This window comes from Coenobita brevimanus, chromosome 23 (genome assembly GCF_032717465.1).
Source record: "Coenobita brevimanus isolate Jiangsu-jjx chromosome 23, ASM3271746v2, whole genome shotgun sequence".
Taxonomy (NCBI): Eukaryota; Metazoa; Arthropoda; class Malacostraca; order Decapoda; family Coenobitidae; genus Coenobita; species Coenobita brevimanus.
Window position 1 is genome coordinate 45,674,325 of NC_136976.1, and position 144,179 is coordinate 45,818,503.

The window sequence follows — 144,179 nt, forward strand, 5'->3', positions numbered from 1 at the left end:
GCCACCCCCCACCCTACCACCGAGCCACCACCTCACCACCACCCCAGGAGCGCCACCCTCCACCCTACCACCGAGCCACCACCTCACCACCACCCCAGGAGTGCCACCCCCCACCCTACCACCGAGCCACCACCTCATCACCACCCCAGGAGGACACCACGGCAGGCTGGGTCATTGGGAGACTGACCCGGAGCGAGAAGGGCACCGGGGCTCCCCTGTCCTAAGTCCCTCTTCCACCCAACCGGTCCAACAACGACCACACATGAGAAAGACACGACCCTGCAGGCAGAGCAGCCTTCACCAGGTTCAGGGTGGGACTGAGCCAGATTTAGTCCCAGACAACACCGCAGTAACGGCCACTGTACATGCCGGGGAGGGAGCGGCCGCTGTATGCCCCGCAGTTGTTTCCCCCTGTAGCACCGCCACAACGGCCACTGTATGCCCTTCAGCTACAGCCACACCTGGAGACAGCCTCGGAGTGTTAGCTATTGAGCGCACTCCGACTGGCAAAGGAAGAAGGAGTGGAACTGCGATAACGGCCACTGTACATGTCGGGGAGGGAACAGCCACTGTATGCCCCTCATCCACTACCTCTTCCTCCTACGGGAGTAACACCGCAGTAACGGCCACTGTACATGCTGGGGAAGGAGCGGCCACTATATGCCCTTCAGTTACTTCCCGTTGGGCAGGCAGGCCCACGGTAACAGCCACTGTACGTGCCGGGGAGGAAGCAGCCACTCTACGCCCTTCATCTGCCTCTTCCTCCTTCAGGAGCAGCACTGCCAAAACGGCCACTGTACGTGTGGGGGAAGAAGCGGCCACTGTACGCCCTTCAGCTGTGGACCTTAGGAATTGTGGAACTGCCACAATGGCTACTGTACGTGTGGGGGAAGGAGCGGCCACTGTATGCCCTTCATCTGCGATTCCTGGAGTCCTCCAGGAGAGGAGATCCCTTGCACAGCCGGCCTTTCACCTCTAGGCTGCGTGGGACGCCCTTTGTTTACTCCCTCCAGGTGTGGTTCCCCGGAGGTGCTGCCGGAGTGGTGGCGTGGTCCTGTGACGGTCCTGCCGCCTACCCCCGGTCAGTCCCGGTTCCTGACGGACACCCAACAGAAGAGGTGCCGCAGTCTATCCCTGATGGCGCCCCACCCTACAGGCGGCCGCAGTATCCGGGCTCTCAGGCCGGATCGGCAGGCCCCAGAGCCGGGCCGCTTGGGCTCCACTCCCCCACGGTCCTCCGCCCGGAGTAAGAGGCGACTGGCCTGCCTCCTGCAGCTGTTCGGCCCCAGCCCCAAGGGCTACCCTTCAGGTTGAGGGCCCCAGATCGAAGGGCCTCCCTGCACCCCACCGATGAGGCTCCAGCACGAGGGCCTCCTCCCAGGTCGAGGCCCCCAGATGGGAGAGCCTCCCTGCACCCCCCTGACGAAGAAGGCCCGGGCAGTGACACCCCTGCGGGCAGTGCACTGTCTCCTACAGGAGGGCTCCCCAGTAAAGCCCCCTCCCACGCCTGGGCGCCTCCTCTGTTAAGCGCAGGAAACAAGGGCGAGTAGTGATTTCAACACATCTCGTGTGTCTTAAAAACCACAGAGACGGGAGTGAACAGTGACAGTGAAAGAGTGAGGCCAGAATAATATAAGTGACACACAGTGAGACGAATATCCAGGCCGAACAGAAAAGACTAGTGAACACGGGCACAGAGACGTACAGAAACAGCGGGTCAAAACCACGAGTGCGCTAAGAAAAACCAAAAATTCCGTGAACAGTGTCCCCGCGACTAAGTAACTATCCTGAGTGTCGCGACTCGCACCCTGACAAGTTATAGTAACATTCACTCTCTCGACCCCTGGCCCTTTGTACTCCTAGTGCATCTGGTTTAGACTATTAAATGCTAGTTCTGCCTATAGCCATAATACGGGTATTGTGTATTTATAACTCACCATCGGTGTATAACTGAAGATCTCCGCTCTCTGCCTGTGCTGTGTGTGTACACATTGTATGAAGAAGCTTACTCTGTAAACCTGTCTAAATCATATTCTGTAACTCTTTGTTTTTATATTGTAACAGTGTATTGAACTAAGACAATAGATGTGTAAAGGTGTACTGCCTAGTTTTTATGCCCTGTTCCTTTGTGGGTGCTTTATTTCCGGTCCAGAAAGAGAGCTCCGGCCTAGAAAGGGAACCCAGCTATACCTTAGGCGTCATTAGGACGGGAAGCCGACCTAAAAACTCCTATAGCATAACACTACGAATAACATTTTGTAGGATAATATGAAGGAGAAATTGTGTCAAGAAATTGGTTCCAAAAATTATGGCTAAATAGCAAAATTCACAATTTTCATATGCAAGAAAGGAGGTATTGCACTTGGTAGTGAATTTTTGTTTTCATTTTTTTTTAATTTCGGAAGGTCCATTGTACAGAACTTGAAATGTGCCTGTCTACACTTCGCGGCTCACCCGAAATCCCGAATGCACTCCGTGACTCCGGTGGTGGTAGCCGAGATGTGATGAAAGCGGTTTGGTAGGAAGCGGGTTTCTGTTAGCGAAGTGGTGCTGCGGAGATAATGTCAGGTCTGGACCAACTTGCTTCGCTAGACCCTCACCTGGCAAGATTTATTGAAGGAGAGACACAGAAGCAACGATTCCAGGTAATGTGGCACATGAGTTAGTTATGATTGTGAATAAGTGCGTTAGTGATTTTAACTGGTTGGGGTAAGGTATTACAGTGTAAAGCACGTGTTGGCAAGGCTTATTTCCAGTAGAATCTGGTTGTTCTGATTCATGATTGTCATGCGTCTGATTTTCTGGGTGCAGTATTATCCCATAGAGGATCGCCGAGTAGCAGATACAAACCAAATGTTATGATTCTTGCAACATATCCGACATTTAAAGCCTCTTCTATCAGCATTCGCAGATCATGGAAATCATGATCTAGTTCAGATTTGAATCCAGATTTTGCCTCTCCGGTTCGGGATAACAGGATGATTTGTTTAGGATCATAACAATAGCTGATCATGAGGCTTATCATGTGTGTGATGTTTTGCCACATCTTTGCATGGCCCAGCCCACCATGGATGATGAGGGCAGTCAGTGTAGTGAAAGATATGTGGTACCATATATGTATGTCGTCATGGAAAACTGAAGGGGTAATCTTCAAGTAAATATGGAACCACTGTATTTTGCATTTTTTTTTTTAATACCCGTCCTTCATTTTTTTTTCCTGTCTATCTATCTATTGCCAGACGCCATAATCCCATAAGGGGTGGCCGTTTGACTTTGAGTTATTTGTTTTATGGGGAGGGGCACTAACCCTCCACCAACCCACTTGTTGACATGTAGCTAGCACGTATGGTTTGGTTATATGGTTACCACCCAGCGTTGTAAATGGTTTCTTGGCTTGCAGGAAACCATTTGGCTTGTCCCTTAATGTAAAGCCACCTGTATAGGAAAGAAAAGCAATAAGAAGTGACAGGAAAGATGGGAGAAATAGGAAGAGAGGAGAGCAGGTACAGAAAAAGAATGATAAAGTCTAAGGAAGAAGTATGCAGCACAATTTTTTTTTTTCCTGAGTGCATTTTCAAGTTTCCAGGGGCCGAAGACAGACACTTGGGGGCAGAAGACAGACGGACAGCATCTTAGAACACTGTTTCGGCACAAATCTTCCCTCAGTTCTGCTTTATCCAAACCTAATCCGAATGATCACAACTTCATTTAGGTATTATTTTACAAGTGGACAAATATGCAGTTTTGGAATTTTATCACCATGAATGTATAGTATAGTCCCTAAGGATCACAGAGAATCCCCATTACTCCATTCGGAAATTGATATTTTCAGAGATATTGAATTTAATTTAAAATTCCCAAATAAACCTACCTTGGATCTTCACTCGGCCACTCCAGGTAAAAAATGTGTGCGTTCGTACGTTTGTTTCTCTTCCCTTCGACTGTGCATGCGTCTCGTAGGTTTGTATCTCCCACTCATATGCTCACTTTAGGTCATGTGATGGATTTTGGCTAATGATTTTAAATCGTGCTTTTTGATTCAATGTGGATGGAAAATTCAAATCCTTCTCGCTATGGCCTCTAAAGAAGAAAGACGTGCTGTGTGTCCTTGGTGTGATATTGATTATTTACGAGTGATAAAGCGTTTCCACTCGAAATCTGAGGAGGACACGGTGTATTACCTTCGGAAGTTTATTTCCCAGACTGTCAGGAACCTTGTAAATTTTGAAAAGACAGACATCAGTCGTACTGTGGTTGGTACAAAAAGTACGCAAAAACCAAGAAATGGGTACAGTGTAGTTTTTGTTTCTAACTCCAGAGGAACTTTTCTGGACAACGCACACTTTCTGGCTTGAAAAATTATATTGTTCATAAACCATTGGATTCAAAGGTTCTGGAACCACAACGTTATTGCCAGACAACCCTCGTCCTGGACTATCATATCTCAAGGGTAAGCATTCCCCTAGGATAGGTTAGGTATATTGGGGTAGGTTTGGTTAGGTTTACTGTGTTTGGTGTGGTTACGTAACATATTCCCCTAGGATAGGTTAGGTAGGTTTGGTTAGGTTTTGTGTGTTGAGTGAGGTTACGTTATGTACGGTATTCTCCTAGTTTAGGTTAGGTATGTTGGAGTAGGTTTGGTTAGGTTTAGTGTGTTGGGTGAGGTTACGTTACGTATTCTAGGATAGGTTAGGTATGCTGGGCTGCGTTTTGTTAGGTTTAGCGCATTTGGTGAGGTTACGTAATGTCTGTTTGGTTAGGTTTCATCTGTTCCTTTATGTTACCCGGTGGTGCAGTATATTTTTCTGATGGATTTTGATGCGATTTGAGTTGTTTTTTACTTCATTTTTTTTTTGGAAAATGCTTGATTTCACCTACTTGTCCAATCAAAGTTCATGATTGGAAAAGAGGGGTAATGAGGCATTTCCGACAAAAATGAAGGTCAAAAACATTCGAATCGCATCACAAACTACCAGAAAAATATATTGCACTACCTGTGGGGTGTATTGTCCACTTGTAAAAATTTACCAAATTCAGCCCTAGCGATCCTAAACTAAATTTTTGTAACCTGACCTGATTTTAACCTTACCTAACTAAATAAATCCTAACCAAACCTAATCCTTAATCTAACCTAACTTAATCTTAACCTGCTGGTTTTGACATTTATAAGTTGTGATGCTATCATAATGCAGTGCCTGAGGGTTCCATCATCCCCAATAAAAATCATATTTTGTTTATTGACGTAATCTCTTTGTACTTAAAAATGCACTTCTGTACATTCAAGTTCCTGCTTTTCTTTTTCATATAAGTAATTGGTGGTCCCACATCTATGAAGTAAACCACCAGAGGGGAATAGCTATACATAACTTTGACCAATATTGCTTTGAAAAATGAACCCTTTATTGGGTTAGTACTGTATGTTTTAATGTACTGTAGATGAAATAGAAGGTGGAAATGGAGAAACTCCTCCCCTCCCCCACGATATTTATTACAGGTACTGTATATTCTAATGGTGGTAGGTGGTGGCGACCATCATCTACTCACTTGATGTAGTGCTGCCTACTTCCTTAGCCTTTATCATTATTTTTCTTTGCCTGTCGTCCTCTCTTCCTATTTCTCCCATCTCTCTTGTCACTTATTGCTTTTCTTTCCTTTACAGGTGGCCTTACATTGAGTGTCAAGCCAAATGGTTTCCTGTAAGCCAAGAAACCATTTACAACGCTGGGTGGTAACCATATAACCAAATCATACGTGCTCCCTACGTGTCAGCAAGTGGGTTGGTGGAGGGTTAGTGCCCCTCCCCTTAAAACAAATAACTCAAAGTCAAATGGCCACCCCTTACGGGATTATGGCATCTGGCAATAGATAGATAGATATTCTAATACATTATAAAAACCATTTGCGACAGATGCTTAGAGAAGAGAAAGTGTTCATCTACAGTATCTATCTATATCCCGACGCCCTAATCCCGCAAAAGGTGGCCGCAGACAAAGCGCTTCCAAGTCGCTCTGTCACCCACCATTTGACTACCTTCCCCCCAACTCACCCCCCCCTCCCTCATATACCTCTCAACTCCATGCCTTCACCTCATCCTCGGTCTACCTCTCCCTCTCCCTCCCTCCACCTCACCTACATACTGTACTTCCTCTTAGTCAGTCTTTCATTCTCCATTCTCTTCACATGTCCAAACCACCTCAGTGTATTTCTCCTAATCTTCTCAACCGCATCCACATCCACCCCACAGCGTTCCTTCACTTCTTCATTTGTCAACCTGTCCCTCCACGTCACTCCACTTGCTTCTCTCAAGTAACTTATTTCCACTGCTCTCACTCTTGACTTGTTCCCCTCTTGCAAGGTCCATGCCTCGCTTCCATACGTCAGGGTAGGGATCACAACACTATCCTCCCTATTTCTCATCACTGCTTTCAGTGTACCAACAACCTTCCTTCCCTGCTGTACCCTTTCACGCACTTCATCCCCCAAAGTTCCATCCATACTCATCACACTACCCAAGTACTTGAATGTACTCTCCATATCCTCACCATCCAACCTCACTGCACACTCTGTGACTTCATTCTTCTCAAACACCATAACTTTACTTTTGTTTACATTAACTTTCGGATTCCTCCTCCTACACACTGTCCCAAATTCATTCACCAAACCTTGCAACTCCCATTCATCTTCACTCAACAGTACTGTATCATCAGCAAACAACAACACCGGAAGCTTCCAAATCTCACCTTCATTCATTAGAGCCACCCCCACATTCATAATTTCTTAAATTAAGTAATGAGCTTATTAATTTCTGTGTCTGATGGTTGGGTGTAGTTCTGAAAGCTTACCCTTTATTTAATGGCAGTCCCATGCAGACATATTGCCTTAGTAGCTGGATCATGTTTCATGGTCTACACACTTTTATCCTACTACCACTATTCGAATTAAGCCATATTTCAGTACTTGCTATACCGTATATCTCCATCACCTGACACCATTGTATAAATACAAGGTCATAGTGGCCAATAAAATAAAAATAATTTTTGGAGGAGCTACAAGTATGATTGTTTATGATCCAACTCAACCCTCCTCTAGAGGTGGGTTCACAGCAGATCACGGATTCTGCTGAGTCATGGCCAACAGTTCCCAGGATCTGGATTCAGTGGTCCAAACAGAACATCGTCTGACCATGGATCTGCTGTGTGATCTGAAACATCTTCACAAATAGAAGAGGTCATTAATATACTGTAGCCACACATGATTTTTACATTTGTTCATGTGTTAAGCAATGTACAGTAAGACCTCACTATAACGGACTAGGCTAATTGGGGCCCAAGCCATTCCAAAAAATGTGAAATTCCAATAAAAGCGACATCCGGACTTCCCCCTGCTAATCCAGACTTTTTCCGATATATCAGAGATTAGTCCGGATCACATGAACAGATATTAACGCCTTAAGTCTTAATCGCATCAATTGCTGCGATTTGAGTTTTATGCCAAAATGCCTAATCACATCAATTGAACGCGGCCTGTAAAAAACTGTGGAGCACTTGCTCCACCCTGATTATGACATACATGGCTTCAGGCCAATGAGAACTCACCCCTGATGTGGCATGAGGGGGGATCAGACCAACCCAGGCGGTGGGGGGACACCCCCCTTTCGGCCACCTCCATGCCACCCTCTACTCCACTCCCTCACGCCCTCCATGTCCCCCATCACTCTCTCACCCCTCCACACAACTGAATCTCTCCTCCCGCAACAACCTGCGTCCCTTTCCACCCTCTCTTGCCCCTCCTCCCTCCCTGCTAGCCTCGTTCCCCCCCCCCAAACCCCACCCCATCTCTCCCTCCTTGTCCCTCACTACCCTCCTTACTCCCAACAGGGCCCCAAGTGTCAGGCCTGATGTACGTACCTGTTTCATATTATTTCTACTTCTTTCCGAATTTTTACACCTCACTCTGTTCATTTCTCACTTTGTACCTACCAGTTTCTGTAAGTACGTAGCTGGAGAATGTTGTATGCTGTACTACATACGACGCATCTATTTTTTTTTTTTTTTCCTGCCCAGATTAGCATCTCTGAGTAGTGTGTGTCTGTGTTAGTTTTTGAAAGACCATGTGGCCTTGCAGGGTTACTCCCCACACCTGTTTCATCTCCCTACACATACAAGCACACCTGTTTTCATGGCTGGTGTGATAAATTCCAATGAAATGGAGAGTTTCCACAAGAGAACTTGGTTCTTGCCGAAACTGTAATAAGTGTGATGAAGTGTAATGATAATGTGATGATTGTCATGGTGTGATAAATGTGTAACGAGAAGTTGGGACAGTAAAAAGAGAAATCGGAAACAAATTATTATAATTTTTTTTCCTTTCTTATGCATGCATTCATAGCATTATTCAACTTTATTTTGATGTCCTTGATGGTTATAAACATTTATATATGTCTGTGTTAGTTTTGGAATGACTATAAGGCCTTGTAGGGCTACTCCCCACACCCGTTTCATCACCCCACACCTACATACACACCTGTTTTTATGGCTGGTATGACAAATCCCATTGAATTGAAGGGTTTCCACAAGAGAATTTGGTTGTTGCCAAAATTTTTCTCCCCAAGTACCACCAAGGCCTCGTAGGCCTATGCCCCACACTAGTTATCTCCCCACACCAACATACACTCCTGTTTTCATGGCAGATGTTACAAAACATAATGAAGTGCTTTCTTTTCATACAAAAAACTGGTTGTTTCCAACCCCCGTACCTATAGGCCTACTCTCCACAGCCTACCTTATCTCCCCACAATCATGTAATCTCTCCACACCTACATACACCTGTTTTCATGGTTGGTGTGACAAAACACTTTGAAATGACCTGTTAAGAAAAATAGGTAGTTATCAAAATTTTCATGTTTTCGATTGTTTTCGAGGGGTAACTATATCATAAACTTTTTTTTTTTTTAAACTTTGACACGCGATCGTGCAGTAATCATTAGGCCTACGGGGATACGGACTGCGTTGTCAGGTTTGTAACTTCTTCCCTTTTAGCCAGAACACAGTCAATTTGCCCTTGGTGAAAGTCGCCAAAACACCCCCAAATTGTGGTTGTGGGAGGTACCCTACCTGAAACAATTGCGGTCTTACGGGGTTAAACTGTTTGGACTACCATTGTGGTACTGTAGTGTGTTATAATTTCACTACAATAGTGAAATGGTGTACAATATATAATAATACTGTACTGTACACTGATAAACATGCCCTTTATGTACCTTATTGTGAACATACCTTATGTGGTCAAGCAGTCTGGACTGCTTCTTGCTTTATTGGACTTTTTCCAATATACAGTGCTCGTCAGAAGTATTCAGCGTTGTCCACCGGGCGCGCAATACTTATGGCCCAAAAAGAATCACCCATTTTGGGGGGTAAGAATTGAGCCACAAGTTTGAGCTCCGAGCATGACGTCACGGTAGCCTGAGGCCTTCTGATGCGCTGGTTGGTTCCCGCCTCAGTCGCCCACGGGCTGCCTGAGAGAGAGGAACTCCGCCGAGTGTCCCTCTCAAATTGCGCCATTTTTTACCGAGTGTCCCGCAGTGTTTTGGCCTTCAAAACTTTGTTATGGCACCTACCCGTGAACTATCGAGTGAGATCATATCCCAGATCATTGCTCTAAAGGAGGCAGGCCACCAGACAAAGGAAATTAGTGAATTGGTTGGTGTGGCACGATCGACAGTGCGTCGTTGGTGTGCGCGGTTTCGGGAGGAAAACAGTGGTGAAGTTCCCACAAAGAAACCGAGGTCTGGTAGGCCTAGGAAAACTTCCCCAAGGTCTGTTAATGTTTTAAAACGTGCAGTGGAGTTTAATCCTTGTGTGAGTGCAAGGAAAATTAAGGAGAGCAACCCAGAAGTGTTTGGTGAGGTGTCAGTGAGAACAGTGTCTCGTAGGGTGCATGAGCTTGGTTACACAAGTCACAGGCCTGTGAAAAAGCCTCTTCTCTCTAGCAGCCAGAGAATTCGTAGGCTTGCCTTTGCTAATAAATATCTAAATTGGGGTGAGGAGCAATGGTTGTCAGTGTTGTGGTCTGATGAGGCAACGTTTAGTGTTACCTGTAACAGAGGAGCATGCAAAGGTAGTGACCCACTTGACCCACGGTATGTAGAAAGCACAGTTAAACATCCTGATTCACTCATGGTATGGGGTTGTTTTTCAGGGAAGGGTTTGGGGAAGCTTGTTGTACTTCCCAAGAACCTCAGAGTGAATCAGGATGTTTACCTGGAGCTTCTGTGTGATCATTTACCAGACTCCTTCGAGCTAACAGGTGCACGAGTGTTTCAGCAGGACTGTGCACCTGCTCACAAGGCCAAATCGGTCACCAATTGGCTTCGTGACTGCGAGGTATCATTCATGACAGACTGGCCAGGAAATAGCCCAGACCTCAACCCGATTGAAAACCTCTGGTACCTCGTAAAGAAGAGTCTCCAAGGGAAGGACGTGAGCTCTCTGCCTAAGCTGGAAGCCGCCATTCGTGACTCCTGGGACAAAATACCCCTCCAGCACCTCAGGAGCCTCGCCCTTTCACTTCCAAGACGTCTCAGGTCCGTGAAGAAACGTAAAGGCTACCCTACGAAGCACTAAAGGTAAATAAAATGCATTATTTATATGTTTTTTCAATGTTGAAAGGTTTGTTTCTCAGGAGGGACGCAGGGCGCCCCATACTTCTGACGAGCACTGTATAGGAATTTAGTCTGGTAGCTCCTCAAGTCCGATAAAAGCGAATTCCGGTCTATTGAAGTCCGTTATATCTAGGTTTTACTGAATACAGTATAGCAATAATTAATTCTTTACCAAATAGGTGAGGCCTTTCCATATTATCTTTTGAAATGAGTCTTTCACAGGTTACTTATTATTCCTGGAGTATCACAGCTACCGGGCATTATTATAAACTTACCTCTGAAAGCTGTAAATGAGGATTTATATCCTTCCATCCATCCATCATCCAATCCTACGTCGCCCCGTGAGGAGCATAGGAACCTGGGGCTAGGCAAGTTGCTCCTAACATTTAAGATGAGAGTGACCAACCTCACTTTTCCCTGAGTGGCATTATGTGAGCAGTAAACCCCAACCACCCCCTTGGATATAAACCTACACAGGCTTAATCTGATTGGAGCACCTTAATTACCCACTATACCACCAGGTGCCATAATTTGGTTATATGGTTACCACCCAGCATAGTAAATGGTTTCCTGGTGTACAGGAAGTCATGTGGCATGTCGCTTAGTGTAGAGTCACCCACAAGCAGAAGGAAGAGGAAAGAAAGAAGAGGGAGTGTAAAGTCACCTGTAGGCAGAAGAAAGAGGAAAGAATGAAGGAAAGAGAGAGAGAATATGCAGGAAAGAAGAGAGGAAAGGGCAGGCACCCAAAGCAGCACTACATTAAGTAAGTGGATGGTGAGCGCCCCCACCTACCACCTGTTTATATGCAGTGTGTAAATATTCCACCGACATCTCCTGGTAGCTGGCCATATTTAACATTCCTAATGTGCATTTTTTAAATTGAAAGCTGGCTGTCATATGCAAATGAGGTTTGGTTGTATTGTGTGGTTTGGTTAGGTTAGGTTTGATTAAATCTTTAAGTTTCTTATTGCCTTGACACGGGATACACTGATGTGTCCAGTTGGAGCGATGATTGGTAGACAACATGGCCAGTTGGTGAGATCATCAGTAAACATTGCTGCGGGTGACCTGGCTGCTTCCTTAAATAATCAAAAATAGGTAGTCTATATTTTGTCCTTTTCCAATCACTTCTTGCAGTCACAGTTAAGCAGTTAACTATATTATGTTGCATATGTACCACAATTACTTGCCTTGAGATCATGAGTTTGATATAGTACCGTATTGATGGAATCGTTGCACCCATTTGGTAAAGGATTACTGTATATGCACTGTGTATAGTATATATATATATCTATATATATATACTGGTGTACAGTATGTATATATATATATATATATATATATATATATATATATATATATACTGTGTACAGTATGTATATATATATATATATATATATATATATATATATATCTATATATATATATATATATATATATATTTATATATAGATAGATATATATAGATATAGATATAGATATATATATATATAGATATATATATATATATATATATATATATATATGTATATATATATATATATATATATATATATATATATATATATATATATATATATGTATATATATATATATATATATATATATATATATATATATATATATATATCTATATATGTACAGTACAGGCATAAAATGATCCACAGGTATACATGGCGAGTGATGAGAAGGGTGGGTGGTGAACTGAATGAAAGGAAGGCAATGATTGATTATGTGTGTGTGGATGAAGGGATGCGAAGATGTGTAATGGATGCAAGAGCTTATAGAGGTTGGGGGAGTGGACTTTCTGACCATTACTTGGTGGTGGCCAGAATTAGGATCCAAGTAAGATGGAGAAATAGAAGAAGGGAAAGACGAGAGGAAGGAGTAGTTGCAAGGAGAGTGGAAGGTTACAAGAGGATGAGAAAAAGGCAGAGTATAAGAGAGAAGTGGAGGAACGATTGGGCAAATATGAATTGGAGCAGATGGGGGACGCGGAAGGTGTGTGCAGGATATTTACAGAAGAAATATGTGCAGCATGTGATGTGGTGTGTGGGAGGAAGAGAAGACAGAGGGGGGTGCAAGGAACAGCGTGGTGGACTGAAGAGGTGAGACAGGCTGTGGCTCAAAAGAAGAAAGCATACAATGAATGGATGAGAAATAGGGGCGTGGAAGAAGTTGAGAGGCGGAAGAGAGAGTTGTATGTAGAAAGAAAGAAAGAGAGGCGAAAAGATTAGTAAGAGAGTGGATGAAGAATTTGGAAGGAATTTGAATGTAAAGTGGAGGGACTGTAAGAAAATGTTCTGGAAAGAGGTGAAGAGAGTAAGACAGGGTGGAAGTGAGGTTAGCAGGGGAGTGAAAGATAAAATTGGTAGATTACTAGTGGAGAAGGGAGAAAAAGTGAGCAGATGGAGAGAACAATTTAAGGAATTGTTGAACATACAGGATGGAAGTAATGTGAGTATAAGTGGCTGGGGAATGGCTGGGAGAAGGAGGGAGGTGAGAAGACAGGAAGAAATCAGTAGGATAGAAGTTGTGGAAGCAATGAAGAAAGTTAAATTGGGGAAAGCCCCAGGAATTGATGGAGTGTGTGGTGAAATGCTGAAGCATGGGGGAGAGATAGTAGTAGAATGGATGTGGAAGATGTGCAGATTGGCCTGGGAGGAAGGTAGAGTCCCGGAGGATTGGAAGTCAGGTATAATTATTCCCTTGTACAAAGGAAAAGTGGAAAAAGAAGTGTATGATAATCATATGGGCATTTGTCTTCTTAGTATAATAGGAAAAGTGTATGGTAGGATACTTATTGACAGAGTTAGAGAAATAACAGAGGAATTAGTTGGAGAAGAACAGGGAGGTTTAGGAAGGGAAGAGGTTGTGTAGATCAGATATTCATTCTTAGATCTTTAGTGGAAAAGTTTCTAGAGAAGAGAAAGAAGTTGTATGCGGCTTTCATGGATTTGAAGAAAACATATGAGAGGGTGGATAGACAAGGATTGTGGAAAGTATTAAGAATATATGGAGTAGATGGGAAGTTGTTGAATGCTGTGAAGAGTATGTATGATGGTGCTAAGGCTGCAATGTGTGTGGATGGTGAACTAAGTGAATTTTTCTCTTTGAAGGTTGGGTTGAAACAGGGATGTGTCATGTCTCCATGGTTGTTCAATCTGTATATAGATGGGGTAATAAAAGAGGTACAAGGTAGGGTAGTGGATGTTGGAGTGGCCCTGGTGAGAGAGGATAGTGTTTGGAAACTCCCTGTACTATTGTTTGCTGATGATACTGTGTTGTTGAGTGAAGACAAAGTGGAGCAGCAAGGCTTGGTGGATGAGTTTGGGAGAGTGTGTAAGAAACAGAATCCAAAGGTGAATGTAGGGAAGAGTAAAGTGATGGTCTTTGAGAGAGGTGAAGTCAGTGAATGTACAGTGAGGTTGGACGGTGAGGAATTGGAAAATGTGAGTACGTTTAAGTATTTGGGTAGAGTGATGAGTAAGGATGGAGGTTTGGAGGGTGAAGTGCTTGAAAGGGTACAGCAGGGAAGAAAGGTTGCTGGTTCTTTGAAAGCAGTGATAAGAAACAGGGAAGTGAGCATGGAAGTGGAAAAGTTACTACATGACAGTATTGTGATACGAACTCTAACGTATGGAAGTGAAGCTTGGACGTTGTTGGAAGGACACAAGTCAAGAGTGAGAGCAGTGGAAATGAGTTATTTAAGAGGAGCCTGTGGAGTCACATGGAGAGACAGGCTGACGAATGAGGACATAAAGGAGCGTTGTGGTGTGGATGTGGATGTGATAGGAAGCGTTATGAGGAACACACTGAGCTGGTTTGGCCATGTGGAGAGGATGGAGGGTGAAAGACTGACGAAGAGAGTGTACCGGTATGTGAGTGAGGTGGAGGGGGGAAGAGGGAGGGGGAGGCCGAGGATGAGATGGAGGGATGGGGTGGAGAGGTATATGAGAGAGGGGGGTGTGAGTTGGGAGCAGGGCAGTGAAATGGCGGGGGACAGGGTGACGTGGAGGTGATTTGTTTGTGGCCACCCCAAACAGGATTGAGGCGTCTGGCAATGGATAGATATATATATATATATATATATATATATATATATATATATACTGTATATATATATATATATATATATATATATATATACACATATATGTGTGTGTGTGTATATATATATATATATATATATATATATATATATATATATATTTTTATATATTTATAAATATCTTTGAGAGAGGTGAAGTCAGTAAATGTACAGTGAGGTTGGATGGTGAGGAATTGGAAAATGTGAGTACGCTTAAGTACTTGGGTAGTGTGATGAGTAAGGATGGAGGTTTGGAGGGTGAAGTGCTTGAAAGGGTACAGCAGGGAAGAAAGGTTGCTGGGTCCTTGAAAGCAGTGATAAGAAGCAGGGAAGTGAGCATGGAAGTGGAAAAGTTACTACATGACAGTATTGTGATACCAACTCTAACGTATGGAAGTGAAGCTTGGACGTTGCTGGAAGGACACAAGTCAAGAGTGAGAGCAGTGGAAATGAGTTATTTAAGAGGAGCCTGTGGAGTCACATGGAGAGACAGGCCGACAACTTAGGATATACAGGAGCATTGTGGTGTAGATGTGGTTGTGATAGGAAGCATTAGGAGGAATACACTGAGGTGGTTTGGCCATGTGGAGAGGATGGAGGGTGAAAGACTGACGAAGAGAGTGTACCGGTATGTGAGTGAGGTGGAGGAGGGAAAAGGGAGGGGGAGGCCGAGGATGAGATGGAGGGATGGGGTGGAGAGGTATATGAGAGAGGGGGTTGTGAGTTGGGAGCAGGGCAGTGAAATGGCAGGGGACAGGGCGATGTGGAGGCAGTTTGTTTGTGGCCACCCCAAACAGGCATTACCAAATATATCTGTATAGTTTATCGTTCCCCCAATGCTTCTTCGGAACCCAGTGTATTTGATTCCATATCCACTCAGTTGAGTAACCTTGACCTTGCCCTTGGCAATGAAATTACCATTTTGGGTGATTTTAACATACACAATGTTGAATGGTTATTGCATTCTGCCCAGACTGACGACGCTGGTCTAGAATGCGAGCTATTTGCGGAATCGTTTAATCTCACCCAGTTGGTAAAGCAACCAACCAGAATACCTGATAATCCTGACCATAATGCCCATCACTTGGATTTATTCTTGACAAATAATCCAGATCAATACAGGATAGAGGTACTGTCATCACTTGGATCCTCTGACCACAATCTCATCAAAGCCTCATTAGTTAACTCTCCTACACCTCCCCATTCCGAACCTGTCAGGGTGACCCGATGGCACTTTGACAGGGCAGACTGGGATGGACTTAGAAATTATCTTGCTGATGTTCCATGGCAGTCTTTCTTCTCTAGTGATCCCAATTCTACCCAGTCCCACATTTGCGACTTAATACTAGCTGGTATGGATTTATTCATACCAAGTCAACAATTCACTAAAAGATCAAACTCTCCAAAATGGTTTGATGGCAATTGTGCCAGAGCAACAGCCCAAAAGTCATTAGCATATAACTCTTACTTAAAATCAAAAACATCTGAATCACTCTCCCAATTTAAAATTGCTAGAAATCATGCAAAAGCTGTATTAAATCTATCTAAATCAAACTTTCTTCAAAAGCAAGCATCAAAACTACTTAACAACCCTAATGACAATAGAATATTCTGGTCAACTCTTAATTCTTTCAATAATAACTTTAACAAGTCATCTTCCATTCCCCCACTAAAATCTTCAGATGGCAATATTACAAATGACCCACGTGGGAAAGCAGATATCTTTGCTAGTACCTTTGCAAGAAACTCTACCATAGATGATACCAGCCAGAATGTCTCAGTACTGGAACTTGATTCTCCCGAAATTGCCCCACTTAAAATACAGACAAGATTCGTAAAATCCATCCTAGACAATTTACCTACCAACAAAGCTCCAGGCCCAGATGGAATTCCGCCAATTGTTTTGAAAAAGTGTTCCCCTGAAGTTGCCTCTGTCCTAGCCAAATTATTCAGACTATACATACGTACTTCTTTATTCCCAAATTCATGGAAAGAAGCCAATATCCACCCAGTTCCGAAGAAAGGAAGTTCGTATGACCCCTTCAGTTACAGACCAATAGCTGTCACATCTTCTCTTGGTAAGGTATTTGAAACTTTAATTAATAAGCATATTGTTAAACATCTTGAATCCAACAACTTAATTAGTGATAGACAATACGGTTTTTGCCACGAAAGATCCACCAAGGACATACTCAATCTCTTAACTCATACCATCCATCAATCAATTGATCTTTTTGGAGAAACTCATGCAGTAGCTCTTGATATCTCTAAAGCTTTCGACAGAGTATGGCACCGTTCCCTGCTGTCCAAACTCCCTTGCTGTGAACTAACGTCTTTTGTTCCTTTGATTTCTTCTTATCTTAGTGACAGGAAAATAAGAGTAAAAGTAGATGATGTATATTCGAATTTCCACTCAATTAACGCCGGCGTGCCGCAGGGATCAGTTCTGGCGCCAACCCTATTTCTGGTTCATATTAATGATCTCTTATCTGTCACTCACAATCCCGTTCACTCATATGCAGATGACTCAACTCTACATAGTTCATTCACACTCAGACATCCATTTACAAAGTCTAATATCTCTACCTCTCAACTCAGTACAGCCATCTCCATAAATCAAGATCTAGCTACAATCAGTGAATGGGGACAAAACAACCTTGTCTCTTTTAATGCTAGTAAAACTAAATATATACAGTTTACTAATAGACAGATATTGCCAGATTCGTACATTACCTTCAGTGCTACTAATATTCCCATCTCCAAAAGTATTGAAATTCTTGGTGTCTCACTTAACAGTGCCCTCAGCTGGACCTCTCATGTTAGATCACTTGCTAAAACCGCCTCAAAGAAACTTGGATAATTGTACAGAGTCTGTAACTTCTTCGCCGATGAGCAGTTAGGTAAAATTTATAAGAGTCATGTGCGCTCTCAGCTTGAATACTGCTCACCCTTGTGGAATGGTTGTGGAGAGGTTGCATTAAGACAACTAGACAAAATTCAGAATAAAGCTGTTAGAATCATTAACAACCCTGCCATTACATATAAACTACCTCCCCTGCAAGTAAGACGGAATGTTGCCTCCCTTGCATTATTTTACAGATATTTTTTTGGCAAATGCTCAGACGAAGTTGCGTCCATGGTGCCACCTCTCCATGCCTTCCCTCATGCTACACAGGCATCTGGTGGCGCTCATGACTGGAATGTCACTCAGCCATATTGCAGAACTTCTGCCTATCAGAATTCTTTCATTCCCTGAACTGCATCTCTCTGGAACTCGCTTCCCCAGAGTTGTTTTCCTCCAAATTTCAACCCACAACTGTTCAAGTCTAACTGTTACAGATATTTTATGAATAGAGGACACCAGTAATCTGGTGTATGGATTTTTTTTTTTTTTCCCCATTTGTTTTTCCTTCCTCCGTTCTGTTATTAAAAAAAAAGAAAAAAAAAATTGTTTTTTGCCACCCCGAACGGGATTGAGGCATCTGGCAATAGATAGATAGATAGATTAATATCCGGTATATATATGTTTGGTAAATGTGCGCTTTACTTGAAGCAACAAAAAGACCTTACCAATTTAGTTCATATTCCTCCAGCTTGTTTTCTATATTTTTCTATTTCCAGGGCGGTAAATGACCTTTTCATCCTGAAAAATTGCCCCTCCTGTTATTATCCTAACATTTCCGACATACAGTAATAAATGAATCCTCCTCAACGTAGCTACTCAAATGTGTATTTCGTTTCCCAGTTTCTCAGCAGGAGGATAGGGTAGGGTAGGTTAGGTTGGGTTGGGTTGGGTTTGGTTAGCTTGAATAATTAGGTTCAGCTAGGTTAGGGTAGGTTTAGTTGAACACTTAGGTTAGGACAGTCCCTTCTGCCATTATGCAGACAAATTAAACAAGTTGACACAGTGGAACATAGCTAAAACTAGTGTGGAAATGGATTTAACAGGAAACATTTGTTTGCCACCCCAGAAATAATTAGGAAAATGTAACAGACTACCAGGAAACAGAAGAGCTGATTAGGTAAGGTGCTTTTGGTGCTTCAAGTAAAGTGTATTTTACCATACATTTATTTATTTATTGGACAAACTGCAACCCCAGTTAACATATGGAAATTTTATGATGGATTTTCTTTCATAGCTGTAAATTTATAACAGTGACATCCTACAGAAATATCATCATCATCATCATCATCTGGACCCCCTTTCCCACCCAAGGGCAGGGTGAGGAGTAGCAATGTCCAGACAGCCCGAAATTGCCCAATCCAATGGGCCACGCTTCCATTCACTCATCATTGAAGCCTCCGGAATCCTGGCTCTATCAGATACGCCATTGCCACGTTCTGTAGCTTCACATAATCGTATCCAACTGAGTCAATCCAGACGCTGCCATGTTAAAAAGGGGTGCCAAAAATCCCTGATCATGCACTTCTCACAAAATTCATCCAGCCAGCTTGAGCTCCTGTCAGTTCCCTAGCCTCACCGACTTCCAAACCTCTCTTCCTCACACATTCATCCACCATATCTCTCCACTTTCTCCTTGGCCTACTTCGCCTCCTCCCTCCTTCGAATTCGCTTAGATATACCTTCTTCTTCACTCTGTTGTTATCCATTCTCTCCACATGACCATACCATCTCAGTACACTCTCTTCAATTCTGGTGTCCATCGACTTCCTCACTCCGCATCTTTCACGAATCACATTATTTCGTATCCTGTCCACCCTCTGTACTCCACATACATTCCTCAGCAGTCCCATCTCCACTGCTCTTACTCTTGACTTTTCATTTTCATGCCACACCATAGTCTCACATCCATATGTTAAAGTTGGCACTAACGCTCCTTCATTTAAGCCTCGTGCAGCTGCAACAGTCAAGCCTCTGTTTCTTATCAAGGCCTTCATTGCACCAGCTACTTTTCTTCCTTGTGTCACTCTACTTTCAACATCTCTTGCACATTTTCTTCTCTTTTCTGTCACTGTACCCAGGTATTTGAACTCTCTCCATTCACTGTTACATTGCACTGGGAGTCGCCTTCTCTCTCAATAACCATCACTTTACTCTTTTCTCCATTTACTCTCAAGGAACGACGCCTACAGACATCAGCAAAACTCTGCACTAGCCTACCAAGTTCTTGTCTGGTACTTGCAAACAGTACTGCATCATCACCATACAACAAATTTGAGATATTCCATCCATCACCATTCATTACCAATGCCATCCTTCTCTCCATTACTTTGTAGTTCATTCATGACACCCAGATTTTGTGAAAATACTGTAACATGTTACTCAAGAGCATGAAGTTAGGCCTTTCAACATTGGTAGTAGCATCCTACAGAGGGCAGTGGGCCCAGTCAGACCCGAAACTCATTTGTCCTCAGATTGTTCAGGTTAGTTAGGTTAAATTATGTTTGGCTGATTTTGGTTAGGTTAGGTTAAGTTGTGTTAGGTTAGGTTTTTAGGGGTGAATGATTAATGACGAATCGACTGGGACGGAATCACTCTACAGGTCTATTAAGGCAGATGTCAGTTTGCCATGCTTTGCATGTAAAATTGGTGTTTTTATTGTTGATATCTTCAAACTTACAACCTTCCTCAACTTATTAAAGCTATCACAATGATTAATATGTTATTACCTTGCCTGTGACAAAGTCTGGTGAGGTACAGTAAAACCTCACTACAGCAAACTTCATTAGACCGGAATTTGCTTTTGTCGGAGTCAAGGAGCCTACTGGACTAAATTTTTATATACAGTAGTCCCTCGTTTATCTGGATGTGTTCGTTATGTGGATGCTGGACCTTGGCTCTTTTAAACAATTATCCAAATTTACTTGCTGTTATCCAGATGTAAAAGTCCCTGAGAACTTCGGCCGGCCAGCCGACATGTTCAAACATTTGGTATCGTTGCCACTAGGCTCGAGTCGTGAGTGGGAAGTAGTCCATGACCCACAACCGGAGCTAAAATGTCTGTCTGCCCCTGTACTGAATGGTCAGAGTCGCGTGCTCATCCTGTCACTCCCAGCAAACCTACAGCTCCCGAGTAGTACGACTGTAACCCACAAGTGGTGTCAATACGTCCGTACATATCCCCACCGAATGTCTAATTTCACTCAGCCACCGGGCTAAGTCTTTCCCAACCACCTACATGTTCGGCGACAGCAGCCGTCTACTTCTCTACCGAACGTCAAAAGTCCCCTGGTTACTGTGAGTTGTGTTTCCGCGTGGTCACTCAGCGTCTACCAGACCGAAAGCCACAAATAAATGTACGGTAAAAGCGCCCATCCACCTGTTGACAGAAGGGGGAGAATGCTGCCCACAACTTCTCCTCGCCTCCTGTCCCTCCTCCTTACCCTCCCGACTCCCCCTTCACTCCCTCAGTCTTAGCCCTCCTTCACGGTGATAACACTGACTCTTGAGTTTTCAAAGTTTTTTTGTGATTTATTCGACTACTATTTCGGTCATATCGAAATTTCAAAGTGACCATGAGAAATCTTATGAAATTCTTCGTCAAGACATATGCTTAGCTCTTGAAAGGTGCTGGCAAAATTTTGCACTACGATGATGGTTAGTTATATGACGGTAAGTTTTGCTCCTGAACACCTTAGTCTCGCCACAATTCTTTACATTTACTTCTCAGTTTTGTGTTTTTATTAACTTATATATAAACACCAGCAAAGATGATGGTACAGGTATAACATTTATACCAATATAACCAATTTCCGGTGGAATATTTGGCCGTGGAATTTTTTTTGAGCTTCAGGAGCAATCACTCATCACAGACAACATATTTTCAAATTGTCATCAGGTTTTATGTAGATTTTTGCTGGTTATGCATTGTTTTCTTGATGTTTAGCATTAATATGGATTTGATGTCTCAATATGGCAGAATGATCGGAAAACAGAGCCATAATTAGGAGGGGTACTGTACTTACAGTAGTGTTTAGGTCGGGTGTTTTTGGTTTTCAGTGTGTTTTTTTTTCCATGGTTTTCTTGGCATTTAGCATCAATAAGGATAATCCTGTGTGTGTTTTGATGTCTCAGTATGGCAGAATGACTGGAAAACAGTGCCAAAATTAGGAGTACTGTACATAAAGTAGCGCATAGGTTGGGTGTACTGTATTTTTTTTTTTTTTTTTTTTTTTTTTTTTCATGGTTTTCTCGGTGTTTAGCATTACTTTGGATATTCCTATGTGTGTTTTGATGTCTAAATATGGTAGATTGATATGAAAATACCAAAATTAGGAGGGGTACTGTACGTATAGTAGTGTATAGGTCTTTTTTTTTTTTTTTTTTTTTTTTTTTTAAGCATTACTTTGGATATTTCTGTGTGTGTTTTGATGTCTAAATATGGTAGATTGACCTGAAAATACTGCCAAAATTAAGAGGGTTACTGTAAATACAGTCTAGTACTGGTAAAGATTGGGTGCTTTTTTTTTTTTTTTTTTTTTTTTTTTTTTTTTTTTTTTTGATAATCCTATGTTGTGTTTTGATGTCAAAATATGGCAGAACAACTGTACATACAATATTGTTTAGGTAGGGTGTTTTTTGGTTTTCATTGATTTTTCTGCATGGTTTGCTTGGTGTTTAGCATTACTTTGGATTTTCTTTGTGTGTTTTGATTTCTAAATATGCCTGAATGACCAGAAAATGCTGCTTCATTAAGCATTGGTACCATACGCTACAAATAGGTTAGGTACAGTATAGGTTAGAGGTTGGGTATAGGTAGGGTCTGGGTATGGTAGGGGAATAGTGTTCATTATCTGGATGATGCCACTACTCGGACATGCCTTTGGCTCTATTATGTCCGGATAAATAAGGGATTACCGTAAACACAGTCTCCAGTTTACCAATGTGTGTGTGTGTGTGTGTGTGTGTGTGTGTTTTTGTATGTATACTGAGATGCATGTGGAAGTGTGTGTGTGTGTGTGTGTGTGTGTGTGCATACTGAGATGGCTGTGGAAGTGTGAAACTATGTGTGTGTGTGTGTGTGTGTTTGTATTTATACTGAGATGCATGTGGAAGTGTGTGTGTGTGTGTGTGCATACTGAGATGACTGTAGAAGTGTGAAACTGTGTGTGTGTGTGTGTGTGTGTGTGTGTTTACTGAGATGCATGTGGAAGTGTGTGAATCTGTGTGTGTGTGTGTGTGCATACTGAGATGGCTGTGGAAATATGAAACTGTGTGTGTGTGTGTGTGTGTGTGTGTGTGTGTGTGTATTGAGATGCGTATGTGAATCTGTGTACTGGGATGTGTGTGTGTGTGTAATAATAATTATAATAATAGTTTTCAGCTTTTTTTATTCATCACAGCTAGTGGCAGCAAATACACAGATTGTTAACCCCTACGAGACGAGAAGCAGCATATGTTTTTGCAAAATGGGTGGATAGGTACCACCAGATGACTGGAGGATCCTCTAATGCTTTCCCACCATCGTTTGAACTGGCCACCATTTGATCTTGGCACCAAAGAGTAGGGAGAGGCTCCCGCCACCTCACATAGGCGTACCTCAGTCTTCTCTGTGACCTTGCCTGGTGTAGAACGATTTCTGAAACTTCTAATCCAATTCCGCTCCCACCTGATGTGGACCCCTTGCCTCATCCACCCCTGCCAAGCCTCTTTCCAAGGATACTAGGAAAGGGTTCAGTGATAGTGTCATTGGGCATGCCTTGGATGCCACTGTGTCCAGTTTATCTAGTAGTGGAGAAGTTATCACATTGAGAACCAAGCCAAAGTTGGGGTCTCATGCACATGCATGAATAAATCCTTCTTTGAGGGCCAAAAGTTACTCGTCTTCTTCATGTCCCTAGTCATTGACGTGGCCACCTGCTGACCCAGGGATGCTTTCATTTGCAAGAAGAGTTGGTGAGTAATATGATCTTTAATTTGTTTCCCTAACTGCAATACTTTCCCAGATATGAAGGTTTGAGAACAGGTTATTTGGGGAAGTACGACCATACTGAGCAGGCGGCCACGCCAAACTGATGCCGGTGCATAGGGGTTAATGCAGTATCCTAACCAGAGGGGGGGTCAACTGGCTGGCCCTGGCTGCTCCTTAGTCATGTCAACACACTGCCAAGCCTCACTTAGTCGAATGATGCATATTCACAAGACAGACCACCTAATATTTACCCCGCTGAGTGTGTAACCCTTGCGAGCCTTCCACCACAGCGTGCCTTGAGCTACACTTGACAGGTGAAAGTTCACTTCACCCATGCTAGCAGCGCTGCCTAAGCAGGGCTCGAACTCAGACCGTTTGGATTGGTAATCAAGTGCGCAATCACCAGGGGTGTGTGTGTGTGTGTGTGTGTGTGTGTGTGTGTGTGTGTGTGTGTGTGTGTGTGTGTGTAAGCAGAGTTTATACTGTGCTGACACCAGGAAACCGTTTATTACGCTGGGTCATTTTCGTTTTCGTTTTCGTTTTTAAAGGCTCCAACATGCTTGCATGTGTCGGCCTTGGTCACCTAATGGCGGCTCTCCACGCTGCACGATCCATTGCAGCCTCCCTGTTCAGTCCCTTAACCCTAAGGTCACACTTAATGACTTCGTCCCATGTCTTTCTCGGTCTACCCCTCATAACCCCACCCCCAATATTAACACTTCTCACCTTCCTCACCCAGTTATCATCCCCCATCCTCTCCACATGTCCAAACCACCTCAATCTACCTCTCCTCATCACAACACCAATACACTCCAGTTCCATCCTACCTCTCAACTCTTCCATTGTAAACCCAGCCCCTCCAGGCCTTGGACGCAAGGACGCACTGCACATCCACCTAATCATTGTCATTTCTGTACATCTGAGCCGGCGAATATCTTCCTCCCTCACTGCCCAGGTCTCACTGCCATACAGCATTACACTCCTAACACATGCTGCATACAAAGACCCCTTAGCACATAGGGAGAGCCCTCTCAATGTGAGGAGAGGCAAGAGCTCCCTGAACTTCTTCCAACCACTTCTCACCCTAGCCACAGAGCTAGCTCCAGCCCCACCTCCAGCACACAACATGTCTCCCAAATAACAAAAGTCTTCCACACACTCAAGAGATTCACCTGCAAGTTCAATCCTTTCACATCTGACAATCTCCACCTGCTCACCCCGGCACGCCGTACACATAAAATCAGCATTATCTCGCAGTCTACCTCTGATACCACTACATCTCTTATGCACCCATTTATCACACACACCGCACAAGATGGAATTACTTCCCACGCCCTTGTGGCAAATTGCACATGGCCACTCTCCCTCGTCTTTGACAGTATCGCCACCAACCCTAGATATCATCACTTTTGTTTTATCTGCATTTACCCTTAAACCCTTTTGCCCCATACCATCTCTCCACTTCCTAAACCTTTCCTCTGCCTCCCTTTCATTCCCTGCAGTCAACACCAAATCATCAGCATACAACAACTCCCACGGGAGTCCGTTTCTAAAGTCACGTGAAAGGGCTTCAAGTACCATGATAAACAACATGGGACTCAAGACTGACCCCTGATGCACACCAACATTCACGGAAAACTCATCACTCAAATCTCCATTCACTCTCACCTGGGTGTGAGCACCCACATAAATGGTCATAACCACCCTAACCAGCCACTCCTCCAAGCCAAGCTTTCTCATTGCCCACTTCACCACCTCTCTAGGGACTCTGTCAAAGGCCTTTTTGCAGATCAACAAAAACAAAATAAAGATCCCTTCTCCTACCAATATATTTTTCCTGAAGCTGTCGAACAATGAATATAGCACCAGCGGTCCCCCTACCTGGCATAAACCCAAACTGCATCTCATCAATATTCACTCTTTCTCTAATCATACCTTCTAAAACTCTCTCCATTACCTTCATTATCTGATCTAAAAGCTTTATACCTCTATAATTTCCTCTTTCCAGGGTATCACCCTTCCCTTTATACACATTTACAGTTACACTCTTCAGCCAATCATCTGGGACAGCACACTCATAAATAATCCTATTTATCAGGTCAGTGACTAAACTCACCCCTATATCGCCTGAGGCCTTCAACATTTCGGCAGTCAACCCAGACACACCTGCTGCCTTCCCCACCCTCATCCTGCCTATTGCCTCACTCACAGTATCAGTATCAATCAAAGGCCAAGGGCCAGACACTGGATCTGCTGGCTCCAAACCTTCCCTGTCCCAGTCAAACTCCTCATTCAACAACCGGTTATAATGCTCTCTCCATGCATCTTTAATATCCTCACTGTTCACCATTACCCTTCCTTCATCATTCTTCACACACTGCTCACCTATGATATCCCAATTATCCCTCTTCACCTGACCTGCCACCCTAAATAAATTTTTTCTTTCCCCATGATTTAGGTTATCAAGTAATTGTCTCTGTGACTCAGACTTTGCCCTGTATACCTCTCTTCTAGCCCTACGCTTGGCAGCCAAATATTCCTCTTTGCTACCACCCTTCTTCCATTCCTGGAAAAGCCTTCTTTTCTCCTTAATTGCAGCTTCTACACCCTCATCCCACCACCAGGTTACTTTATGTCTTGGTGGTCCTTCTGTCCAGCCGCATGTTACATCAGTAACTCTCAAGAAATTGTTCTTGAGGGCTCTGTACTGTTCATTAACGCCTCTGTCTACAGCTCCCTGTTCAGCCACCACTCTCCTCAACTCGCTATAGAAGACATCCCTTACTACTTGGTTTTTCAGCCTCCATATTTTCCTCCTAGGTACATAAGTCCTCTTTTTCATCACTTGTTCTTTAAGCACCATATCACAAATCAATAGTTTGTGCTGCTGCACACACTCCTCACTTCCTATAACTTTAACATCCCTCACTAACCTCCTATCGGCCCTCCTAACCAGAAAATAATCTATCTGACCATATAACTAAATTATGGCGCCTGGTGGTTTAGTGGGTAATTAAGGTGCTTCAGTCAGATGGAGCCTTTGTTTGTTTATACTTAAGGGGTGGTTTGGGTTTATTGCTCACGTAATGCCACTCAGGGATGAGTGAGTCTGGTCAATCTCATCTTAAATGTCAGGACCAACTTTGCCTAACCCTGGGCTTTTACGCTCCTCATGGGACAACACAGGATTGGATGATAGATGGATGGATGGAATTAACCTCTTCTGTTGTTTTATCAGTATGTAGCATGATGCAATAATCCTGTAATGGGTGATCATTTGACTGAGCTAGTTATTTTACATGGAGGAGCACTAACCCTCTGCCAACTCACTTGCTAACATGTAGGGAACATAATATATCCAGTGTTGTAAATGGTTTCCTGGCTTACATGAAACCATTAGGCAATGTACAGCCACCTGAAAAGGAAAAAAAAGTAATAAAAAGTGATAGGAAATATGGGAGAAATAGGAAAAGAAGAGGGCAGACATAAAAAGATTGTTAAAAGTGAAGGAAGAAGTAGGCAGCACTACAAGTTAGTGGATGATGGTCATCACCACCTACCTTCACTTTGTTGTTAATTGGTAAAATAGTGACAGTATGTTATACCATGTATATATATTCTTTCATAAGTTTTCCTGGGGGTGCTAAGTATTTTGGTGTAGGCAAGTCCTTTATTTTTCCTACCCACCGGGTCTATGTACTCTCCTCAGACACCAAACCTCATCATCCTCCCTACCTCCCACCCCAAACATCATCCTAAAATTCCCCCAACTAAACCTTCTTCCTCATGAATGCTGGCTTGAACCATGAGTCGACCAACTCAGGATTCATGATTCACATTCACCGAGAGATGGGATTGATGGCACTGACTGTAACAGGTGGAAGTATGGGAGGATGTACTTATCTCTGTGTTGCAGGTTCTATAAGCTCCCCAGCTGTCTGAGAATATAATGCCTCCTGGCTTAATAAAATGTTTTATGAGGGGAATAACCATTTCGCAGTTCCAATGCTCTACTTCGGGGTCAATCAGCAACATGGTGAACCATTTCCCAGAGGCACACTCTGTCCTCCTGAATAACCTTAAGTTTGAGTCACTTCTTGTCCTTGGTTATGTTTTCAGTGCACAGTAAGTTTCATCTGTCTCAACTTCCACACCTGGCTCACCAGTTGCCTCTTTCTGATGGAACCAACCCCGTTGCTTCACTATATCATCATCTCCAGTCATCACTGGCACGTGGTCCAATAACCAAGTTTCTGAACATTTGAGTGTGCACCATGTCTTGTTCAACTATGTGTTTATAGAAAACAAGATATGCCACAGCTGTTAGTGTCTTTTTTTTTTTCCTCCCCCTCATTGAAAGAAAAGTATCGTTAACCTTGTGACACTGGGCTGGTTATACTGTGGTCATCCTTTCAGTACGGGTAATTTTCCCAAAGCTGCTTGTTTTCAAACCTTAATATCTCAGAAAGTATAGCAGTTAGGGAAACAAATTAAAAACCATATTGCTCAACAACTCCATGCGAATAAAAGCATCCCCAGGTCTGTAGGCGGTTGCATTGTTGGGTAAGGACGTGAAGATCTATCTATCTATCTATCTATTGCCAGACGCCATAATCCCGAAGGGGTGGTCATTTGACTTTGAGTTATTTGTTTTACGGGGAGGGGCACTAACTTTCCACCAACCCACTTGCTGACACGTGGGGAGCACGTATGGTCTGGTTATATGGTTACCACCCAGCGTTGTAAATTACATGAAACCATTTGGCTTGTCACTCGATGTAAAGCCACCTGTAAGAGAAAGAAAAGCAATAAGAAGTGACAGGAAAGATGGGAGAAATAGGAAGAGAGGAGGGCAGGCACAGAAAAAGAATGGTAAAGGCTAATATACGTAATTTTTAGCTACGAGGCAGGCTGTATTCATGCTTGAGTGTGTAATACTGACTTTTGCTTTGCTCTAAACATAATAACTTCTCCATTACTAGATAAACTATACACAATTGCATCCACGACACGCCCTATGGCACTATCACTTAGCCCTTTCTGAGTATCCTTGGAAAGAGGCTTGGCAGGGGTGGATGAGGCAGGGGGTCCACATGAGGCGGGAACAAAACTGGATGAGAGGCTTAAGCAGACTGAAAAAGACAAGGGACATGGTGATAGAGTGTGACCTCAGGATTAAGGGACTGATTAGGGAGGCTGCCAGAGATTGAGTAGTGTGGAGAGCTGCCATTAGGTGACCAAGGCCAATGCATGCAAACATGTTGGAGCCTTTATAAACAATAGGAAGATATGATTGTGTATAAATGGGGGAAGATAACAATTGTAACACAAAGGCATCTCAAAATTGCCCACTGCTTTTCAACAGGGCTACCCTTTGAGTTGCCTTGACATCTGTTGGGTCAGGCTGAGTCGATGAAGGGCCGTCATTGGGTGATTTAAGGTGCATGCCATCATGGTATCACTCAGGTTGTGTCAGGTCAGGGTGTTCAAGGAGGATCGTCAGGTGGCAGCCCTATCAGAGCTCATAATTTTTCAGTTATCGCAGGGCGAAGGTCACACGTCAGATTTAAGAAATTACTTACGGAACGAGAAACTGCGGTAAGGAGGCATTTGTAACCCCGCTAATTTGGGAATGTAATGTCTTTAGAGCTTACTGAAATAACTGACAGACATGGGGGCATTAGAAGAAAATTATTCCCATTTCTCTTCTGTTACTTATTCATCCAGGAGCTGGGGAGTTGTTCAGTTTGAAGTTCCATCTGTTATAGCATCTACTCTATGTTATAATAGGAGCCCCCACAAACTGGAAAAAGATGCCACCACTCGCCAGGTTGCTTGATGTAAAGTGCAAAAGTGAGGTCAGCTTGAATTACCCTCTTCTATAAAATTATTGTGTTACTCAACTGAAAATGGGATATTTATTGATTTATCTACATATAATACTGGAGAAGAAATGGTTTTGTTTTCAAAATATAATAGAAACAGAAGGTTCAGTCCATCTCAGTTTAGGGACAGTCTACATGCGAGTATTATGCTGCCTGAGTATTGATCACTGTCATGTTTTTAGATGGTGAATGTAAATCTGTAAGGAAAATGGTAAATGAATATAACGATATTGTATCTTATATAACAAAGGAAGGAAATATGGTACTTAAACAATCGAAGATCATATGAACTCGCTGAGCTCATGTGGAAGTGTGTAGTTTGTGTGCCTGCTGCCAGGGGCCCAAGGCGGCGCTGATGATGTGTATACACCACTTCTGACGCCTGCTTCTTTTGAAATCTGCCGATAAATCCAGAAAATATACTGCAGTGGTCGACTGTGCAGCTAAAATATACAGTATGTGGAAAAATAGACTGTAGTAGAACTGAGACGTTTTCTCAAAGCAAGAGGAATACCGTCCCTTTTGAAACTTGGGTCGCTGATCTCGGCCATGTAAGATTTCGGCTGTACAATTCTTACTATTATTAATTGTATAGTGGATGGAATCATGTCAGGATTTGCCAAATGAAATATTTCGATCTTTGGAAACTATATAATAAATTTTTCGAACAGCTGCGATTCATAACACTTGGTAAAAATGTGCTAAATGCAAAAACACACAATAAGCTTTCATGGCTTTTATTAAACTCTGTGGAGAACTTTTTGGCGTAAATCTCATTTAGGGCATCAGTAAAATATCTAAGACGAATATGGTACTGGTATAATGCTTTATGCATGAGTAATAATCCCAATAGGAATTTTTTTTAAAGGAAGGTACGCCAGCTCTGAGCGGGTAGTGACCCCACACTGTTTAACCCCTTAACCGCGGGCTTGTTTTGCTTTGACTTGCGGCTCCTGCGGGTATATTCGCGTTCCGACAGACTCTCTAAAAATATTTGCCAAAAATCAGTTATTAGTCCTAGATTATTAAAATCATATATGCTTATGGCACATACCTTCAGCTTTCTCCTGGGGTGTTTGTTGAGCCTTCGTCAAGTACCGTAGGACTTGTGGAGACCTCTGAAGTTGGGTAACGAAGGCTCCACTTTACACTTCCCGAAAACCCGTAATATGATTACCACAGCCTGATATTATCACTAGAAACATTATTCTATGATTCTCAAATAGTTTGGAATCCATACTCCAAAAAAAAAAAACACTGTGAAAGCAATGAAAATTACGATGGCGTATGACCTTCCTACTTGACATCGTTCGCTGCTGGTGTTCTGTCATTTATTATTCATAAAAACACTCACAGTTTATATTTCTATTACTATATAACACTTATATATATCTACAATCTTTATGCATAAGTTTCCTTCAGTAATAGTAGTTTATTGTCACTGTAGGGATTCAATTTCTCTTTCAGTAAAATACGTAGCATTCACTTTCTTGTCCTGTATACTAGCGTTGAGAGTGAATGTTACTTTCACCTTCACTTTCATAACTCATAGTATTCATACATGCTAGAGTGAAACTTTCACTTTCATTACTCCTAGTATATATACTCGTATTCTTATAATACTACTCATTTACATTTCTATTTACGTTCTCTATTTTATTTACATTATTTACATTTCTGTTTTATTTACACTGTGTTAATCACTGTCACTTGCAGTAACTAATAAAACTATTTTCCACTGTTCACTTATATTTACATTCATTGCTTTCACTTTCTGTTTACACATTATTTACACGTTATTTACAATTCCACTTGCACTGTTTTACTCACCAGAAAGATCGTAGTCACTGTCTATCAATTGTCAGCCCTTTACCTCTTTCCACACAAGGTTTAGTAGGGGGTAGAGGTCACAGGGCCCTTTGAATGGGGCTAAAAAGCGGCGGAAGTTAGCAGGCGCGAATCTGATGTACTTTCACCTTGAAAGACGACAGTAAACTGATACTGGTGGGCCAGGGTGGCCTACCTAGGGAGAATGCATTACTGCCAACGTCAGCCTCGTGAGAGCTGCTAATATATAGCTATGAAATGATTGGCAGGAAATCTAGACAATACATTATAAATTAGGTACAGTAATCGCTCCAATATCCGACGTAATAGAGTCATAGGCAGGTCCGGATAGTGGTCCTGTCCGGATATTGGGCCCCAGCTCATGGACTTGTACTTATGGACCCTAACTCAGAGAAACACCTATACAACTCCCTCTGGACATGCATAGCACCTATTTAACCTCTTAACCGCGGGGCGTCACTTTCGTGACGCTCTGCCACAGTGGATCATACCGCGGGGCGTCACTTTTGTGATTCTGTGTTATTTTGAATTATCCCGGGCTCTCAAGTGGTAGCTTGTATCATCTATCAGTACTGCCAATGTCCAACACTAGTCAGCACTCCAAATCTCATCTGTACTCCCATCCATTGTTGACAATTTAGCGATTTTACCCCCTTTGTGACTCCCCTCCCTACTTGCCCTTCATTACCCTGTCCTCTCACCTTCCACATCGCTATGCAAATTTCCCCCGGATTTTTCCACAGATTTCATCCATTGAAATAAGCCCTATGCCCTATACTTATACAAAATAATGTATACCAAAAAAAAAACAGTTAAATGATAGTGTTATACACCAGAAATTGGCTAATTATCACCTGACAAAACCTCACGTGCATTCATTCGCTACATTACCACGGTAATTTCCCTTTTGATTTATGCCTTGTAATCGATGTCTGTAATAAAAATATATATCAGAAAGGAAGGGAGAATCCTAATTGACATTTACATTCACCTGGAACTACCTATTTCTTTATGTATTGCTGAGATTTTCTACCTATAAAAAATTAGCCTGTAAGTTAGCAGCAGTAAGCCTAAAGTGTCATTGTCAACCCTTCCCCTCTCAGATAAGCCGCGGCATTTATTTCCTTGTCCTCCGCTGTAGAGAAACAAGATCGCACTCGCGCCCCGCCATTCCTGCCGCTTCTGCGCCCATTGCAAAGGGCCCCATGACCTCTACTCCTAAGAAAAGTAGTGAGGCAAGCAGGAAAGGCCTTAGTGACTCTGCAGTGGCACGTGAACTGGCAGAATTGTCCATGATTATGATGGACAGTGACTATGACGATTCGGATGAATCTTGTGATGAGCCGGGTGAGGTTATCGTGCCAGAAACAGCAACAATGAGTGCTACAGTGTGTGAATCAGTGTCTAGCTCCAAGGGAAAGGAGCCTTTAGTGCAGCAAGGACAGGAATTTGGGAAGGGAGTGAAAAGGCAGCGTGTTAGCCCCAGAACAATGCCCCCACGTGACCCAGCCCGCCATGAGTCACGAGTGCATTCACCTCCCCGTTCCCCAAGCCCCACTTCACTCATTTCTTCATCATCGTCGGCTGAGTTATCTCCGGAGTCTTCGTCGTCGGAGTCACCACCAGCATCAACGTGAAGGCAGGCCGTAGAGGTAGAGGTAAATCAAGGAGAGTGAAAAGTAATGTAGCTAGTAGGGTAAGGGCTGCTAGTGCTGTACGGCAACCTAGGGTCAGTGCGAGTGACCTTGACCGAGATAAACCTCCCTCACAGCCAACCTCCACCACCACCACCCGTCCTACACCGCCACGACAGGGAATCCTGGACGCCTTCGCGTGGACGGAAGGGTCAGATTTTGTGCCAGAAAATCTAGTTTTTGATGAGAGCTCCTCAGGAGTTCAGCCTGCCTTCACTATGGACGAAAATGCTGAGTGTGTTGACTACCTTTTGGCCTTCCTAGATGACGAAGTCATGCAGCACATATGTGATGAGACCAACAGGTATGAATCACAACATGCTGCAAGTGGTACAGGTGCAGCCAAGATGCAACAGTGGTCCATGCTGGGAGTGAGGAGCTGTATGTGTTCTTTGCCTTCATGCTTCTCATGCCACACTCCAAGAAGCATGAGTTGGAAGAATACTGGTCCATGGACCCCTTACTACCCTCACCCACCTTCAATAAGTACATGGCCAGAGATCGCTTCCGGAACATCATGGGAAACCTGCACTTTGCCGACAACGATGTACCTTCCCAAACCAACCCACTCTGGAAGATCCGGGAGATTCTGAGCAGAATGAAGGATAAGTTTATGTCATTCTTCCACCCCTTTCAGAAGGTTGTCATTGACAAATCCTTGGTTTTGTTCAGAGGATGTCTTCGGCTTGTTCAGTACATTCCAAGCAAACGCTATCGCTTTGGAATTAAATTCTTTGTACTGTGCGACTGTAAGACGGGGTACATCCTTGACTTCGTCATATATTCAGCCAGCACTGTCGATCTGGATAAAACACCCCCCCTTGGCTTCTCAGGCTGTGTAGTGAAAGTGCCCCTAGAAAAGTATTTTGGTGGGAATCATGTGCTATATACAGACAACTACTATACAGCACCGAAACTTGCCAAATACTGTACCTTTCTGAGCACGGCATTGGCTCCTGCGGCACTGTGAAAAGTAATCGTGCCCACTTCCCCAAATTCCCAGAGGCAGGAACCTCGCAGCGAGGAGACGTGCACCTACGCAAGTGTGAGAAGATGCTGGCAATACAGTGGCATGACAAGAGGGTCGTGCACATGCTCACCACCGTACATAAGGGGGAGATGAGAGACAGTGGGAAGGTTGACCGTAGGACAGGCAAACCTGTGATGAAACCTGATGCTGTGTTGGACTATAATATCAACATGCGGCTGGTGGACAAGTCCAACATGATGATTGGTGAGATCGACTGCCTCAGGAAGAATACTAGGTGGTACAGGAAAGTTTTTCTGCATCTGATAGATATGACGATGCTGAACGCCTTCATCCTGTACAAGATGAAGGTCAAGCCACCCAAGTCCTTCTCCCTGACGTTGTTCGCCAGGACTTGTGTCCAGCAGCTGCTGGAAAGATGTGGTAGGGTGACAGCATCAACTCCAAGGCGCCATCCAGTAACACTTCCCGACCAACTTGAGCAGAGGGCGTATATGGATCGGCACAGACTTGAGCTTATGCCTGCCACAGGGAAAAGGAAGGCTGCGATTCGCAGGTGTCAGGTATGTGCGCATACCACCCGCCGCACACCTGAGCATAAACTCACCTCTTTTCAGTGCGCTGAGTGCCAGGTTCCCCTCTGTGTTACCTGCTTCTTCGATTACCACAGCCAGAAGCAGTTCTAACAGTGCAAGTGTGGAAGCAGAATGATTTGGAAATAATGTGTAAATAATGTGTAAATAGCAGGTGAAAGCAATGGATGTTCAGTTCATATGATTGAACAGTGTATTTTAGTTTTATCTTACTGAAAGTGACAGTGAATAACATAGTGTAAGTAAAATAGAAGGGTAAATATTGAAAATAGAATAGAAAATGTAAATAGTAATGTAAGTAATTAGTAATATAAGAATCTATCTATCTATCTATTGCCAGACGCCTCAATCCCGTTTGGGGTGGCCACAAACAAATCGCCTCCAAGTCGCCCTGTCCCCCGCCATTTCACTCCCCTGCTCCCAACTCACACCCCCCTCTCTCATATACCTCTCCACCCCATCTCTCCATCTCATCCTCGGCCTTTCCCTCCCTCTTTCCCCCTCCACCTCACTCACATACACTCTCTTCGTCAGTCTTTCACCCTCCATCCTCTCCACATGGCCAAACCACCTCAGTGTGTTCCTCATAACGCTTCCTATCACATCCACATCAACACCACAACGCTCCTTTATATCCTCATTCGTCAGCCTGTCTCTCCATGTGACTCCACAGGCTCCTCTTAAATAACTCATTTCCACGGCTCTCACTCTTGACTTGTGTTCTTCCAACAACGTCCAAGCTTCACTTCCGTACGTTAGAGTTGGTATCACAATACTGTCATGTAGTAACTTTTTCACTTCCATGCTCACTTCCCTGTTTCTTATCACTGCTTTCAAAGAACCAGCAACCTTTCTTCCCTGCTGAACCCTTTCAATCACTTCACCCTCCAAACCTCCATCCTTACTCATCACACTACCCAAGTACTTAAACGTACTCACATTTTCCAATTCCTCACCATCTAACCTCGCTGTACATTCACTGACTTCACCTCTCTCAAAGACCATCACTTTACTCTTCCCTACATTCACCTTTAGATTCCATTTCTTACACACTCTCTCAAACTCATCCACCAAGCCTTGCAGCTCCCCTTCGTCTTCACTCAACAACACAGTATCATCTGCAAACAACAGTACAGGGAGTTTCCAAACACTATCCTCTCTCACCAGGGCCACTCCAACATCCACTACCCTACCTTGTACCTCTTTTATTACCCCATCCATGTACACATTGAACAACCATGGAGACATGACACATCCCTGTTTCAACCCAACTTTCAAAGAGAAAATGTCACTTAGTTCACCATCCACACGCACTGCAGCCTTCGCACCATCGTACATACTCTTCACAGCATTCAACAACTTCCCATCTACTCCATATATTCTTAACACTTTCCACAATCCTAGTCTATCCACCCTGTCATATGCTTTCTCCAAATCCATGAAAGCCGCATACAACTTCTTTCCCTTCTCTAGAAACTTTTCCACTAAAGATCTGAGAATGAATATCTGATCTACACAACCTCTTCCCTTCCTAAAGCCTCCCTGTTCTTCTCCAACTAATTTCTCTGTTCTTTCTCTAACTCTGTCAATAAGTATCCTACCATACACTTTTCCTATTATACTAAAAAGACAAATGCCCCTATGATTACCACACACTTCTTTTTCCCCTTTTCCTTTGTACAAGGGAATAATTATACCTGACTTCCAATCCTCCGGGACTCTACCTTCCTCCCAGGCCAATCTGCACATCTTCCACATCCATTCTACTACTATCTCTCCCCCATGCTTCAGCATTTCACCACACACTCCATCAATTCCTGGGGTTTTCCCTGATTTAACTTTCTTCATTGCTTCCACAACTTCTATCCTACTGATTTCTTCCTGTCTTCTCACCTCCCTCCTTCTCCCAGCCATTCCCCGGCCACTTATACTCGCATTACTTCCATCCTCCACGTTCAACAATTCCTTAAAGTGTTCTCTCCATCTGCTCACTTTTTCTCCCTTCTGCACTAGTAATCTACCATTTTTATCTTTCACTCCCCTGCTAACTTTACTTTCATATAAGAATATGAGTACAAATAATTTATGTTATAACAGTGAAAGTGAATCCGTGGCTCTCTACGTATTTTACTGAATGAAAAATTGAATGACTTCAGTGACAATAAACTAATACAACTGAAGGAAACTTATGGAGAAAGACTCCAGATATATATAAGTGTGATATAGTAATAGAAATATAAAGTGTGAGGGGTTTAATGAATAATAAATGACAGAGTACCAAGAGCGAACTAGCGCAAGTGCGATGATCAGACGCGCTCGTAATTTCCATTGCTTTCACAGTGTTTTTTTTTTTTGGAGTATGGATCCCAAACTACTTGAAAATTATAGAATAGTGTTTATAGTGTTTGTATCTGGCTGTGGTAATCATATTACGGGTTGTCGGGAAGTGTAAAGTGGAGACTTCATTACCCTACTTCAGAGGTCTCCACAAGTCCTATGTAACTGACGAAGGCTCAACAAACATTCCAGGAGAAAGCTGAAGGTATGTGCCATAAGCATATGTAATTTTATTATTCTAGGACTAATAACTGATTTTTGGCAAATATTTTTTGAGAGTCTGTCGGAGCCCGAATAACCCCGCGGGACACGCAAAACATTGGTAAACAAGCCCGCGGTGTAGGGGTTAATCACACCAATAGGGCACATAAATGACTGAAATAAATGCAAAAGAAGCATAAAATGAGGGTTTAGAAGTAGGTTCATACAATATTACACATTCTGATGACTGGCTCCTGGACTGGTACTTATGGACCCTAACCTAGCCTAACTCAGAAAAACACCTTCCTACTCCACATGCATAGCTCCTAACACCCTCTTCACACCAATAAAGGACATTAAAGAGTGAAATGAGGTAAGTATAGTATGGAAAAAAGTACAGTATGAAACATTCTACCTACTTACAGCAAGTCCATGGCCACCTCGATGAATAACCGCCTCCCCTCGGACTCTGACAGTAAGAAGGATTTCCTGAAGCACTTCCAGTACACTGTTCCTGAAGTCTTGCACTGAACTTAGTCAATCGCACACAGAAGTCCGTTCTCTTCACAGTGCGCACTCTTGTCTAACTAATGCTCCATTGTAACTTACTAAGTGTTGCTCTCTGCACTTTAACTTTTCCCATTCTTCTAATAATTTTTCAAAGCAAAAACAAACAAGTCTATTTATGTTAAATTTTGTTCCAAATGAGTCTTTTCTCTCACAACTGTAAATCCTTAACACAACACAGTTTTTTTCACTGCACAACACTGTAAATTCCCGTGTGGTCTAGTGGAGAAGTTCTTGCTGTTTATTCACTGTCAGAGTCCGAGAGTATCACTGGCAGGTGACCTAGGGGTGCGTCGCTGGGTCGTGGTGATGGCGTACCCACTGCAGACGACTCTGAAGACAGACGCAAACTCATGTCGAGCGGTGACTCCACCATGGCTGATGTGCTGGGCTGTGGCTCGGAGCATGAGGGCCTTTCTTGGGGAGGCAACGGAGTGGAGCCAGGGCTGGGCACAGTGGGGGTCATGGGCCTGAAAAAACTGTCAATGGTTGACTGACGCAATGACCGACGATTCTGACGATTGATGATGCGCTGCCTGAAAGCACGCACTTTCTCCACAAGTCCCCAGGGCCCCATCTCCCTGTCGCAGTCCGGGTGTTCCAGGTAGTCTAGGACGAACTCTAGATGTTCCCGGAGTGCACTCAGCTTGGGGATGGCTGGAGTTGTGTCCTGCTGAGAGGAGTCCGCATCATCGTCGCCTTCCTCGTCGGAATCTTCAAGCTCGGTACTGACACCTGCAACTGAAGACGCGATCTCGATATCAGACAATGTCTGATACCCAGGATTGCCCTCGTCGCCATCCAACCACTCACGAACATCGTCCACATCAACAACATCGCCGTGCGTACGTAGCCGTGCATGGAAGTCATCCACGTCTAACCCTAGAAAATCGTACTCCACATCCATTCCGAGAAGCAGACGTGACCAACCGTTTTCCAGAGTCTTCACAGGGATTTCCTCCATGCACTAGCCCAGTTGTACAGCGCAGACTTGATGTTGTAGCGGCGAAGGTTTTCCAAAGTCCGCTGGCCTTGTGTGTCCTGTCCCTCCCTGCGCTCGTCCTCGTCCTCGAGAACAACCATCACCTCGTCCAGGAACTTCCTTCAGTATAGGCGCTTTGTTGCCATGATCACTCCTTGGTCCATTGGTTGGATGAGAGCAGTCGTATTAGGTGGCAGAAACATGCACCTAATCCGGCCATTCTCAACAACCAAGTCCTTGTCGCACGGGTGGGCAGGTGCATTGTCTAGGAGAAGGAGGGCCTTTACCTGGTCACGCGGGATTCCCAGTGTCTTCGTCTGGTAATTGATGACCTCCTTGACGAAGTGGCGATGGAACCAGTCTTTGAAGATCACGGCAGTAAACCATGCCTTCAAAGAATGGTACCAGACGACAGGAAGGACATCCATCACCCCACGAAGACACCGAGGCTGCTTTGCGCGGCCAACAACAACGGGCTTAAGCCGGTGCATGCCGTTAGCATTGGCACAACACAAAGCAGATATCCGTTCCTTGGAGAGCTTGCGGCCAGGTACACGCTTCTCCATCTCAGCTAGAGTGTTCGTTGGCAGCGAGCGATAGAATAGACCAGTTTCGTCTGCGTTGTAGACTTGACCGAGAGTGAGGCCCTCCCTGTCGATCAAGCCCTTCACCTTGTGCTGAAACTCTTCAACTCCATCCTCGTTAGCGTCCAAAGCTTCGCCATGAGCTTTATGGTTGGTAAGGCCATGCTGTAACTTGAACGCAAAGAGCCAACCCTCGGATGCCTTGAAGTCTAGGGCATCGTGAAGCCTGGTGAACTTCTCAGCAGTAGCCTTCAGCTCCGTTCCATGTACCATCACACCAGCAGCATGTCGCTGTCGATACCAAATCAACGTGGAGCAGTCGATTTCTGCAAACTTGGGAGTAAACATAACCTTCCTCTCCACGTTGCGTTTGCTTCTCGACGAGAAGTCAGCCGTGTACTGCATGAGTTTGTCTCGGGATCTCTTGATATCGAACAAAGTAGACCGGGCCAGGTTGAACTCGTGGAGGATGCAGGAAGAAGACCACCCCGCATCTACTTTCTCCAATATCTCCCGTTTCTTCTCCAAAGTCAACACCACTCTCTTCCTTTTCTCAGGTGGTGGGGCCATCATCACACACACTAAGAGGAGGCCCGAGAGCAGCAGGAGTGCCTGCAGCAGGTAAGGCACCACCACAAAAGCGATCACGTGGGCAGCCATAGCGACAAGCGTGCACTCGCGGCGAGAGACAGGCGGAAAGTGGGGAGGATGCAGCAGTGCTCTGTCGGACGTCGGAGGAATGAGACGCCACAACAATGCTCTCCCGCGCCACGCGTGGCAAGTTCAAATTACGGGCAGGAAAAAAAATTCGTCCCTCCCCCCCCCCACCATTTTGGGAATATTGGATCCCGGGACGATTATGTCCGGTTAGTGGGGATGTTCGGATATTAGAGTGATTACTGTAGTTCCAGGTGAATGTAAATATCACTTAGGCTTCTCCCTTCCCACCTTATATATATTTTTATTACGAGAATAGATTATACGGCATATTTCAAGGGTAAATAAACACGAAAATTAGCGAACGAGTGCACGTGAGGTGTTGTCAGGTGATAATTAGCAATTCCAGGTGTATGGCACTATCACTTACCTTATTTCTTTTTGGTATACATTATTTGTTATAAGAATAGGGCATAGGGCTTATTTCAATGGATGAATTCAGTGGAAAATTCCAGGGAAGATTTACTTAGCATAGAATACAGTGTGGTGGCCTGCAATAATTAGGTAGTTCCAGGTGAATGTAAATATCACTCAGGCTTCTCCCTTTTTTTCTTATATATATTTTTATTACAAGAATAGATTATACGGCATATTTCAAGGGGAAATAAACAACGATAATTAGCGAACGAGTGCACGTGAGGTGTTGTCAGGTGATAATTAGCCAATTCCAGGTGTATGGCACTCTCACTTACCTTATTTCTTTTTTTGTATATATTATTTGGTATAAGAATTGGGCATAGGGCTTATTTCAGTGGATGAAATCAGTGGAATATTCCAGGGAAGATTTACTTAGCGTAGCACGGCCGGACATGCGAGAGGAGAGGGTAATGGAGGGGAGGTAGGGAGAGGAGTCAAGAACGGGGAGAAATGGCTAAATTGTCAACAATGGATGAGAGTACAGATGAGATTAGGAGTGCTGACTAGTGTCGGACATTGGCAGTACTGATAGATGATACAAGCCACCACTTGAAAGCCCGGGCGAATTCAAAATAACACAGAATCGCAAAAGTGATGCCCCGCGGTATGATCCCTTGCTCCCAAGCGTCACGAAAGTGACGCCCCGCGGTTAAGGGGTTAATGATCCAGCAAACTTTGGCAACTTTCTGGAATTTGTTGGGGGCTCTAATTAGGATAGGTTGCAGAAGGTTTGGTTGGACTGGGTCAGGTTAGTTCATTTGAATGAAAATCCAGTAAAAGACAGAATTGCAAGATAGCAAAACAAAGTACATTGTGTACATTGTGTAAATATGTAATTTCAGTGTACAGTAGCTATAATAGTTGGATGTAATTCAGATTTTTTTTTTTTTTTTTCATAGGTCTGGGTATTTGTATTGTTCAGAATCAGTTTAATATATTTTTTTAAAGACTTTTTCCATAATTATGGTTGTTCATTATATTAAGTTGGCATCAGGCTCTCAAATACATCTTGGAACTATGCAAAAGTTCTTCCGTCATTTCCCTTTTGTGTGTGTGTGTGTGTGTGTGTGTGTGTGTGTGTGTGTGTGTGAGAGAGAGAATAGCTTGTAAGATTTTGTAGTCATGTTAGTGTTTGCTTTGTCATTGGTTTACCTACCATTTCACAACATCCATACCAGAACTCATAAAATTTGGTGTATGAAGGGAAAAGCAAGCCCTTGATAAACGACACATATTTATGGAACTTCTTTTTTTAGTATGTGTGATCAGCCAGCATCCTATTTTACAAAGTACATTTAACTGCAATAAAAGTAGGCCAGTCACGTGTCATCACTTACTTCAGAATTTGTCAGTAAAGACTGGATTTCTTTGCTCCTCTTGATGTAAGGTTTAAGCATGTGGCTGTAGGTATCAAGGTAAGTCCTGTAAGGTTGTCTGGGTTTACGCCAGATTAAGGTTAAGTTAGGCTTGACGGTATATAGTTGGCCACCCTTATTTCATGATTATGTTATTCACAGGTTAATAAACTTTTTCAGAGTAGTGTCCATTAAACAAGTACATTATAAATATTATAATGTCTGATAATGTTAGGGGGCACTGGTAAGGACTTTAAGGTAACCATATACAGGTGTGTTATTCTGCACGAATGACTTATCCCGCCTATAGCATTGAACCTTTGTCACCAGGCTGATATCAAACCCTATCAGGTTTCTGGGCGGGGCACATTATGTCTGTGCTGGAGTCAGCGACTCACGCTGACCCACATCTTTGCGGTGCGATATTTTTCTTTGATCCCCCTGTATAAATACACTTTTCTTGATAAAATGTTAGTTGTGGTGTCATTTTAAAGCTGAATAGGTGTACTTTATCGTAGTATGTTAAAAAAGGAGAACAAAGAAAATAAAACGTCAAAATGACGAGTTGAAGTTAGGTGAAAACCAAAAATTTTATACCTTGCCATAGAAAAATATTCAGAAAAAAAAAAATAATAAAGATATGTAAATCTGGTTTAAACCTTGCAGAACTACATTAAATTTCCTTTACAATGATAAATAGATTATGGTAATTTTTGCATTTTATTGCGCAGTAAAATGAAAGGAAAGAGATGCACAATTTTATTTTAGTCTCGGCTAAATATTTGTTTTGCAGTCTTTTTCTTTGATCAGTCAGTATAAATACACTTTTTATGATAGGATGCTGGTTGTGGTGTTTTTTTGAAGCTGAATAGTACTTTATCATAGTATGTTCAAAAAAGGAAAACAAAGAAAATAAAATGTCAAAGCGGTGAGTTGAAGTTAGGCAAAAACCAAAAATTTTACACCTTGCTGTAGAATAATATTTGCTAAGAATAAAATGATAAAGAAACAAAGCCATGAGTCATACCAACTGTGCAGTACCTGCCACGCATAGAGCAACGATTCTGTGACATCAAGCTCAAGCCTCTTTGTGTTGATGCATAAATGTGATTTATGGTGAATGTTTTACAAAAGTTACTTAAAATGATGATGAAAAGCATCATCAGAATCTCTGAGGTTGGATTTGAAATGACGATCAAAATTGTCATCGGAGTCTGAAAGGGTTAATATTCTTTGGAATGACAGCTGAATGGCTGTTGCAACTCATGTTTTAATTAAGTTATGGCCTCATTATTGAGGTCAGTTGTATTGATCTTCCTTTCATTTGATCAGGCTGCTACATTCACACGTACATTTTTATAGGGAAGCTGTCATTTCAGGCTAGATGATGAATCATGGCCCCTCAGTCAGTCAAAAACCCTCTGAAAGCAAGGCTGCCTCACTGTTTTGCCGCCTCTCAAATTGCTCGATTTGAGCAATGGATTATGTAGTGAATGGGACTTGAAATATTTAATGTCAGCCTGAAATCTGGTTCCTTTCAAGCTGAATATGGATTTTTAATAATAACCTTGAACTTTCTCTCAGTGCATTTTTCAGCATGAAGGTCGCATCCCACCTATAGTTGTCTATCTATCTACCATATCTATTGCTAGATGCCTTAATCTTATAAGAGGTTGCCACAAATTAATCTCCTCTATGTTGCCCTTTCTCCAGCCATTTCATTACCCTCCTCCCAGCTCACATCCCCCTCTCTCATATACCTCTGTACTCCATCCCTCCATTTCATTCTCGGCTTCACTCTCCCTCTCCCCCCCTCCACGTCACTCACATAGACACTTATTGTTAGTCTCTCATTGTCCATCTTCTCTCCATGTGGCCAAACCACCTCATTGTATGTCTCCTAACGCTTTCTATCACATCACAACCACACCGCAACTCTCCTTCACTTTCTCATTTGTCAGTCTCTCATTCTTTGTAACTCTGCATGTTTCACTCAGATAACTCATTTCTACGGCTCTCACTCTTGACTTATGTCCTTCCAACAAGGTCCAAGCTTCACTTCTATAATATGTTAGAGTTGGTATCACGACACTATCCATCCATCATCCATCCATCCATCATCCAATCCTACGTTGCCCCATGAGGAGTGTAGGAGCCTGGGGGTAGGCAGTTGGTCCTGACATTTAAGATGAGAGTGACCAGCTTCACTCATCCCGGAGTGGCGTTACGTGAGCAATAAACCCCAACCACCCCTTGGATATAAACGTTCACCGGCTCAGTCCGATTGGAGCACAATAATTACCCACTAAACCACCAGGCGCCAAAATTTGGTTATATTGTTACCACCCAATGTAGTAAATGGTTTCCTGGTGTACAGGAAACCATTTGGCTTGTCACTCAGTGTAGTGTCACCCACGGGCAGAAGGAAGAGAAAAGAATGAAGGAATGAAAGACAGAAGAGGGAGTGTAAAGTCACCCGCAGGCAGAAAGACGAGGAAAGAATGAAAGAAAGAAAGACGGAAGAAGGTGGAAGGAAGGAAGGATGGAGGAGAGGACAGGGCAGACACCTGAGAGTAGCACTACATTGAGTGAGTGGATGGTGAGCACCCCCACCTACCACAATCATACAGTGAATTTTTTTACTTCCGTGTTAACTTCCCTGTTTCTTATCACTGCTTTCAAAGAACCAGCAGTCGTTCTTCATTGTTATACCCTTTCAAGCACTTCTTCTGCCATAATTTCATCCTTACTCATCACACTACCCAAGTACAGTACTTAATGAACACACATTTTCCATTTCTGCATCATCCAACCACACATTACATTCAGTGACTTCATTTCTCTCAAAGACCATAACTTTACTCTTCCCTACATTCACTTTTAGATTCTGCTTCATACACACTCTCAGAAACTCATTCACCAAGCCTTGCAGTTCCCCTTCCATCTTAACAATACAGTATCATCTACAAATAGCAATACAAGAAGTTTTGAAATGCTGCCCTTTCTCATTAGGGCCGCTTCAGCATCCACTGTTCTACCTTGTATCTCTCTTGTAACCCCATCCATAAAAAAATTGAATAACCATGGAGACATGACACATCCCTGTTTCAATCCAACCTTCAAATAGAAAAATTAACTCAATTCACTATCCACATGCACCACAGCCTTAACACCCTCATGCATACTTATCACAGCATTGAACAACTTCCCATTTACTCCATATATTCTTAATATTTTCCACATCCCATGTCTGTCCACTTTCATATGCTTTCTCCAAATCCATGAAGGCCACATACAACTTCTTTCCCTTCTCTGGAAATGTTTCCACTAAAGACTTAAGGGTGTATAGCTGATCTACACAGCCTCTTACCTTCCTAAAATCTCCCTGTTCTTCTCCTGCTAATTCCATTGGTATTTCCCTATCTCTGTCTGAAAGTATCGTACCATATACTTTTCTTAGTACACTAAGACAAATGCCCCAATGATTACCACATGCTTCTTTTCCCCCTTTTCCTTTGTAGAGGAGAATTATTATACCTGACTTCTAATCCTCCGGGATTCTACCTTCCTCGCTTTCCAATCTGCGCATCTTCCCTATTCATTCTACTACTCTCACCCATGTTACAGCATTTCACCACACACTCCATCAATTCCTGGACCTTTCCCCATTAGGACTTTCTTCATTCCTACCACAACTTCCATCCTGACCTTTTCCTCCCATCTCACCACCCTTCTCCCAGCCATTCCCCAGCCACTTATATTCACATTACTTTCATTCTAAGTCCTAATGGGGAAAGCCCCAGGAATTGATGGAGTGTGGTGAAATGCTGAAGCATGGAGGAGAGACAGTAGTAGAATGGATGTGGAAGATGTGCAGATTGGCCAAGGAGGAAGGTAGAGTCCCGGAGAATTGGAAGTCAGGTATAATTATTTCCCTGTACAAAGGAAAAGTGGAAAAAGAAGTGTGTGGTAATCATAGGTGCATTTGTCTTCTTGATGTAACAGGAAAAGTATATGGTAGGATACATATTGACAGAATTAAGGAAATAACAGAGGAATTAGTTGGAGATGAATAGTGAGGTTTTAGGAAGGGAAGCAGCTGTGTAGATCAGATATTCATTCGTAGATCTTTAGTGGAAAAGTTTCTAGAGATGAGAAAGAAGTTGTATGCATCTTTCATGGATTATGAGAAAGCATATGACAGGGTGGATAGACAAGGATTGTGGAAAGTATTAAGAATATGTGGAGTAGATGGGAAGCTGTTGAATGCTGTGAAGAGTATGTATGAGGGTGCTAAGGCTGTAGTGCATGTAGACAGTGAACGGAATGAATTTTTCTGTTTGAAGGTTGGATTGAAACAAGGATGTGTCATGTCTCCATGGTTGTTCAGCCTGTGTATGGATGGGGTTATAAAAGAGATACAAGGTAGGGCGGTGGATGTTGGAACAGCCATAATGAGAGAGGGTAGTGTTTGGAAACTCCCTGTAGTGTTGTTTGCAGATGATAGTGTTGTTAAGTGAGGATGAAGGGGAACTGCAAGGCTTGGTGGATGAGTTTGGGAGAATGTGTAAGAAATGGAATCTAAAGGTGAATGTAGAGAAGAGTAAAGTTATGGTGTTAGAGAAATGAAGTCAGTGAATGTACAGTGAGGTTGGATGAGGAGGAAATGGAAAATGTGAGAGTGTTTAAGTACTTGGGTAGTGTGATGAGTAAGGATGGAAGTTTAAAGGGTGAATTGCTTGAAGGGGTACAACAAGGAAGAAAGGTTGCTGGTTCCTTGAAAGCAGCAATAAGAAATGGGGAGGTGAGCATGGAAGTGAAAAGTTAATACATGACAGTATTGTGATACCAACAATGTATGGAAGTGAAGCTTGGACCTTGTTGGAGGGACAAAAGTCAAGAGTGAGAGCAGTGGAAATGAGTTATTTATTTGAGAGGAGCCTGTGGAGTCAAATGGAGAGAGAGACTGACAAATCAGGAAGTGAAGAAGTGTTGTGGTGTGGATGTGGATGCGATAGGAAACATTAGGAGAAATACATTGAGGTGATTTGGCCATGAGGAGAGGATGGAGAGTGAGAGACTGATGAGGAGAGTGTATGTGTGTGAGGTGGAGGGGGTGAGAGGGAGGGGGAGGCCAGGGATGAGATGGAGGGATGGAGTGGAGAGGTACATTATATGAGAGAGGGGGATGTGAGCTGGGAGTAGGACAGTGAAATGGCTGGAGACAGGGTAACGTGGAGGTGATTTATTTGTGGCCACCCCTTATGGGATTAAGACGTCTGGCAATAGATAGATAGATAGACTATCATTCTCTATGTTTAACAGTTCCTTAAAGTGTTCTTTCCATCTATGAGTACTCACTTTTTCTCCCTTCTTCACTATCAATCTACCTTCTTTACCACTTATAGCTTTTACCCCGTTTCATCAAGCTGAAATTTAATATTCTTTGGGATGACAGCAGAATGGCCTTCCCAACTCATGTTTTGTTGAAGTCATGGCCTCATTGTCGAGGAAAGTCACGTTGATCTTCCTGTTATTTGAAATCAGGCTGCAGTCTTTGTACTTGCTGTACATTTTTATGGAGAACCCATCATTTTGGGCTAGATGACAATTCTAGACTGAGGACAGCTCTAGACCCCACAGTCAATCAAAAATCCTTTGAAAGCAGGGCTGTTTCGCTATATTTTCTCTCAAACTGCCAGATTTGGGTGTTAGTTTAGGCAGTGAATGTGACCGGAAATATTTATAGCCAGCCTGAAATCGGATTCCTTTCTAGCAGAAAACAGGTTTCTGGTAACGACCTTCGTGAACTTTCCCTCAGTTACATATTTCCGAACACTAGAGCACAAAAGATTCATCTCAACTATAGCATTGATATTTTGTCATCAACTTGAAATCTATCTATCTATAGCCAGACACCATAATCCCGTAAGGGGTGGCCACTGGACTCTGTGTTATTTGTTTTATGGGGAGGGGCACTAACCCTCCTCCAACCCACTTGCTGACATGTAGGGAGCATGTATGGTTTGGGTATATGGTTACCACCCAGCGTTGTAAATGGTTTCTTGGCTTACAGGAAACCATTTGGCTTGTCACTCAGTGTAAAGCCACCTGCAATGGAAAGAAAAGCAATAAGAAGCGACAGAAAAGATGGGAGAAATAGGAAGAGAGGAGGGCAGGCACAGAAAAAGAATGATAAAGGCTAAGGAAGAAGTAGGCAGCACTATGTCAAGTGAGTAGATGACGGTCGCCACCATCTACCACTACAAACCTGAAATACTGCATTATATTCTTTGAAATAATAACTGAATGTCTCTTGCAACTCATGTTTTAATGAAATTTTAGCCTCATTCTCGAGGATAGTCGCACTGATATTCTTGTTGTTAGAAATCAGGATGCTACATTCCTTGTATGGGAAACTCTCATTTCATGCCAGACAACTATTTTGATCCCTGAATCAATAATCCTTGAAAACCACGGCTGTCTTGCTATTTATTCTCACAAAGCACCCAATTTGGGCATTATTTTAGTCGCCCAACAAGTATTAAAATATTTATAGTCAGTCTGAAATCGGGCTCCTTTCTAGCTGAAAACGGATTTTTAATAACGATCTTCATGAACTTTCTCTCTCTCACCTTTGCTGACACTAGAGATGCATTTTTCAACACAAAAGTTTTATCCCAATTATAACATTGATACTTTGTCATCAGCCCGAAATACTTTATAATATTCTTTGCAATACAGTAATAGCTGAATGGCCCTCATAACTCATGTTTTAAGGAAGTTATGGCCACGTTATTGAGGAAATTTGCATTGATACTCCTGTTCGAAATCAGGATGGAAAATTCTGCATCTGTTTTTATAGGGAAGCTGTCATTTCATGCCACACGAGTTTCTGTCCCTAAATCAATCGATGATCCTTGAAAAGCAAGGCAGTGTTGCTATTTTCTCTAACTAGGCAACTGATTTGGCCGTTGGTTTAGGCAGCTGGCAAGACGTAAAATATAATCAGTCTGAAACCGAGTTCCTTTCCCGCTGAAAACATTTTAAGTACGACCTTTTTAAACTTTCTCTCAGCGAGATCTTTTCTTACACTCGAGGTGCATTTTTCAGCATGAGTGATGCATCCCACATATAGCATTGACCCTTTGTCATCAAGCTGAAATTTAATATTCTTTTGCAGTGACTGAATGGGTCTCACAACTCATGTTTTAATGAAGTTATGGCTTCATTATTAACCCCTACACCGCGGGCTTGTTTACCAATTACTTGCGTGTGCCGCGGGGTTATTTGGGCTCCAACAGACTCTCAAAAAATATTTGCCAAAAATCAGTAATTAGTCCTAGAATAATAAAATTACATATGCTTATGGCACATACCTTCAGCTTTCTCCTGGAATGATTGTTGAGCCTTCGTCGGTTACCGTAGGACTTGTGGGGACCTCTGAAGTAGGGTAACGAAGTCTCCACTTTACACTTGCCGACAACCCATAATATGATTACCACAGCCAGATACAAACACTATAAACACTATTCTACAATTTTCAAGTAGTTTGGGATCCATACTCAAAAAAAAAAACACTGTGAAAGCAATGGAAATTACGAGCGCGTCTGATCGTCGCACTGGCACTAGTTCGCTCATGGTAGTCTGTCATTTATTATTCATAAAACCCCTCACACTTTATATTTCTATTACTATATAACACTTATATATATCTACAGTCTTTATCCATAAGTTTCCTTCAGTAGTATTAGTTTATTGTCACTGAAGGGATTCAATTTCTTTCAGTAAAATACGTAGCATTCACTTTCTCGTCCTGTATACTGGCATTGAGAGTGAATGTCACTTTCATCTTCACTCTCATAACTCATAGCATTCAGACATGCTAGAGTGAAACTTTCAGTTTCATTACTCCTAGGGTATACTCTCGTATTCTTATAATACTACACGTACTCATTTACATTTCTATTTACGTTCTCTATTTTATTTACGTTATTTACATTTCTATTTTATTTACAGTGTTATGCACTGTCACTTGAAATAACTTATAAAACTATTTTCCATTGTTCACGTATATTTACATTCATTACTTTCACTTGCTGTTTACACATTATTTACACATTATTTACAATTCCACTTGCACTGTTTTACTCAATAGAAAGATCGTAGTCACTCTTTTATCAATTGTCAGCCCTTTACCTCTTTCCACACGAGGTTTAGTAGGGGGTAAAGGTCACAGAGCCATTTGCATGGGGGTGAAAAAAGGCCTTGAAGTCAGCAAGATGAAACATATGTCCTTTCACTTCGGAAGATGAGAGGACACTTATAACGCAGGGGCCAGGCCAGCTAGCCTAGAGGCCTGCTTTAGGGGTTATTCAGAGTTACCAATATTACTTCTTGAAACAGCTAAGTCTAGCACTGATATGATTGGCAGGAAATCTAGACAATACATTATAAATTTGGTAGTTCCAGGTGAATGTAAATATCATTTAGGGTTCTCCCTTCCCTCCTTACATGTATATTTATTACGAAAATTGATTAGAGGCCTACTTAGGAGATATATAATCAGAGCTACCAATGTTAAATCTTGAAACAGCTTTGTGTAGCACTGATATGATTGGCAGGAAATCTAGACAATACATTATAAATTAGGTAGTTCCAGGTGAATGTAAATATCACTTAGGCTTCTCCTTTCTCTCCTTACATGTATATTTATGACGAAAATAGATTATACGGCATATTTCAAGGGGAAAAAAACAGCGAAAATTAGCGAACGAGTGCACGTGAGGTGTTGTCAGGTGATAATTAGCCAATTCCAGGTGTATGGCACTCTCACTTACCTGATTTCTTTCTTGTATATATTATTTGGTATAAGAATACGACATAGGGCTTATTTCAATGGATGAAATCAGTGAAAAATTCCAGGGAAGATTTACTTAGCGTAGCATGGCCGGGCAGGCGAGAGGATAGGGTAATGGAAGGGGGGTAGGGAGGGGAGTCAAGAACGGGGAGAAATGGCTAAATTGTCAACAATGGATGGGAGTACAGATGAGATTAGGAGTGCTGACTAGTGTTGGACATTGTCAGTACTGATAGATGATACAAGCCCCCACTTGAAAGCCCGGGTGAATTCAAAATAACACAGAATCACAAAAGCGACGCCCCGCGGTATGATCCCTTGCTCCCAAGCGTCACGAAAGTGACGCCCCGCGGTTAAGGGGTTAAGGAAAGCACATTGATCTTCGTGTTATTCAAAAGCAGGCTGCTGCATTCGCATGCATTTTTATAGGGAAACCGTTATTTTGGGCCATATGACGAATCTTTACCCCTCAATCAATCGGTCAAAAATCCTTTGAAAGCAAGGCTGCCATGCTATTTTTTCTCTCAAATCAGTTGATTTGAGCTTTGGATTTTGTAACAAATGAGACTTGAAATAGTTATAGCCAGCCTGAAATTGGGTTCTGTTCAAACGGAAAATGGATTTTTAAATAATGACTTTCTTGAACTTTCTCTCAGTGAGAGATTTCCTGACACTTGAGGTGCGTTTTTCAGCACGAATGATGCATCCTACATATAGCATTGACCCTTTGTCATCAAGCTGAATTTTAATATTCTTTGCAATGGCCACCATTTGAGTTTTTCTTCCCACTCCTTCCTTTGAACATGAAAACAATCTGAACAAAAATGTTGGTTACCATTTCCACTACCTTCCATTCAGTATTGCAGTACAGTGGAACCTCGGTCCTCGAACGTCTCACATGTCGAACAAATCAGACCTCGACCAAAAAATTCAAGAAATTTTTGCTCCAGAGGTCGACCAAAATATCGGACCTCGACCAACCTGAACGTAGCCGAAAGTTGACCGACCAACAGTCACGCGTCCACCTTTGTTGTTCGTCAACGTGGTCGTCCTGCTGTGCTTCACATTTTTCTTGATTCAGTGCAGTATTAGCCCCTAATGATGGCTCCAAAGAAAGCAAGTTCATCCAGTACAGCTACTGGCAGTGAAAAGAGGAAAGTAGTGCGGAAAATAATTGAAGAAGTGGAAAAATTATTGCTTATCTTCATCAATGAGAAACAGTTAGCAGGAGACAGTGTTAGTGAGTATATAATTTGTGAAAAGGCAAGAGAAATATACAGTCACCTCATAAAGGAAAGCACTGGTACCAGTGCTGAAACTTAAATAGGTAAGCATCTGGGGTCTTGGAATGGATTAAAATGATTTACATTATTTCTTATGGGGAAAATTAGTTCGGTCCTCGACCAATTCGGTCCTGGAACAGCCTTCCGGAACGGATTGTATTCGAGGACCGAGGTTCTACTGTACAAGCAAACCCTGGTTTAACGATGTAATTGGTTAAATAAAAGCCAATTGCTAGGGGGGGTATTGTAAATCGGGGCCGATTTAACATGTAAAGTATAGGGATGCATTTTTGAGCCTTGAGTTTTCCCCCCAGCCAAGTCATGTACTCACCCAAATGAGTCCAAAAACAAATTTAAAGCCAATCTAAATGGCCTAACAGCTGTAAAAGAAGCTAACCCAAGCCTAAAACCAGTACCCATCTCGCTCGTACCCAGTCAAGGTCACTGGAGAATGCAATCTTCGACTCGTATTCAAACTCGGTAGAGAAGAAGCAGTCTTGTATACAGTCCCACCATCAGATGGTCCCGGGACAATTAAATAAACATCTGTTACGCATAATATTAACGTATAATGACACAGAATCGTCCAAAGTGCAAATTATTATGGTGGAGAATCGTTGCTGTTTTGATGGGGAATGCAGTCGATGATGCAATCAGGATAGCCTTTTCAGTGGCTCCTCTTTATGTCGTTTTAGTTACTGTTCTGGTTGTTGAGCATCTTTATTTTCTTCTTTCTCATTTTCCTACATTTATTTAGAAGTTCCTATGTATTTTCAAAGCAGTTTCCCTTGAACAGCCATAATGTAAACATAATTTATCAATGTCACAGTTTTCATCAGTGCAGGAAATATTTACTCTTCAGGGCTTTAATAGTTTTTAATATTTATTTAAAATCATTATTGTGTATTCCATGATTGGTTAGATGTTCAGTGGCCTCACACAAAATATTCTGTGTTGTCCTGTAGTTGTCCACACTGTTTTGTACCTCGTCTGATGGGTGAGCATCTGTACCCCAAATGACAGTTTTCACCTGTGACTAAAACACATTAATCTAAGTCTAAAAACTGTGTATTAATCAACCTACATACAAAATTTTACACTATAATATCACTAAACACGGTGAAAAAAAATAATACTAATTTAAAAAATAAAACCCCATCACAAAACCGGGGGTAGGCCTATGATAGGTGGGGTAGGGTGGTATTTCTACTATCACTATTTCGGGGTATCGCATATTGGGGTATCATAAATCGGGGTTTGCCTGTATTACCAAGTGAGTAATTAGCTACTTCCAGTTGGATTCTATCTGAATGTTGGGTTAAAACAGCGATGCGTCATGTTTCATTGGTTGTTCAGTTTGTATATGGATGGGGTTATAAAAGAGGTACAAGGTAGGGTAGCTGATATTGGAGTGGCGCTAATGGGAGAGGGCAGCATTTCTAAACTTCCTGTACTGTTATTTGCAGATGATTCTGTACTGTTAAGTGAAGAAACAGGAGTACTGCAAGGCTTGGTGAATGAGTTTGTGAGTGTGTGTAAGAATCAGAATCTAAAGGTGAATGTAGGAAAGAGAAAAGTTATGGTCTTCACTAGAAAGGAAGCCACTCAATGTACAGTGAGGTTGCATAATGAAGAAATGGAAAATGTGACTGCATTTAAGTACAGTAAAATCTCAAATTTTGACAGTTTAGAATTCAATTAATCAAAGTTCGATGCATTTTGGAGTGGTCTGCCTACCTTACTTTTCAATGCAAATTCGCGAATTTTGATGCTCTCAGGGCCAGACTCCAACCAAAACAAGCAAAGATAATATGTTTGATGCAAACCAAAATGCTAGAAGTGAAGGAAAATTATAAGAAAAAGTATGAACCTAACCTAATATCATATGTAACATGTCCTCTAAGGGCCAGACTCCAACCAAAACAAGCAGAGATAATATTTTTGATGCGAACCAAAATGCTAGAAGTGAAGGAAAATTACAAGAAAAAGTATGAGCCTAACCATATGTGGACATGCATTTCACTGCAATTTAGTTGTATGTATTTTCTCTGTATTTTCGTCGCAACTTACCTGTTCCAAAATGGCAAGTATGAGTGGTTGTTTGGGTAGCAGTGGTGATGTACGAGAGTAGCCTGGCACCTCTAAATCTTTGCAGCCAAAGGAGAAATGGTAGTACAGGAAAGGGCAGAAATACACCAAGTATACACTTGCTGACAGTATGGCAATACAATGCAGAACTACAGTTACTTAACCACAATTATAGTTCATAAAGTTTACAGGGGGTGTGGGCAAAAAATCACGATTTTAGGTAGTTAGGTTTGGAGGCCCCGGACCCAAACTGATTTTTCCCGTAGTAAGTTCAGTTTAAATTTCGATGTTTTGAATTTAGATGCGGTTTTTGGGTACATATGTCCATCAAAATTTGAGATTTTACTGTACTTGGGTAGTGTGATGGGTAAGGATGAAAGTTTGGAGGGTGAAGTGCTTGAAAGGGTACAACAAGGAAGAAAGGTTGTTGGTTCTTTGAAAGCAGTGGTAAGAAATAGGGAAGTGAGCATGGAAGTAAAAACGTCATTGCATGATAATATTGTGATACCAACTCTCACATATGGAAGTGAAGCTTGGCCCTTGTTGGAAGGACGCGTCAGGAGTGAGCAGTGGAAATGAGTTTTTTGAGAGGAGCATTTGGAGTTACATGGAGAGACAGGCTGACAAATGAAGAAGTGAAGGAGCATTGTGGTGTGGATGTGGATGTGATAGGAAGCGTTAGGAGGGATATATTGGGGTGGTTTGTCCATGTGGAGAGGATGGAAAGTGAGAGACTAATGAGAAGAATGTGTTAGAATGAGGTGGAAGGGGGGGGAGAAGGAGGGGGAGGCTGAGGATGAGATGTAAGGATGGAGTGGAGTGGAGATGTATATGAGAGAGGGGGACGTGAACTTGGGGAAGGGCGGTGAAATGGCCGGGAACAGGGCAACGTGGTGGCGATTTGTTTGTGGCCACCTCGTTCAGGATTAAGGCGTGTGGCAGTAGACAGATAGATAGAGATTCTTAATAACAGCATAATCAAGAAGTCATGTTATGGCAGTAAAAAAAAAATGTAAACTATTAAAGTTGGAATGAGTCCATCAGCTGGAGCGTACAGGCACCTCCAAGCTGCTTCAATCGTCAGTGACCAGTCACCAGTTCTTGTGGTCGTCTCTTTGTCTCATGATTTTTTTTATCATCGTGCATTATCTTCTTTAATTTTGGCTCTCATCACCAAGCATAGTTATTTTCAATGAAACAAGGGGTGGGTAATTCATTTCTTCTTCTTATTTTGTATATACTAGGTCTGTTCAGAATGCATATGACCTTAAGCTCTAAGGGGGGGGAAAAAAAAATATCTAACCTGTTGAGCTAGGACACTAATCACCCACAAAGTGAGCCCCTTCTGACTTGACACACACAGCCCAGCATTCTTTCCAGTGCCTGAAACATTTTTCAAAGTCAGTTTTCGGTATTTCCTGCAGGTGCTACATCACATTCACCTTGATCTCTTCTTTCGGATGAACATTGCTGAAGTCGTATTGGTGTGTGGAAATTGTGATCCGGACTCTCTGACGACTGTTATCACTTGAGCACTCGAGATGAGACGGATGTATGGGTACGACCCAGAAACCGAAGCACAGCCGTCCCTGTGGAGGCATGCAGGGTTGCCTTGGCCAAAAAAAAAGCTTGACAGATCCACTGCAAGATGAAAATGCATGTTGATTTTTTTTTTTTTTTTTTTTTTTTTTTTTTTTAACGTGGTATTGTGCATCATGGATACACATCAGAAGGTCAGGCTGTCAACAGACATTACTACCTCGATGTTATCTGTCATCTTTATGATGCAGTTCGGTGGAAGAGGCCAGACCTTTGGAAAGCAGCATATTGGAAGCTGCACCATGACAATGTCCCTGCCCACTCTTCTTAACTGACTCAGGAATTTTAGGTCAGGCACAACATCCTGCAGGTCCAGCAGGCTCTCCATTTGCCAGACATGACTTTGTGCAGCTTTTGTTTATTCCCCTAGCTCAAAACTCTGTTGAATGGGTTCCCGATTTGAGGTGAGACGAGATTATGGTGAATGCTGCGAAGCACCTGCTGGAGTTACAGAAAACTGACTTTGAAAAAATGTTTCAGGCAGTGAAAAGAACGCTGGGTTACATGTGCCAAGTCAGAAGCGGCCTGCTATGAGGAGGATTAGTAACTAATGTCCTAGCTCAACAGGTTAGCTATTAATTTTTTTAGAGCCTAAGGTTTGATAGTTTCTGAACAGACCTTGTATATATTTTTTTTTGTTCATGCCTCATGAAAGTGGCCATTATCTACGAGGTTAGGATCATTCATCCTGGTTTGTGTTTAATGGCACAAACACATTTTGTCGTAAAAGAATGATTCCTCATAGCTGGTACCTGAGCAGCTCTTGACTCAGAGTCTTTATTACGTTTGTTTTTAGTGTTACATTGCCCATAATTAAAGCAATGTGCGATTTATGACACTGCTATTCATGTGTTGTTTTGGCATGGGCTAGATCAGGACTGGGGCATCTTATTTTCTAATTGAAAGGATACATTGACTGCACACAGCTGGTACCTGCACAGCCATTCACACAGTGTCATTATTTGTCATTTTTTATGTTTTTGTATATAGTATGCAATATACAATGCTGCTATTCATGTGTGTTGTTTTGGTGGGGTTAGGATGTCACGACTTGCATGATTGATTCACTTAGGCTGCTTCCTTGACCATGTGAACAGCTGATGCAATACATCCCATTAATGATGAAGCTCGTATTTTAATTTACTCATTGTCTGATTAATTTTGAATGGCATAATTTTGACTAATACAAACATCATATGTGTGTGACTGGAAACAGTTCCTGACTTCGATAATGTAAATTTGAATTGTCACAAAAAAGAGCTGTTGTACCTAAGGGTGTACTGTATATAGTTAGTTCAGCACAAATAATTGCCATAATCAATTTGTCAGATGATCTTTTACTACAACCTATGTTTAATTGGCTGTAATTTTTTGGTTCTATGTAGTGAGACTGCATTTGCAGGCAGAAACCAAGCAGCCCTATACGCGCTTCAAATTCTCAGCTCCAGTCTTGACCTGTGAGAAATTGCGAGGTTCTAGTGAAAAATTGTGACAGTTGATACTTGATCTGCCATAAAAAATCAAGTTGTCCAAATTAAATTACACTAAATTGTAGAATGTACTGTGGATGAAGTGACAGCTACTTGGGGAAGGGTTATTTGGCTGAAGCTAGGCCTCAGAGCCCCCAGAGTCTGTCTCTGAATATATCAGAGGCTTGTCATGCCAAGTCTGGTGGTGTAAACCTGTCAGGACGGTGATAGAGATGGGGATCATGGTATGAATGTGGTGATGATTTGGTGATTTTCTTAACTAACAGTGCCTTGTGTTCTGCCATTAATGGTCATTATCTGCATAAATTGCTTGAAGTTGGTTGGTGCTGGGAACCAAGTTCACCAACACTTCCTTGAGGGTATTTTGAATGTTGGTCAGGTATTTTGCCACCCAGAGTGGATTGGATTATAGTTTCATGTTTTGCAGTGAGATGGTATGCAAAATGTGGGTCTGCTGTGTGAATGAAACCTATGCATGCTAGGAAAACATAATATACTGAAAATGTCATTCTTATATACAGTAGTGAATCTGTATGATTATTGCTTGGCTGCAAATTGCAATGAAAACTTTGTACTTAAATTGAAGGGCACATATTGGAACTTGCATATTTAGGATTTACTGATAGGAAGTCCTTGAAAATGTTGTGTTCAGGGTGCATATTGACACCTACATTGTTTCTTGTCTACAGCTGAACTAGAGGAGGCCTGACATACTGGCCAGTAGTTGTCAAGTAAGAAGGAGAGGAAACAAGATGGATGGAGAAGAGCAAGGAATAATGGAAGAGAGTAAGGAGATTTTGAAAGGAATCAAAGACACCTCCCTGGCTGCTGCAGATAAAGTCAAAATTGATGAAGATGTACAGCAGAAGACAGTGCGTAGAAGGAAGAAGCAGTTATTGAGTCAGATTACCCAGCAGATGGAATTCTACTTCAGTCCTGCTAATGTTACAAAGGATCGATTCATGTCTGAACTGCTTAGTGTAGATGATTATATCCCTCTCTCCACCTTTTTCAAATTCAACCGAATTCGTTCTCTTACCACTGATTTGGAGCTGTTGAGGACAGCAATCAGCAAATCATCCATCCTAGAGTTATCAGAGGACAGGGAAAAGGTACGCAGTAAGACTAAGATTGAGCCAAAGGAAGATGAAACAGAGTGTACTGTTTATGTAGAGAATATTCCCATGCAGGCAGATCACGAATGGGTGCGACAGGTTTTCGCGCAGTATGGGACTATTGACTACATTTCTCTCCCTCGCTTCCGTCACTCTGGGAGGCCTAAAGGTTTTGTGTTTGTGGAGTTTCGTACCCCAGCAATGGCCAGCTCAGCACTCGAAGCCTTTGGTGCATTGGATTGTAGGATTCCAAGTACTTTAGATCCTGCAGACCTGCAGAGTATTAAGTCCTTCACTGGGGATACTGCTGAAGAAGAATGCATGAAGAAAGGGCCAACAGAAGGCATGGAAGAAGGAGAAGCAATGGGGTCAGAAAGCATGGAGGAAACTAATGAGAATGTGGAGACTGTGCATAAGCAGAATCAAGAAGTGGAAGAGAAACTGGGGAAGAATGGAAAGAAGCGGAAGTATGATAGTGACAGTGAAAGTGATAGAGGAAAGGTTAAAAAGTTAGTCAGAAACTCAAGTTCATGTGAAGGAGAGGATGTAGTAGAAAGTAGAACAGTTGCTGCAGAAGGGGGCAAAGTGGGTGATCAGGAAGTAAAAGAAAGCTGTAATAAACATATAGATGAATTAAATTCCAATAAACAAACAGGTGGATTAAAGTCCAAATCTGAAGCCAAAGCAGATCTTGAGAAGAATGACCTTTGTAACACTAGTGAGGGAAAGAGGGAAAAGAAGAGAAAATGTGATGAAACAAAAACGCAAGGTTCAGAAAAGAAGAAGAAAAGAAAGGAATCAAAGAATGAAAAGAAGGAAACAGCTGACGAAAGTGCAGCTAAAGAGGAACAAATGCAGGATGACATGGGTGAAAATGAAGTTACTAGCTCTGGAAGTGCTGTCAATGGAAAGAAAAAGAAGAAGAAACGCAAACGAAATAAGAAGGAGAAGGAAGAGGAGGTGGATAGTATATACCTTCGAGTTATGTCCAAGGCAGACTGGAAAAAACTAAGGAACAAATACCTAAATGCACAGTGGGAAAACATGAAGGCACTGAAGAGGGAACTGCAAGAGAGATATCAAGTCGTTCCAGAGGGCACAGGGGAATGGCACCACGGATCACTACTTCCAGATACCAGCCTTATTTCCGGAGCACAGATGTCACTATCAACTGAAAAAGAGTCATCGGAGAACCCTAGTACTAAACCACAGTTCGCCCCCAATACCATAGTAAAAATAAGTTTTGAGGAACCACCCCAAGACCCCAAAAAGCTGCGTGAAGCAATAAGAAACAGTGGGGGAGATGTGGCTTATGTTGATGTAAATGCCACTGAACAAGATGTTTTTGTGCGTTTTCAGTCTGCCGAGGCTGCCACAGCATATCAAAAAACTGGTTGTTGGTCCCGAATGGAAATACTGTCTGGTAAGGAGGAAGAAGAATACTGGCAGCGTATCACTGAGTGTTGGAGTCAGCGGAGGGCTAGAAAGAGTGTTAAATGCAAGTTTGTTCAGCCAGGATGCCCTTTTGGTGGTGGGGAGGCAAGGGGTAGGGAGAAGCTGCTTGTCAAGGCAGTTAGGGATGCCCAAAGCACCAAGCCAAATACACACATTGTTTTTGATGATTAGGTTGATAAAATTATACCATTATTATCATCGGTATGAGGGGTCTCCTAATGTAATTAATCATGTTTGACAGTACTGTAACAGTAACAGAATATTATTAACATCCTTCAACTGAAGGTTGATGGAGCTAGTTTCTAGCCCTTTCAATCTGTTGGGTGTCATTCAGATGGTAGCAAGAATAGAATATTAAGACTCCGATAGGCTAAAGGATCGATAACTTTTTAAATGAAAAATATTACTGTGTTGCACTTAGAATGCTAGTCCAGACATCCCTGTTGTTTTTGAGGTTTTGTGTGAATGTCAGCCATGAAACTCTGACAGATCTGGGAACATTAAATGCAAATGTAATTTTAACTGTGTCTGCTATGAATACATTTGAATATTTTGTTGAGCCTGAAACTGGTAATATTCAACTAAAAGAGGTCATAGCATTTTAACCCCTAAAGTCCTAATCGCATCAGTTGATGTGATTTGAATTTTATGCCAAAATGCATAATTGCATCAAGTGAGAGGGGCCTATAAAAAACTGCGAAGCGCTTCATCCGCCCTGATTATGACGTACATGGCTTCAGGCCAATGAGAACTTACCCCTGAGTGGCGTGAGGGGGGGATAAGACCAACCTGGGCAGTGGGAGGGCATCCCCCTCTAGGCTGCCTCCATGCCACCTTCTACCCCACTCCCTCACTTCCTCCTTATCTCCCATCACCCTCCCACCCCTCCACGCACCTGCATCTCTCCCCCCACCACCACTAGTGTCCCTTCCCACCCACTCTTGCCCCTCCTCCCACCCTGCTAGCCTTGTGTCCCCCCTGAACCCCACCCCATCCCTCCCTCCTTGTCCCTCACTACCCACCCACCCCCTACAGACTCCCAAGAGGTATCAGGCCGCCAGGATGTTATAGAACACACTGAAGTGCTTTCTTTTCATGCTAAAAGTTGGTTATTATTTCCAGCCCCAGTACCTATAGGCCATATCCCCACAGCCTAGTAATCTCCTCATGCCTACATACACCTGTTTTCATGGTTGGTGTGACAAAGCACTTTGAAATGATGTATTTCAATAAGAAAAATATGTAGTTATCAAAATTTTCACATTTTAGAGTGTTTTCGAGGGGTAACTATTATAAACGTTTTTTAACTTTGACGCGCAATTGTGCAGTAACCATTTGGCCTACTGGGGTGCGGATTGCGGTGTCAGGTGTGTAAGTTCTTCCTCTTTATTCAGAACAATCAAGTTGCGCTTGGTGAAAGTCGCAAGATCACCCCCGAATTGTGGTTGTGGGAGGTACCCTGCCTGAAATAATTGTGGTCTTTAGGGGTTAATAAGAATATTCAAAAGAAAAAAGAAGTACATTAGAACCTCATTTATTCATCATATTGGGAGTTAAGGCTTTTTGTGTTCTGTTGCTTTATATGATAAACCAGATCATCCTCCTCTTTTTATTATCATTAAGACTTTTATTTTTTCCCTACACCTAAGATTGGAATGAGGTAAGGTCCAGAGAGTAAGGGGGGGGGGGAATATCTGCTCATTTAAACGGAGTGCACATCCATCCAGTCACATTCAAGCTCCTGTAACCCTGACCCTACTTCAGGCAGAACCTTCCACAGTTACGCACTTCCTTTCACGTGTCAGCTATAGTAGAGTTGGTCCAGTGGCTGTTATAGCACATCACAGGAGTGGAAATGACTACAAAATCTTTGTCAGACACTCTTCCATTCCAAATTCTTCCAAATAGATTGATCTGCTGTTATTTCCCTAGCCTTAATAAATAGTCAAGGTACTGCATATCATAATTGCCAACACACATTTCCCTCACTTTATGTATAAGTCGTTCCAGTATACAGTAATATATAGTGACAGATCAGCTTTGTACAGTACTGTAAAGTTACCTTCTATGTAGTAGCTATTCTTCTGTACTCTTGGATATAGGATTATTGTATTGGTACCTGCTTCAATTTCCATGTCACCCAAGTTGGCGTAATGCCTTTTGTTGCTTTGAAGCATATGCCACAGTTTCAAATTTGTTTTCAACTTCAGTGTATGGTAGCTATTCAGTGAAACCCCTGTGGTTAGCATTTTATTAGTAGTACCATTTGTGTGTGTTTTGTATAGTTATTCATCTGTCCACAACATGCTTCATGATTTCTGTTTATGGTGCATTGTAATGTCCCTTTCATTTTTGATGCCGTAAGCTTTTTTTTTTATTGTTTGGGTCAGCATTCCGTGATCACAGCATTAGAAAATTTAGAAAAAATAAAAAGCTGAAGTGTGAAGCCCATGGCTGTCAGTGTTAGGTTAGGTTTATGAGTGTTTTTTCAAGGTTAGTTCAGACCTAATGGTATCAGTGCTTGTTTTGTTAGCTGTTTATGTCAGCTGGTGTTGTTAGATGTTAAGGAGTTAACTTGTCAGCTGGTGTTGTTAGATGTTAAGGAGTTAAATTTGTTTATATACTATGTTTTGATAAAATGCATTTTTGGCAACAGCAGTACATGAAAGTTAAATTTTGATAATCATTCAATATTTGACAGTATTTGAATTATTTGTACATTCCTTATATCCCATAACAGTTTGAGAAGAATTGGGGGTTAAGTTATTGTACTAAGGAAGAAATACAGTACCTATGCAGTATATTTAAATATGGGGTTCCACATTCAAACCAGTGGACCTCAAAGGGTTAAATGATGGCTGTAATGGTGAAGCATTTACTTCGCTGCAATGGGTGATAACTGTATAACTAACAGATGTATGCCTAATGATCTAGTAAATTAGAGCTGGGGTTCTCACTTTTTTTGGGGGGAGGGGGGCAGTTAGTATTTGATCAGTGTTCTGCAGGCCACCATAGATTTATATTTTAACAATTCTCCCTTGAGTTATTGTGTCAAACTGTTGCCAGTCATCATCATTTCATAATCATCAGTTTTAACATCTGTTTTGCATATAGCATAGGTCAGACAGGCTTATCTGAAAGCACTCCTTCACCTTGGTCTGTTTGCACTAGCTCTTCAAGTACTGTTATAACATTGGAACTCAATTTAACTGACAACAAAACATCTATCAGCCCAAAATAACTGACAGATCCAGGGGAGATGTTAAAATGAAAAGTAATAATAATAATAATAATAATAATAATAATAAAAGTAAAAATGGTAGTAGTAGTAGTACCATTATAGTAGTACTATAATAGTAGTAGTAGTACCATTATAGTAGTACTATAATAGTAGTAGTAGTACCATAGTACTGCTGGTACTACTATAGTCATGGCGCATGACTCTGAGATTGTCATTATCGTACCCTGGCAACTTACCATTCAAAAGTGTGACCAATTTCGTATCATATTATGCACGAATCAAAATATTAAGCACGAATATTATTATACATGAACATATACGCGAATCACATGCGTCTCATATCATACACGAAATCAGACATACTTTTGAATGGTAGTTGCCAGGGCACGATAATAACAACCTCAGAGTCGCACTTGGTGTGCCATCTTCCCACATGTTCTTGTTTAAGTGTTTTGACATAGTGATCTTATTTGTCAGCAATTGTAACCGGCCTCCAGGATACACAAACTTCCATGGCAGTTTCCTATTATGGAAAGTCTTTTTGTGGTTTGTGTCTTTTCATTTGAATATTAACTAGTTTGCTTGTGATGTGAATGGCAACTGTACAAGTGACCACAAATGAATAAACAGGCTTTCAAGTACACCATTAAAAATCAGGTTTGTAAATATTTCTCACAGCATCCCCACCCATGTATAAAAAAATGAATAGGATATTTGAGTTAGAAGAAAAAACACAAAATTGTGTAGACTTTGAAAACTTGGGCCAGTTTGGCCAATTTTGCTCCATACATCAGTATTCCTGTCTTTTGCATCACACTCACCACTGTAAAATCAATTCTGCTCAGATGTTTTGTGCCACTGTAATTGGACAAGTGTATTTGTAAACAGCTGACAGTACCATTTAAGCTGATTCCAAGAAACAGAAGAGGATGTTAACATTACCATAAATGAGAAGGTTTGTCAGAGACTTTAATGAAAAGACCATAACCATAGGATCAGCTGGAATTTCAAGAACCGTTTTAATTAATTTTGAGTGCAGTATTAAGTAAGTTCACCTCAAGAAATGCAGATACTATACTGGTTAAGATGATTGCATACATTTCATACTGTTTACAAAAAATAATAAGTACAATCATGTCAGGGGTATACAACATGCCAAGAGTATAATGTGGTGACCATTGTGTACTTATTGTATTGCATCACCAACTGCCAAACACCTGCACTGCAGCTTCAGCTGTGTGATGGAGAGTGCAGAGGACTGTGCACTATACAGTAGTATAAAATGTAAAATAAGTCTTGTTTTGATACCCTCGTAGCTTATAATAGTCATTTATAGGTTATACACGTTAATAAATCTTATATAACTGGCAGATTTTTAAATCTGGCACTTTGAAATTTCCAAAATTGCCATTTAGTGGGGGTTCTACTTCTACAGTACTATACCTCTAGATTTACGGTTAACACTAACACATTCCACCTCATCCCATATATTCCTCAGCTTTCCTCTCATTTAGCCTCCCAATACTTCTGTACTTTTACTGATCCATCCTCACAACATGTCCAGACTCTCTTAATCTCCTCCTCTCTACTTCCTAATGCATTCCACTCTCAGGCATCTTTTAAGTTTTAAGATGTTCTGTCATCCAGCTTTACTCTGTATATCCATTGTATCATTCTCTGTGGTTCCATATCAGCCTCACTGTATCCTTTGCTTTTACAACGTATGTTTCTCAGTCATACACCCCCATTTCAATGCCCATTAGTGTTGTGGGGGGGCTTCGGAGTCTTCGATTGAGACGATGTATAGGGGAGTTATAGCAGGGTACCTTAATGAACTCCAAAGTATGTGGGAGTTTGGTCACACATCTCCACTCTGCTATACCTTCTCCCCTCCTTGGGTCCCTGTCATTGCCTCAGCTAATTTTGCAAGGCTCTTGTATTATTGATACTTCATCTTTTCCTGTCCTCTCTATTCTGTCTTTGACATTTAATAGAGTGGAATTTTCTGCATTCTTCAAAATTCTCATCAGTGACCTTGAGTAAGTTGCAACAGGAAGGTTAAGTCTATTGGTCTGGCCAATTATAGGGGTCATGGTGGTTTAGCACCACCCCAGTGTGTGGACCTTTGTAGAGCTAGAGCTCAGCAGGGGTGGAACTGCTGCTAAGTGGCAGCTTTCGGATCTGGGGGTGCTGTTGCTTGGCGGTAGGACTCTAGGCCAATGGCCGATGGCCATCATTGTGCTGGGAGACTTTGTTCTCCCACACGGTGTTCCTATCCCTTCTAGGGTAGGATAAGGACTGCATGCTTGGAGCTTGGTCCCTACTTGGGTCGTTGGCTGGGCCTTTGGCCTCCACGTTCCGCCCAAATAATCTTTTCTTTTTCAACAGTCACAATGAGCCTTTTCCTTCCTAGCTAAAATTATGGATATAGTTTCTGGTTCCCCCTCCCCTGGTTCTGCAGGTTTTTTGACCCCGATGACAACACTGGCTTCTCTTCTTGGTGCTTCTCCAACCCGTTCCACTGTTCCCCAGCTTGTTTCTTCCTGTTCATCTACACAAACTCCTGTCTCACAGGCCCTTCCATGTACTATTCTGTCTACCTGTTCATCATCCATAGTAACCCTTGCACCTTATCTACCTCTGTGCCTTCTTACATCTATCCACACTGTTTCTTCAGCCTCCTCATTCCATCCATATACTGCTTCCCGACTCCCTACTTCTACTGCTTCTACTTTGATCACCTCCCTTTTTGGACACCAGAACTGGTCTCAGTATTTTAATGTTATTTCCCGAATGACCTGTCACTTCTCTCCCTGCTATGGCCAGTTGGTTCTGATGTAACATTCCCTGTAAGACCAAATGGCTCTCACCCCCTCAAAGTCCTGAATGCTGTACAAGCAGAGAAAGTCAGAACATTTATGGACTCGTCGAGGAATCCAGTTCCTATTTTTCAAGACGTCCAGTTGAATTCCACATCTGGTACAGTCTGACTTCCCTTGTACATCTCTTTTGGGAGTAGACCTTTCTCCTAATGTGCTGAGGATGTAAGACTCGTCCTCTCTGAACAGCGTCACCAAATTCTTTCCATACAGTGTTACACAGTCGCTCCCAAACGACACAGCCAACAACTAGCAAACATCGCCGAGATAGTTTTAAAGTCCCGTGACCTTCCCTTCTCCGTTATTATTGGAGACACAGTTGTTTCCATCAAGGAATATGTTCCTCCTCATCATCAGTCCTTTTCTTGCTGGCAGTTTGGACACCATGCAAAATACTGCTGGTCTACAGCTATTTGCCCCAACTGCTCATAGGCTGGACAACCAGTGTCCACCTGCATGTCTATTTTCCAGTCCTGCCCAAACTGTGGGGGACAACATACGGCCTTCTACAGGAAATGTCCCACCTACATTTTTGAAGCAGAAGTGTCTCACGTCAGGTGGAAAACGGGACTTACCCTCCATGATGCTCTTCGTCAGGCGTGTTGCTTGGGGCACTGCCCTGGCATCTCCTATGCCCATGTGGCTGGACCCACTCCTATGTCACAAGTGTCAAGCTCGTCCAGTGTCTCTACTTCTGTTCCTCTCTCAAATTCTTTTGCCACTCTTGCCTCTCTCCTGATTCCTCTTCCTTTCCCTGTCTTGTTCATTCTGCTCCCTCCACCCCCACCTTCCCATACTCTGTACTTCTGTTCATCTCCTCCCTCACTTTCCTCTTCCCAAGCTAACAAACGTAAACGTGCCGTTGTATCCTCCATCTCATATTCCTGGTCTCTCCCCCCTTTCATCTATTGCTTAGCCTGTACAACCTGTATAGTGTTCCCCCTCCTCTAGACAATAGCACCAGATATGCACTGCCACCAGCTCACACTCAGCCTTTGTCCTCTCCAATGGAAGCTGAATCCCTGCAAAGTACTATATCATCAGTTATCTTCACTATACCTCTTCCTTGCCCACCCTTGTCACTGCAGAAATACATTACCCCCCCTTCCTCACTCCCCCTTACTCCCATTCCTCCCACCTCTCCTGCACTTTCCCCTCCCATTTCCACCTCTCCAGCATCTCCTTTTCCCGTCTTTTCTGTTTCCCACACTCCTTTATTCAACCACCCACCTCCTTTATGATCTCTACGTTCTCCCTGTCTTCCCCAATCTCTTCCGTTCTTGATTCACCTATGCCTTCTGGATACTCTCTCCCTCAATGCCGTAAGCAGTCTCTGCACTCTTCCCACACTTGATTTTCCATAGTTCTTGTACTCCTTCATTGGAATATTAGAGGCTTCCGTACTCACTGTACAGACTTTTGTTTTCTTATTTCCTCCAATAATCCTCTTATCTCCCTTCAAGAAACTTTTCTTCATACTTCCCCAGTTCCTGTTCCTGACTCTACTTTTCTTGAATCCTCACCTTCATATGACACTGTCCTTCTTATCCGCAATGATGTCCCCTTTGAACCTCTTCCTATTTCTTACTATCCCTCATGCTTCTGCTCGTCTCTTTCTCCATTGGTGGATCACTGTTAGCTCTATTTCCCTCCTTCTGTTCCTTCATTCCTTTCCTCCCCCAATTCTTCTTCTTGGTGACTTCAGTTGCCAACATTTGGTGTGGCTCTGTGATCAACACTAGGGGACATTTATTAGAATAATTTCTTTCTTCTCAAGATCTCTTGATCTGTAACAGTGGCACCCCTACTTACTTAGATCTCTGTTCTCGTTCCCTATCTTGTTTGGATCCATCTCTTTGCTTCCCTTCAGTTTCTCTCCATTTTCATTGGTCGGTAGTAGAAGACACTTTTTAGTGATCTCTTCCCCGATAAACTCTCGTGCCTCTTATCATCCTCTTTCTCGTCCCCCTCATTGGCAGTTCCATGTTGCTGACTGGGAGTTATTTTCTTATCTTACAGTGCCACTGTTTCCTCCTTCATCTTTTTCGTCCCCACAAGATATGTTGTCCTTTTTCCTTGTCCAGGTTTTAAGTGCTGCCCTCACTGCCATTCCCCATGATATGCGACTGTCAACTGCCAAACATGTTTCTTGGTGGACTTCTACTTGTTCACGATCTCTCACATGAAACATCTACTGTATCTAACCTGTCTGTAGCCAGAAGCATAATCCCATAATTGGTGGCCATTGTCTCTGAGTTAATTGTTTTACAGGGAGGGGCAGTAACCCTCCACCAACCCACTTGTTGACACGTAGGGAACACATATGGGTTGGTTATATGGTTACCACCCAGTGTTGTAAAGTTTCCTGGCTTACAGGAAACCATTTGGCTTGTCACTCAATGTAAAGCTACCTGAAAAGAAAAGAAGAGTAATAAAAAGTGACAGGAATGAAGGGAGAAATAGGAAGAGAGGAAGGCAGACACAGAAAAAGAATGATAAAGGTGAAGGAAGAAGTAGGCAGCACTACATCAAGTGAGTGGATGATGGTTGCCACCACATGCTGCTTGGAAAAGTATTTGCTGTAGACAGTCCACCCCTGATCAGATTGCTAGCCTCATGTTTCACCCAGCTTCCGGTGCCTTCCATTGTACCATTCACCTGGCAAAATGTTCTAGTTGGAGAGGCTGTTTCTTCCGTCTCTGTAAATACACCTACTGGAGCAGTTTGGTCCCGACTTGTAGATTATCAGACAATCATATCTTGCCCCAAGCCCCGGTTCTTCATATTCATGGCCAGTTTGTAGCCGATGCTTCCTTAGTTGCAGATGCCTTTAGGTAAGTATTTTAGTCTCATTGGTAGTGGGTCTCATCTCTCTAAAGATTTTCATTGCCTTAAATTTGATTCTGAATCTGTTCCAATTTCTTTTATATTGTCAACTGAGGGAGCTCTTAATGCTTTCCTTTTCCCTTTTCATGAATTATCATCTTCACTTAAATCTTGTAAGAATACGAGGGAGGGACTTGGTGGTGTTCATTTTGCTGTGTTAAAACACCTCTCTCCACAAGCCACATCCATTCTCTTGGCTCTTTATGATAAATTCTGGACTGAAGGTTTCTTTCCTTCTGATTGGCGTATAGCGATCATTCTGCCATTTCTTAAACCTTGTACACCTGAACACTATCCTCATGATTACTGTCCCGTAGCTCTGACTAGCTGTTTATGTAAACTGCTTGAACAGTCTTTACTAGACTCATTTGGCACCTTGAATCCTGTAGTCTTCTTTCTCCCTTACTGTTCGGGTATCGCAAAGCTCGCAGCACCTTGAGTCCCCTGCTGAGACTTGAAAATTTCATCCTTTCTGCCTTTTCCCTCTGCCAGTCAGCCTTTTTTTTTTTTTTTTTTTTTTTTTTTTTTTTTTTTTTTTGCCCCTCACCCATTGGTTTTTTTTTTTTTTTTTTTTTTTTTTTTTTTTTTTAATATAAATAGAAAGAGCCTATGATACAGCATGGAAGTATCATATTCTTCGTTGCCTTCATTCCCTTGGTCTGCATGGTAACATGGGTGTTTTTCTTCAGAATTTTCCTTCCCTCCAGACCTTTCATATCCGTTTAAGTGACCACCTTTCCCGTGCCTTTTCCCAGCATGGTGTCCCTCAAGGCTGCGTCCTTAGTACTACCCTTTTTCATCCATCCATCATCCAATCCTACATTGCCCCATGAGGAGCGTAGGAGTCCGGGGCTAGTCAAGTTGGTCCTGACATTTAAGATGAGAGTGACCAGCCTCACTCATCCCTGAGTGGCATTTTGTGAACAATAAACTCCAACCATCCCTTGGATACAAACCTTCACCGGCTCAATCTGAATGAAGTGCCGTAATTACCCACTAAACCACCAGGCGCTATAATTTGGTTATATGGTTACCACCCAGCATAGTAAATGGTTTCCTTGTGTACAAGAAACTATTTCACTTGTCACTCGGTGTAAAGACACCCACAGTCAAAAAGAAGAGGAAAGAATGACACAAGAGGGAGTGTAAAGTCACCCATAGGCAGAAGGACGAGAAAAGAATGAAGGAAAGAAATATTGAAGAGGATGAAAAAAAAGAAGATTGGAGGAGAGGAAAGGGCAGACACCCGAGAGCAGCACTACATCGAGTGAGTGGATGGCGAGCACCCCCACCTACCACAAATGTTATATTCTCCGATTCTCTCAGTGTGCTTACTTCCTTACACACCACACTTTCTAATCCCCTTGATTCAGGAGTGGCTGTTATGTCTTTCTGTTAGGAAAAAATTGGTTTGCTTCTGCTGGGTTCCTAGCCATATTGGAATTACAGATAATGAACAGGCTGACTCATTGGCATATTCAGTTACTTCCTCCTCAAGGTCCTCCCTCCGCCCCATTCCTTCTTGAGACCGGGGGGTCATGAGTTCGAGCAACGCCTGGTAGCTGCCATGCCGGGAGGGGTAGCGCCCTCCTCTCACCTAGCAGGGCTATGTGATCTAATGTCTAGCTCGGGGGGAACATTATTTTTCCGCCCCATTCTGGCTTTTGATTGTTTCCCTCTTCTAACCCGCCTCTTCCTTAATAATTGGCAGTCCTTATGGGACCAGCAGATTCACAACAAACCTTATATTGTTACACCCTCTGTTCTTCCCTTGCACACATCAACCTACCCCAATCGTCGATGGGAAACAATCCTTGCTCACCTTCGCATGGGTCATACCCGTCTAACTCTTGGTCATTTGATGAGCCATGATCCTCAACCTACCTGCTCACACTGTGACTGTCCTATGACTAACTGTCATCTTTTTCTTGATTGCCTGTCTACATTCCAATAATGTCTTGCAGCGTTGCCCTTCCTTTGCTCACTCCGTCAGCCCCCACAACTTCTGATTTCCAAGGTGACTCTCTTAATGTTTCTATTTCCAGTATTATCACTTTTCTTACTGCACTTCATATCACATATTTAATATTATTATCTACCACTCTCACATCTTAATGCCATATAGCCATATTTTGGCTTGGTGCTAGTTTTTTCATTATTCTGTCCTTCCTTCTCAGCCATACAATATGAGACTCCTAATACAGATACTAAACACATTCTCCTTGTGGACAGTGAGAACATTCAAGATGTCAGGGTAAGTAACAGTTCATTTAAGTTTTCCCTAATACCACAGTAAGCATTCTTGTATTGACACTACTGGGCATCACGCCCTGCACTGATAACATCATTAATCCATTGCGTCCGGCACATATTCCCACGAACACTTCCCCACAGCTGAGCATTCCTGAGAAAGTTGTTTATTTTTAAACCTTCATATCCCAGTTAATACTTAACCAGAAATAAAAAACGAAGTGTCTTAATAACCATCAGCCCTTTGACTTCAAGCTGATTGCATCAGATGGTCCATGAAGTGCGTGTAGGGAGAGTGAGTGAGTGGGGAAAAGGAGCAATTTTTTTTTTTTTTTTTTGCCAGTGTCCATGTGCGTGGCAGAGGTTTGGTAACACAACTGAGGCTTAGACTAGCCCTCCACAATAATAACACCGATTACTGACTGCAATCCACCACAAACACTATTCACATGAAAAATTTTCCATAATTGGGCGTACTTGCTGGTAGGAAGCTGGTAACTGTAGCAGCGACCTTGAGGCAGGCTGTCTGCTCGCCTCACCACCACACCACCTTCCAGACAGACAGACAGACAGACACACACACACACACACACACACACACACACACACGGAGATGTATGTTTGGCTTGCATTGTTGCCCGATTCTGGCACTGCTGTGCGACTAGAAGTCTGGGTATTACAACTGCTACAAATACTTCTATTATTACTAGTACTACTGCAACTCCCAATACTACTACAACTACCATTACTACAAGTACTCCCACTGCTACCACTACTACTACAAATGCTACCATTACTACTACTACTACTACATAAAACCTAAATAAAAATGTGAACAAAATAGTTATTCACGTACTGTCCATAATTGAAAATACTGTATTTTCCACTATAACAATTTTTGTTTCCTGTGATTTAGACTTTTTCATCATGATAAATATACACACACGAAGACTTTCAGTGAAATATAAAGCACTGATTTCATCATGAAACAAACTTCCTGCTTCCATTATTCACGTAAATAGAGACAGCGGTGGCGCAAGGCATCTCGTTTCCTCCTCCCTTTCTCCACTCCACTACATTTTCCACCATAACATTTTTTTCTTGTGATTTGTACTTTTTCATCATAACAAACACACATGAAAACTTTCAATAAAAAATAAGGCACTGATTTCATCGTGAAACAAAATTTCTGCTCCCATTATTCACGTAAACAGACAAAGGGGTGGCATGAGGCTCAACGCACCGTGTTTCCTCCTCTCTCCTCTACCTCCTCCCTCTCTCCTCTTCCTACCTCCTCTTCCATCTTCTCAGTGCCAGTATCCCCCTCTCCAGGATCGTCAATACCATGTGAACCATTCCCATTATTGGAAATAGATGAACGTACAGGGGGGAAACGATGGGCGCATTGTGGAGGACTTACATCCTCCACCCTCTTCACATGACGCATAAATATCGACACTCATTATGGCGGTCACTTTCCTGAGAGGAAGAGTCACCTTCTCCACTCACAGTTGGCGATAATGTCACCTCAAGTTCTTATCGCACTGTCACTAGGGCCTTTTAATTTCTGGCCTTTGGACTTCATTAGTAAGTCGGCGGCAGCAGATGCCCAGCCAAGGTTCCGGACACAGGGAAAACTTTTTGCATAGGTCCATCCATTACGGAGGTACGCAGGTAACTGGAGCATGACTCAGATGCATGCAGGAGGGTTGCCAGTGGCTGTGTGTGGTGAAAATAACCCGTGGAATATTCAAACAGTGCCGCGAAACACTACTCTAGATCATGTATGTGTGTCACCTGGACGTCCCCAGGCCGTCACGTATTAATGTCACCCGGATGCGATGGGTTTAAGGTAGCAGAATGTATCCACAACCTCCAGTGACTCGTATCCTGTCATGATAGAGCTTATTAATCTACTGTTGAGTGGTCTGGCAGTGCCCATATATCTGCTGCACTGGTAATCAACATCCAGCTGCAGTCAGTTCCTCACTTCACTGCATTTATTGTGCACTTAGTGTTTGGATCCTGTACAAATAATGGTATTCTTTTCCACTCAGTTCCTACATAAGGCACATGGCCAGTTAGCCAAATCGACAACTGGCCCAGTGTCACACCCACAGATCGAAACTTTTGTCTCCCAATGTTTACTTAGAGACCTTTTGACTTCATACCGTCTCTCCATTTTTGGATATTTTCAACTAGTTCTTACCTGTTTTCTCCCATCAACGGATGATAATTAGTATACTGTATAAGATTTCTTACGGTACCTACAGGCACTTGTCCTTTAAAATTTCATGCTGTCACTACCTCTAGAAACAGTAGTGGACTTCAGACTAACCCCTGGCACACCCTGACCATATCCTCAGGTTCTTAACTGTATGTTCTATTGACTAATGTTAGTTCTAGCATTTGCATACACTGTCATCAGCACCCCAATAATCCATTCCTCAACTTCCACTTTCTCATTGCCCACCTTATCACTTCCCTTGCGAGTATCAAAGAATTTTTCCAGCCACACAGTTTTGGACCCAATGTAAATATCACATCTGTGGTCTTCCCTGGCAGGCATAAAACTGAATTGCATCATATCGGTCTATTGTATTCCTGGTGTTATCACTCAGTCCATTACATATTCCATAACTTCATTACATGATCCATGAACTGACCCCTAAAATTTCCTTAGTCTAGGACATCACCCTTATCATTATAGCACTTCAAGAGGTGGTTGGACTCCCAGTCTCTGGATGCCACATAATTATGTATAATAGTGTTTGCTAGGTGGTGATTAGTTCAATTACCAGGTGACCAATACCTTCACCATGTCAGCATGATTCATATTCTTTTTCAAGCAGCCAGCTGTAGTGGCTCATGCATACTTTTGTCATCAGATGACTTGGCACACCATTGTCATTACTAATACATTTTCCTCTTACTGAATCATGGTTCATTATGGCCATATGCTTTGCTAATGTATCTGTAGGGGGTTTCAAGGTCCATGCTGTCTATGATGGTACCTAATATATCTGTAAGGCATTCCTCTGTCCACCACCTGAACAGGCCAGATATCGGTGGGATCCTGCCACTGGGATTTTATACACCTTACTGATCCACTCTACTTGTGTATTAGGCAGCATCTTGGATAAGACAACCCCCTCCAATGGGAACAAAATATAAATTTTAATATGTCACCTGTGTAAGTTAACTTCTTGGGGTGGGGGGGATCATTGGATCATTTTGAAGTGTATGCACAGATGACCAAAAGCTGTATTTTCAGATAAACAGTTGACAAAATGTTTAGAAATATTCCTGTATACTTTCTTATATATAGTCAGTTCACCCATATTGTGGCCAGTTCATCAGTAACTTGAATAGTATTACAGAAATCCGCTTTCTGGGTGATAAAGAGCCAATGGGAAGGACGGCATATGGCCTGGACCATAGAGGTAGGAGTAGGTAGAGGCGGCATAAGGGATTAACCACGGGTAGGTCAGAGTGAGGCCGACAGACCTGACTCGACCAACATGGCGGCGACCCCTTTGACAGCTGTCTGACTTGGTTCTGCTGACCAGGCGCGTGTGTTTTCTTAGTTACAAACAGAAAAAATGAGGAAGAAAGTAGGTTATGAATGGAAGGAGAAAAGAAAGTAGTTAATGAATGAAAAAAAAGGAAGCATTTAAGAACATATGGCAAAATGAAGGATGGAAGACAGATAGATGATTTAAAATAATATACATCAGCACATTATGAAAAAAGTTTATATCTATTATTCTATATAATATTCAGCTTGACTTTACTAACTCCAGTCATATACATAATGTACACTTACAAATTATAATTCACTCTAAAGATACTCACCGGTGAAATGTAATGGATGGGTCAGATTTCTTATCTCCTCTTTCTTTACACCCAAATGCGGCACAGGTGGTGGGCATTTTTGGAGTCTTAGGTTATTTGATGGTGAGTTACAACTTAGGACAGAACATCTCACACCCACAGCTGAGCTACAACTAAAACCAGAGGTAGAATGAAGTCTACTTTGTTTCTGGCATTCTCCCTGAAGAATACCAGGTGGACACACAGCTGGAGGTATTAAAGGCTTAATAATCTCATGGCCACACCCACGGAGGTAGGATTAGGACTCTTACCTCTATGGGCACAGCCATAGAGGTAGGAGTGCACAGCAATCTTCTTCGTCAAGTAGGTGTTGCCTTGACCTCTTGACTTGACCAATATGGCCGTTTGACAGTTCTCTGGCATCACCGGAGCTTTCTCACGCCGACTCTACCCTAATCCTACCTCTATGGCCTGGACCCTCCCCAGAGTCACCCCAAATGACCCCCCCCCCCCTTCCCAAGCTTCCCATGACTTCTCAGACAGGACTTAAATGTACCATAGAAGGACCACACCCTCACCTCAGACTATCACCGTAGACCATTGTTACCATCGTTCCACACCAGCACTTCACGCTGTCACCCATATGACACCAGCACTTAACACTATCACCCAGTCATCACCACACACAGTGAGACACTTCACAGTTCACCCCACATCAGTGAGACTGAGCTGTAGCGTGCCCTCTTGTGCAGGAGGGACGTTCGTGCAGTAGCAGATGATGCCACTGTTGATATAGTCAGTCTCCTGACTCATACTATCCATCAGTCAATTGATCAACATGGAGAAACTCATGCAATAGCCCTTGATATATCTAAAGCTTTTGACACAGTGTGGCACCATTCCCTGCTATCCAAGCTCCCTTGCTATGGCCTATCATCTTTTGTTCCTCTGATCTCCTCATATGACAGTGACAGAAAGGTAAAAGTGGATGATGTATATTCCAATTTCCACCTGATTAATGCCAGTGTGCCACAAGGATCAGCTCTGGCTCCAACTCTGTTCCTGATTCTTATTAATGGTCTCTTATCTGTCACCCATAATCCCATTCACTCATATGCAGATGACTCTGCACTTCACAGTTCATGCACACTTAAACACTCATTCACAAAGTTTAATATCTCCAACTCACAACTTACTATGGCAATATCCATACATCGAGATTTATCTAAGATCACGGAATGGGGACAAAGTAACTCTGTATCATTTAACTCTAGGAAAACCAAACCCTGATTTACGATACCCCTAGATGTGTTACCCTGGAATAGTCTTGGGGATAGAAATACCATTCTACCTTGCCTATCATAGGCCAACCCCTGGGTTTGCGATGGATTTTTTTTTTTTTTTTTTTTTTTAAATAATATTTTAGACTTAAATTTTGTGTTTAGGTTGATTTATAAACTGTTTTTAGACTTAGATTAATGTTTTAGACATAGGTGTAGTGACCAGTGTCATTTGGGTACAGATTCTCAGCCATCAGACGAGGTAGAAAACTGTGGGTAACTAGGTGACTCAACCAAGAATATTTCATGTGTGACCATTGAACTGTTATCTAGCCTAGCATGGAATGCATAATAATAATTTGTAATAAATATTAACCCTCTCAGTGTCAGTCACGCGATTCGCGTGTCATATGGATTTTCTAAATTTGTTCAGTCACTCGAGTCACATTCCTAAGGACAAAAAAATTAGCCAAAAATTAAGTTTCTGGCGAAATCATGTCAAATTTTGACACATTGTAGCGAGTACAGCACTTTCCAATGGTAAGGCATTGGCAACACTGAGCTGCCTCATGGGGTCCAGCACGTAGCGATAAACCTCAGTCTCTTCCAAGCAGCCAGGCGGTGAGGTTACGTCGGGTGTACTGTCCCTTTAAACTCCTACTAATTCTCCCCCTCCTGCCTGAGCCGAAGCCCCTATGGACTCAGTGTGATAATGCAATATTTGTGAGCATATTTGTATGTGATATTGGCGATGGAACATAGATATATGTCACGAAAAGGAATTGTGTCCGTTATCAAGCGTTAGGCTTAGGAGCCGATGTGCATGTTCACTGTTGCGGGGTTTCGCCTCTCGCCCTCCCCAAGGCCCTATGGCGTGATTACAAATAATGAAGCCAATGCCTAAACTGTATTTTGTGTGAAAGATATTGTGGCTGGCTTGGTGAAATTATGGAACCATAGTGTGGAATGGGGCAGGCATCACATACTGTTTATATAGTCGGGAAGGAAGAATTAGAGGTGTTTAGGGATGGAATTATTGTGATTCTGATAGTGAAAATGCGTATGGAATTGTGTGAAATATACGTCAAACATGCTGCAGGTGTTCGTGAAGGAGTGTGGTGTGTGCCAGTACAATAGAGTCACAGCGAGTGTTCACAGAAAAATATTTCATGCATTGACTGACTTAGCTAAAACAAAGCACAAGTGTCAGAGACAAGAAATATGCCACAGCCACATATACATACGTATGTCGTGCAGCAAATGTTTGTGGAGAAATCTATTGTGTGCATCGCATGTGTTTTAGGCAAATGTATCGCAAGGAGAGAAGAAAATACGCCACAGACACACACACACAAATGCACACACACCCACGCTCACCCACCCACACACACTCACCCACACACGCACACACACCCACACTCGCCCACCCACACACTCACCCACACACACACATGCTCACCCACACACATACACGCTCACACACTACATAAGTCCTCATTTTCAAGCTACTGCCAGCATCTCAACACCTCTGGAGGAAGTGAGTTATCCGTATTTTGTTGATCTGTATATTGACCTGTTTCTATAGTTCAATATTTTTTACACAAATAAGTAATGTTTTTTACATACACACATATGAGATGGAAGAAAGTTCTGCTTCAGTATCAGAACCTTGCAAAAAGACTAGTGGTCATGTTGAGTTTCTGACAGCACTATCAAAAACCTTATGATATTTTACGTGTATACTTTGATTAAAAAAAGAAAATAATAAAACGTAACGAGCGAAAATATGTAGCCGTGGGTGACGCAGAGAAAATGTTTTTTATCTTGCTTGCGGGTGAGGAAGAGTATTCTATGTTTGTCATCTAATTACTCCAAAACTATTGGACATATCAATTTCCCGTAAGAACCGTGATAAAGAGCAGTAAATTCTACATATGTTCATTTGCAGAATATAAGCCTCTGGGAGCATCGTCTGTTGGAAAAGTTGGGGGAACAGACTGTTTCAGTAAAGTCGAAAGCTCTCAGAGGAGTAATCTCACTTTGTCGGCCAATTGCTCGAAAACTATTGGACGTTTCAATTTACTATAAGAACCGTGATAAAGAGCAGTAAATTCTATGTATGTACACGACATAACAATGTAATATCTATTATAAGAATTCGTTGTTACGTAGGCGGGAATATTGTGTATGCTGTGCGCACATCACGAAAGTGACATATGGACGTGAGTTCCCAGTCGTTTTTGGCGATTTACTCGAGAACTATGAGGCGTATCGAAAAAAAGATTAGGTCATTAGAAAGCTGGTGAAATTCTGCATAACATTATGCAATAAAAACTTAATGTGCGAGAAAATTTTGGTTTTAGAGCTCCTTGATTTTTTTCAGAAATGGCTTTCAGTTTTTGGTTATTTTCTTGAAAACTACAAATCGTATCAACACCGCATTTGTCTCTTTAGAAAGCTGCTGAAATTCTTTATCAAAACTTCTAATAACATTTTCCTGTATGATGGAAAACATTCGAATGGTGATGTTGGGAAGTGAACATGACATAGCAAAATTTTATTTACGGCCGCCTAATGTTGTTTTATTCGTTAATACCTAATAAACATAATACCAAATTAAGTTGCTCATGATACAGGTACCTACGATGATTCACTCACAAATTATTTGAAAGCATGAAATGTGAACAATATACAAACTGCCATTTTATTAATATTATAACTCCCCACTCAGTTAAGTTTGTTTTTGCAGGTCACACAATGGTGTTAAATATGGTAATAGCTGTGAAATATTAAGTGAAGATAGTCAGCATACTTGGTAATTTAAATACTGTATCATTTTATGTGTGCAGCGTGTCGGGAAGAGCAGGTGGAGATTGTCAGGCGTGAAAGGATTGAATATGCTGGTGAGTCTCTTGAGTGTGTGGAAGAGTTTTGTTGTTTGGGAGACATGTTATGCACTGGAAGTGGGGCTGGAGCTACCTCTGTGCCTAGGGTGAGACGTGGTTGGAAGAAGTTCAGGGAGCTGTAGCCTCTCCTGACATTTAGAGGGCTCTCCGTACGTGCTGTGGGATCTTTGTATGCAACATGTGTTAGCAGTGTAATACTGTATGGTAGTGAGACCTGGGTAGTAAAGGAAGAGGATATTCGCGGGTTCAGACGTACAGAAATGACAGCGATTAGGTGGATGTGCAGTGCATCCCTGCGTGCAAGGCCTGGGAGGGTGGCTGGGTTTACAATGGAAGAGTTGAGAGGTAGGATGGGACTGGAGTGTACTGGTGTTGTGATGAGGAGAGGTAGATTGAGGTGGTTTGGGCATGTGGAGAGGGTGGGGGATGATAATTGGATGCAGAAAAAAGATGTAGGACGAGGTCATTAAGTTTGTTAAGGAACTGAACAGGGAGGATGCCATAGATCTGGCAGCATGGAGAGCCGCCATTAGGTGACCAAGGCTGACACAATACTAGTATGTTGGAGCCTTCAGAAACGAAACAAAACGATTGTGCTGTACAACTTTCTGAAGCAATTTAAGAAGTTCTGCAAAATTTGTTCCATTTGTTTTGATTGTTAGGTTCCTTTCTTAATCACCTGCACTATTATGGTACGTGACAATTTTGTTTATTTTTAGCATTTTAGTAAATCCACCCTTATCCATCTTCCCCCAGGGTTAGATTTTGCCTAAAAACAAAAAAAGATATTTATGGAAATGGAGGAAAAAACTGACAGTAAAAATAAGCTGAGTAAATCAAAAGAACATTTGCCGGAGTAACCATTCACTGCATTTGTACTGTACATTACATGTCCCAGTAAGGATCTAACTAATAACCTGTATTATTACATTGAGTTTGTTAGCTGCCATGTGAAAAATAATAATTAGAAATATTAATTTCACATATGGTGGAATACCCTAAGTCGCAGCTTGAATGATACTGAGCAAACACTGTGATATGAGAACTCTGCTAGTTAGAATTAATTAATCTTACAGGGAAAATTACTTATGGGTATGTCTTCTCAGAAATGTTGCCCCCCCCTACCCCCAAACCGACATCAAACTGGTCACCAGCAAACACTAACTACCTGGAAAAGAAATTAGTAAAGCATACAGGTATACCCCAGTTTAACGATGCAGTTGGTTAGGTAAAAACCTATCATTGGACAGGGTATCGTACATTGGGGTAGGTTTAACATGTAAAGTAATGGGATGCATTTTTCAGCCTTGGGTTTACCCCAACCAAGTCCAAAACCCACCCAAATGATCCTAAAAACAAGTTTAAAGCCAATCTACATGGCCTGACAGCTGTAAAAGAAGCAAATCTAAGGCTACCACCTGTAAATTTCTCACTAAAACTTACAAATAAAATCTGATCATCAAATATAAATTTGGAAAAATCAAGCTTAGTAAACTGTACCCCAATATGACAATGTTCACCCCACCTGTGGCTAAAACATATTAATCTAAGTCCAAGAACAGTTCATAAATCAACCTAAACACACAATTTTAGTCTAAAATATCATCAGAAAAAAAAAAAAAATCATTAAACCGGGATTTGGTCATCGTTAGGCAGGGTATGGTGGTATTTCTGCCTCCATCATTAAGCCGGGCTGTTGCATCTAGAGATATCATATATCGAGGTATACCTGTATTTAATGGGAATGAACAATGCTGTGAGAGTCTTACCTGACTGATTGACAACAATGCTTGAATGGGTGGGGGAGAAAGGGAGGGGTTCCAAGGCTTGAGGTGGACTGTGGCCTCTCAGCATGAGGCAAGTGTGCTGCTGCATCATGCTGTCATCTCTTTGTCACTTCATCCTCAGGAACCCCTCAGAGTCCAGTGTGGAGACAACGGAAGTGGTGTCGTCGTCACCCTCAGCGGCCTCTGTGTCGTCATTAGAGTTGGCTGCATTTGAAGGATCAGGCTGTGGATTTGGCTGAGGATGGCCTAAGTAACGGGTGATTAGCTCCTGGTGACACTCATTCACTCACTTGTTATGCAGATCTATTACACTGACATGCTCTTTGAAGAACAACAATAACTTCACTATGCCTCACTTCATCTCTGTCCATGTTTTCCACATTTTCCTTTGCCATATCTATGGCTACAAGCAAATCACTCATGTCTTTCATTGAAGGATCTACTTTTTCTATCACATTTTCTTTTCTTTTTCTCTAATCCTTCATCCTAACCTCATGCTCATCATCCTGCATAACAGCACTCACCACTGCCTCTGTCACCTCTGGCTGTGCATTAACCACTTCCATAACGTCATCAGGTGTCACCTCGTTAAACCCTGGCAAGCAGCAGACAAGTTCCACAACCTGGGCTGCTCCCTCGTTGACTGGCTGTACAGGACCTGGTGGTGGCAGACAATGGTGAGGGAGGATGAGCCACCAAGCATGGACGATTGTTGCCACACCCACCCAACCCTACACCTTAAGCGGCCCAATCGGCAAGTCCTTAACAATGTACCGACGCCAGAACTCCACTGCTGTCAAGACAGACTGAGGGGCTGCGGGGTCATGCTGCAAATCTTCGTCCTCTTCCTGTCCCTCATTGTTGCTGGTGTTGCCACCAACAGCTCCCTGTTGTTATCCTCCACCACACACAGGCCTCTCCACCCCTACCGTTATGTCCTGAAGCACAGCCATCTCTGGAGCGTCATCCATCACAGCCTTGATGAACTGTTGATGCATAAGCTGCCGAAAGATGAGTTTGGTGTTCATTATTACCTCTTGGTCAAGGGGATGGACAAGGGAGGTGGTGTTGGATGGCAAAAACAGTACCTTGACTACAGGGCGGCGAGAGATGAGGTGCTGTGGGTGGCACGGAGCATTATCCATCAAGAAGAACACCTTGAAGGGGATGCCCCCTCTCTGACAATGCTCCATAGCTTTGTGCACAAATTAATCAAACCACACATTGATGAGGGAGGTTGTATCCCAAACTCTGTCTTGCTGCTGCCAATACACCCCTGACTGGCTTGTATCCCATAGGTTCCTGAAGGCATACGGTTTCTTGGTCTTGTAGATGACAAAGGGCCTCATTTTAACCCCTTAAACGCGGCCGTGAACAGTCGACACCCCCCCCCCCCGAGTGGCGGGGTTGTATCGCGGTCTGAGTACCTGTAGGAAAATATTAGCCAAAAATCAGAGATTAACCCTAGAACATTATACTTGGTATGGCAGATAGTACAGTACTTACATTCAGCTTCTCCAGAGACAGGTGTTGAGCCTTCGTGGACTACCCAAGGACTTGTGGAGACTTGCAAAGTTGGGTAACCAAATCTTCACTTTCACACCTCCAGCAACCCGGTTTCCCCTCTACCACAGCCTCATTCTGTCACAGTAAACTTTATACTACAACGTAAAGGTAGTTTGGAATCTGTATCTGTACAATAAGCACTGAAAATAAGGCTAAAATCAACGGAGCGTACGGCCGACATGCACCGTGGCGGCGGTCTTCCTGTCACTCAACAAACATTTCCATTTTCACAGCTAAAAACTTGTATACTACATTATTTTCAATCATATTACTTCCCAAAAGATCACCACGGCGCGCTTTTTATTCTGCCTTACGCCCGCCACTTTATTCTCGTTCCTGTCAGCCGCTTGCACTGACTGGGAAGAGCTAGAACTCGCCATAATGTCACTTTGAAAGCCTGCAGTAAACTGACGCTAAACAGGGGCAAACCGTGAGAAAAAAGCTAGTGTTACAACTGGAGAAACAAGTGTTTCCTATTAGCATAAACTGCTTGTGAGAGGAGAGCGCAGATTTACAGTTCTGAGTGCTCAGAGCGCTGCCACATATCACAGCCAGGCTGGCCGGGCCGTGGTGGGGGGGGGGGGACGGGGGAAAAACGCAATACTTGGCAACAACTGAGGTCAGTAGTACAAAGGTAAAGTATGCTAGTTGTAGCTAAAGGGTGGTGGTACTGATAGACAATACCAGCTGGAGCCTGCTTGCCCGCGGTTATTCAAAATTTACTAGAATCGCAAATGCGACGATCTGCCGTTATGTCCTTTTTGCCGAGCGTCGCAAACGAGACGATTCGCGTTTAAGGGGTTAAAGGTCCCTGCGGCATTTGGACACAAGACGACTGTGTACCATGACCGGTCAGGCTTATGTCCATTAACCTGCTTCTGCTGATGGGAGATGTACGTCAACTTGGGGAGCATTTTCCATTGCAGGGCTGTTTCGTCTATGTTGAATATCGTTGAGCTTGTGTAATCACCCTCATCCACAACAGCCTTCAGAAACTCAGGGAAAACCAAGTCCAGAGTTGTGTCACCCGATGTCCTCTTGCCAGGCAGGTTCATGTCTCTGATCCCCTTCCTTCGCAGAAAACTTGCAAACCACCCATAACTGACAGAGAAGGGCCTCTCAGAGGTGGTACCATGACATCTACAACCGACACTGGAACAGCCTGGCCTACGCATGCAGTGTTGGTCCATCAGCTGCAGTGTTGTATTTTGATTGCTATTTTATAAACATCTCCAGTCCAGTCCATAGCACAAACAAGCTTCAAAATTTATTCCCTGTTGCCATAGATGGTGTGTATCGTCAATTTGTTGAGTCCATAATGGTGGGCAACTTTGGCTTACTTCTTACTGCTGTCAATCCTCCTAATTACATCTAACTTTGGATGTAAGTTAATGTTGGATTCTTCTTCCTCTTCCTCAAAGTAATTGTAGGCTTAGGAGGGTTAGTCAGCCATTGTAACACAGGGCAGATGGAAGAAGCTTGGGGGATAAAAAAAATCCTCTTCTAAACCGCACTGGAAACACACGCTAACAATGGAGAGGAGACAATGCACAGATCCGGGCACTGGGGCATCAGGCGCATACGTCTTTAAAGCTTAGTGTGGGAGAGAAGCGCTGTGATTGGCATATAATAAGTGCTACACTTGAATGTGATTGGTTTAGTAATTGCCATGGTTGACTAAGTTTGGTTTATGCCTGGCTAGACATGTGGACTTGACATAATGGTGGTGTGTAATACATGAGGCATTGGAAAAGTGTCACTTTTAAGGCTGCATCCGCGAATTTTGTGTAATATCCATGATTTACTGATGTTGCAGACTGTTGCATGATGTTGCCAATTATTATGAATCTGCTATTTAAAATCATGTGATTTAGGAGATTCCACAATAGATTGATAGATATAGTGTAATTGTCAGGTGGTTTCAGTTGGGAAGACAATAAGAGTAATTTTTCATTTTAATTTTCATTATTACAGCTGTAGTAGTAGTAGTAGTTGTTCCCTAGGCCGTCTGGCCGAACAGCCCTGAGTCCCTTAGGAAGCCCATGGCTGAGACTGGGCTTTCCCACAGAGCTGTCAAAGAGTGTATGTTGTGTTGTTGGCGTAGGTGATTGTGTGCAATGCAGTCCTCCATAATGTGCTTAAAAGTATGGGGTGTTGTGTTGCATCAGCGACGGAGTCATCCAGCCTCTTCTGGTAGCTTAAGAGGGCTGGATGGTGCCCACATCTCAGCCTGGCCAGGTGGACCCTCTCCTCACGAGGAAGATAGGATTCAGAGGGGTGGATGTCGGGAGGCCGTGCATGCAGCTGTGTGTTGTCTTTAAGTGACTGAATGGAGCGGAGAGTGATTACAGCTGTTCACATGTACTGTTAATTGTCCATAATACCGTACTCAGAGTCTGTCACTTGTTGACACCAGTGCCAGGACTATGGCCATGTGTGTACACCATATGGTATGGCTAAAGTCAAGGCTGCCTGTGAGTGTCTTGTTGAAAAACACTATTTTCACACTGTTCTTACTTTAATTCAGAATTAAATAAACAACAAATTTTAATACTTTATTTATAGGTAATAATGGTAATACAGTATAGTACCCATTTAGTTTTCCTGGGGAGTGAAATATGACTAAGTAGATAGAATGGGAATGTTGCTTGATATCACTTGAACATAGGTATTGTTTACTTTGCTGTCTGCAGCCTGATTTGACTATCCCAGCTTATGTGTTAATGTAGTAGTAGTTATTTCCTCATGTTTTTCTTAAACATAATCCAGTGAACTGCAGGCAGAAGTTGCCCTTGTCTGGCAGTCTACCATCTTCCTTGCAGGGGGTAAGGAGAGATTAGATGGATGTTTGTATAACTGGACATAGGGGCCACTTTCTTATACCACAGTCATCACAAGACATCTCTCTCCAGCACCTGTTAATACAATGCTGTACAGAAGTGCTTTGAGTTCCTTATCACATTGTATTGCTTGCACTACTGTATCAGAATATCCTGTTTACTTTCAGTTGTGCTTCTAAGAACCACTGAATACTATCAATTTGATCAAATATGCATTTATATTAGCAGTCGGACATAGTGCAGGTGATGCAGAAGGCAGAATTGCGGACTTCAAATGCAGTAACCTCTCATTTATCTGGCTCGACGCAATATCTGGCATTGTTGACTCGACTCTAGTAAAGCAATATCCAGGGAAATTTTGTAACATTTGGCGGCAAGGCATATCAACCAGCTCATAGCGGTAGCCGACTGGCACCCAGGAAAATCCTGCACTGTGCCAGCCAATCAGAATTCGTTGTGGAAGCGGCCCACCTGGCACACTGAACCTATCATCACTCTCTAATTCTCTTGTAGATTGTGTTCATTGAAGACATATCTATGTGTTCTACTCTTGTGACCATGAGGTAGCAAAACCCTTGTGCTAAGACTTACACTGTGGCCTCCCATGCCTCGCTTATTCTTGTTGCAAATCTTGTGGCCTCTCAGTGCTTTGTGTCCTAGTGCTGTATTATGATTCTGAAATTACTGTACACTCAATTACTGCCACTAGACCACACTGGAGTAAGTGCACTATACTGTACTGCATGGTGTACAACTCTACCCTCCATTGATGGCAATACTTATACATAGAATGCTATGTTCTGTATTACTCTACTGTATCACTACTGTTTTGTATTTTATGCTTAATTTTCATCTTTTACTCATGGAAAAGTTTTTTGGATAGAGGGTCGAGAAAAACAAGATGAATGCCAGCCAGACACCATAATCCCATAAGGGGTGGCCATTTGTCGCTGAGTTAGTTGTTTTATGGGGAGAGGCACTAACCCTCCGCCAACCCACTTGCTGACACGTAGGGAACATGTATGGGTTGGTTATATGGTTGCCACCCAGCACTGTAAATGGTTTCCTGGCTTACAGGAAACCATTAGGCTTGTCATTCAATGTAAAGCCACCTGAAGAGAAATGAAGAGTAATAAAAAGTGACAGGAAAGATGGGAGAAATAGGAAGAGAGGAAGACAGACACAGAAAAAGATTGATAAAGGTGAAGGAAGAAGTAGGCAGTACTACATCAAGTGAGTGGATGATGGTCGCCACCACCTACCACCAATTCGTTGAAAAAAAAAAGGTATGTTCTCCATTGACGGAAAATGTGTGGTACTCGTATTGTTTTCTACCTAATGAACTGACTAACCGAGCTTGCAGTATCTTACAGTATCATGGGAAGTCCATTCTGTTAAGTGTTACTCATAAAAACATGGAAAAATAAACTAAAGAAATAAATTTTGAGCATTTATTGGTGAGCTGATGATTTGGAAAGTAGTGTTGTACAGTAGAATTATCATGACTTCCTCACTCACAGTTATGTATACAGCTGCGGCCCACCAATTTATTCCTCACTCGACTGCCGTCACTTCAACCTTTACTCGCCTCCCAGCTCATTTGCAAATAATACATTAAATATGTACAAACTGCAATTGCAATAATTTTATCAGAGCAGACCATTTCTATCTGGTGGATTTTTACCTTCTCTGCCAGTGCAAATGCATTCTAAGATGGTGTATAAATTCATTGAGGAGCACATGCACTGGCAGAGAAGATAAATTATAGCTGACAGAAATGAAGGTTTGCATAGTTGGATATAATTACTGCATTTGCAGTTTGTGCGTATTTACTGAATTATCTGTAGGAAAGCTGAGTGCAAGTGAGGGGTGTAGTGATAGCAGTCAGGTGAGGAATAAATTGGTGGGCCATGGCCCTATACACAACTGTGAGTGAGGAAGTCAATATTTTAGTGTATAACACTACTTTCCTGATCATTAGTTCAAGAATAAGTGCTTAATATTTATTTATTTAGTTTATTTTTCCATGCAGTTCATATGTATTTACTGCTCTCTGCAAAACAGCTGAGTGGCGAGTGAGGGGTGGCAGTGGAGTGATGGCAGTTAGGTGAGGAAAAAATTGGTGAGGCATAGCTATATACATACCTGTGAGTAAGGACGTTGTGAAAATTCTGTTGTACAACACTTGTTTCCTAATCATTAGTTCACGAATAAGTGCTGAAGATTTATTTATTTATTTTTATGTGCAATTTATACAGTAACCCCTCCAATATCCAGATCAATAGAGCCATAGGCAGGTCCGGATAGTGGTCCTGTCCGGATATTGGGCCCCAGCTTATGGACTTGTTCTTATGGACCCTAACTCTGAAAAACACCTATACAACTCCCCCTGGACATGCATTGCACCTATTTAAGACCCAAATCACACCAATAAGGGACATAAAAGACTGAAATAAATGCAAAAGAACTATAAAATGAGGTTTTAGAGGTGAGTTTATACAATATTAAACATTCTGGGTACTTACAAGTCCCTTGCTCTTGGACTGGTTTGAACCGCCAGTTTGCATTCCACAGTTAATCCTCTGCACTCTAAATTCTAATTTCTTAACACTGCACAACACTGTAAATTCCCGTGTGTTCTAGTGGCAAGGTATTGCAGTTTATTCACTGTTTATTCACAAAAAACAAGCACCTGTGGCTTGCACTGTTATGAGTATCTGCTCTCCATCGGAGTTAAGCTGTGACTGTTGATGATGGCGGGGTAACAGAGTTGCCAGATCGCAACAGCCACATTACCAATCTCCTCAACTTTCATTGTCAAATATAACTTTTCATTACCAAATTCGTAAAGCTAGCATATATTCTTCACTAATTATATATACAAGTGGAAATACATGTAATCACTCTCCTTATAACTAACACCATGTTGATTATTTTCATGCTATGTAGGGTAGCAGATTAATCTGAGAGAGCAAACAATCCACCATCTCCATCCTGTGTATCCTCATACATGTGAAAAATCCATTTGGTAATGCATTACTCTGATTCATTACCAAACGAATTTTTCATTACCAAATTGGCCCACACTTGGTAATGAAAAATACCAAATGGCAACCTGACAGGGGAGGGGGGAGGGGGAGGAAGGAAGGGGTGAAGGGACCATGGTGTAACAGTTGTTTGGCGCCAGGCGGGAATTTCAAATTATGGGAGGGAAAAAAGTCAGATTTTTTTCGAATTTTTTGCGGTTTTTGGCCCATTTTGGGAATATTGGATCCCAGGAGGATTATGTCCGGTTAGTGGGGATGTTCGGATATTGGGCGTTCGAATATTAGAGGGATTACTGTATTTACTGTATTATCTCCATAACAGCTTAGTGGCGAGTGCGGGGTGTCGGGTGACGAATAAATTGGCTGGCTGCAGGCATATACTCGGCTCCCAGCAAGAGTCATGATAACACTGCTGTACAACACTTCTTTCTAAATTGTTAGATCACCGATAAATTCTCAAGATTAATTTTTTTAGTTTATTTTTCCATGTTTTATGAATGAAATAACAAATAATGATTAACAAAATGAACTTGCCGTGTGCATTTTTCACTACTGCAAGACACTGCAATCATGTGTGTTATGTCTGTGAGATGTGTTTAACGGGAGGTTATATTTCAAATGGAATTGCCTGGGTGGCCTTGGATACGAGTGGTATTGTATATACCAGTGTTTAAGAGAATATATCAGATGTCTGGGAAAAATAAGTAACCAGAAGGTAAATTTCTCAAGCGTCCCAGTTAACTGGGTTTGTACTGTACAGTATTATTGTACTGTATCAGTACTGTACTGTATTGTATTTTATGCTTAGTTTTCATCTTTTACACATGGGAAAGGTTTTAGGATAGACGTCGAAACGGATAGTAACATAACATCCGGTTCGACCCTGAATGAGCTGATGGTGGGGTACTATGCAGTATCTGGCATTTTGCTTTGTTTGGCATAGGGCTTGGCTGATTTACAATGGATAATTGAGAGTTAACTGTATATTAGCCCTTTCAAAATTTTATTCCTGTATTAGTAATCTGCCTGCTTCTGAAGTAATAATTTGGTCTTAAAACTCTACTTATGAAGACTATACTGTATGGTATATGGTATCTGTATTTTTTAATCTGTCTGTCTGTCTGTCTGTTGTCAGATGCCTTCATCCCATAAGGGGTGGCCACAAACAGATTGCCTCCATGTTGCCCTGTCCCCCACCATTTCACTGCCCTCCTCCCAGCTCACCTCCCCCCCTCCCTCGTTTACCTCTCCACTCATACCCTCCATCCCATCCTCGGCCTCCCCTTCCCTCCCCCCCCCCCTCCACTTCACTTATATACACTCTCTTCATCAGTCTCTCGCTCTCCATCCTCGCCACATCTGCAAAATGGCCACTCCTTACAGGATTATGGCAACTGCAAAATAGGGTTAGGCTGGTAAGCAGTTTTATCGATTACCGATTAATCAGTAGTCAGTAATTGGCTGATACTTATTAACTGGCTGATTGTTAAGAATTTTAAATGTGATTAATTTTCATGAAATTAATGGTAGCACAAAGTCAAAGAAATCACCCTAATGTTATTTTTGACTTTGTTTACTGCCCAACTGCCATCTCCTGTATGGAGAGCTAATAGTTTTAGTCATTTGCGAAGATAGTCTACTTTTGCTTTGTTGCAACATCTCGTTCTGTGCATCCTGGTTGTATTTTGTTAGAATTTGCCATTTTTCTTGTTCTTGTGGTGAGCCTAGATGCCACTTAAAATGGTAGTGTGCAGAAAATGTAATCGATCTCTCAAGCCCTCTACTAACTTCTTAGTCTGGGATCTTAATACTGTATAGTGTGTGTTTGGCTGGAGAGGGTATCAGAGTTTTGTTAACATCACCGTACTCGTATACTGACATTAACATGTTATGCAGGTTAATATAAAAGACAGAAATAAGATTTTTCAACTAATTGGCCCCGATTAATCGGTCAAAAGGCTAATTACCGATTACAAATGGCCCAACCCTACTGCAGAACTCTCTCTCTCTCTCTCTCTCTCTCTCTCTCTCTCAGCAGTGAATGCTTTGTATACCTTATACCGTAGTTTCCTTGTACTGATCCTTGCTGCCAGGAAAAAAAATAAAAAATAAAATTCCCAGCACATGTACATTGTCATTCATCTTTTTCCTGAAACTTGCTACATAATTGGACAGCCACATGATAAACAAGTTTGCACAATATTTTCACCTTGCTAAGGGACTGGTGAGGAAGAACACTAACCAAGTGTTCAGATGTATATGATGATTAAAAAGGGCAGAAGTGGAAGAATGATAACGCATGCTCTTTGAATAGGCGTTGGAATGTGGTGACTGCTGCTCAGCACCCTGCTACTTCATATGGCACAGAAGCGGGAAAAATTACGCAGTACCTTAGGTTTCATTTTTCTTCTGATTCATGTCCTTTAAGAGATCAAAGATCCATGCACTGAATCTCTTGATATGTAACAGTGAATTAGCATCATCTATCTATTTATTTATAGCCAGACGCCATAATCCCGTAAGGTGTGGTCATTTGTCTTGAGTTACCGTAGTTGTTTCATGAGGAGGGGCATGAACCCTCTGCCAGCCCACTTGTTGACTCATAGGGAACACATATGGATTGTTTATATGGTTACCACCCAGCACTGTAAATGGCTTCCTAGCCTACAGGAAACCATATGAACTGTTTTTCATAAATTAAACTGATACAACACTGGGTAAAGTTTTTCAAAAGAATTATGTCTAAAAGATTAGTGGTATGTTCTCATAACAACATGACTAGAATTAGCCTCCAAAAATTTTAATTTTGGAAGTCGTAGCATAACCTGCACGAGGTCCCCTCTCAGCCTACCTGTGGGTTGTGATCCACAGTTTTTGAACCCTGGGAGTAACCCATGGAGTATGAGTCACAGCTCAGATTGTACCAAACACTGGTTAAAGCACACTGAATGTGGCCCACAGGGCTTCAAGTGTAAGGAATTAAGTGAGTTTTGTTGCTTACATACTGCCACTTGGGGCAGGTGAGTGGTCTCTTAACCTTATTTGTTTGGAATGAGTAGCCTATCCCTGAGTCCCTGTGCTCTTAATGAGGCAGCTAAGAATTGGAAGATGGATGTAAAAGTGGATAGTAATGTTTATAACTGTCTCTAAAAAGTTAAAAAAACAAAATAAAGTATGTTTACCACAGATGTTGGAACAACGACATATATCCTCCAAAATTTAACGAAATTAATTAATAGGGCATTATCACAGGAGTCTTGACCAACTGCAATTCTATTCTCCCTAAGTTGCTGTTGTGATTACATGGTGTGCAAAGGAAATATTTAATTGAATTACAGTATGATGGGACGTCAAATTAACTAAATTGTAATACAGTAGTTGAAAATGCTAGGTATCTGTTTAAATTAAGGTATTTACACACTTAAAAGTACAGTACAATATATTATGGCAATACACTCAACCCTCGGCTATCACTCCCAATTGGTCTCGCTACAGCTGCGCTATAGCCGAAACCGTGATAGCCAAATTGAAGAACTTATGGTAATAATTCTAATTGGTGCCATGACCTCAATATTTACCCCAAAGATACCCTTTTTGTACCACAATTAATATATAATAGTCTAAAAATGAGCATGTTTTATGATGTGATCACGATTCTTATAAATATCCCTCACAGTTGATTCATTGATGATATATTTCTTCCCCACACTTCACTTGGTCTCACCATTCTCTATAAGTTTCACATTTCCAGTTTATCTGCATAACTTAGGTTCTTCCTCTTCTTTATTTCCCTGCCAGGTGCCGCAGCATTATGTTGTGTGATGGTAAGGGGATGGGGAGGGGGTACGTTGGCCATGGTCATATCATAAAAAAGGTTATTGTTCTCGTTATCACTGTTCACGGTCTGAGGGCGTGCACTTGAATGGTTTGGTGGGCAGGAGACTCGGTTGGGCGGCCAATCAGCGTTTGGGTGGCGCTGACGTCACACGACCAATCATGGAGTGACGCTTTTGTTGGCTGGGCGGAGCACTGGAGCCTGGCCTTTTTGAAATTTTCGAACATTTGCCGTGCACGATAGCAGGCATTTAGTGAATGATAAAGGTATTTGGGTAGTTTTTTATATAGGCGTGATAGCGAGATACGCTATAGCGGAACCCGTGATAGCTGAGGGTTGAGTGTAGTTTTATTTTTTATTTATAACTAACATTCATGTCAGGTATCTTGGGGTGAATAATTGAAGGCATACAGAATAGTGTCTGAGGTATCTTAGGCTGAATAAATTTGTTTAGAGGCATGCAAATTAGAGGCATGCAAAATAGTATGAAAATATTTTCCTCATAGTTGTTGTGCTATCCCAGTCTGACTGATCCAGCAGACCCATCAACTGCAGGCAAGCAACTATACCTGCAGGCCATCCTGTGCAGTGAACTGTGTTCCCATGCGGCTGACAGCAGGGATTAGTGTGAAAGTTTTGGTTTCTGGGTGGACATCGTATTTGCAGCTCCACCCAGTTAACTGGTACCATAGTAGGCTCCTTGTCACCGCACTGTTTGGCTGTTTGGTTACCAGCCAGCATTGTAAATGGTTTCCTAAGTTGCAGGAAACCATTTGGCTTGTCAATCAGTGTAGAACCAACTGAAGTGGAAGGAAGAGTAGTGAACAGTGAGAGGAAGGATAGGAGAAACAGGAAAAGGGGAGGACAGACGGAAAAGGATGATAAATACGAGGAAGAAGTAGGCAGCACTACATTGAGTGAGTGGGTGATGGGCACCCTCACTTACCACCATCTCGTCATAATAAAAGTGTTAGTAGGGATTTTTGCATCTTTAGTCTGAGGGGTGACTTGTTAGCTGAATCAAGTAATTTATGACAGCCTGAACAATATGAAAAAGTTGTTAATGTATTTTACTGGAAGGGTTATTGTGGCTTCAGTCTACTTTCTGGATGACCAAATCATTGAATCAGTTATCTAATTTTACTTGTATTTTATCATTAATTTCAATTATTTTATTATATCTGTAAGATTCCCATGATGAAATATTCCGTTCCAGAATATTCAGTAATTATTTAACCTCTGTATGTAAAGATGTCATGTGTCCATCTGTAAGTTTTTATTTTGTAATTTGTCAGTAAACATTGTCAACTTGCATTGTGTTTTGATGTACCAGTTATTTTAGAATCTGTAATGAGAATTTCAAATATATTAATGGAATGGATGTATAACCTTCTTCACTGGTTATTTCAATATTAGTTTCTTTTCGTTTATATATCTGTCTATAGCCAAACACCTTCATCCTTGAGGGAGTGGCCACAGACAAATTGCCTTCATGTCACCCCCTCATTTGCCATCAGGCTGTCCATCCTCCAATTCATCATCATTATTAATATACCCCTCCACCTCAACCTCCATCTCCCCCTTTACCTTACTCATGTACACTTTCTTAGACAGTCTCTCATTCTTAGGCCATCTCAGGATACTTCTGACACATATTCATAACACCACAATCTCCTTGGCTTCATTTGTCTGTGTCTCCACAAAACCTCACGCATTCTTCTCAACTCATTTCCATTCCTCTCACTGTTTACTCATGTCTTTCCAACTTCCATATGTTGAGTTGGGATCACAGTAGTCATGCTACAACATCAGTAATTCCATGCTGTCTTTTGTACTTTATATCACTGCACTCAGTAGCCTTCCTGGCCTTCCTTCCCTCCAGTATCCTTACTGCACTTCAATATGTAAACTGTCATACTGTACTTGCTTTTCACTTTACCTAATATTTGAAGACAATTGTGTTTTGGATGACCATTCACCCTCACTATGCAGTCTGTGACTTCATTCAACTCAGACACCATAACTTAATTTCTTGCCGCATTCACGTTGTTTCAATTACTAAACATACTTCCAACCTGGCACCGGAGGGAAGTCTACTTGCAGTGGCACTGTGCACCTCAGGGTCGGAGAGGTAGCTGCAACTCCAGCCTGGAAGCAAAACTTCCCTAACCTACCCATCATCCTGTGAGGAAGACCTGGAGGTACCATCTGCATGGGGCAGCTGCTCCCTATGCTGTTTTTTTTACACAATGGGGAAGACTCAAGCAATCATTTCCCTTCTCCTGACACTTCTTGGAAGCACTGAGAACAATCCTAAGCCCCAAACATGGTGTATTTGACTGGTTTGTGCAATACACATCATAAACACAGCAGCTGTGTACTGTTGTTTGTTTACACCAGTGGACAGTGTTGCAAATTTAGCATTTCTCTTGCTAGATCTAGGGATTCACTTTTATTTAGTGGCAGTATGTCACATCTAGCTATTAAAAATCTACCAGTATTCTAGAGATTTTATGCAGTTTTGGTGATATTATAGAAATTTTAGGGTAAATTTTTACAAGTGGACAATACACCCCCCCAGGTAGTGCAATATATTTTTCTGGCAGTTTTTGATGCGATGCGAATGTTTCTGATCTTCATTTTTGTCCCTGTTTTACAACCATGAAATTTGATTGGACAAGTAGGTGGAAAAAAAAGCATTTTCCGGAAAAAATTAAGTAAAAAACAGCTAAACTCGCATCAAAAACCACCAGAAAAATATACTGCACCACCCATAAACGTAACCGAACAGACCAAACCAAACGAAAAAGACCTAACGTAACCTTACCGAACACAGTAAAGCTAACCAAACCTAACCCAACATACCTAACCTATCCTAGGGGAATATGTAACGTAACCTCACCATATGTAACGTAACCTCACCAAACACACTAAACCTAACCAAACTAAACCCAACATACCTAACCTATCCTAGGGGAACGCTTACCCTAGAGATACAATGGTCCAGAACAAGGGTCGTCTGGGTCGTTGTCGTCTTCCGGGAGTAGGCCAGTTGGAATAGCGGCAATAGCACCAGGTCGTTCATGTGGCTGATCTGACTATGGCGGGTACAGTGCGGCTGCAGCAATAAGGAAGTGGTGTAATGTTTGCTCAGGGTTCGCATGAAGAAACAGATACCTAGAGAAGTACTGTTCAAAATATTCAATCCGTAGACCAGGATGCTTAGACCACTCCTTTATGTCACACCACAGTCTTTCAGTGGTCTGCGTATTGATGGTAGGCTCGTCTGGGTCCACAAATGCCTCTTTGTGGTTAATCACACGATGTGTGTACCCCTCGTCTGCCAACCGTCGATAGGCAGCCCAACCGTTGCTGTTAACGATGCTACCTGCCCGAATGAATTTTTTGATAATGGGTACAAGGGTTGCAGCACTCCTGTCAAGTACTTGATTCCCTTTCACTAAAGGCACCAAGAAAAACCTTTTTCCAACCCTTTCAATCCCTCCAAAAAGCCACACGTCCCTTAGGTTTCTCCCATGATCATATTTTGCCCTCACAAAAAATGTCTCGTCAATCTCGACGACAACGCCAGGTCCCCCGATGGGTGGCTGGTTCTGTAGCCAGGAAAGGGTCACTTCTGAGCAAAAGCTTTGCCAGTCCACACTTGTCTTTGTCGACCACGTCAAACATGTGATAATAACGTCGTGGTTCCAGAACTTTTGAATCCAGTGGTTTATGAACAATATAATTTGCCAGGCAGGAAGGTGTGTGTTGTCCAAAAAACTTCCTTTGTAGTCAGACACACAAAAACTACACTGGACCCATTTCTTGGTTTTTCCATACTTTTTGTACCGACCACAGTACCACTGATGTTTGTCTTTTCTAAGTTAACATGGTTCCTGATAATCTGGGCAATAAACTTAAGAAGGTAATACACCGTGTCTTCCAAAAAACTCAATAGCCTCTTCAGGTTTTGAATTTTCCATCCAGATTGAATCAAAGAGCGCGATTCAAATTCATTGGCCGAATTCCATCACGTGACCTATCACGTGGCCTATGAGTGGGTGATACAGACCTACGAGACGCATGCTTAGTCGAAGGGAAGAGAAACACACGTACGAACGCACACATTTTCTACCCGGAGTGGCTGAGTGAAGATCCAAGGTAGGTTTTTTTTGGAATTTTAAATTAAATTAATTATCTCTGAAAATATCAGTTTCCAAATGGGGTTATGGGGGTTCATTGTGATCCTTAGGGACTATAATATAGGCTAATGGTGCTAAAATTCCAAAACTGTGTATTGTCCACTTGTAAAATAATACCAATTTTAGTACTTTTTCTAGCAATTTTCTGAAGTTTTTATGTACTTAGTGACTTTCAGTGGTTTTTGAATACCAATCTAGCAGTGTTTGCTAAGATAGATTTGGCAACTCTGCACAACTTGGGCTGCCATGTTTGTTTACAAGTGATCACAGTGATGCAGTGTGGAGTGGAGATTGATAATATTAACGGTGATGATTGATAATTTTAGTGTTGTTGGTTGATAATGGTTAGAGTTATTAACGATGGCCAATACTGGTGATGGTGGTCAGTGGAAGTAGTAGTAGTAGTTGTTCCCTAGGCAGCCTGGCCGAACAGTCCCGAGTCTCCTAGGAAGGCCATGGCCGAGACTGGGCTTTCCCACAGAGCTCTCAAAGAGTGTATGTTGTGTTGTTGGCATAGGTGATTGTGTGCAATGCAGTCTTCCATACTGTGCTTAATAGTATGGGGTGCTGTGTTGCATCCTGGACAGGCATCAGCGACGGAGTCATCCAGCCTCTTCTGGTAGCTTAAGAGGGCTGGATGGTGCCCACATCTCAGCCTGGCCAGGCGGACCCTGTCCTCACGAGGAAGATAGGATTCAGAAGGGTGGATGTCAGGAGGCCGTGCATGCAGCTGTGTGTTGTCTTTAAGTGACTGAATGGAGTGGCAAGTGATCTGAATATGGATATGCTTCTGGAAGCTGGTCTGAGGTGGGCGAGGGGGGAGAGATGACAGTATTTGTGTATGGTATCGTGTGCTGGGTGTTGTTTTGATGTTCCTTGGTGTGGGTGGATGTGCTGCCATGTACTGTAGTGGATGTTGTGGGTTTGTGGAGGCTGCAGCAAGAAACTGGGTGCCTCTCATGTCTAGGTGATCCTTGACTTTGAGGACTTTGGTTTCTTGATGTAGGTGGTCTGTGGGTGTAGTAGCTGTGCAGCCTGTGATTATTTTTAGGGCCTTGTTCTGTATGGTCTGTAGAGTGTTGTAGTGTGTTTTGGTGAGGTTAGATGCCCAGGCAGGGCTTGCATAATTCATCTCTGAACGTATGTATTGTTTGTATACTGTGGTGGTGGTTTCTTTGTTGTGTCCGAATGTTGTATGGGAAAGTGACCTCAAAGCATTGAGTCTTGGTGTTATTTTATTTTTAATGTTTGTGATGTGTTGTTTAAATGACACTGATGTATTGTATGTTACACCAAGGATTTTGTGTGTGTGTGTGTGTGTGTGTATGGTAGGGGAGTGTTGTTTATGGTGAGGTGTGGGATGTGACTGTGTTCTGCTGTCCAGTTTGTGAGAAGAGTCGCTGTAGATTTGGCTGGGGCTATTTTGAGCCTGTTTGTGGTGAACCATTCATGTAGTGTGTTGAGGTAAGGTTGAATGATCTGTGCAGCTGTGTTTGCATTTTGGTGCGTACATGCATAAGAAGCTATGTGTATCTGTGGTGTATGGGTGTGGGTATGTTGTGCATGTATAGATTAAAGAGTGTAGGGGACAAAACAGATCCTTCGGGGACGCCTTTTGTGAAGTTTCTGATGTTAGAGGACTGACTGGCAAATGTTACGTGTGCACATCTGCCTGCTAAGCAGTTTGCCAGCCATCTTTTTGTGTTATTGTGCATGTTTGTGTTGAGTATTTTGTTTGTGAGGTTGTGGCAGGGGATGGCATCAAAAGCTTTGCTAATGTCTAGTGATTAGGAGGTTTCTGTGTGGTGACCTAGCTGAATTCATGCCATCAAAAATTCTATGTGTAAGGTCTGTAAGAAGGGTGTTTGTGGAGTGTAGTGGCCTAAAGCCATGTTGTGACTGGGCTAGGGGAATGTGAGGTGTGACTAGTTGTAGTACCAGTCATTCAGTGACTTTAGAGGGGGTGCAGAGGAGTGTGATGGGGCAATGTGAGAAAGGTAACATGGGGTCTTTGTTGGGTTTAGGGATAGTGATGTTATTGTCATGCTTCCAGATGTTGGGTATTATGTTGTGTGAGTAGCTGTAGTTTGATATGTTGGTGAGTGCTTGTATGCCTTGTGGTCCGAGGTGTTTAAGGTGAATGTTGCTTATGTTGTCTGGTCCACAGGCAGATGAGTGCTTGAGGTTGTTAATGATGTGCTTCATCTGGTTGTAAGTGAAAGGTGCGTAGTCTGGGTCTGTGGGGAACTGTCTCTTACGTCGAATGATATGTCGGTCTTCGGGATGGGGGTTTAGATGGCTGACTTGTGAAAAGTGATTGATGAGAGTGTTTGCTTGTTGTTTGTTTGAGGGTATGGTGTCTGTTGTGATGGCAGTGTGTGATTGTGTGGTGTTGCTGTTGGAAAGTGTGATGCTGTTTAGTGTTTTGTAGAGTTTGCTGATGTTTGTTTTGTGGTCAAGTGTTTGGAGGTAATTTTTCCAGTTTAGTGTTTGTTGTTCTGATATTTTATTTTTTATCTGAGTGTTGAGTTCTTGTATTTGTTGTGTGGTGTCTTGTGTATAGGGTGTTGGGGAGTGTCGCAGTGTTTCCCGTTGTCTGATGAGGCCTTGAATTTCTGGTGTGAAGTTGGGGTTGTGTCTCTTTCTGTTACCTCTAGGGATGTGTCTTTTGTCTGCATTTTGTATAATTGTATTAAAAGTGTGCACAGCGGTGTTGATGTTTGTGATGGGTGTACTGTTTAGTGTTTCAAGATGTTGTTCTGTTTCAGTTACAAAGGCCTCCCAGTTGGCCCTCTTATAATTAGCGTATGTGTGTTTGTGGCCAGCTGGGGTGATTCTGGTTTTGGTAGTGATGATGATTGAGAGGTGAACAGAACCTAGGGTTTTGACCACTCTCCATGATGTAGTGGGGGCGAGGTTTGGTCAGTGGTGATATTTGGTAGTGTTAAGATCAGTACTGTAACTTAGCCTACCATGGTAGCTTACCAAAGGGTGTCAGTCTAAATTTTCATGATTCCTGTACTGTACATGAAAATTTTATAACCAGCACATGAATATTTATGTAGTGATATGTAAATGGGCCAAGTGCCGAAAGTTTGAGACATTCAGCCAGGGGGTCTGGGGTTAGCTTTATTTTTTTAATTTTTCCCAGATTGGGCCTGCCAAAATTAGGGTGCGCCTTATATGCCCGAAAATACGGTATATGCCCTCTCACTATTGTGTCTTTTGTATCTATTCCACAACAAGTCACGTTTTTCTTTTGATTTTTTACATTCTGTGTTAAACCATTTCCTTATTTCCTTTTCTGCTTCTTTGTGCTGTGATATGTAATTTTGGACTCCTATTTCATAAATTTTGCAGAATTTTCTATATATAACATTTAAATCTTGTTGTCTAAGCTACTTTTCCCAATCAGTTTCTAAGAAGTACTTCTGTAGGTCGTGGTAGTTTCCCTTTTTGTAGTTTAGGCTCTTTTTGTAACTCTCATTACTGTTAACTATGCCATACACAATCCAGAAGTTGCAATTTAATACTGCATGGTCGTTTTTGCCGAATGGAGGGTGATACATTATATTGTCAATATCATTTTCTTGCCTAGTAAGTGTAAGATCTAGTACTGATGGATCATCAAGTCCTCTTTTTCTGGTGTTTTCCTTTATATGTTGTGTTAGGAAAAACTCCTGCACAAGGTCCAGGAGCTTTTGGTCCCAACAGCTTTCATGGCTTCTTAAAGCTAGAATATTTCAATTTATATTTGTTTTGAAGTCATCAGTTAATATGATTCTCTCAGATTTCTCATCCATTCTATGTAGTAATGCTCTTAAACTCTGAACTGTACTCTCTGCCAGGTCTTCATATTCACCTCTTTCCCAATACCGTTTCATCTACATTTGAGTACATTAAATTAATCATCTTGTTTACATATTTCCCATAGCTTGAATCTGTTTCCTTTCTTTTTTATAATTCCCTTCTGGTTATGTACTACTCTCGTACCTGCAACCCAGTTACTTTGTAAAAAAAATGTACTCTTCTCTTCCCATGTGGTAGTTGGGGGCGCTCACCATCCACTCACTCGATATAGTGCTGCTCTCGGGTGTCTGCCCTTTCCTCTCCATCCTTCTTTCCTTCCATTCTCTTCTGTCTTTCTTTCCTTCATTCTTTCCTTGTCCTTCTGCCTACGGGTGACTTTACACTCCCTCTTCTGTCTTTCTTTCCTTCATTCTTTCCACTTCCTTCAGCCTGTGGGTGACTCTACACTAAGTGACAAGCCAAATGGTTTCCTGTGCACCAGGAAACCATTTACTATGCTGGGTGGTAACCATATAACCAAATTTTGGCGCCTGGTGGTTTAGTGGGTAATTATTGCGCTCCAATCAGATTGAGCCGGTGAAGGTTTATATCCAAGGGGTGGTTGGGGTTGATTGCTCATGTAATGCCACTCAGGGATGAGTGAGGCTGGTCACTCTCATCTTAAATGTCGGGACCAACTGCCAAGCCCCGGGTTCCTACGCTTCTTTTAGGGCAATGTAGGATTGGATGATGGATGGATGGATGGATTCTCTTCCTCTGATCTGTCCTCATTTTTTGTTTTTGCTTCATCCCTATTCTCCTGTAGTGTACCCAGTTCCTCTTGAGTTAGGCATCTTTTTAACCATACTTTTTTTAATTCCTCATTTTCCATGAGTTTGTTGACATTTTTAAATATTTCCTTTACAGTGTTTGCTCTTTGGAATGTTACTTTCATGGGCCTTGACTTACTTCTCTCATGTTTCCCTAGTCCTTTATGTTCTTCTACATCTTTCTTACGGATATCCTCTGATACTTGCTGCAGTGTGTTCATTATATTTTCCATCTTTTTATCCCTTGAGATTCTGTTTTTTTATTTCTTTTTCACCTTCACCTGTGCCAGTGATTACTATGGATTTGTTAATCTCAACAGTTTCCCTGACTAGTTTTGGATTATTCTTTATAATTTCTTTCACTTCCTTTCTTACGCTTTTTTCTTCTACCCTTGTATGTAAATCATTCTTTACTGTCACCATGTCAGCATACGTAGTTTGTACCTCATCATGGTAATTTCTCACCATTTCATTTACCTGTGATATTTTCTCTTCAGTGTTACTACTTTGGTCTCTCAGACTGCTTGCTTGCCTGATTTTCTCCATATTTTTTCTGAAATCAAAATTCTTTCATGGTTAACAACTGTACATCCCATTTCACTAGCCTTTGTTCTCAGTGAATTTACCTCTGCTGATAGTTCATCTATTGTTGTGGCTTTTCATTTCCTTTATTAATTCCTCATTTGTTTCCTTCTGTCTGCGTAGCTCATTCTTGATTTCTTCAGTTTCTATTTGAAGAGATCTTTCTAGCCGACTTACCCTTTCAACTAATTTATTGTAAGTTTCCTTTTAAACCAGATCTGGGTAGAAGTCATCATCCTGTTTTTTACCTTTGTCTCTTTTCATAACACATTCTAAAGGCATCTTTCCAAAATAAGCCATCTTAAAGAAAAGATCTCTACTTACAGTTTTTTCATCACTCTCTCGTCTGCTAACCTTGATGTTGTTCAGCTGACGTAAGGAAATTCATTACATTCCTTTATACTGATATACTTACTTTAGTCTACACCTCTTGGTTATTTCTTGTTTTACTATGTTGAATCATCACCTTAATTAGCCTGATACGAGCTTGACCAATAAATAGATACAATTTAGGTATCCCCAGAGCGGAGCTTAGTGATACACGTCCAACCTATATGCTCGTCACTCATTGTGTGTGTGTGTGTGAGAGAGAGAGAGAAAAAAAAAACAAGCCCAACACATTAGGCCTGGGGTGGCTGCTGTTTGCGAGATTGTTTTTGCCCAAACATTTTACAGTACTGTAATGTGTTAATTTTATCCTGCAGCATGTTGATAGTTTTATCCCTGTATTTATAATTTTACATATCCTAGTGTTTTATGTTTGTGTAAACCAAGATTTTTAAGCATGAGGTGAGTTTGAGATGTAACTGCCAGTTAAGAATAATGAATGGGGGAGTTGACTAGAGGCACAGAGGGGTAGTAGGGAGCTGGGGTAGAGGTGGATGAAGCTTGTTTTGTTCCCCCCTCCACTCTTCCCTGAGTATACAGGAGTAGGAAGGAGGCACTCTTGAGCAGAAGTTAGTGCTCATGAGTGTACACCTTTTTTTTTTTTTTTTTTTTTTTTTTTTTTTTTTTTTTAATACAACATGAAGGAAAAACAAAAGAAAAAATAATCCATATACCTGATTACAGATGTTTGTCGTTCATAAAAAACCTTTAACAGCTGGGCAAGAACAGCCGTGGGTTCAAGCTTGGGGTAAACCACTCTGGGGAAGCAAGTTCCAAAGAGTTGCAGTTCTGGGAATAAAAGAATTCTGATGGGCAGAAGTTCTGTAATATAGCAGTGTGACAGTCCAGTCATGAGTGCCACCAGATGCCCGTGTAGCGTGGGGAAAGGCGTGGAGAGGTAGCACAGTGAATGCAACTTCATCTGAGCATTTGCCATAAAAGTATCTGTAAAATAATGCACGGAAGGCAACATTCCATCTTACCTGTAGGGGAGGTAGTTCATTTGTAATAGTAGGATTATTAATAATTCTAATAGCTTTGTTTTGAATTTTGTACATTCGTTTAGTGCAACCTTTTCACATCCATTCCACAAAGCTGAGCCATATTCCTACTGAGAGCGCACATGGCTCTTGTAAATTGTAGTTAACTGCTCATCAGTGAAAAAGTTACAGACTCTGTACAACAATCAAAGTTTCTTTGAAGCAGTTTTAGCAAGTGATCTAACATGAGAAGTCCAGCTGAGAGCATTGTTAAGTGAAACACTGAGCATTTCAATACAGTACATAATATATTCATAATCATACTAGCCAGTTGTTGGCACCATTACAAAAACCACAGACTTGGCCATCACACACTAGAGTATGGCACACTGAGGGGCCACGAGGAAGGTCACAGCACTACAGCAATGAGCGAAGCACGGGGGAGGGGGCGATGGTTGACTTGGTGCATCGGGTGAGCCACTCCCGCAACACTTGTGATCAGCTGGCATGTGTCATTGTGTTGCGGGATCTGCCTGCTTGCCAACTGGGCCCCATGTCTGCACTAGATGATACACATTACTGCCAAAAAACGCATAATACTACCGACTATTCCCTTTTCTGATCTGGATATTGTCAAGTTTTGCCGGATATTGTTTTAATAGAGCCGAGCAGAAAGTGCCAGATATTGTGATGACGGACAATTGAGAGATTACTGTATTCATATTCATGTTCTTAGAAATCTGAAGTATTCACATGCATATTTGAGTGTTCTGTCTATCTATCTATCTATCTATTGCCAGACGCCTCAATCCCGTTTGGGGTGGCCACAAACATATCGCCTCCAAGTCGCCCTGTCCCCCGCCATTTCACTGCCCTGCTCCCAACTCACACCCCCCTCTCTCATATACCTCTCCACCCCATCCCTCCATCTCATCCTTGGCCTCCCCCTCCCTCTTCCTCCCTCCACCTCACTCACATACACTCTCTTCATCAGTCTTTCACCCTCCATCCTCTCCACATGTTTAAATCTGGTATTCACATTATCCTTGGGCAACGCCACCAACCAGCGTGTACCTGATATAATACAACTCATAGCAGGGGAAAGTGTACATGAAACTTCCTTTCTTGTGCTCAGTCACCCTGCCTTTGTGACCATGGTAAATTGGGTTGGGATAGTAAGACTCAATGTAAACTGATATGTCATTCATCTCATTGAACAGAAATAATACTGTGCCATAACTGATGCTGTTTATTTTATTCCACTATTAATTTTTGGATTCTACGTGCCCAGGGAGACTAGGGCAGTGATGAGGTGGTGATGGCAGCAGTGATGATAACTGATATTGGTTATGATTTGTCTTTTTTCCTGTATGTATTTATTAACAGATTTTTCCATATATTCAGAGTTATGCCTGATGCCCTAAAGTGTATATGTTACAGGTACTGGTACATGAATTAACTGAGCGGTGTTGGGACAAGTGCATGGACCGCCCTTCATCCCGACTGGAGCCTCGCACTGAAGCTTGCATCGCCAACTGTGTCCACCGTTTCATTGACTCAGCCAATTTTGTTGCCAACCGTCTTCAAAAGGTTGCCACATCAACGCCAGAAATGCAGTAATTAGAAGCCAGTTATCAGTCTCTCACTGATTTCACAGGTTTCATGGATGCAAATAATCTCCAAAAAATTTGATTTCACAATTTTTGCTCCCCAGTAACAGGAAGAGGCCACCTGCTTTTTGCATCACTGATTACACAGAATTCTTCTCCATCAGAAAGGTATTTTGTCAACAGTAACAGAGAAAGACCAAATGTAGTACATTCAGACACATCATTCAGTCTGAAGAGGGTTACAGATTCTAATGTTATCAAGATTTATATGTGATTCCAGTTAGGTTTATGACATTGTTCTTACCAACTCTTCTTGAATTTGAATCGACAGGTGAATGTAATGCCGTAAGTAATGTAACCTTCAGTTATATTGGGACAGTTATTTGAGGTGAAGTATATTATACTTATTTGTGCTTTTTAGAGCTGTACATGTAGAAGAAACTCTTGTTTATTAATTTTGCATTAACCATTTTCAATCTTTGATATTATTAATTTCCTTATCCTTTATACTGGATATAATAGATGTTACCAGGAGGTACAGTAGTAAGTAAAGACCAAGGTTGTTGTCAAGAGAGTGGGTATTGTAAATTTAAGTGCTGTTGCTAAGACTAGGCATTGTAAATGTTAATGTGTGTACAGTGATAGATACATAGTGCTTGTGTACAAGCAGATTAGCAGCCATGTTTTCCCGTGTGAGAGACTTTCTGTACCGCCACCGTCGCAAGTTTCTCATAGGTGGCATTGTGGTTGGTGGTGCTGCATTGCTAAGCCGATATGCTGAGAAAAAACTGTTAGAATGGCACGAACGGCAAACCCGCACCTTAGTTGAGCAACAGAAGCGACGACAACACTACGATAACACCTTGCGAACCTCAAGTGCTACTGTTCTCAGTCTAGCCAGCAGTGTGAAGGAGGTGATTAGCCGGGATCTGGATGCTGATGCCCTGCTGCAGGCACTAAGGGAGCAGCCACAGCACAAACGCAGTATATGGGAGCAGCTCAAGGTGGTTGGGTTCAGTCGGGCAGCTGCGACAGTCTATGTTGGTAGTCTGGTAGCTGCATCCATACGGGTTCAACTCATGCTATTAGGGGGCTATACATTCAGAGAGCTTATAAATACTGGACAGTCCAAGGCACTCATTACACAGACACTACAGCAGAAGTACTTAGCTGCTGTTCATTATTTAATTGAGCAAGGGGTGCCAAGGCTTGTAGAGCATGTCACAAAAGCTGTCACACACCTAACCACTGGGCTTCCCCTCAACCATTCCCTCACACTTACACAAATGGAAGCCATTTTCCATGAGATCAGACTTGCCTTGGCTGGGGAGGGGTCACCACAGGATGCTACCACACAAGAGAGGAAGCTGAAAGCTGATTCTTGGAGTCAGTATGTCCTCAAGGCCCCTGTTCCCCCAGATGGAGATTCAGAGGAGAATCGGATTCTGTACAACATGTTGGTGGAAACAAGTGACATACTGGATAGTGAGGACTTTAGCAGTGTCATGGATACACTGATCCAAAATGGAATTAATCTCCTGTTAGATCGTTTAGCTGACTTCTATCCAGAGCCAAAGGTTTATAAGGAGAATTGGGTAGACAGTGTTAGCAGGGATACACCAGCAGCAATGGGTGATAGTATAGAATTAAACTCTCAAGTCTGTACCACATCTGCCATCACTCTTGCTCCACCTGCTGCCCAATGCTCAGTTTTAAGCAGCTGTGCCCTGCCAGTGGCTAAAGTAGTACCAGTGTTGAGTGGGGTAGTTCATGCAGCACTTTCCCCTACCCCAGGCCAATTATTGCAGAAGGTTCTGACTAATGACAAGCTTGATGCACTTGGAGCAAATGTTTATGAAGCTTTTGCTGCACCTCCAACTCACTAATCTCTTCTTAGATAGTGTCTCAAGTTATACCCTTAAGGAACTGAACTCAAGCTCAACAGATGTTGAGCCAGGACCGAGGTTTACAAACACACTATCAGTTTCCTCTTGTCAAACTGTCTCCTTGTCTGTCTGACTGTCTTGTCATCCAGTCCTTTATTGCTTTAACAGAGGAGTGCAGAGACCCAGGAGTAGGCTACTCTGTCCAGACACTGAAGGCAAGAGTGACAGTTACTTGTCCCAGAGTGGTATTATTTGAGCATTAAACTCTGAAACCATCCTTCAGGTGTAAACTCTTTTGGGCCATATCCAGTTAGAGTCCCATAACATACAATATGACCAGGTGACCATGTGTTGGTTATATACAGTAGTTAACAACAAGTATAGTAAATACTTTCCAAGATTGTAAGAAACCATTTGGCTAAATGCTCACCACAGAGTCATGTGCAGGTAAGCACTGCATGGAGTAAATTGGTGGTGGACACCCATACCTGCCACTTGTTACAGAAGGAGCCAGATATGGGAATAGAGTATTCTTAACCTTCTCTCCATGTCATTCCTGCAGAAGCAGATCTAAGTTAGGACAAGTACTGATCACAAGGTTGTTGTGAATATGGACCAAGATTGGTAGAGTGGAACCACCGTGCTCTCTTCTTTCACCTGGTGGACCCTGGTGCAGTACCTGGGAGTATCATTCGAGATATCTTTTCCATACAGAATTAGAGTTGTTAGAGTTGGTCCTTGTACATGCATATTTTATGGAAGCAGGAACATAAAACAAGAAAAATGGGGAGAGAGGTAAACAATTGAAAACACAGACAGAGCAGAGGGGATGTTAATATAATTAACCCCTAAAGTACTAATTGGATTGATCGATCCTTTTTCAGGATTTCGCTAGATGCCTGATGTGATCAACAGAGGAGCCTTTGTAAAAAACTGCAAACACTAAGCTTCGGCCTAATTGTGATGTATATTGAGGCAAACCAGTGAGACCTAAGTCCTGAGTAGAGAGGGGGGAAGTTCCGGGCCCCTACGCATGGTGGGGGGGGGTGATTCCCCCACAGCCCTCTTGCCACCTTCCTCTACTCCAATACCTTTGTTCCCTCTCCCCCTTCCTTGCCTCTGACTGCCTCCTGCTCCCTACCTCCCCCATCCCCACTATCCTTCATCATCCAATGGTTCCCCCCCTTTCCCCCCCATCTCTGTCTCCCTGGGGAGGGTTATATTCCCCCTGCTCATCCTCCACATCCCTGTACTCCCTCTCTGCCTGTCCTCTTTGTCTTGTGGTGTCTGTCTCCCACCTCTATTCCCCCATACCACCCATCCAGGCCTCTCTCTACCCCATCCCCCACCCCCCACCCCCTGTAGTATGCCATCTGCTTACCCCTCCCCACCCCCTGTAGTATGCCATCCACTTACCCTCCCCCCCATCTAATGTATTATATGTCATTGTTACTATTCATGTCATGTGTTTTCAGTCAGTACTACATTATTGTTTGTGTAATTGCATACACCAATGCATGAAACATAGAATGTATGTTTTTTCATGCATGTTTTTATTTTAGCTACACAGCTATGAGGGAAGTGGATGGTGGGAGGGAAGGTGGGGAGGGGAGAAGTATTTTGGGGGAAGAGTGTAGGGAGTGAGTGAGGAACACTGACATAATTATTTTGCATGCTGTTGTTTGAAAAAAAAAAAAAAATGAGCTTGAAAATTCTGAAGGGGAGGAGGGGGGGGTAGCTCTATCTTTTTTCTCTTCTTGAAATTCATACAGCTACTTAATTTGACAGCTCTGAGGGGAGGACAAGGGGGGAAAGGGTGGGGGGAGAGGGGATGGTGGAGCGTGTAACACCAAGATTTTTTTTTTTTTTTTTTTTTTTTTTTTTTTTTTTTTCCCAGCTACACATATTTGAGGGAAAGGAACAGGGGAGGGGAGAAGTGTTGGAGGGAGGGGTGTTGGGAGTGCATGGGGAACACCAACATAATTATTGTGCATACTATTGTTTGAAAAAAAAAATGAGCTGGAAAATTCTGAAGGGAGGAGGGAGGGTGATGGGAGTGGGTGAGGAAGGTCATGGGAGGGGAGGAATGAGGAAGGAATGGAGTGGGGACACATAGAAAACTGGAGTCGCCCCACCTGGAAGGGTAACTTTTTTCAACTTTGACGGGCTATTCCTCATGAACCAGTTGGTCTAAAATGCTCTAGTCTGCGGCACAAGGTGTGTAAATTCAAGCTCTAAACCTTGGGCATAGAACTTTTTACTTTTGTAAGAGCCGAAAAATTGGCTCCATGTACAGGTTTTCAGGGAAGTTCAGTCGATCAAATTACGTATCCTGGGGGTTAATGCACTCCTGAAAGTTGCCAGTGTTTCCCAGATCACTAAATATTGTGGAGTCACTACCCGCTCTGAGTTAGTGTACCTTCCTTTAAAAAAATTCCTATCGGGATTATAACTCATACATAAACCATTATACCAGTATTATATTCATCATAGATATTCTACTGATGCTCTAAATGAGATTTATACTGAAAAGTTCTCCATAGAGTTTACTAAATGCCATAAAAGCTTGTTGTGCCTGTTTGCACAGAGCACATTTTTTACCAAGTGTTATGAGTTTCAGTTGTCGGAAAAATTTATCATACAGTTTCCAAAGATCGTAATCTTTAATTTGGCAAATCATGACATGATTCTATCCATTATACACTTAATAATAACTGTAGTAAGATTTGTACTGCCAAAATCTTAAGGGACCGAGATCAGCAACCTAAATTTTTAAAGGCATGGCATTCCTCTTGCTTTGAGAAGACATCTCCTTTCTATCTATCTATCTATTGCCAGACGCCTCAGTCCCATATGGGGTGGCCACAAACAAATTGCCTCCACGTCGCCCTGTCCCGCCCCATTTCACTGCCCTACTCCCAACTCTCACCCCCCTCTCTCGTATACCTCTCCACCCCATCCCTCCATCTCATCCTCGGCCTCCCCTTCCCTTTCCCCCCCTCCACCTCACTCACATACACTCTCCTCATCAGTCTCTCACCCTCCACCCTCTCCACATGGCCAAACCACTTCAGTGTGTTCCTCCTAAAGCTTCCTATCACATCCACATCCACACCACAACACTTCTTTATATCTTCATTTGTCAGCCTGTCTCTCCACGTGACTCCAGAGGCTCCTCTTAAATAACTCATTTCCACTGCTCTCACTCTTGACTTGTGTCCTTCCAACAACGTCCAAGCTTCGCTTCCATACGTTAGAGTTGGTATCACAATACTGTCATGTAGTAACTTTCTCACTTCCATGTTCACTTCCCTGTTTCTTATCACTGCTTTCAAGGAACCAGCAACCTTCTTCCTTGTTGTAACCTTTCAAGCACTTCACCCTCCAAACTTCCATCCTTACTCATCACACTACCCAAGTACTTAAACGTACTCACATTTTCCATTTCCTCACCATCCAGCCTCATTGTACATTCACTGACTTCACCTCTTTCAAAGACCATCACTTTACTCTTCCCTACATTGACCTTTATATTCCGTTTCTTACACACTCTCCCAAACTCATCCACCAAGCTTTGCAGCTCCCCTTCGTCTTCACTCAACAACACAGTATCATCTGCAAACAACAGTACAGGGAGTTTCCAAACACTACCCTCTCTCACCAGGGCCATTCCAACATCCACTACTCTACCCTGTACCTCATTTATTACCCCATCCATTGCCCTACCTTGTACCTCATTTATTACCCCATCCATGTACATATTGAACAACCATGGAGACATGACACATCCCTATTTCAACCCAACCTTCAAATAGAAAAATTCACTCAGTTCACCATCCACATGCATTGCAGCCTTAGCACCATCATACATACTCTTCACAGCATTCAGCAACTTTCCATCTACTCCATATATTCTTAATACTTTCCACAATCCTTGTCTATCCACCCTGTCATATGCTTTCTCCAAATCCATGAAAGCTGCATACAACTTCTTTCTCTTCTCTAGAAATTTTTCCACTAAAGATCTAAGAATGAATATCTGATCTACACAACCTCTTCCCTTCCTAAAGCCTCCCTGTTCTTCTCCAACTAATTCCTCTGTTCTTTCCTGAACTCTGTCAATAAGTATCCTACCATGCACTTTTCCTGTTACACTAAGAAGACAAATGCCTCTATGATTACCACACACTTCTCTTTCCCTTTTTCCTTTGTACAAGGGAATAATTATACCTGACTTACAATCCTTGGGACTCTACCGTCCTCCCAGGCCAATCTGCACGTCTTCCACATCCATTCTACTACTATCTCTCCCCCATGCTTCAGCATTTCACCACACACTCCATCATTTCCTGGGGCTTTCCCCAATTTGACTTTCTTCATTGCTGCCACAACTTCTATCTTACTGATTTCTTCCTGTCTTCTCACCTCCCTCCTTCTCCCAGCCATTCCCCAGCCACTTATACTCGCATTACTTCCATCCTCTGTTCAGTAGTTCCTTAAAGTGTTCTCTCCATCTGCTCACTTTTTCTCCCTTCTTCACTAATAAGTTACCATTTTTATTTTTCACTCCCCTGCTAACTTCACTGCCACCCTGTCTTACTCTGTTCACCTCTTTCCAGAACATTTTCTTACAGTCCCTCCACTTTACACTCAAATTCCTTATCCACTCTCTCTTACTAATCTTTTCACCTCTTTCTTCCATTCTACATATAACTCTCTCTTCCGCCTCCCAGCTTCTTCCACACCCCTATTTCTCATCCATTCATTGTATGCTTTCTTCTTTTGTGCTGCAGCCTGTCTCACCTCTTCATTCCACCATGCTGTTCCTTGCACCCCCCCTCCGTCTTCTCTTCACCCCACACACCATATCACATGCTGCACATATTTCTTCTCTTAATATCCTGCACACACCTTCCACATCCCCCATCTGCTCCAATGCATATTTACCCAATCGTTCCTCCACTTCTCTCTTATATTCTGCCTTTTTCTCATCCTCGTGTAACCTTTCCACTCTCCTTGCTACTACTCCTTCTTCCCGTCCTTCCCTTCTTCTATTTCTCCATCTTACTTGGATCTTGATTCTGGCCACCACCAAGTAGTGGTCAGAAAGTTCACTCCTCCAACCTCTATAAGCTCTTGCATTCATTACACATCTTCGCATCCTTTCATCCACACACGCATAATCAATCATTGCCTTCCTTTCATTCAGTTCACCACCCACCCTTCTTATTGCTCGCCATGGATACCTGTGGATCATTTTGTGCCTGAAGTGGGTATTGGCTATCACCAATCCCCTCCCAGCACAAATGTCCACTAATGCACTGCCATTCTCATCTATCTCAGCAGGCACACCCCACTCACCAACTATTCCATCCACCATCGCATTCCCTACTTTACCATTCATATCACCGATCAAAAACACTCTCTCATTCCTTCCAAACTTTTCCATGCACGCTTCCACATTTGTCCAGAACTCTTCTCACTGCTTGCACGATCATGCATTGACTACAGTTTATTTTTCCACATCTATTTTAGTCGCGCAGTGGACCATGGAACTATATTTTCCGGATTCATCAGCTGATTTCAAAAGGCATGGGCATCAGGTGTAGTGTATACACATCATCAGCGCTGCCCTGGGCCCCTGGTGGCGGGCACATAGACTATGTGACGTAACCCATGAGAAAGTGCCTCCATATGAGCTCAGTGGGATCATATGATCATCAATTGTTTAAGTACCATATTTCCTTCATTTGTTTTGTAAGATACAATTTCGTTATTCCCATTTACCATTTTTCCTTACAGATCTACATCCAGGACCTAAAAACATGACAGCGATCAATACTTAGGCAACATATTAATAATCGCATGTAGACTGTCCCTAAACTGAGATAGACGCAAATGAGAGCCCTCCATTTCTATTATATTTTGATAAAGAAGACATTTTTTTCTCCAGTATTATATGTAGATAAATCAGTAAATATTCTATTTTCAGTAAAGTAACACAAAAATAAATTATATAGCAGAGGGTAATTCAAGTTGCATTTTACATGAAGTTATCTGGCGAGCAGTGGCATCTTTTTTCCAGTTTGTGGGGGCTTCAGTTGGTAACTGACAGGACACCAGTGAGCTTTGAGCTTAGGAAAAGCTCAAGAAGAACAAAATGTAATTCAGCCACATATGATTGAGCCTGTGTAGGTTTATATCCAAGGGATGGTTGGGGTTTATTGCTCACGTAATGCCGCTCAGGGATGAGTGAGGCAGGTCACTCATTTTAAATGTCAGGACCAACTTGCCTAGCCCTGGGCCTCTAAGTTTCTCATGGAGCAACATAAGACTGGATGATGGATGGATGTTGATTTATGAGACAAGTAAAATTATTCAAGTTTTTCTTAACTTTTGTTTACCTTGTTTAGGAACCACACAGTTATTAATTTGTGCTGGATCTTAGAATAGATAAGAAATCCAAACTGCACTGGTTGGTTGGTTGGTTTTTGTAAATCTATGGGCTTCAAACTCTGTATTGACCATAAACATCATGGTGAATATAATATCTAGATTTATTGTTATTATTATTATTTTGTTTTAGGATAATAAGAATTCTGTATCATACTGACATTGGCTTTTGTAGATACAACTCATCCCATCTATCTTCCAATTATTCAGTCATTATGAGCAAAATACACAGTACCTGTGCAACACATGTGAATTAGTCTTTCATCTACTCATTTAGCTGCTGTTCTTCTATATTTCCTTGTAAAAAAGAGGCAAGGCAAGCTCATGTGACTAAATTTGGTTGAGACTGCTAATGAAGGTCCCCATATGACTGCAGCTTCAAACTGAGATACTGTGTAGTCTCAGTTTTTGCAGTTTTCTTACTAAGAAATATAATATGATGCATTTCATCAGTAATACAGCCTGGTGTAAAGCAGTGCAAAATCAAAATGGAAATGCTGTAGGTTGGAGACTTATTTATTTTTTGGTATGAAATTCAAACCTCAAATTATTCAGGCCAAAATTATGAAGTAAAACTTCCTTTAAATAACCATCTCAGATACATTGTCAAGATTAGGCATCTGGCTATCAGAGATGGAAATACAGTGTGTACTGTACTGTAAATGAAGTCAGTAACATACATCAGATGCCATAGTAAGTACTGGTATAAGCAACTGCAGTCTTGCAATTCACATCATATATCTTGAGGTCAGGGGTCATTATACGATAATTTGTGTTCATATACTTGGAGGATGTTTAAATGTAGTTAAAGAACATTGTACAATACCAGTATTAGTGTTCTTTCATTCTGATAAAAGTACTTCCTTGAAGTTAAATTGTTTGTTGTTCTTAAAATTACAAATGAAGTTATGTATGAATTAATATTGCCTTTAACTATCCAAGAAGTTTGGTAGCTTGAATGATTCCTGAATGGATGTATGGTCCGTGGATTTCTCTCTCTCTCTCTCTCTCTCTCTCTCTCTCTCTCTCTCTCTCTCAATCCATCTCATCCCAATGCAATTACAGGAATAAGTATGTGATGATGAATAATGATGTTGATAGACTACAGTATAATAACCAGAAGTAATGTTGTGATACTGTATATGTAAAGTTTAAATGTACAGTATGTCTGTCAACTTCTGCCATTGTGTTGCTGATGACAACTGCTGAGCCACTGTGAATTCTGGTAACCCCGGTAATTTATTAGGCTGGTTAATCACAAGCATTACTAGAGTATGTATGTGCTATACCAGCCATACAAAGCACACTGTATGTTGTCCAAATTCGGTAACTTTATCATACTAGCATTGCTCAAACCCTGAAGCCTTCTTATGGTGGTGTTCATGTGCATGGGTGGGAACCCTTCTCGACCAGGAAGCAGCCCAGCTCAGACAGAGCCACCAGTCAAACAAATAGTTCTCAACTCTCCTCATTCCCCCAAAGGAGGATGGTGGGCTACAGCCTGGTGTAAAGCAGTGCAAAATCAAAATGGAAATGCTGTAGGTTGGAGACTTATTTATTTTTTGGTATGAAATTCAAACCTCAAATTATTCAGGCCAAAATTATGAAGTAAAACTTCCTTTAAATAACCATCTCAGATACATTGTCAAGATTAGGCATCTGGCTATCAGAGATGGAAATACAGTGTGTGCTGTACTGTAAATGAAGTCAGTAACATACATCAGATGCCATAGTAAGTACTGGTATAAGCAACTGCAGTCTTGCAATTCACATCATATATCTTGAGGTCAGGGGTCATTATACGATAATTTGTGTTCATATACTTGGAGGATGTTTAAATGTAGTTAAAGAACATTGTACAATACCAGTATTAGTGTTCTTTCATTCTGATAAAAGTACTTCCTTGAAGTTAAATTGTTTGTTGTTCTTAAAATTACAAATGAAGTTATGTATGAATTAATATTGCCTTTAACTATACAAGAAGTTTGGTAGCTTGAATGATTCCTGAATGGATGTATGGTCCGTGGATTTCTCTCTCTCTCTCTCTCTCTCTCTCTCTCTCTCAATCCATCTCATCCCAATGCAATTACAGGAATAAGTATGTGATGATGAATAATGATGTTGATAGACTACAGTATAATAACCAGAAGTAATGTTGTGATACTGTATATGTAAAGTTTAAATGTACAGTATGTCTGTCAACTTCTGCCATTGTGTTGCTGATGACAACTGCTGAGCCACTGTGAATTCTGGTAACCCCGGTAATTTATTAGGCTGGTTAATCACAAGCATTACTAGAGTATGTATGTGCTATACCAGCCATACAAAGCACACTGTATGTTGTCCAAATTCGGTAACTTTATCATACTAGCATTGCTCAAACCCTGAAGCCTTCTTATGGTGGTGTTCATGTGCATGGGTGGGAACCCTTCTCGACCAGGAAGCAGCCCAGCTCAGACAGAGCCACCAGTCAAACAAATAGTTCTCAACTCTCCTCATTCCCCCAAAGGAGGATGGTGGGCTACAGCATTGTCACAAAGCTACACTAGCAGAGATATATTCCTTCAGTTTTCTCTGCTAGAGGCCCTGCAGCTACTCCAGCCTGCCATTTTGGAAAGCTTTAAAAATGCTGTGGATGTGTTGGAAAGCATTAAGTGCTGTACTGTGAGATAGGTGGTTGGGCCATGTGGAGAGAATGGAGATGAAAAATTGAGAGTGTACTGGTATGTGAGTGAGAAGGAGGGGAGGGGAGGAACCAAGGATGAGATACAGAAACAGGATGGAGAGGTATACAAGTAAGATGGTATTGGTTGGAGATAGGGCATCCTGATAGCAGAGGACAGAATGATATGGAGGTGATTTGTTCATCCCAGCCCCTTCCAGCATTAAGGCATCTGCTACTTGGATAAAAAACTCAACCTCAGCCCACACAGTTCAACATGAACCAAATACATGTATAAAGAAAACATTATGTGCACACACTTAACACTGCAAGTGCAACTATTGCAAAATGTGGTTGTATCTTAGCTGTTCAGTTCTACCATCACAAAAACCACATATATTAAGGACATAGGACTTAAAATGGGGCCAAGGTTAATTATGGGGTGGCCAAAAGTTAATCTTTTAGGGGTGTCAAGAAATATCTTCCCAGAAATCTGGTGAGGCAAGGTTTATTTCAGGGGTGGCCAATGCCACACCAACCAGCCTTTAGGCTGTGGAAAGAAAATTCCCTCCATCCCCAGAATTTAGTTAGAATTAACCCTTTTCAAAAACCACATTTAGCCTATGAAATGATTGGAGAGTGATCCCTTGGTTATTAAGCATAACTGGTGCCAAACATGATACGTGATTATGCAGTTGCGATAACAAATACACAGAACCTATAGGATTCATCCTAATGGGGAGCGTTCAGAGTGTCGTCTGCTACCTAGCCATCGAGCCAAACTCAGTTCTAGGCTTGAAATAATAATGTAACTCATAACTAGTTTGTATGTCTGGGTAAACATATGAGATCTAACAAGAATACAGACCACTCCAGTTGCCAAAATATTCATTAATATCCACTCATTTGATGTAGTGCTGCTCTCAGGTGTCTGCCCTTTCCTCTCGTCCATCCTTCTTTCCTTCCATCCTCTATTGTCTTTCTTTCCCTCATTCTTCCCTCATCCTTCCGCCTACAGGTAACTGTACACTCCCTCTTCTGTCTTTCTTTCCCTCATTCTTTCCTCTTCCCTCTGCCTGTGGGTGACTCTACACTGAGTGAAAAGCCAAATGGTTTCCTGTACACCAGGAACCATCTGCTATGTTGGGTGGTAACCATATAACCAAATTTTGTTTCCTGGTGGTTTAGTGGGTAATAACGGCACTCCAATCGGATTGAGCCAGTGAAGGTTAATATCAAAGGGGTGGTTGGGGTTTATTGTTCATGTAATTCCACTCAAGGATGGGTGAGGCCGGCCACTTTCATCTTAAATGTCAGGACCAACTTGCCTAGCCCCGAGCTCCTACACTCTTCATGGGGTAATGTAGGATTGGATGATGGATGGATGGATAAAATATGTCACACACGACTGAATACTGTTGACTTGCTATTTTGCATTCGTGTAAATTGGTCTGTGATCTGGCAATCCCTTCTAATCATTATACAGTATTACGAATGAGCTCAATGGAGATGGTTTTCATATCTATGTTTGTAATGTACTGTATTTCTGAGTAAGATTAGTGCTTTACTAAAGCATGTCATTGCCCTGGTTGTCTTTAATTTAATATTTATCAAATACCTCCACTTGACATTTGTTTCTGCACTTCATGGGTGACCATCCTGAAATATGGATAATACATAGCTCACTTTTCACTAACTTCTGGCACAGGTGGATGTATATACGTTCATTTAGTTGAAACAGAAAACCATTGTGGCCTAGTTCTCATCGTCTCTTCATGCCAGCCTTATGCTATGTGCCCATGTGCAGTAATGGGTGGACACATTTTTTTCGTAGTGATGCTGCCATAAAGAGCTGTCAGAGACGAAAACTAGTCTCCATTTGCATACAGTGTTGTCTGCAAAATCACTTCACTGCAGAGAATAACCAGAACACAGCTGAGGTAAGTAAATCTTGATGCCCCTTGTAGCTCCTGATGGTAGATGCATGGATATTCTTCTTGATAAATGTTGCAAACTTTGTTAATGAAGCATTTTACTTGGTTTACTTAGAAATTATTGAAAGGTTTATTATAAAAGCCTAACTTACAAAATATACAGCAGCATGTATTGGGTTTTGCCACTTAAATCCTTCAGCAAATAAATCTGAGTGTCAAGTGGAGGGAATATAAGGAAATGTTCTGGAAAGAGGTAAAGAGAGTCAGACAGGGTGGCAATGAAGTTAGTAGGGGAGTGAAAGATAAAAATGGTAGATTACTAGTTGACAAAGAAGAAAAAGTGAGCAGATGGAGAGAATACTAAGGAATTGTCGAACTTAGAGAATGAAAGTAATGCAAGTATAAGTGGCTGGGAGGAGGAGGGAGGTGAGAAGACAGGAAGGAATCAGCAGGATAGAAGTTGTGGAAGCAATGAAGAAAGTCAAAATGGGGAAAGCCCCAGGAATTGATGGAGTGTGTGGTGAAATGCTGAAGCATGGGGAAGAGATAGTAGTAGAATGGATGTGGAAGATGTGCAGATTGGCCTGGGAGGAAGGTAAAGTCCCGGATGATTGGAAGTCAGGTATAATTATTCCCTTGTACAAAGGGAAAGGGGAAAGTGTGTTATAATCAGAGGTGCATTTGTCTCCTCAGTGTAATAGGAAAAGTATACGGTAGAATACTTATTGACAGAGTTAGGGAAATAACAGAGGAATTAGTTTGAGAAGAACAGGGAGGCTTTAGGAAGGGAAGAGGTTGTGTAGATCAGATATTCATTCTTAAATCTTTAACAGAAAAGTGTCTAGAGTAGGGAAAGAAGTTGAATGCAGCCTTCATGGATTTGTAGAAAGCATATGACAGGGTGGATAGACAAGGATTGGGGAAAGTATTAAGAATATATGGAGTAGATGGGAAGTTTTTGAATGCTATGAAGAGTATATATGAGGGTGCTAAGGCTGCAGTGCGTATGGATAGTGAACTGAGTGAGTTTTTCTCTTTGAAGGTTGGGTTGAAACAGGGATGTGTCATGTCTCCATGGTTTGTTCAATCTGTATATGGATGGGGTTATAAAAGAGATACGAGGTAGGGCAGTGGATGTTGGAGCAGCCCTAATGAGAGACAGCAGTGTTTGGAAACTCCCCGTACTGTTGTTTCCAGATGATAATGTGTTGTTAGGTGAAGACGAAAGGGAACTGCACGGCTTGGTGGATGAGTTTGGGAGTGTGTGTAAGAAATGGAATTTAAAGGTGAATGTAGGAAAGAGTAAACTTATGGTCTTTGAGAGAGGGGAAGCCAGTAAATGTACAGTGAGACTGGATGATGAGGAAATGGAAAATGTGAGTACAGTACATTTAAGTACTTAGGTAGCGTGATGAGTAAGGATGGAAGTTTGGAGGATGAGGTGCTTGAAGGGATACAACAAGGAAGAAAGGTTGCTGGTTCTTTGAAGGCAATGATAAGAAACGGTAAGTGGTGGCGACAATCATCCACTCACTTGATATAGTGCTGCCTACTTCCTTAGCTTTTATCATTCTTTTTCTGTGCCTGCCCTCCACTCTTCCTCTTTCTCCTATCTTTCCTGTCACTTCTTATTCCTTTTCTTTCCTTTACAAGTGGCTTTACATTGAGTGACAAGCCAAATGGTTTCCTGTAAGCCAAGAAACCATTTACAACACTGGGTGGTAACCATATAATCAAACCATACGTGCTCCGTACGTGTCAACAAGTGGGTTGGTGGAGGGTTGGTGCCCCTTCCTGTAAAACAACTAACTCAGTGTCAAATGGCCACCCTTTATGGGATTATGGTGTCTGGCAGTAGGTAGGTAGATAGACAGATAAGAAACAGGGAAGTGAGCATGGAAGTGAGAAAGTTACTACATGACAGTATTGTGATACCAACTCTGACGTATGGAAGTGAAGCTTGGACCTTGTTGGAAGGACACAAGTCAAGAGAGAGAGCAGTGGAAATGAGTTATTTGAGAGGAGCCTGTGGAGTCACATGGAGAGACAGACTGACAAATGAGGAGGTCTAGGAACATTGTGGTGTGGATGTGGATGTGATAGGAAGCATTAAAAGAAACACATTAAGGTGATTTGGCCATGTGGAGAAGATGGAGAGTGAAAGACTGACGAGGAGTGTATGCGAGTGAGGTGTAGGGGAAGAGAGAGAGGGGAAGGCCAAGGATGAGATGGAGTGGAGAGGTATATGAGAGAGGGGGGTGTGAGTTGGGAGCAGGGCAGTGAAATGGCAGGGGACAGGGTGATGTGGAGGTGATTTGTTTGTGGCCACCTTGTATAAGGGATTAAGGCATCTGGCAATAGCTAGATTGATAGATCAATAAATAATTTACACATGGGATAGTGAAGAAAGGTCCATGAAGTATAATACTTGCATAGTCAAGTATATAAAAATACAGCAATGATTTTTTAAAGTTAAGGCTGGAATGTAAGGAGCAGTAAACAAGTCTGTTACAGGTAGGGAATGTACATTTCAAACATGAATCAATTTTTCACTACGATATCTATCTATCTATTGCCAGACACCTCAATCCCATTCGGGGTGGCCACAAACAAATCGCCTCCACTTCGTCCTGTCCCCCGCCATTTCACTGCCGCGCTTCCAACTCACCCCCCCCTCTCTCATATACCTCTCCACCCCATCCCTCCATCTCATCCTCGGCCTCCCCCTCCCTATTCCCCTCTCCACCTCACTCACATACACTCTCTTCGTCAGTCTTTCACCCTCCATCCTCTCCACATGGCCAAACCACCTCTGTGTATTCCTCCTAACGCTTCCTATCACATCCACATCCACAACACAACGCTCCTTTATATTCTCATTTGTCAGCCTGTCTCTCCGTGTGACTCCACAGGCTCCTCTTAAATAACTCATTTCCACTGCTCTCACTCTTGACTTGTGTCCTTCCAGCAACGTCCAAGCTTCACTTCCATACATTAGAGTTGGTATCACAATACTGTCATGTAGTAACTTTTTCACTTCCATGCTCACTTCCCTGCTTCTTATCACTGCTTTCAAGGAACCAGCAACCTTTCTTCCCTGCTGTATCCTTTCAAGCACTTCACCCTCCAAACCTCCATCCTTACTCATCACACTACCCAAGTACTTAAACGTACTCACATTTTCCAATTCCTCACCATCCAACCTTGCTGTACATTCACTGACTTCACCTCTCTCAAAGACCATCACTTTACTCCTCCCTACATTCACCTTAGATTCCATTTCTTACACACTCTCCCAAACTCATCCACCAAGTCCTTGCAGCTCCCCTTCGTCTTCACTCAATAACACAGTATCATCTGCAAACAACAGTACAGGGAGTTTCCAAACACTACCCTCTCTCACCAGGGCCACTCCAACATCCACAACCTTACCTTGTACCTCTTTTATTACCCCATCCATGTACAGATTGAACAACCATGGAGACATGACACATCCCTGTTTCAACCCAACTTTCAAAGAGAAAAATTCACTCAGTTCACCATCCACACGCACTGCAGCCTTAGCACCATCATACATACTCTTCACAGCATTCAACAAATTCCCATCTACTCCATATATTCTTAATACTTTCCATAATCCTTGTCTATCCACCCTGTCATATGCTTTCTCCAAATCCATGAAAGCCGCATACAACTTCTTTCCCTTCTCTAGAAACTTTTCCACTAAAGATCTAAGAATGAATATCTGCTCTACACAACCTCTTCCCTTCCTAAAGCCTCCCTGTTCTTCTCCAACTTATTCCTCTGTTCTTTCTCTAACTCTGTCAATAAGTATCCTACCATACACTTTTCCTATTATACTAAGAAGACAGATGCCCCTATGATTACCACACACTTCTTTTTCCCCTTTTCCAAATTAGCTAAACTGTATATAAATTCCACATGTAGGTACAGGTAAGCCACTTTGGGCTAGGTCTGTTCTGTGGTTATAAACTGGATATTTGCAGTGAAAAGTTAGTAATATATTACCAGGTAAATAAATTAGTAGCTATAGTAGTAGGAGGTGATGACCATCATCCACACACTTCATGTAATGCAGCCTACTTCTTGCTCCACTTTTTTCATTCTTTTTCAGTGTCTCCCCTACTCTTCCTATTTCTCCCATCTTTCCTGTCACTTTTTATTACTCTTCTTCCTTTTCAGGTGGCTGTACACTGAGTGGTAACCATGGAAGTGAAAAAGTTACTACATGACAGTATTGTGATACAGTACCAACTCCAACGTATGGAAATGAAGCTTGGACGTTGCTGGAAAGACACAAGTCAAGAGTGAGAGCAGTGGAAATGAGTTATTTAAGAGGAGCCTGTGGAGTCACATGGAGAGACAGGCTGACAAATGAGAATATAAAGGAGTGTTGTGGTGTGGATGTGGATATGATAGGATGTGTTAGGAGGAATAAACTGAGGTGGTTTGGCCATGTGGAGAGGATGGAGGGTGAAAGACTGACAAGGAGAGTGTATGTGAGTGAGGTGGAGGGGGGAAGAGGGAGGGGGAGGCCGAGGATGAGATGGAGGGATGGGGTGGAGAGGTATATGAGAGCGAGGTGTGCGAGTTGGGTGCAGGGCAGTGAAATGGCAGGGGACAGGGCGACTTGGAGGCGATTTGTTTGTGGCCACCCCGAACGGGACTGAGGTGGCTGGCAATAGATAGATAGATAGACATGTTCTCTACATGTCAACAAGTGAGTTGGAAGAGGGTTAGTCTCCCCCCCCCCCCAATAAAAAATCCACTAACTCAAAGGCAAATGGCCACCCCTTACAGGATTATGTCATCTGGCTATAAATAGATAGACAGATTTTAACTGTAGGTAGTCCAGATTTGAGCTTGGAAAAATTTTACCACATGGGCATGGCAGTTTCACTTGTCATCTTATTTTCCCACGTTCTTAAGGAAGGTAATATTAGTACAGTATGCAACACAAATAACTGCTTCTTGATTTCAGACTACAGAACATAAACTGAGCAGACAACTTTTACTACCGTAGGGTATTACCCCCCCCACCTGTCAAGGTTTTCCTGTCGTCACCCACTCCTCCCTGTGGAGGATTTCCGTGATTTTGGAAACAATACCCTTACTTCAAACCCTAATACTGTATCTGCCAAACTATAGCAGATAGATAAAAAAATTAAAGATACATAAGGCTCACCAACTCTTCCTCTTTCAAATGAAAGTATCCCCACATCTCCAGGTGGTCCCGTCAATTAGTAAGGATAAGTTAAAGATGATTGGTTTCCCATGTTTTGGCGGGCATTGGTAGCACTGATCAGAATGGTGATTGTAACACTGCCTGGCCTTTCAGAATATTCCACTCATTCTTTTGACTTTTCCTTACTCACCGTTGTAAGGATGAATCATCATCCTGTTCATGTGGCTCCCCATAGGGTTTTCAGCCTGTTTCATAGTGCCACTATGCCCCGTAAGTGTGTGGGAAAAGAACAGCTCTCTGATTTTCTGTACTCACTTCTTACATCAATTATGGCACTTATATTTGCTCTTGACATCACGATTACAGGTAATTGCACTTTGAGAAGTAAATGCTCTGGCTGTTTCACGCAGTATGGTTCAGTATGAGGTAAATACTTGTACAGAAATTGACTAATTTGTAATAATTAGGGGCATCGTGAAAATATTACTAATGTTATACACAACTTACATTTTTTGTACTTCACATCACAAATACGCTCATGCTCACATATTCACCATTAATTTTCTGAGTAACAGGGGAAAAAATTTAGTTACAGCCAACAAGGTCATTTTCTTTCTCTCCTGTGCACTTTTTGTTTTATTGTACCAGATGGGGTTACTCAAGGTATTTATGTTATGCAGCATATTCTGGGTTCAACTTCTTGAACTCAGCATATGGGCATGGACCTGGGTTCTTTTGTTCAGGACTGAGCAAGAGCATGCAACAAAGGAATAGGGCTCAAACACAGACTAACCAGTCTTACACGTATATTACCTTACAAAAATGCAGTGGACTTGCACAATACATGGAACACAATACACCACCATATAACACACAAGCAAAGCACAGAGTCTAAATTGCAGGTATGTACAGGTGGCAGCCGGGTGTGGGAGGGGATCTATCAGGGGTGCACTCTCGGGAGAGGCATTTGTCTTGGGCTGCATAGTTGGGCGTCCGGTGTAGGCTGAGGGGCAGCATCGGGGGAGACCCTTTCCTGGTGGGGGCCTTAGGAGTGTGGTGGCCCTCGGGACTGGGGTCAAATAGAACCAGTAGGCACGCTGCTCAGCGCCTGCCCTTGGCTGTGGTGGGAGTCCTGGTGGAGGGTCCAGGCTGGTCTGGGGCCGTGGTTGTCGGGGCGCCCCTCAAGGGTCGGGGGCTGCAGTCTCATCGGGAGGGGGAGGCTGTCAGGAGTCGTCTGCGGCCGCTCACTCCCGGGGAGTCCGACAGCTGCTGGGGGCATCGAGGGCTCAGCTGCAGGGACACGACACCGAAGCTCAAAACAGTTCAGCTCCAGACTTCCTCCAACCGGAACTCTGTAGGGGAGCAATCTCCACCCTTATTGGTACAGGGGGAACGTGAGGGGGTGTCTCACTCGGGCTCTGGAGGGGCGGGCTGAGCCTGGGACGCTGCCCTCAGCAGAAGCCTTCGGAATAGTGGAAGAGGGAAGACCGGTGGTCATTCCCTCAGCTTGGCAGGTCCGATGGACGCTGCTGGAACTCCACTCTAGGGCAGTGGAAGGAGATCCGGTGGATGCTCCCTCTGCCTGGCAAGTCCGGTGGACAATACCAAGGCTCCCTCCCGGGGTAGTGGAGGAAGGAAGTCCTGCAGACGTTCCTCCCGTCCAGCAAGTCCGGTGGACTTTACCGGGGCACCACCCATCCCAGGGACTGCAGGAAGAGGAAGTCCGATGGACATTCGGGCTCCTGCAGCAGGTCCAGTGGATGCTGCCGGGGGAAAGTCGCAGCCAAGGGGTATGCAGTGGATGCCCCCTCTATGGCAGGTCCGGTGGACGCTACCAAGGTTCTGCTCCTTTCCCTGGGACTACAGGTTGGGAGAAGTCCGATGGATGTTCCTCCAACGGCAAGTCCGGTGGATGTTTCTGTGCCTCTGCTCCTGTAGGTGGGTGGCAGAAGAAGGAGATCCGATGGATGCTTCCTCTACAGTAAGTCTGGTGGATGCTACTGTGCTGCTGTCCCCCTTGGGGTACATAGGACTGAGATGACCGGTGGTCATTCCTCCTCTTCTAATGGCAGGTTTGGTGGACTCTACCACCAAGGGCCTACGTGGGACTGTATGAAAACAAGTCCCACCCCGAGTCTGGTGAGTGCTGTCCTGGTTGGAGCACTTCCCGCTGGTCTGGCTGGGTGGAAGAGGGGCATATGGTAGCGGGAGACGTGGGCTGGTGTGGCTCCCCATGGCCTCCTCTTGCGGTGGGTGTCGCCCTTCCCGGGATCTGTCTCCTTTTGGGTCGGTGTTGCATCCTTCCCGGGGTCTCTTCCTCTGGAGGGTATTTCACCACCATCACGGGGGGGTGGAAGTCATGCCCCCATGACTGGAGGTAGTAGGTATCCGAAGTGGGCATCTGGTGGGAGGGCGTGAGGTGGTGGAGTAGATTCGTCCTGTGGAGTGCAGGGTGGTTCGGCTCCTGATGGGGACCATAGATGAGTTCTAGGGTGGAGATCTGGTGTATCTGCTGTAGGAGGTGGATCAGCTGCGATGTCCCTCTCAGCCGGCGTTTGCTTCCTCCGGCTGGAGTCCACAGGATGTGCTTGATCTTCATCTCGGGTGGTAGGGAGTAAGATGAGTGACCTGTGACCGTCTGCTGCAGACTGGAGATGAGTGAGGTAGCCCTGCTTTTATGAGGTCGTGGGGGGGTCACCTTAATCGACTTAGTAGGCCGGGCTACTGGCATTTTCCATCCTGTGTGGTGTGTTTTTAGGGTGAAGGGGGAGGTGTTGGGTGTGGGTGGTGTGGTGGAGGCTCGTGTGGGTGGTGGTGGGGGTGATGGGGAGCACCTGGCAGGTGGGCGTGATAGGCGTCCTGATCTGGTTCTGGTGGTGGTTAGTACGGGTGTGGGTAGTGAGGAAGTGGATGGTGAGTGGCGATGGAGAGGTGGAGGTGGAGGATGGGATAGTGGTGTGGCGGCTGGAACTGGGCGAGAGGATAGAGTGAGGAGTGGGTGAAGGTGAGGGGCGTGGGGGCGTGTGTTGTCCGGGGCTGGGAGTGGCGGTGGTGGGGGCGGGAGATGGAGGGGGGTAGGGCTGGCCACGTGGTGTCAGGGTTAGGGACGGCGGCATGGTGAACTTGGGTGGAAGAGGCGGGTGTGTGAGGTGAGGTTGCTGGAGGCGAGTGGGGGGTCTGAGGAGAAGATGAGGGTTGGAGAGGGGTGTGGCGGGAGAGATGACGGTGGAGGGGGGCTGGTTGAGAGCGAGGAGAAAGAAGGTGTGACACAGCAGGAATATGAGTCAGTGCTGCGATCAGGTGGTGTGGCGGTGCGCTGGGCAGGAGGGCAAGGGTGGCGGGGTGGTGGAGTTGGAGATGAAAGAAAGGGGTGCACTTGGTGGTTTTGGTAGGTGCGGGTGGTGTGGTGATATTGTATGATAACTCGATAGGAATTAGGGACTTTTACGATTGTAAAAGGCCCCATGTAGCGTGGTAATAATTTGCTTGGGGCCAGGTGTCTAGCCACCATGATGGAGTAGCCTGGTTTATAGGGGCTAGTTGCAAAAGTGTCGGGTTTTAGGTCCTGGGTATTCTGGAGGTGACGTCATCTTCGTTTGAGGTGGTGTAGGGGGTCAGAGACGGGGGAGGTGGCGGGTGGCTGCAAGTGGTGGCGGAGTGGCAGGAAGAGGGGCACCTTGCTGAACACTCGTTCGTGTGGGGTGATGCCATCCTCGTGTGGGCAGGTGTTCATCCCCCATTGTACGATCTTTACGTGGGCTGGCCAGTCCTCGTTTTGTGTTGCCTAGATTAGAGTTCGCACCTGGTTGAGTAGGGTGCGGTGGCTCCCCTCACAAATGCCATTTCCTTGAGGCCAGTATGGTGAGAAATGGGAGGTGTTGTATCTGAATATGCCAATGAGCTCTGTCCATACCTTGCTGGTGAACTCCGGGACATTGTCGGAGGGGAGAGCCTGGGGAATGCCGAAACATGGAAACACGTGGCGGACTAAGGCATCTGCCATGGTGACAGCATGGTGTTCTTTGGCTGGACAGGCAATCAGGAACTTAGAATAAGTATCAACGAATGTGATAATGAATTTACAGCCCGATTTGGGTGGAAGGGGCCCAACAACATCTACTGAGAGGAGCTGCCATGGTTTACTGGCGAGGATGTTTCTGGATGGGCCTGGTGTCCTGGCGGTGCCTTTGCTGAGTGCACATGCTCGGCAGGCTTGAACAACTTGCTTGGCCAGGTGGGAGGAGTTTGGGGTCCAATAGATGTCATTGAAAATCTGTAGGAGTTTCTTGGTTCCGAGATGTATAGATGTATACCATTACCTGAGTGTAAGTGGGTCAGGGTGTCGAGGGCGGTGTCTGGGTCGAGGGCTATGTGGCCTGAGTGAGTGCACAGGTGGTCGCCATGTCACTGAAGTTTGGAGAATATGTGTGGTGGTTCCTGCCTGGAGGCGGCATAATTTTTTTCCACTTGGTTCTGGGTGCAGCTGGCGCAGGCGATAATGTGCTCCCACCCTTCGTAAACTTGGGCTAGGACAGCACCGATCGCTACCAAAGATACGTCAGTATACAGGCGAAAAGGCAGGGTGTAGTCAGGGAATGCAACTATGGGAGTAGTGATCAGTTTGTTTTTGAGAATGTTGAATGCCTGTATGCAGTCCTCTGTCCAGGTAAAAGCTTCGCCCTTCGTGGAGTGGTTTGGCTATGTTCGCGAAGCCCTTTACAAAACATCGGTAGTACGATGCGAGGCCGATGAAAGTGCAAACCTCATGGACATCTTGCGGCAGGGGGAGGTCTGCTGTGGCACGTAAATTCTCTGGGTCAGGTGCTATGCCCTCCTTGGAAATGATGAGTTCCAGGAAGGAGATGGAACATTGAGCTAGGACACACTTGGATGGCCTAAGGTTATCCCTGCCTGCCGGATTCTGAGGAAAACTTGCTGGAGGCGGTGGAGGTGGACGGCCCAGGTCCAGCTGAAGATAATTACGTCATCCAAGTACGCGAGGCATACAGAATCTCCCGGGTGAGGCTGCTGAGCACTGACTCCATCAGCCGGGAGAATGTTGCAGGGACGTTCCAGAGGCCAAAGGGGAGGACATTAAATTCATAGTGCTTCCCGTTGCTCGTAGAAAATGCTGTTTTGCCTCTGTCTTCGGGATGCACTGGGACCTGCCAGTATCCTGACTGCAGGTCGAGGGTGGATAACCAGGATGCCCCATATAGGGAGTCAAGAGAGTCGTCGATCCTGGGCAGGGGTGTGGCATCCTTGGTAATTACGTCATTCAGCCTCCTGTAGTCTATGCAGAAGGGCAGGGTGCCATCTTTTTTCTTCACTAAGACGACGGGGGAGGACCAAGGGCTGGTGGATAGAGACATGGCATTCAACGTGTCCTGGACCTGCCAGTCTTCTTCAGCCTGTTGGTTAGGGTTTTTCCTCCTCGATGGTTGGCGTATAGGCAATCCTGTGGTGTGTATCTCGTGGGACAGATACGTGGTGTGGCCGATGTCTGTTGGTCCTGATGAGAAGATGTCTTGGAAGTCCAGGAGGAGGCGTCGAAGGCTGTAGGTTTGTTGCGATGACGGTTGTTCAGGTATGGGGGGCAGGGCAATGGGGGAAAGGGAGGGGGGAGAGGCACACAGCTCAGCTTCCCCCATCTCACCGACTACTGATCCCTTCGGGACGGTGAGGGGGGTGGTGGAAATGTTGGCAATGCGCACTGCTCTGATATGGGGGGGAGGAAGGTGGGTGACAACAGGCAGGAGGCAATGGCATCCGTCCATAAGCTTGGGGAGAACAAAATGGAGTTTCTGGTGTGTCGATGCAGGTGAAGCCAGGCCTCATGGTGGGGGGGGGGATGGTAAGGGTGGAGGCGATGGTAGCGGGGAAGGTGGTGGGTGGGGTGGTGGTGGGGGAGGTTAGAGGTTGCAGGGAGTAGGGTGGATGACATGATGGGATGGTTAGGGGGGCAGGGAGGGGGGGGTGCACGTGCAGTGTGGCTGAGGGGGGAATCTGGTGGTTTCCTGAAATGAAGGCGCTGCTTGTGGCAATCAATGCTTGTGTGGAGTTTTTGTAGGAGATCCAGCCCCAGGTAGCCATTGTATGCACGGCAGGTTGAGTAGAAGATAATAAATCTGTGTTGAGTGGACACATCCCGGTGGGTTTCTGCGCATAGGACCCGGATCTTCCCATAGATAGGCAGAGGCCCATCCCCTGTATCTACAAGATGGGCGAAGGTGAGGAGGAGTGAGCCGAAAACTGAAGAGTGGCGGGAGTAGAAATGGTGGTAGAGGCATGACCTGGCTGCTCCCATATCAACTAGTAGCCTCACTTTCACCTCGTTCAGCCTCATCTTGTTGTAGACTGGGGGACGGTATTTGTGTGAGGTAGCCCCCGCCACCGTGGGGAGGTGCAAGAGCGGTCCTAGAAAATCCAACTGTTGTGGGGCGTCCTCTTCTCCGAACTCTGATTACCCGGACTCGGAGAAGTCGGTTGTGGGATCCTCGTCCTCAATATTGTCGTCTTCAATGGTGGAGACCTTGCGGTGCCCCTAGTTGGCTGCCCTGTGTTGGGTGGGCTTCAATTGCTCCCATATGTCGTGTATGGGGCACTGGTGGCTGCATGCAGAGAATTCCCATGGGTTGATGGAGATAAGGTTGGTGTTTTCTGTGGGGCTGGAGCATCTCATGTGCCCTTGGCATGGTGGGAGATCTTGAAGGAGCAGTGTTACTGGGGGGCGTCCAGGGTTTGGGTGGTGGTGGTTTGCGTGTCGGTGGCAAGGAGGTGCCTGACCAGCTGGATGTCCTTATCGAGGTCCCCTGTCGGATCATAGATCGTGAAGTGCTCGCTCATGGCACTCGGGAGGATCCTCAACAAGGTGATGAGGTGTGTTGGTCCCAGGTGGCGGCGTCGGCTTCCGGGTAGGCAGTGGTGACGAGTCGCCTAGCCTGGATGAGGGTGTCATCCAGACTACCGTCGTAGGTGAGGGCACCTAGCTGGGAGAAGGTGACAACCTTCCCCAGTGATGATGTGGCTGCTTGGATCACTATTTGCTTAAGTTGTGCCCATGTCAGCCGAAGGACGATTTTTGCAATGATGCCGGAGACTATTTTTCCCAGGTGTGGGAGAGTAACTGCGATTTTTTCTCTGTCATGCACAAAGCTTATGTCCAGTATAGGTTTGACCATGCACATGTATGTGTCTATGTCACACTGTTTGGGGTCAAACTTAGATAGTTGAACGTGCGGTTTGTAAGCCATTTTTGTAACTTTCCCTATGTTCTTTGTTGCCCTCTGCCGGATCTAGAACCACCACTAGCCACCAATGTTATGCAGCGTATTCTGGGTTCAACTTCTTGAACTCAGCATATGGGCATGCTCTTGGGTTCTTTTGTTCAGGATCGGGCAAGAGCATGCAACAAAGGAATAGGGCTCAAACAGGCTAACCAGGCTTACACGTATATTACCTTACAAAAATACAGTGGACTTGCACAGTACATAGAACACAGTACAACACCATATCGTTTTCGTTTTCGTTTTCGTTTTTAAAGGCTCCAACATGCTTGCATGTGTGGGCCTTGGTCACCTAATGGCGGCTCTCCACGCTGCACGATCCATTGCAGCCTCCCTGTTCAGTCCCTTAACCCTAAGGTCACACTTAATGACCTCGTCCCATGTCTTTCTCGGTCTACCCCTCATAACCCCACCCCCAATATTAACACTTCTCACCTTCCTCACCCAATTATCATCCACCATCCTCTCCACATGTCCAAACCACCTCATCTACCTCTCCTCATCACAACATCAATACACTCCAGTCCCATCCTACCTCTCAACTCTTCCATCGTAAACCCAGCCCCTCGAGGCCTTGGACGCAGGGACGCACTGCACATCCTCCTAATCATTGTCATTTATGTACGTCTGAGCCGGCGAATATCTTCCTCCTTCACTGTCCAGGTCTCACTACCATACAGCATTACACTCCTAACACATGCTGCATACAAAGACCCCTTTGCACGTAGCGAGAGTCCTCCCAATGTCAGGAGAGGCAAGAGCTCCCTGAACTTCTTCCAACCACTTCTCACCCTAGCCACAGAGCTAGCTCCAGCCCCACCTCCAGCACATAACATATCTCCCAAATAACAAAAGTCTTCCACACACTCAAGAGATTTACCAGCAAGTTCAATCCTTTCACGTCTGACAATCTCCACGTGCTTACCCCGACATGCCGTACACATAAAATCAGCATTATCTCGCAGTCTACCTCTGATACCACTAGATCTCTTATGCACCCATTTATCACACACACCGCACAAGATGGAATTACTTCCCACGCCCTTGAGGCAAACTGCACATGGCCACTTTCCCTCATCTTTGACAGTACCGCCACCAACCCTAGATATCATCACTTTTGTTTTATCTGCATTTACCCTTAAACCCTTGTGTCCCATACCATCTCTCCTCTTCCTAAACCTTTCCTCCGCCTCCCTTTCGTTCTCTGCAATCGACACCAAATCATCAGCATACAACAACTCCCACGGGAGTCCGTTTCTAAAGTCACGTGAAAGGGCTTCAAGTACCATGATAAACAACATTGGAATCAAGACTGACCCCTGATGCACACCAACATTCACGGAAAACTCATCACTCAAATCTCCATTCACTCTTACCTGGGTGTGAGCACCCACATACATGGCCATAACCACCCTAACCAGCCACTCCTTCCAAGCCAAGCTTTCTCATTGCCCACTTCACCACCTCTCTAGGGACTCGTACACAAGTAAAGCACGGAGTCTAGACCACAGGTAGGTGCAGGTGGTGGCCAGGTGTGGGAGGGGGTCTGTCAGGGGTGTGCTCTTGGGAGAGGCGTTGGTCTTGGTCTGCATAGTCCAGCGTCCGGTGTGGACTGAAGGGCGGTGACGTGGGAGGCACTTTCCTGGTGGGGGCCTTAGGGGTTTGGTGGCCCTCGGGACTGGGGCCAAATAGAGTCAGTAGGCATGCTGCTTGGCACCTGCCCTTGGCTATGGTGGGGATCCTGGTGGAGGGTCCGGGCTGGTCTGGGCTGGTCCGGGCCTGGGGTCGTTGGGGTGCCCACTGAGGGTCGGGGGCTGCAGTTTTGTTGGGAGGGGGAGGCTGTCAGGAGTCACCTGTAGCGGCTTGCTCCCAGGGAGTCCGACAGCTGCTGGGGGCGTCGAGGGCTCAGCTGCAGGGACATGACACCCAGGCTCACAACAGGTGCGCTCCAGACGTTCTCCAGCAGGAACTCTGCAAGGGAGCAATTTCTACCCATAGTGGTACAGGGGGAGTGTGAGGGGCGTCTCACTTGGCTTCTGGAGGGGTGGGCCGAGCCAGGGACACTGCATGTCCTCGGCAGGAGCCTCTGACATAATGGAGGAGGGAAGACCGTTGGTCTTTCCCTCAGCTTGGCAGGTCTGGTGGACAGTGCCGGAACTCCACTCCGGGGCAGTGGAAGGAGATCTGGTGGATGCTCCCTGGCAAGTCCGGTGGACGTTACCAAGGCTCCCTCCCGGGGTAGTGGAGGAAGGAAGTCCGGTGGATGTTCCCCCCCCCAGCAAGTCCGATGGACTTTACCGGGGCACCACCCACCCAGGGGACAGCAGGAAGAGGAAGTCCAATGGACATTCCGGCTCCTGCGGCAGGTCCGGTGGACTCTACTGAGGTCCAGCTGCCGGTGGAAAGTCCCAGCCGAGGGGTATCCGGTGGATGCCCCCTCTATGGCAGGTCTAGTGGACTCTATCAAGGCTATGCCCCCATCCCTGGGACAACATGTGGGGAAAGTCCGATGTATGTTCCTCCAATGGCATGTCCGGTGGATGTTACCGTGCCCCTGCTCCTGTAGGTGGATAGCAGAAGAGGGAGATCCGATGGACGCTCCCTCTACAGTAGATCCGGTGGACGCTAATGAGCTGCTGCTCCCCTTGGGGTACGTAGGACTGGGAAGACCAGTGTTCGTTCCTCCTCTTCTAGTGGCAGGTCCGGTGGACTCTACTGACAAGGACCTATACCGTATGAGAACAAGTCCCACCCTGAGTCTGGTGAGTGTCCTGGTTGGAGGGTAATGCACCTGGGCGAAGCAATTCCCGCTGGTGTGGCTGGGTGGAAGAGGGGCATATGGTAGTGGGGGACGTGGGGTGGTGTGGCTCAGGGCCCCTGTGCACCTCCCCGTGGCCTCCTCTTGGGGTTGATGTCGCGCCCTCCCCGGGTCCTGCCTCCTCTTCGGGTGGGTGTTGCGCCCTCCCCGGGATCTCTTCCTCGGGTGGATATTTCAGTTTTCATAGGACAGTCTATACCACATACAGGAGAAAAAAGCAGCACTAGAGCAGTACAGAGGCACAAACATAGCAACACTTGCCTCACCCTGGGATGATGACATCACACCCCTTTATTACTGGGTCGTATGACGTCGTGAATGATGATGATTGAAATATTTTTTGTTGTAAAGGTAAAAGTACCCACCTACGCAGTAGGCTACACATACAGCCCGCCCGTTTGACTATATAAATATATATATATATATATATATATATATATATATATATATATATGTGAAGAGGGAAATGCTATTCTACCCTTGCTTGTTTGAAATATAAATTTGTCACCCTGTTTTATTCGTTTTCTCTTTTTTGTCATTACTAGAGATAGAGAACGGGGATCATTGTAAACAAAAGTGCCGGTGTAAATACACATGGAATGTATTTAAAACTGGAACTAACGTGAATTTCATAGCCCATTACATGGCCTAAACCCAAGATCAAGACTAGAGCCAGAAATACTTCCGGCTTCTTGTAGGTATTGACTGGCAGTTCATTTTACTGTTGTTACACGCTTAGGAGGCGCACTGCAAAAATCACTCAAGAAAGCCCATACTATACTCTTACTTGTATATAACTGCAGCTGTCATGTCAACCAGTTAATAAGAGACTTCTCAATAACAACGGGTGATGGATTCCAACCAGTGAAGTTCTACAAAACAGGACTTGGTTAGTAAAATGGAATTTGGCAATTAAGGGGAAGATCTGTCTATCTGTCAACCTATTGCCAAACGCCTTAATCCCGTACCGTAAAGGGTGACCACAAACAAATCGTCTCCATGTTGCTCTGTCCCCTGCCATTTCACTGCCCTTCTCTCAACTCATACCCCTCTGTCTCATATACATGTCCACTCCATTCCTCTATCTCATCCTTGGCCTCCCCCTCCTTCCCCCCCCTCACCCCACTCACACACTCTTCTTGTCAGTCTCACTCTCCATCCTCTCCACATGACCAGACCACCTCATTGTGTGTCTCCTAACATTTCCTATCATCTCCACATGCACACTACAATGCATTTTCACTTCATTTGTCAGTCTGTCTCTCCATTTGACTCCACATGCTGCTCTCAGATAGCTCATTTCCACTGCTCTCACTCTTGACTTCTGTCCCTATAACAAGGTCCTTTAAAGGCCAACCTGAAACTTCACAAAATAATCACTGGTCTGGCCGGGATTCGATCCTGGGCCCTCGTGCTTAATACGCATGCATGTTACCACTGAGCCAAAGAGAGGATCCTAGCTTTGCCTCTAAGCAATGCGGGCTTTTAGGTAAATTTTTACAATTGGACAATACACCCCGCAGGTAGTGCAATATATTTTTCCGGTAGTTTTTTATACAATTTGAATGTTTTTGACCTTCATTTTTGTCGGGAATGCCTCATTACCCGTCTTTTCCAATCATGAACGGACTGGATAAGTAGGTGAAATCAAGCATTTTCCGAAAAAAATGAAGTAAAAAACAACTCAGATCACATTAAAATCCACCAGGAAAATATACAGCACCACCGGGTAACATAAAGGAACAGACGAAACCTAACCAAACAGACGTAACATAACCTCACCAAACACACTAAACCTAACCAAATGTAACCCAACATACCTAACCTATCCTAGGGGAATACATAACATAACCTCACCAAACACATTAAACCTAATCAAACCTACCCCAACATACCTAACCTATCCTAGGGGAATACATAACTTATCCTCTATCTATGTATCTATTGCCAGACGCCTCAATCCCGTTCAGGGTGGCCACAAACAAATCGCCTCCACGTCGCCCTGTCTCCCGCCATTTCACTGCCCCGCTCCCAACTCACCCCCCCCTCTCTCATATATCTCTCCACCCCATCCCTCCATCTCATCCTCGGCCTCCTCCTCCCTCTTCCCCCCTCCACCTCACTCACATACACTCTCTTCGTCAGTCTTTCACCCTCCATCCTCTCCACATGGCCAAACCACCTCAGTGTATTCCTCCTAACGCTTCCTATCACATCCACATCCACACCACAACGCTTCTTTATATTCTCATTTGTCAGCCTGTCTCTCCATGTGACTCCATAGGCTCCTCTTAAATAACTCATTTCCACTGCTCTCACTCTTGACTTGTGTCCTTCCAGCAACATCCAAGCTTCACTTCCATATGTTAGAGTTGGTATCACAATACTGTCATGTAGTAACTTTTTCACTTCCATGCTCACTTCCCTGCTTCTTATCACTGCTTTCAAGGAACCAGCAACCTTTCTTCCCTGCTGTATCCTTTCAAGCCTTTCACCCTCCAAACCTCCATCCTTACTCATCACACTACCCAAGTACGGTACTTAAACGTCCTCACATTTTCCAATTCCTCACCATCCAACCTCGCTGTACATTCACTGACTTCACCTCTCTCAAAGACCATCACTTTACTCTTCCCTACATTCACCTTTAGATTCCGTTTCTTACACACTCTCCCAAACTCATACACCAAGCCTTGCAGCTCTCCTTCGTCTTCACTCAACAACACAGTATCATCTGCAAACAACAGTACAGGGAGTTTCCAAACACTACCCTCTCTCACCAGGGCCACTCCAACGTAACCTCACCAAACATATTAAACCTAACCAAACCTACCCCAATATACCTAACCCATCCTAGGGGAATACTTACCCTAGAGATACGATTGTTTAGGACGAGGGTCATATGGGAATACCCGGTAACGTTGTGGTTCCAGAACCTTTGAATCCAGTGGTTTATGAACAATATAATTTTCCAAGCCAGAAGGTGTGTGTTGTCCAGAAAAGTTCCTTTGTAGTCAGAAAGACAAAAACTACACTGTACCCGTTTCTTGGTTTTTGTGTACTTTTTATACCAACCACAGTACGACTGATGTCTGTCTTTTCTAAATTTACAAGGTTCCTGACAGTCTGGGCAATAAACATTCGAAGGTAATACACCGTGTCCTCCTCAGATTCTGAGTGGAAATGCTTTATCACTCGTAAATAATCAATATCACACCAGGGACACACAGCACGTCTTTCTCCTTCAGAGGCCATACCGAGAAGGATTTGAATTTTTCCATCCACAAGGAATCAAAGACCAGCGTTCAAATTCATTGGTACATTACCAATGAGTGGGTGATACAGACATACAAGACGCATGCGCAGTCGAAGGGAAGACAAACACACGTACGAACGCACCCATTTTTTACCCAGAGTGGCCGAGTGAAGATCCAAGGTAGTTTTTTTTTTTCTTTTTTTTAATTAAATTCATTATCTGAAAATATCAATTTCCGAATGGGATTATGGGGGTTCATTGTGATCCTTAGGGACTATACTATATGTTAATAGTGCTAAAATTCCTAAACTGTATATTGTCCACTTGTAAAATAATACCGGATTTTATACACCCCATTACATCATTCTTTTCTTCCCCTGTTGATTAATTTGGTCAGTTTCGAACACATGGTAATGTAACACACTGGAGGCCACCATTGGAGGAGCCCTCGAATCATGCAGACATCTCACCCCCAGGATGTAAGGCTGTCAACACAACATCATTGCCCTTGAGGCCTCACCTCACATTCCACACCGCTGCCATCCAATGTAAAGGCCAACCTGAAACTTCACAAATTAATCACTAGTCTGGCTGGGGTTCGATCCCGGGCCCTCACGCTTAATACACATGCACATTACCACTGAGCCAAAGAGAGGATCCCCGCTTTGCCTCTAAGCAATGCGGGCTTTTATACACCCCATCATAGTCCAAGCTTCACTTCCAAACATTAGAGTTCATATCGCAATACTGCCATGTAGTAACTTTTTCATGTCCATGCTCACTTCTCTGCTTCTTATCATTTTATTCAAGGGGAAGGTTATGGGATCAATTTTCAGTAAATCACTTCAGCTGATCCAGGAAATCTGATACAACCATGTTGTAGACTGCCTTAATTTGGATCCATTCCACCATAAACTTGTTTTCAGAAATGTATATTTAACATGAAAATCACATAATTAATTACCTTGGATCACCCCTCAATATTAAACTTATATGGAGCTCTTTTCCCTTGCCGTGAGCCGCACGTGGACATGACGTCACGTAACTAATGCGCATGCTTGGACCTCCCGGCCAGTGAGATTAAAATTGGCCAAAATGCAGACCAATCAAATTACTGACATTGTTTGCACATCTTCAGATTTCAAATATCGGTATCCCATGCTCCAGTCAGTTGCACAAAGGCCTCCTCTTGTAGTGGGTCTGCTTAGACGGAATAGGCCCCAAGGCCATTGTTTTTTTTTTTTTTTTTTTTTTTTTTTTTTTTTTTTAAGAACATTTCGGTAGTTCACATCACTCGATTTCAAAAGAAAATATATTTGTTCTGGTCAATTTTAGAGTGATTTGAATGAATTTGAGCTTCATTTTTGTTGCAAATCACTCATTTTGAAGATATCCCTAACCCTGGCTGTATCCAAAACAAGTGAATTCCAATAAAAAATGAAGGAAAAAAACACAAATGACACTAAAACAACCAGAAAACCACATTTCTAACCAAACCTAACCTTGGGTTGGCCTACCTATCTCCAAAACAAGTGATTTCTGACAAAATTGAAACCTGAATTTATTCAAATAACTAAAGTGGTAGGTAGGGGCACCCATCATCCACCCCCTTAGTGTAGTGATACCCTGTTTTGGGGGTAGCTCTACATTTAGTGGCAAACCAAATGATTTCCTGTAAACCAGGAAAACATTTACAATGCTGGGTGGTAACCTTACAACCGACCAGCACGTTTTCCCTATGTGACAACAAGTGGGTTGTCAGAGGGTTAGTGCCCCTCCCTGGAAAACAACTTAACTAAAAATATTAACAAGAAGCCTCGGACCAGGACTAACCGAAAGGTGATGACTAAGGACTGAACAAAGGACTTGGTACGGATATGTACATGGAATGTAAGGGGTGCAAATGATGAGGTGAAAGAGATTGCCCAGGACAGCTACTCACATAAACATAATACCCAACATCTGGAAGCATGGCACTATCATCACTATCCCCAAACCCAATAAAGACCCCACGTTACCTTCCTCACACTGTCCCATCACACTCCTCTGCACCCCTTCCAAAGTCATTGAACGACTGGTATTACAACTAGTTACACTTCACACCCCCCCTAGCCCCATCACAACATGGTTTTAGGCTACCACACTCCACAAATACCCTTCTTATTGATCTTACACAGAGTTTTTGATGGCATGAATTCAGCTAGGCCACCACCCAATACACTCCTAGTCGCACTAGCCGTTATCAAAGCATTTGATGCCATTCCCCGCCACAACCTCACAAATAAAATATTCAACACAAACATGATCAGTAACACAAAAAGATGGCTGGCAAACTATTTAGCAAGCAGATGTGCACATGTAACATTTGCTGGTCAGTCCCCCAAGGATCTGTTTTGTCCCCCTACTCTCTTTAACCTATACGTGCACAACATACCCACACATCACAAATACACATAGCTTCTTATGCGGACGACATAACACTTGCATGTACACAGCTGCACACATCGTCCAACCATACCTCAACACACTGCATGAATGGTTCACCACAAATAGGCCCAAAATAGCCCTATCCAAATCTACAGTGACCCTTCTCACAATCTGAACAGAACACAGTTACATTCCACACCTTACCAAAAACAGCACTCCCCTACCCCTCACACACACACACACACACACACACACACACACACACACACACACACACACACACACACACACACACACACACACACAAAGGAGAGAAGAGAAAGATTTGGGAGTGCTGGTCCAAGATAGTTTGTCACCTGAAAAGCACATTAACAAGATAGTTGGAGAGACTTATAAGCTCTTGACTAACATAAGAGTAGCATTTCATTATATGGATGAGGAAATGATGAAAAAATTGATAGTGGCCATGATCCGCCCCAGGTTAGAATATGCAGCAGTAGTGTGGTCCCCACACAAAAAGAAAGATATAAACAAGATTGAGAGAATACAAAGAACAGCAACCAAGATGGTCCCCAGTCTGACAGACCTGTCATACAGAGAGAGGCTGGAAAAACTGGATTTGCCTTCGTTAGAGGAAAGGAGAAAGAGGGGAGACATGATTGCGGTGTTCAGGACCATGGTGGGAGTAGATAAAATTGACAAAGAGGATCTGTTTGTATGGGATAAGAGAGCAACAAGAGGACATGGAATGAAATTGAAAAAGTCAAGCTGCTCGAAGGATATCAAGAAATATAGCTTTCCTTACAGAAGTATAGACTTATGGAATAGCCTTGACAAAGAGATCGTCCAGTCTAAAAACTTAAACGAGTTTAAAGTTAAATTCGACTTATTGAGAAATAGCGACGGAAACCCACGAGCATAGTACATTCCGTGTATATCACAATTAGGTATATTAGGTAAATACTTAAATATTTGGAACGACTTAGACAAAGAGGTGATGCATGAGAAAAACATTCATGTGTGTAAAGGTAGACTTGATAAATGTGGATATGGAGACAGGACAACACGAGCATTGCTCAATTCCTGTATACTACAAATAGGTAAATACAAATTGGTAAATACACACACACACACACACACACACACACACACACACACACACACACACACACACACACACACACACACACACACACACACACACACACACACACAATCCTTGGTGTAACATACAATACATCAATGTCATTTAAACAACACATCACAAACATTAAAGATAAATTAACACCAAGACTCAGCATCTTGAGGTCACTTCTCCATACAACATTTGGACACAAAGAAACCACCACCACAGTATACACACTATACATACGTTCAGTGAGTAATTATGCAAGCCCTGCTTGGGCTTCTAACCTCATTAAAACACACTACAACACTATACAAACCGTACAGAACAAGGCCCAAAAAATAATCACAGGGTGCACAGCTACTACACCTACAGACCACCTATACTAAGAAACCAAAGTCTTCAATGTCAAGGATCATTTAGACAAGAGAATCACCCAAATTCTCGCCACAGCCTCCACAAACCCACACCATCCACTACACTACATGGCAGCACATCCACACACACCAAGGAACATCAAAACAGCACTCAGCACATGATATCATATGCAAATACTGTAACCTCTCCCCCCTCGCCCACCTCAGACCAGCTTTCAGAAGCATATCCATGCTCAAATCACTTGCTGCTCCATTCAGCCACTCAAAGACAACACACAGCTGCATGCACGGCATACTGATATCCACCCTTTTGAATCCTATGTTCCTCGTGAGGACAGGGTCCATCTGGCCAGGCTGAGATGTGGGCATCATCAAGCCCTCTTAAGCTACCAGAAGAGGCTGGATGACTCCGTCACCGATGCCTGTCCAGGATGCAACACTGCACCCCATACTATTTAGCACATTATGGAAGACTGCATTGCACACATATCACCTGGATCAACAACACAACATACACTCCTTGAGAGCTTTGTGGGAAAGCCCAGTCTCGGCCATGGCCTTCCTTAGGGACTCGGGGGCTGTTCAGCCAGACTGCTAGGGAACAGCTACTACAGTGCTACTACTACTGGATGGGTGGTTAAAGGACATGAAGAGATGTCAGAACTGAGAGAAATAATCAAACAGCAAAGTGAAGAAAATAAAAAATCGACGGACAAACAAAAATGCATCTTCGAAAGTGAAGTGGTCAAAGTTTTCCAAAAAAAAGGAGACAACTGTTAGGAACACTGTTAAAAGGAATGGGTGTGTGATCATCTTCTGAGTTGAGGAGAAACAACAGAAATCAAAGCAGGCTAGGAAGAATGAGAAGATGACCAAGATAAAGTGAATACCAATATTTACTAAGATAAACAAAGTAGGAAGAAACTGGGAACGAGAAATAGAGGATGCAAGAAGAGTAGGTCAGTATCAAACAGAAGGACATAACGTTAGGCTTATCCGGGTTAAATTTCCGAATGAAAATATGGCAAAAGAAGTGTTGGCAGCAGCACATAGGCTGAGTGATGATGAAAATTTGAAAAAACTAATGATAAGAAAAGCTCTAAACTCTGATGAGAGAACTAAACTGAAGACATTGCTGGAAAAGGCTAAAAACAGAAATGAGGAAAGATTAAAGGGGCAAAGAGAAGTGTTTTTTTGGAGAGTGAAAGACATGAAACTCAAGAAGTGGATAAAGAAAGAAGGATTAAAGAGAAAAGTACAAAATTATTTGGTAGGCCCAAGTAAAGTTAGAACAAATAAGGAAGTGATTAAGAAGACCGAGGCCCATAAGATAAAGGTAATGTGTACAAATGTAGATGGATTGGTAACAAAGGAACTCCATTCCATGTACAGTATGTGATGTGGTCTTTATAGGTGAAACAGGGTGTGATTTGGAAGAGAGAATAAAAGAACACAAGTATGCAGTGAACCAGTACAACACCAACAATTAATGTGTAGCTCACAGATTTAATACAGGTCATGTAATGGAATGGGAAAATGCCAAAAATTTTGTACAAGGAAGCAGACTTAAAAAGATGTAAATGTCTGGAGGCAGCTTTTATAGTATGTTCCAGTACCATTGAAGAAAACAGCAGATCCTATTACCTATTGGATTATGTGGCCAAATATATTGTCAATAGGATAGCTTCCTCACACCTCCCACCCCCCAAATTAAAACATCACCCCTCCTTCCTTCCTCATCCCCTCTCTTCACCCAGCATCTTGCCCACATATACAATACTTGTGCTTGCACACACACACACACACACACACACACACACACACACACACACACACACACACACACACACACACACACACACACACACACACACACACACACTGGGATCAGCATTCCCTTTCCCCTTGTAACTTATTTCCTTACCCAACATTCCTTCCCTCTCCCTAAGGACTTCCCATTTTACCTGTCCCTTGTTTCTTTCCATCCTTGTGCCTTGATCTGTAATCTCTTTCCCCTGGACCTCACCTTCCTTACCCTACCTGCTCCCCCTACCACCACTAGCCAATACCTCTCCCACCCTCACACCCCCCACTGCCTTCTGCTATGTATACAGGAAATGTGGTGTATGTTCAGCAATTGTATTCTGGGGAGGCCATGAGGCGAAACGTCAATACACAGTTAGTCCCACCGGTGTTTCTTTCTCCAATTTGTCAGTGAACAGTGAATCAAACTAGAACCTGGTGATTATATTAGGGAAAAGAAGCCAGAAGTGGTATGTCTAGCTGAAACTAAATTAGGGTGAATTTGATGCAAATGTGTGAAGGAAAGACCGAGATGGAAAGTTTGGAGGAGGTGTGATAACTATGACTGATAAAAAGGTAAATGCAGAAAGGGTACATTTAGAAAACACGAAAGTGGAAATACTGGAAGTGGGAGCGTAGTGGTAGGTGGGGGCGCTCATCATCCTCCCACTTAGTGTAGTGATACTCTGTTTTAGGGTAGCTCTACAGTGAGTGGCTTGCCAAATGATTTCTTGAAAACCAGGAAAACATTTACAGCGCTGGGTGGTAACCTTATAACCAACCAACACGTGTTCCCTACATGACAACAAGTGGGTTGGAAGAGGGTTAGTGCCCCTCCCCGGAAAACAACTAACTAAAAATACAAACAAGAAGCCTCGGACCAGGACTGACCAAGAGGTGACAACTAAGGACCGAACAAAGGACATGGTACGGATAGCTACGTGGAACGTAAGGGGGGCAAATGATGAGTTGAAAGAAAGAGAGATTGTCCAGATGCCTGAGGGTGCGAAAGTGGTTGTATGTGGATTAAACTAAATGGAGAGGTGAGAATGTGAGAGAATGGGAGTATGGATCGGGTATATGCACAGGAGTAGGTGAGAATGAGAGGGCAAAAGGAGTGTGAATTGTTGTGTACAAGAGATGGAAGGAGAATATGAGAGAGTATGGATCATTTGGCTCTAGGACTGTGTGGGTAAGATTGAAAGTTGGACTACAAATGTGGGCGATTGTGTGTGTGTATGGGCCACCGCAAGATTGTGCAAACAGAGTGAGAGAAGAGTTCTAGACAAATGTGGAAGTGTGCATGGAAAAGTTTGAAAGGAACGAGAGAGTGCTTTTGATTGGAGATATGAATGGAAAAGTAGGGAGTGTGGAGGTAGATGGAGTTGTGCATGGAAAAGTTTGAAAGGAATGAGAGACTGTTTTTGATTGGAGATTTGAATGGAAAAGTAGGGAGTGTGAAGGTGGATGGAGAAGTTGGTGAATGGGATGTGCCTGCAGAGATAGATGAGAATAGCAGTGCTTTGGTGGACATTTGTGCCGGGAGGGGGTTGGTGATAGCTAATACCCTCTTCAGGCACAAAATGATCCATAAGTATACGTGGCGAGTGATGAGAAGGGTGGGTGGTGAACTGAATGAACGGAAGGCAATGATTGATCATGTGTGTGTGGATAAAAGGATGAGAAGGTGTGTAATGGATACAAGAGTATGTAGAGGTTGGGGGAGTAGACTTTCGGACCACCACTTGGTAGTGGTCAGAATCAGAGTCCAAATGATATGGAGAAATAGAAGATGGGAAGGACAGGAGGAAGTAGTTCATACAAGGAGGGTGGAAAAATTACAAGAGGATGGAAAAAAGGCAGAATAATAGAGGGAAGTGGAGGAGCGATTGGGTAAATATGGATTGGGGCAGGTGGGTGACGTGGAAGGTGTGTGCATGATATTCACAGAAGAAGTCTGTGCAGCATGTGAGGTGGTGTGTGGGGTGAAGAGAAGACAAAATGGGGTGCAGGGAACAGCATAGTGGAATGAAGAGGTGAAAGTGGTTGTGGCACAAAAGAAGAAAGCACATAGTGAGTGGATGAGAAAAAGGGGCGTGGAAGAAGTTGAGAGATGGAAGAGGGAGTTATATGTAGAGAGGAAGAACGAGGTGAAAACAGTAGTAAGTGAAAGTAAGAGGAGAGTGGATCAGGAATTTGGAAGGAACTTGAGTGTATAGTGGAGGGAATGTAAGAAAATGTTCCAGAAAGAGATAAAGAGAGTTAGACAGGGTGCCAAGGAAATTAGTGCGGGGGTAAAAGATAAAAATGGTAGATTACTAGCGGAGAGGGGAGAAAAAGTGAGCAGATGGAGAGAACACTTAAGGAATTGTTGAACATAGAGAATGAAAGTGATGCAAGTATAAGTGGCTGGGGAATGGCTGGGAGAAGGAGGGATGTGAGAAGAGAGAAAGAAATCCATAGGACAGAAGTTGTGGAAGCAATGAAGAAAATTAAAATGGGGAAAGCCCCGGGATTTGATGGAGTGTGT

The 144,179-nt window shown here is 43.1% G+C and overlaps 2 protein-coding genes and 1 pseudogene across 2 annotated transcripts; 2 read left to right on the top strand and 1 right to left on the bottom strand.

The window, feature by feature from the left end:
- The first annotated feature begins 2,541 nt into the window (after positions 1-2,541).
- On the top strand, positions 2,542-60,154 carry Larp7 (La related protein 7). The gene is made up of 2 exons (XM_080267247.1): positions 2,542-2,645; positions 57,801-60,154. The coding sequence occupies exon 2, from the start codon at positions 57,864-57,866 to the stop codon at positions 59,850-59,852; it is 1,989 nt and encodes a 662-aa protein (XP_080123373.1). The 5' UTR covers positions 2,542-2,645; positions 57,801-57,863; the 3' UTR covers positions 59,853-60,154.
- A 34,976-nt stretch (positions 60,155-95,130) lies between these two features.
- Positions 95,131-96,018, bottom strand: LOC145392690 (uncharacterized; annotated as a pseudogene).
- Positions 96,019-104,426: 8,408 nt separating this feature from the next.
- Positions 104,427-106,636, top strand: Pex3 (peroxisomal biogenesis factor 3). Its single transcript, XM_080267249.1, has one exon. The coding sequence runs from the start codon at positions 105,096-105,098 to the stop codon at positions 106,299-106,301; it is 1,206 nt and encodes a 401-aa protein (XP_080123375.1). The 5' UTR covers positions 104,427-105,095; the 3' UTR covers positions 106,302-106,636.
- Positions 106,637-144,179: the final 37,543 nt, after the last annotated feature.

What these genes read in the sequence shown, in the direction of transcription:
- Larp7 (XM_080267247.1), top strand. Translation starts at nt 57,864, where the DNA reads ATGGATGGAGAAGAGCAAGGAATAATGGAAGAGAGTAAGGAGATTTTG.
- Pex3 (XM_080267249.1), top strand. Translation starts at nt 105,096, where the DNA reads ATGTTTTCCCGTGTGAGAGACTTTCTGTACCGCCACCGTCGCAAGTTT.